The sequence below is a fragment of the Megalops cyprinoides genome, chromosome 25, assembly GCF_013368585.1.
Source record: "Megalops cyprinoides isolate fMegCyp1 chromosome 25, fMegCyp1.pri, whole genome shotgun sequence".
NCBI classification, from domain to species: Eukaryota; Metazoa; Chordata; class Actinopteri; order Elopiformes; family Megalopidae; genus Megalops; species Megalops cyprinoides.
The window spans coordinates 14,237,683-14,381,861 of record NC_050607.1 but is presented as its reverse complement, the minus strand read 5'-3'; the positions used below and the strand labels follow the sequence as shown (position 1 = coordinate 14,381,861).

The following is a 144,179-nucleotide window of genomic DNA, read 5'->3' as shown; positions in this document are numbered from 1 at the left end:
ACTTGCATATAGCAAGTACAAAGCTGATATGTGTACACTGTGTGAGGACTAACCCATAGTGGGCTTTAACAATTGACCCCCCTGAAGCCCAAAAATGAGTGCCATAATTTCCCTCAACAGCAGAACCTGCCTGACAGTACGGAGGAAGTTATGGCTCTATCTGTAGCACAGCCTGCTCCTAGAAGATATTACATAACTTAAATTGGAATATGTGAACTCCAGTACTTCACAACTTCAATGATAACGTCATTATCTTGCAATGGTCATTTTTTTAAAATACCGCTGGAATGATATCCTTGCAGAAGCAACACCAAGTCTCTGTTGTCCACTTCAGGATCTCTGAGAATCGGTCACACTTCTCAGCGTGACAGAAAGAAGTGGATCAGCGCCATACTGAGCACAAAAGTTTACATGGTCAACCTGAAGGCTGGCCTTGTCACAGTATACACCATACACATGCACGCTACATGATGTCACAGGTCTTTCAACGATGCCTTGTGTCTGGTACACTGTACAGCAAAAGATCTGTAAGCAGCACGTACAGTTAGCGTATACAAGCATGGGCCAAGAGCGTTCATTGCTCTTCTATTGGGTGACTGTCAGTGGAATCTTTGTTCATTTTGGTATTGAAATATGATGTGTACGGACCATGTTGAGATGGACTTTTTTTATTTTCAGATTTATTAGAAACCGTCCTGTTTGTCACAAGTCACATGTCACATTTTTCACAAAGTATCCCACAAGCTAAGAATTCTGCATATCCTTTAATGGTAAATCTTTATTTTCAGTGTTACAAGAATAAGAACGCTAACATTATATTATCTGATATTGTAACAGTCAAATAAAAGGCCGCCTGCTCAAACTGGTGCAAGAGGGTACAAGATGAAGGAAACGATGGTAACTTTCGGCAGCACCTCTATCCTTCTAACAATGACAGTCCTTCATTCTTCACTCTTAATTCTTTAAAAGCAAGGAACATCAGCTCAGCTACTGGGACTGAAGGTAAAAAAGGAGAGAAAAAACACGTCTATGTCACGCCCTGCATAGGAACTGCATGTACATTCATAAGCTCGCTCAACAGCTGACATTCCCGCTGTGAAGCCAATGTCACTTGTGACGCGGACAGAAACGGAGCACAACCTGTGGCAGTCTAGGTCACTTCCCCATAGCCGTTTATGAATGTTTGTGTAGTGCATATGAAGGAGCAACGCTTTTCTGGTAAATTTTCAGTCATGATTCCTGAAGACAACCACAGCTGTGTTGAGTTCCATCAGGTTTCCTTCTCTACAGTGTTTGGAGGATAACTAAGCATCCTAATTCAAGTGTACCAGACACCTGCCACTGCTGCCTGTGACTTACAGCACATAAACACAGAAGTCAAAGTGAGGGTCGGTCACACCGCAGCTGAACAGCAACTAAATCAGGTCAGGTAACAGCGTGTGGGACAGCGTGGCAGCGGCGGGGCGCCACCGACGTGACCTCTGATCCCTGTATAATCCAGCAGGGCTCTCTCTCTCTCTCAGTGTGTCGGACTCAGGGGAGAGGGGGTGGGGGGGCGGCAGCTACGCGATGCAGGGCACGCCGCCGTCCTCGAAAACGGGCTTCTCCTCGATCCCTCGGGCGAAGAGCCGGATCAGCTGACTGTGCACTCTGCGAAGGGAGAGAGAGGAGGGGAGGTTTACGGCTTTCGGAGAGAAAAATTGGGATAACCTGAGAGGCTTATCTCCGCCTCTCGCTGACCTGTGAGTGTCACATGAGATTGTGTTTCAGAGAGCCGGGGTGTACATCCACACCATATAATCGCATCACCACATAACTAGCATGACACTGGGGAATATGAAAGCACGTTGCTGTGTGTTAGGTTTTTCAATCGAGACTGGTTCCGCTGTACGCCACAAGCAGGAGTGGATTTCAAACAGCACCTGCGGCTGTGTTTAACCTTACAGTTGTCCTTGAAGGCACGTCTTATTGAAGCTTAAAGTGAATCCTACATGTCTGAAAGCGAGGCGTTTGATTTGGTCAACAAAGCACACAACAAGTACATGTACATGGATCCCACAAGGCTGATGTGGAAATGCTTCTCATGTCCAACCACTCAGCAGTCAATTGTACAGGGGTTTTACTGTCTGATACAAACGCCCTTGGTGCCTTTTAGATGTATGTTCCACACAGACATTGGAATGTGGGCTGAGGAAGGGTCATATTTCTTCCATTTTCTGGTATCCCTTATCATACTGAGGTTCATTTTCCATCTCTCTCTCAGACTGGTGGACCATAAGGAATGAGTGAAATTCTGTTTAGGGAGTCAAGGCCAGGCTATTTAATTAAGAGTGGTGAGCCACCAGATATCATATAGTCAGTATGACTCGGGGTGGTTACCGCAAACAAATTCAGGAGATGCAAAATAAGCATTTCCCCCCACTGACAAACACAGTAATCACTATTAACCTCTGAAGTGTGGCCATCCTTTAAGAATATCTAAAGATGTGCACACTACCATGAATAGTTGAGGTCAGGCAGTGAATTGCTGAGTCACCCTGGAAGGGGATGAAGATGATGAAATCCATCTGTGATTCTGACTCATACACAGAGCAGATCCCAGAGCAGTCCCAGAACGGCCCCAGAGAATTCTGGGATAGGTTACCAAATGACTGCATGTCTATGTCTACTGTGGTATCTCCTCCCTAAACTGACACCATTTGCAACTGACCAATGTGTGATTTTAGGCATCTGATAATCTTAGTGAGGCCCAGCCAGCCGATGGCTGATAAACCAAATAAAAGTGTTTTTAATTAACAACAATTTAAAATTCTGAGGGAGGGGAGGGGGTGTCGAAATATTAAATAAAACTAGAATAAGGAGCAAACTGCGTTTGTTCAGTGAAATAAAGGAGAAGTGACAGTATTGTGAAAGTAAGGTGGAACGTGTCTGTTAAATGTGCTTGTGTAGGCAGTGCTGGAGTCCCACAGAGCCCCCTGGTCGCATCTGAAGGAGGGGTAAACCTGCGATTCGGGGGGTCACCCTGACCAATGCAAAAATGCTAACCTTTCTCATCTGCTGTGCTTTTTGCTTGCATTTTGCTGCAGGGCTCAGGAATCCAATTTATTGTTATAACAAGCAGTTTCCCTGGCATCCTGGGGCGTTTTATTTTTCAGTGGATGAGGGGCCATGTTAGAAGTACAGGATTAACTGACTATTTGTTTTTTATATGGGGACTCATCAGGACAGGCATTTGCCCTAAGGGGAATGAATATGAGTCTGTCACACACACACTCACAGAAGTTGAATATGAGGCTATTGACAGCGGCACGGCGGTAGGAGGCATACCCCACTTGGATGGCGGCATGGGGCAGGATCTCCCCGTCGCAGTTCCAGCTGCTGTAGACAGGGGTGCAGCCACAGGCCGGGTGGTCCCTGCAGATCTGGCTGAACAGCCTCTTCCCGGCCCCGCCCTCCCTCAGGTCCAGCTGCAGGTCGGTGTCGCTCTCGCAATGCCGCGGCGTGAAGCGGAACTTGCGCACGCGGTGCACCTCCACGAAGTCCAGGTCGAACTGCGACGGGAGCGGGGAAGAGCTGAGCACACCGCCCCCTGCTGGGCTCCATGAGGCGGTGCAGCACATTATCACCTCACCAACCCTGCACTAATCTGCCTCTCTGCCTCCCTGCCTCCCTGCCTCTGCTGTGGTTACCATCTGCCTAATCCCACACCTCCTCGCACTGCCTTACGCTGCACGCTGAGGTCATTACTGCCTCCTGAAGGCCTTCATGGCCGTTTGCGAGACGCGTTTCCCGTCTTAAACCCTGATGAAACGATGATCCGGGGCTTTAAGCAGAATCGCTGTGTTTATGATGAACACGCAGCCTGTCTGACCCGGGGTGAATCCTGCATACAGAATGCGCCGTCTCGGCCCAACAGCTTACCGACATGGGGAAACATCTCTCTCTCTCGCTCTCTGTCCATGTCTCTCTCTCTCTCTCTCTTTCTCTGTCTGTTCTTGTTAGCTCTCTCTCTGTTTCCCTCTCTCTCAGGTTCTCTGTTTCTCTGCCTGAAACGTTAAAAGTTTCACATTTACATCTGCCTTATTTGCATGCTACAGTGAGTTACAAAAGCTTTCATTCAGAAATGACAAATAAGATACTACATATAACAACATGCAATGATGTAACCCCCTTCTACAACCCATGGAGGGCAACTATAACTGTATTCAGGTGAAACCCTGTTAAATTACAGGCAAAGACATACTGGGCCTCAGCTGCTTGCAGATCTCAGCCAGCTACATTATACTGCATTGCATAGGTTTTTTAACAAGTTTTTTAAAGAAATTTGGTAAGTTACAAAAGATTTTATATATAAATGACAAGTAAGAGATGACATAACAACAATCAATGATGAACCACCTTCCCCAAGCCATGGAGGGCAAATATAATTGTATTAAGGCCAAACCCTCTGTTAAACTACAGGCAGACATACTGGGTCTCTCACTCTTCAGCAGCATCTGGTAGCTCCCTCTCTCTCCCTCTCTACTTACCTCAACTGGTTATATATCTCAGCCACCTACATTGCACTGCACTGCATAGTTATTTTTGGAAAAACAGAATGTGCCACACCTGGGTATGTAGGTAAATGTACAGTCCCAGTTGGAGTAACTGTCCGTGGTGGTCTTTACTTGCATATTACAGGATGATGATGATATGCATTGATCATGCTTGTTCCAGATGTATATTACAGACGGATAGCATGGTTTACTGCATGTGGTTGTGTCTGGTCTCTTGTTACTGGTGAACAGTGTGATTGACTGTACCTGGTCATGTTTGCTGGTATGTTCTTGGTAGACATTGTGATTGACAATACTTGGTCATGTTTGGTTGTGTGTTACAGGTGAACAGTGTGGTTGACCGTACCTGGTTGTGTCTGGTTGTGTGTTACAGGTGAACAGTGATATTGACCGTACCTGGTCGTGTGTGGTTGTGTGTTGCAGGTGAACAGTGATATTGACCGTACCTGGTTGTGTCTGGTTGTGTGTTACAGGTGAACAGTGTGGTTGACCGTACCTGGTTGTGTCTGGTTGTGTGTTACAGGTGAACATTGACCATACCTGGTCGTCCTTGCTGGTGTGGCGTAGGAGGTGGCGCAGGAAGTTGATCCGGGAACACTTGCGGACGAGGATGAGGTCGGTGGTGCCGTCGGCGAGGTGGGCGGAGGGGGACAGGCCCTTGGGGCTGCGGGGGCAGGCACAGCTCATGCTGGCAGCGTTAATGGCCAGGAACTTCCCCCGAATCACCCGCCAGTCTCCGTCACACTCTGCAACACAACCCGGGGAGAGGCGAGAAAGGCGGTCAGTGCATACTGTACAATGCAACACAGCCAAGAGAGGTGTTCACCTAATACTGTACTCTACAACACAGAAGTAACAACCAAATAATCCACTTGTGTTCTACCATATAGATGTAAGAAGACATTCCACTGGCATCCCTACAGGGTTTACAGATTTCCCCAAGGAAATGTCAAGCTGTTTTTCATGTTAGGATTTCAGAAGTGTATAGGTCCCAGACAGTTCAGTCAGGTATAGCGCTCAAGTCCTGCAGCTCAAACCCGGGTTCGAGACGGTTGCCTTTGTTCTGCTGGGCTCGGGAGGCTTTTGTCAGCCAGAGTTCCGTTTTCACACTGCTCTCAGTGCCTATGGGTCACTGACATGATGTCAGGGAGATGCGCCAATACTCCGTCCACCATTTTCTCCGTTATTTGTACTCTGCACGTGTCGTACACAGATGAACATAAGCATCGTGCGTGTTTATGATTCACGCTTTGGTGTGCAAGAGTTCTTGGCCATTCACATGGCCACTGCTGTCCGTGAGGCTGATTTGCGTGCCATGTTTGCAGTAGCAAAGAGAGTGCCAGAGTGTATTCAGGCAGGGGAGGAATCTAAGCCAAGTCTGGCAGGGACACAACTCTTCCTGACTGAAACTGCAATCCCCTGACTGAGACTGCTTACTGCTCCCCCTGACTGAAACTGCTTTCCCCTGACTGAGACTGCTTACTACTCTTCCTGACCGAAACTGCACTCCCCTAACCGAGACTGCTTTCTGCTCTCCCTGACTGAGACTACTGACTGTTGTCCCTGGTTTGAAACTGCTCTCCCTGACAGACTGCCCTCTCCTATCGCTCTCCCTGACTGAGACTGCTGTCCCCTGACTGACACTACTCTCCCCCCTCTGTCCAGGCTCCTGTGGGACACATTCACACACAGCGTAACAGAAAGGGCTCTGGAAATCAGCATGCAAAAGCGACGGTTAGGGACCTATAGCGCATTCCGTCATGTTGGTGTCTGCAAAGCGTGTGCTTATCTGTCCCTGTGCATAAGAAAGCACGAATCACATTCCCTGCGTTCACTGCACCTGGATGGCATAACACACGCCTTGAGCAGGAGCGATAACACGGCGTGCAGTTTCCTCTGACAGAAAGCTCTCCCCTGGTGTTTACTGGATGCTCGGATGGTGCCATGCTGGCTCCATTTTGGCTCTAAATGAGATGACAGACTCTGGGACAGATGGGGGACATTATAATGTCCCTGGAAACTGCTTTTAGGACAGTGATATAGAGACTCCCACAGCCTTGCCGCTCTGAAGCTGGAAGTGCCTATATCTCTGATAGAGGCAGGAGGGTTATGTAAGGACGCTGAAAGGGCTTTTTAAAATGGCCGACTCCGGCTCCTCACCGCTGTCGGACGAGTCCTCCTCTACCCTGTAGTCCTGATTGGCCTCTGAGAGGAGCTGCCCGTTGCGCTGGCACACGTAGCACCTGTGGGGAGGGTGGCAGGGGTCAAAGGTCAGCACCATCATACCCGATACAACTGAAACACCAGCGAGAGCACAGCACGGACAATTAACATGCTTTAAATCAACAGGGTCATTCTAAACTGGGCTACTACTGGAAGATTGGCATTGCAAGGGGAAATACTTTGTGGGATGTAACATTGTCAATTCCAATAAGGCTTGTGGCATATACACAGTGATGTGTCTGTACTGCAATTTTTTTGCTGCTCAGATACTTGCAGATGGTCTTGGCTGCAAGCAATTTCAGCTGTTATGCAGTGTAATGTGTATTATGTACATCTTTACATGCTGCCCGTTTACAAGCTGGATATTTTACTGAAACGGTTCACATTACAGCAAGCAACCTTCCTGAGGGGCATCATTTCGGTTCAGTCCTGTTCCCCACACCAATACTCTGCACTGCTGCCAGCATGACTACATGACCACCGACTACACTATGAATAAGCAGGGCATGGCAATGACATTTTAGCCTATGCAGAGTGAATTTGAGTAGGATATGTCTGTAAGTAGGATATGGCATCATGAGGCAGGGAGGCAGGCATAGCAGTATTTACCCAGTTGTGCACATAGTCTTGTCTCTGGGGCTCCCCAAGATGTCGGTCGCTGGCAGAAACGACACCGTTCCTTCATAGTAGTTGTGTGTCAGAAACGTCTTCACACCTACGGCGACAACAGCGGCACGCGACATACGCTCAGCTAACAAAATCGTAGCAAGGAAACAGATCAAAGCGCTGGGGCTTCACTGTCGATGACCCACCTGAAAAGTCGTATCTGGCCGGCCCCATCCACCGCTTCCTCTCGCTGTCCGCCAGCACGTCGCCGTAGAAACCGTAACCCAGCAAGGAGACGGAGTACCTCAGGAAGGTGTTGTTGTGGTGCACTGAGCAGACGTCCAGAGGCTGGGAGTCCCCTGCAGAGACAAACCCATTGATTGGTCAGTGTGTTTCCTGTGTGGGAGGAGTCATTTGCACACTGGGCGGGACAGACTGCGTGGCATTAATATTATTTACAGCACATACAGTACCAGTCAAAGGTTTGGACACAACGTTTATTCTTTGTTTTTACTATTTTCCACATTTTAGAATAATAGTAAAGACATCAAACCTATGAAATAACACAAATGTAATTATGCGGTGACCAAAAAGGTGTTAAACAAAAAGGCAACTTACATAGGTTACAACTCTATATTGTATTTTAGATTTTTAAAAATATTTCTGGATACTTTGAAGAAATATTTAAAGAATGTTTAAAGAAATTCATACATAGGCATCAACTTCAGTATTTATTTTTGTATAAGACACACATTTAAAGCATTTAAGCATAAGTCTTTAAACAAAAATGTTTTTGAATTCATGTTTTTCATTATCTTAATCAGGCACGTCCAAACTTTTGTCTGGTACTGTATGTGGAGGAGTTACTGTGCAATGGGTGGGACAGAGCATGTCATTCATATCTCCATGTTATTGACAGCACGCAGGACGAGTCACGGCATGTAGGCCTAGGACAACACCCTGAATACTGATCATGAAAACACACTAACTATGAGTAAGCGAACATGACAATACACATACACACACGCACCCACATTCAGCGTCTTCCTTCCCATATCTGGTACAGGAGATGCAGTTGTTAACTAATTTCAGATGTTAAAAATGAATGTATTAATTTACAGAATTAAAAATATAACTGCATTTAAGTTGACAAATACCAGCAATGAAAATCATTCTCACCACACAGAGGCACACTGTGCTAACCAAAGGCATTTATCCTGCTGAGTACACTGCTGGTGGACCCCCCGTCTGTCACTTCCTGTGTTCCTGGAGGAGAACACTCACCCACGATGATGTGCAAGGCCGAGGTCACGGGGTCGTTGATGCCCACGGTGGCGTAGCAAATGCAGTCCGTTGACCCTGGATGGAAAGATTCAGAGGTCAGCTTCCAGCGCGGTCTCCACACCCGAGGGCACGCTGACACGCCGCTGTTCTTGGAGAGTGAGATATGACTGCGTGTGCGTGCGTGTTATACAGATTACACGCCTGATAAAAACAATAAAGGCAGGACTCTCTTCCAGGACTCCACGGTGTTTAAAGCATAAACAGCCTCCGGCAGGCCTCATGCTCACCTGACCTGTCACTCTGACACGAGAGGGGTTACTGCGGGTCAGGCTTGATGAGCTGACACATGCTGTTCCAGAACTGCTACTATTAACCTTAACCACCATCTGCTGCTTTACCAGGCTAAAGGCAGGCTGTGTACGATAAGCCAAGTAAATGCATTACATGGAAAACTGTGTTTTTTAAGTAATTCGGATAACAGAATCCTCTATATTATTGTCATTTAGCAGCTCTTGTGCAAAGTGACTTACGTAGGTTACAACTCTATCCGTTACCCATTTATACAGCTGGATATTTACTGAGGCACTTCTGGGTTAAGTACCCTGCCCATGGGTACCGCAGCATTGCCCGAGCAGGGAATCGAACCTGCAACCTTGCAGTTATAAGCCCTGCTCATACCCTGCACCTTCCCACTACCACACTGAGGCCCTTTTGAGAAGAGTGTGAAAATTTGGAAAATCTAACACACACTCATCCACACGCAGATGGAAGATGGGGAAAAAAAAAATGACCTCAAAGTATTCTGTGCTGCCAGAACAGCACATAATGGGTTACACTGTTACGCTAATGTGGTGGAGCTGACAGAAGGATAGTCCTCTTAATGAAGACACAGTATGGGGAAGGGACACATTTCTCATCGCCCAGATTTACGTGCTGAAGACTGTAAAATTCGGGCAGCATATGGGCTATGGAAATGAGGTCAGCACCTGGAGCATAAGGATATAATGGAGCCATTTACAGTCGACAGCAGCCCAGAGGCGCCAGCAAAATGTTTGACTTTCAAATTTCCTGTGTAGTCTCTGCCTGGCCTGTGCTCTTCAAAAGGGTTTAAGCTGTGAGATGTGTGTGGAGAGTGCCTCACAATCACTTGGGTGATGGTCACTATTAATCGGATAGGATCAGTCTCTGATTTGTTAGATAAGATCGTGACTATCCTGTTTTTCTCTGTAGGTTCTGTGTACACATCCAGACAGATACACACACACATTACAGTCCATTACATTACATTATTGGCATTTAGCAGACGCTCTTATCTAGAGAGACTTACACAGGTTACAGTTTCTTTTCTACAGCTGGATATTTCTGGGTTAATTCTGGGTTAAGTACCTTGCCCAAGGGTACAACAGCAGTGACACAGCAAGAAATCGAGCCGGCAACCTTTCGGTTACAAGTCACGCGCCTTACCCCTATGCTACACTGCTGCCCACAAACACACACTTTGCGCACGCACACACGTACACATACCTACACACAAATACCTACACACACATTTCCAGAGAGACTGTTTTTAAAGATGGGGGAGACACAATATCTACTGCCAGCACAAGTCATTCAGAATGTCCCACACGGTAGCAAAAACTGGAGCAAATTGAAAGTAAATATGTAGCTGTTACAGTCCTGGCTCCTGCAGCATTGCCCAGTGCAGCCTGGAGGTGAGGTAATTTAGCACACGGTGGCCCTAGACGTAATCCCCAGCGACAGAAACAAATCAATTATTTTGCAGACTGAAGCAAGTTGTGTAATGTGTGCCACGCTTCTGGAATTTACGATGATTTAAAAAGTGACGCACAGCTTGCTCCCCATAATGGAATTTTGAATGATGGACCCCTGCGCCTCCCCCGCCCCCCAACCACCCCTCATCCTATCGCCATGGTGCTGCCCTGTTGCTATGGAAGCCGCCATCGTGTTCCATTCTGGTGCTGAATTTAGCTCCGGTGGCTGTGTTGTCTGGCGATGGCTTCAATCAATGTACAGCAATGTACAATCTGTGTACTACCAACTTGTCTGAGCTTACATCTCTCCGAGACCTGTAATGCTATGTATAGTGCTTTCAATTTTAATGTCATGACAAAAATTTGTTTCCAAACCTGCACCTTCTCATTAGTAATAAATTGTTTGGAAATAATCAGCAGTAAATCAGCAAACAAAATAAATACTTAATACAGACAATAAGACAATAAATATATGATTATCATCATGATTATCAATGACATATGCTGCAGGGAGGTGCAATACACTGTATTCAAACATGAAGGCTGACCCATCCCAAGATTTCAGAACATGGTCTTTTCACTGAATCCAGCCGAGTTTGAGAGCAATGTCTGGCTCTGAGCCTGGGGGGGAGGGGTATGTCTGGCCACACCCTCCTGTAAAAAGCTTTGATTTGGCGCGGTTCTTGCGGCGCGGACTCACCCGCGGGAATGATGCCGATCCGAAGCCCGCAGGGCACCAGCCTCTCCTCGGCGCTGTCCTGGTCCACCCCGCAGTCCCGCTGCGTGCGCGTGACCAGGCCGTGGATGATCTCGCTGAACATGCCGTCCCCGCCCACGCACACCACGCTGCCGAGGGTCACGTGACAAGGTCAGACGGGCCAGCGACCACTGGTCATTACAGCTCAAAGGCACATGAGTCCGTAACCATGGAAGCTCCATGGGAGTGCCCAGAAGCTTTCATCAGGCTGAACAACGTGCTGAACTGAGGTAACATACCCCTAAAACGACCTACTGAACTGAGGTCTAATCTCCCTCAAACAGCTTGTTGAATTGAGGTCTAATCCCTCAAAAACAACCTACTGAACTGAGGTGTAAAGCACCCCCCCCCCAACAACCTGTTGAACTGAGGTCTAACACATGTCTAGTTATTCTGCCTTACTGTACAATATGACTTTTCAATCTGCAGTGACCATGGAAGCAAACTAACAGACCAGTTGGTTTAAATCAGCTGGTTTAAAACAATAAAACTGTGTTCCCTCAGACAGAATAAAACTGCGCACTTTTGTAACCTCATACCCAATAAGGCTTGTGGCACATACACAGTGATGTGTCTGTACTGCTGTTGGTACATTTGGCTTCGAAGGCATCAGACAGCCTTTATCTGACACTCAGTCAGAGCTGTTGGAAAGCCCGGGTTTGCTGCCAGCTTTACTTTAGCAGAGCGCTAGTGGAAAGGCATGGCCTTGAGCACAACAGGGGCGTAGTGCCACTCCAAGTGACGCAAGTGAGTCTCTGGCATGCAATCAGGGTAACTAACGACACAAGACTGTTTCACTGTCATTCGCAGCTATTCCGTTTTCCTTTAAACATTTTCCTAGAAGAGGAATAACTCAGTTAGATGATCCATATCAAAAATTGGAACTGCCTCCCCCCTCCTCTCAAATTTTTAGTAGCCAGGGGGCGAAATATTTCCTTGCTCTTATTTGACAACAAATCTAGCCAACTGGAGAACAGAACACCAGCTGTACCATCCAATCAGGATCCGGCAAGCATTAATGTTCTGTTCTCCTCTGCACTGCTCTCTCAGTGGCTGCTTCCTCCTGAGTGGCGCTACACTAGCCCAGGGCTGTTCTACCTGGAAGTGTTCATTTACTCCTTACATCTGACACATGGCCCCTCTCTCCCGCCCGGCCTTGCCCGTGGCACACACACACACACACACACTCACCCGTCGTACTTCTTCAGGTCGGCTTCCGTCTTCAAGTGCTCCCTGGCGTGATTTGCATGCTCCGTAACTATGGAAACAAGTGACCGTTTATCACAGGTGTGAGGCGCCCTCACGTCAGCCCCGGCTGAGAGGCCGCTGTGTGAGAGGCACTGTGGCTTTTCAGTCAGCCTGGCCATTATGCCACTTTCCCATTGAATCAGACCTATGAGCTGAACTATTGAAATTGAACTGAATTGAATCCAAGCATTCAATTCTCTTTATATCTGCAGGTCATGAGCTCCACAATTCAAGATATCAATGTAAAATACTCTGTATTATAACATAAAAATGCAACACCCGCTAAAAGCTTGAAACTGAAATTTAAGGCCAGAGTGCAGAAGTGGATAGACTGCACAAAGCACATGGTCTAGCGTTACAAGAAGCAGATCATGTGGAGGTGGGCATTGTGTTACACCCCTCGCAGAAAGCTCTGATGGGACAGGTCGGTTTCCATAGGGGTTTGACTAATTGGATTCTCAGCAGTGCCGGGGGGGACCCTGTTTGTAAAGGGTGACCCAGATAACTTGCAGGACGGGCCCAATAACACGGTCTGCTGACTCCTGCTGCCGGCCCATCTGTACTGATGAGCGGCTTTGATTACATTATTCTCCCCCCCCCCACCACCCCCACAACCCCCTCCGTTATCAGTAGACGTGCGGTTTACCATTCGTGAAATGCCAACAGGACTGTAAAATTTGCCTTGGGCCATTGTTGAATAAACCATGGAGGTTATATACGGCGGGGAGATGCCAATACCCGGTCCTGCATCCGCGGTCTTCTAAAGACCACGATGAATGATTGATGCTCTCCGGGCCGCGTGTTTATCGACCATCAGAGCCTCCATTATGGCGTTTCGCTGATAGATGGAGCAGTAAATAAAATCTCATTCCGGCCCATGTTCAGCAGGCAGGGCCATTTGCCTGCGGAGATCAATCCGCCGGTCATAAATGCTCATTTTTTATTTAAATGTTAACGCCGGCCGCAGACAGGGACTCACCAATCACGTCGGTGGATACGGAGGCGCGGGAGAAGAGCGGGGCCACTTTCTCCTCGTAAATCCGCTTCCCCTGTTGTTTCCCTCCGTAGGGATTAATATACACCAGCAAGTGCTTGGGTCTGCAGGCTGAGAGACGACACCAAGCGCTTAGTCATTAAAACGCAAGGGCACAACGTTTAACCACAGTGATGTGGGGCTGGAAACGCCTTTGTATACTGTTTCATGCCAGACGACAAACTTTACTGAAACTGTCCCAATATCTCCTTCATCCCTAAAAGCAAAAGACCTTGGAGGTCTGACCACTCCCGTGAAGACTTAAGACACTGCATGCAAAGAGCCCATATGCTCACAAAGAAAAGCGCAATGCACTGTGGGACATCCGTGTTGAAACTACAGTGCCAGTCAAATATTTGAACACACCTACTCACAGAGGGGTTTTTCTTTATTTTTACCTCTTTCCACATTTTAGAATAATAGTAAAGCCATCAAAACTATGAAATAACACAAATGGAATTATGCAGTGACCAAAAAAGTATTAAGCAAATCAAAACTACTTTATATTTTAGATTCTTTAAAATAATCAACAATATTTGTAATTAATTTTTTTTGGGAAAGAAATTCATACATAGGCATCAACATCACTATTTTTATTTGTCTAAGAAACAAATTTCAAGCATTTAAGCATAAGCCTTTAGATCAAAATGTCTTCAAATGCATGTTTCCCAGATTATCTTAACCATATGTGTCCACACTTTTGACTGGTACTATAAGTAACCCGAGGTAGGACTGGTATAGTACTAATTTCTCAGCAGAACTGTGGGTGGTAGGCTGATCCACCAAGGGGCAGTAGATGCAGTTCTTCCAGAACATGTAAAAACATTCAAATGAAATTTGTCTGTTTGCTCCCCTTGATTAGACCAGAGTCTCAGTGTTCCTATCGGTAATAATACAGCCTTCATGAATACGCAGTTGTGGAAGGAGCTGATATGTGAGCTGTAGGCTGTGTACATCACCCCAGATAAGGGTGTCAGCTAATCAGATAAATAATTTGATGTAATTTAACCTGACACAGCACTGCCTGTGTAATGACGGTAGGGTGTTATCATGCAGATGTCAGATGAAGCAAACTGCATTATAACAGGGAAGGAGGGTATGTACTCAGTAGTGAGAGCTGCTCCCTGATGGTTTGGACCCACTGCTGACACACCAGCCCGTCAGTGCAGTGGAAGGTGACGTCACCGCACCGCCAGCGGTGCCGACTCGCCCTCTCCACACAGGACACTGGGGGGGGATGGAGGGAGAGAGGGAAGAGAGGAGAGAGAGGTGGAGAGAGAGAGAGAGAGATGGAGGAAAGAGAGGAGAGAGAGAGAGGGAGAGAAGAGAGGAGAGGGAGAGGTGGAGGGAGAGAGGAGAGAGAAATAGGAGGAGATAAGGGGGAGAGAGAGATGGAGGGAAAGAGAGAAAGATGCAGAGAAAGAGAGCAGAGAGAGATGAAGGGAGAGAGGGAGATACAGGGAGAGTTGGAGTAAGAGAGAGATAGGGAGAGAGAGACAGAGGGAGAGAGAGGGAGAGAAAACGCCAGTCAGGTCTTTAGCACTTGGCACAGAAAAGCTTGAAGAACATCTGTATAGTCACTCTTTTTTGGCTGCCTGTGGAATTCCTAAGTGTTTAAGTGACAATGATACAGGAGAAGCTGTCCATAGAAAAAAAACTATATATACAGAACATTTTTTTAGCTCAATCAATATTTTTTAAATATGCAAATTATTACCATTTTGGTATATTGCAACATATTTCCAATTTGCTGTGATATATTTGAATTGTATTTGCAATATATTCTTGGGCTAAGCAACATATTTCTCAGTATACTACAGTACATTTTGTTTCTGCATGGATGTAGCAGAGTGCTGGTGAAACAGCCTCAGCACCTGTAAACGCATATGGGTACGCCTCCGATGGCTTCTGGGACATCTTCTGCCATCTCCCGTCATCTTTGGTCCGGCTGTCCACCTCGGTCTCTCGAACTGCTATGATTTCAGACACGGGCACGCTGTAGCTGCCTGCTCAACAGACAAAGCACACACAAACATATTCATCAGGCATCAGCTGCACGCCAGAAAGAACATACTGCTTCGATTCACACAGTGCCAAATTGCTGTTGACCGGTGATTACCAAAAGCGGGAAATAAAAGTAGGAATAATCTTGTTAGAATGAACACGTTTAATTTCAAAACTAATGCTATACGTTAACAATAACCGACACTATCTTAAATCAACAAGGAAATAAGCTGAAGGTGACTTTGGGTACATGTACCTAAAGACTGCCAGAGGCCGCAATAAGACACAAGTGACTCATTTGTTTTTGGAAAGCGGAACAAACCGGCCCTTGTTTCACTTATAGCCCATATTAATTCTCGCCTATAAAGTTTTATGTGGGGAGATAGGAGTACAAAAGAATAATTAAGCCCTTATTTCAGCTGAGGGATCACGCTGATAAAGCTTCACCATAGATTCAGTCATTGAGCAAGAGGGCGACCACAAAGAAGCAAGGGAAAGGGCTTACGGGAGAACAGGTAAAAGGTGATGGGGGAAAGTGATGGGCGAGATAAAAAGCACATTATTATGAGGGGCTGCCCCACCCCCCGGCTGGGTGAGTGTGTCTCAGTTATCTTGATAGCTGCTCTACCATCATCATCTCCTCTTACATTTGACACAAGGCCCAGTGCAATTACGATTGGCCCAGCAATCGCCGACGGTGATGACAGACCCACTCAACCCACAGTAACCCTTTGGAAATAGACTTACTCAGCAGAGGGGGGCGGGGGAGAGAGAGGGAGAAGTGGAGGGAGGGATGGAAGGAGAGAAAGAGAGAAAGAAAGATAGAGACTGACTTTTAGGTCTCCTTTATTTAACTCTGAAAAAGGATCCACACAAGCTTTCATATTTTTATTCATCCTGCTTTAAATAATGTATAATAAAGAAAAAATAAGAAGGAAAGAAGAAACGCAAATCACCATAAACAACCGAAGATCAGAAAGAAAACAAAATAACTCACAGGAGAGCCTCTGTCTAAGGGTACTTTACCTCACAAAAACATTGTAATCGACCTCACAGATACAGCCATCAATCCCCCCTTATCCCTGAAAGAATCCATGTCCTTAGTCATTTTAAAGTAAGCAAATTCAACTTTTAACTTCCCTGACAGCAGACATCTTAAAGCCATTAGTGGATGTGTTGAGTCCCTACCTGTGACCTTGTTCTCCCCCTGAAGGCCACTCAAAATTTTACTTTGCCAATCAAAAAGTTTTGCTTTTGGATTAAACTGTGTTGAGAGAGAGGGAGAGAGAGAGAGAGAGAGAGATGGAGGGAGATTGATGGAGGTAGAGGGGAGGGAGGGTAGAGTGAGACAGCACCACACCAACTATACAGAAGGGACATCCTTTTCTAATCATTTGACATTCCAATATTCTATGGCTCCCAAAATCAAATGTTCAAATAATGGAAGCCTGCTTTTACCCCCCTCGGGCACTGTATTAAGCTCCTATTCATCCAGAGTAAATAATGACTCTCTGCAAAGACATCCTTTACTCACACTCTCAGGCAGAGAAGAAGAACAGGCGTGAGTTATTATTCATGAGGTTATATTATTTTACACAGGCCTCTTGGGCCGTCGCCCATCAATATTGATTAAAAAGAATGAAGCTCTGGGACATTCGTCTTCATATTTGGTTTTTATCAAACATTTAAATACTGGTCCACGTAATGAAAAAGTGATCTCACGGTTGAATATTTGAATAATTTCATACTCGGTCTCAGGCCTTGTTCAAGTCACACCAGAATAATGATACGGGGCAATATGCAAGTGCATGTTTGTTTAAATGACAATTTGTCAAACAGAATCCAATTACAAAATGAAAGTACCTCAGGTCACATCTTCATCTGTGAAACTGTCTCATTAAATGTAACTTTTAGCGGTTTAATTTTTCTTTGGAACCACTTGATATGTCACATCTTTATGCTTTTCCTCAAGTTGTTTTCATTCAAGTGACTTTACCGCACCATTCATCCATCATTAGGGGAGACAACACCGTCTCCTCTCTGGTTAGGCCCAAGAGTTCCGTTCATGGAACATTCAGTGCCAAGGACGGAATTTAGGTGTGTAGGTATATATCTTGGTACCTAAGAGAATCTTTCATATTGCCATCTTATTCCAGAGGCCAGTCAGGCTGTTGTAGGTGCACCCAGTAGCTGCATGTTAAGTAGTTAGAGAATTCCCCTCAGGGTGGCTGCCATACAGAGAATTCATCATGAATGATTCATGCGAGCTGAGCTCAGTGGAACACCGAACAGCAACAGGACGCACTGCAAACACTCACTGCTGTCAGAGCAAAGATACCGTATCGCTGCGAGATCGGAGACGATTCATCACTACAGAAACCACACGCTCCGCGCTACTCGGATTCCAGTATCTTGGATCAAGCCAACACGCTATCTTTGCCTCCTGTCTGTGGGATGCCCTGGAGGCGAACTTAGTGAATGAAGCAGGAACCCTTCTTAAGCCAATCCTTTCATTTGTTAATGAAAGAGGCGGTGGGCTACAGTGGAGGCAGTGTGGAAAACCACACAGTACAAAAAACATGTTTTATTTTTTTTATGGATTTCCTCTTTCTATGACTGCCAAGTAAGGTAGCTGTAACAATAAGGAGAAGAACCACCCAACATTCACACAATGTGTTTGCCTCAGCCTGTCCACGTCTCTTTGGGCTTTCGGACCCAAGACAGCCGCAGATTCAAAGTATGGCTCTAAGGGAATAGAACTGTAGGAGATATCAGTGCTGAGATCTCACAATCGACATGACAAAAGATACATTACGCAAGCTCTGACACTGACAAAGGCAGTCTGGGGCCTCTGTGGCACAGAGGCAAAAAAGGAAGTGAAAGGTACATCACATGTTCAGTCTACAGTCTTAGAATCCTGTTCCCGACTCCATAAAACGCACACAAGCTTGAATTATGAGCAAAGAAAAACCCAGGGAAAGTGTCTGCTTGTACGCAGCAAGCATTCACAGATCTTTCTTGAGCTGGAACTGTATATGCTTGGTACATGCGATAAACACCTCTCCTTGAGAGTTTAACTTTCAAATACTTAATGATTTTTCCCAGAAGATTTAAAAACTTATTTCACTTAACTGGGGGAGCATTAACATAGCTACCCTTCAAAACTTTTACATTTTCATCCTGCACAATAGAAATTAAAAAAGCCCACATTGGTGGTGGATCCTCACTGGCCTTCACGCCTGTGGGTGCAGGCTTTGTGCAGTGTGTTTAATCCATCAGCCGTGTGAGTTGGACCCAGCACGGATGACCGAAACGAACCCGGTCTACATGGAAAGGCTCTTCTCAGAATTATCATAACACTTTTGTTAGCGCATGAAAAGGCACTTGAACCCACGAGAGGGAAAGAGACATGTGTAGGCGGGAGCTTTCAGTAGTGGAGCTCTCTCAACGGTCTCTCATGTGCAATAATACTATGCATTTATGACTGATTGAATATTTATCACTTCCACATATTCCATTTCTGTCAAACCCTCCAATTCCAGCACCGCAGAGAGACGGTGGGTGATATTTAAATTTGCTCTACAGCTGATCCCGAAGGCAGCAGTTTTCCCTGGAAAACTGATCCCAGAACAGTCTCCCCCATCCCTCCAAACAAGTGAACACCATGTGGAACTGCCATGTAGCTCTGCTGCTGACAGTAAGGTAGCAACAACCGCATACCCCACTGGGGTGGCGCCACCCACCTCTGCACAGGACAGCACACACTACTTTACCTGGAGGCATTCCAAATATCAAAGTTCTATATATACACACACACATTCTGCGAGACGCTTACTGAGTTTTTTTGATATTTTATTAATACTTGGACTGTTTTTAACACTTAAGAAATTCTACCTGTTAAATAATTTGCGCGTACACTGCTTTTTTGGTGCAGAAAAGTGTCAGTTTAGTTTCGCCTTCCTTTCAAGAAACATTATTTCTTTTAGCCACTGATTTCGACACATCTCGGGTTTTGAAATGCAAACCCCTGTCAAATGCGGCTGGCAAAGGCACTTCAAACGACACCCCCTGCTGTGTCAGAGCCACCAGTCCCTCAGCACACTGTAGAGAGAGCTGTCCTGCCTCATATACCTCTGCTACTGCAGAGAACTCCGGTCAGAGGGAACCCCAGAGGGAAAGGGCAAGGCTACTGTGTTCGTCTATAACCAAAATGAGAAACTCCCCTCTCACAATCCCACTGGATATTCTCAACACATTCCATATGTGTTAATCATGTGATATTCACCAGCTGTACAGCTCATATGGCACTGACGAACTTAATCTTTTAACTGACACATTACATTTTATTTTACCATGAGAATCTCATTGAGACCTGGCCAAGAGGGCAGCTCACTAACGACATTCTTTTTATGCTATCATTAAACACCATGTATTATACAATAACTCCTCTCTCAGTCGGGACTATGCAAAATTGAAGCCAAAACACTGTGCTTTCAGGGGAAAAAGGCTTTAAAAAAAGAAGGCCAACAAAATCCACTTCCACAGCTTGTACCGTTCCTGACTGCACACTGCTATTTTATGATTTTGTTTTTTGTAAATAACATTGTTCCACAATAGGCTTATCTGTGATCTAAACGGAAGAAGGAGCTTTATGATGTTATGGAAAAAAAAAATATTTTCTATAAACACAGAGAGCGTTCATTCAAGGTCAAGCGGTCAGTGCGGCTTCAGACTGGGTCCTGCGATGTTTGATTCCGCAGAGACAGGAAATGGGAAAGAATAACTTCACGTATTCCTTAGAGAAAGCCACCCGGCCTTAGGGCAGACTGAGAAGGTTACGTCAAAGACCGCATTCAGCTTTTGTTCACAGAGTTGATCAGTAACAGCTCCTGTGATGGATCATTTGGAGTTTGCAGACTTTATGTCCACACACTACAACAGAGAGACATCTCTGAACTGAATACTCTGTTTTCAAAACAGAGAGTGAATGAGCTTGATATTGTACCGAGGCCTAAGACCCTGGCTTACACATAACTCATCACACAAGGCACAAGGCACACATGTCTGTAGATTCTGTACACCATCTCCTGAAACTTGTTGCTTTATCTGTGGTCACTGTGAACACATTGTGAAAAAATATTGTCGTATTTATTCTGCTAAAACATGGGACCCACATCTCAAATGTAAAAAGGCACACTGAAGGCCATGCCCCTCTGTCTGAAACATGACGGGAACGGATCACTGTTGGGGCAGCAGTTTGGCACAGAGCAGAGCTCGTAACCGAAAGGTTGCGGGTTTGATTCCCTGCTGGAGCACTGCTGTGGTATCCTTTTGCACGGTACTTAACCCACAATTGCCTCCGTAATGTCCAGCTGTATAAACCCATGTAAGCTGCTCTGGATAAGAGCATCTGCTAAATGACAATCATGTAATCTAATAAAGTAATGTAATGCAATGTAATCACTGCTGGGACTCCCCCTTCACTGGTCACAGACCTGCTAATGGTGATCGTCTTTCTCATGCACAATGGAATTTTTAATAAGGTGACATCCTATGCAGTGAACAATGGGAAAGTGTCTTTGACCCTGGTGCACGGTTACAGTGACCCATTTCCTGTAAGGTACAGGCCTGAGGTGCTCCACTGACACCTCTGTGTGACTACATCAGCAAAATCTGCCCTCCCATTCACCGTTTTTTTCACAGCTTTAACTGCCCTCTAAGGCATTCAGTCCATTTCCACTTCTCTTTTAAAGGGTCACTGTGAAAAAGGGCCATCAAGACACACAGGTCACCTGTCTAAAAATGTACAGGCTGGGCACATGCGCATGTAAAATCAGTTTATATGATTTTAGAAGCGCCTCCCTCCAACTTTAACTTGAACCATAGGAAACATGAGTTCAGTATAAATAATTACTCACTTCAAAGAGCTCCATTTTCTCACTGTTTCAGGCAGTGAAGTAAGATCAATAAAATATTTGTTTTGATAAAACAGATTTCACACAACATGACTACACGTGCCACTCTGATATGAGGATGGAAAGCACAATGGCTAATTAAAGAGACATAACAGGGGCTGATATATCCGTAATACTGTCTTCCCAAACCGAGTCTGAGGTCTCTTCTAGTCTTTAGATGAGGAAGTACTCATTTAAATTGCTGCAGAAATCCAAGTCCCTTTTAAAATGCAAATGAGGACATTCAGGCAGGGGTCGAACTCCAAAGTGCAGCGTTTCCTACGGCGGAGGGAGAGTTAGCGGGATTCTTAGCAGCATTCTTTAAAGAGACAGTGACAACAAGCAGGCCTTTGTTTCTTAAAGGCCGCCGGCCGTTAGCGCCTGAAAGGGCCTTTAACGGTAATATTCCATCACTCACCATCCAACAAAGGCCGGATGCCTGTCTTTCAAACCCCATCAAGTGAGAGGCAAAGGCTTAACAGTTTAGGAGAACGTGGAATTATGTTTGTGGGGAGAATCAGTACTTTGTCAGCAGTACGCTAACTTTGATTAGTTGGGTTCAGTTACAACTGCGTTACTGTGTGAAGTGAAATTCAACGGCACAGCTCTAGTATTGTAGAATTGCACTGAGGCTTTGCACATTCCCACCTGCAATACTGGTCATAGCTATGGCGTATATCAGATGTTCCATCCTTAAATTGCATTCGCTTTCCCTTCATTCCATCCCCTTCATTTCCATTCTTGGTTCCTTGACTACGCTGAGGTTGTGTTCTGTGAGAAGTCTGAACCTGCTGGGTGGAATTGGTGGGGACGTAATCAGTCACATCCACAGGCTTTCTTAGGGCTGTGTTACATGCTGCGAAAGGCCGAGGATGGACACACCTGTCTGAGAGAATCAACACCTGACACTTCCAGCTCCAATCCCCTCACAAACCAGCTGACTGGCCATGTTTACCCACCCCGGAGTGGGGGGGGTAAACGCAGTAGGGAGGTAGCTGTGTGCTGCACTGCTCTGGAACATGGCAACCCCATGTGCTTCCCATAGTATGCACACTGTGTGCTGTCAAATCTTGGCGACACTCTCCTGGGGGTAGCTGAACAGAACTCCACACACTGTCACACTGCATTTACTGATAGAATTCAGGGTAGCTTACTGGCTTGAGGGGACAGTGGCAGCACCCCAAGTGGAAGTAGAGCATGTAGTCTTCTGGTAAAAGTGTAAAAAGGTAACATGCTGTGGAACATCTATACTTTATCCCTCTGTACACACCAGTGGCATTTCACTTGGAAATACTATCCTAGCATGCATTTTCTCTTTGCTTTATCTCTGTACTATGCATAGAAATTAACAGCTTGTGTGTCATTGGAGACTCTTGTGTCCAGGGAAATTTCTAATTGTATATGTAAATAGCTGCCAGCAGTGTCTTGGTAAACATTTCGGAAACAGGACAGGTTCCCTTGCAGTGCAGTCAGCAAAATGGCACAACACATTATACCACCCTACAGTTGCATTGTGGGATACCAGTCTGTGAAATACCAACCACTGCATTTCCCATAGCCCCTGGCCCTGACCTGACCTGACCTTTCCTAAGCCGGGCGACACGTGGGCTGGCCAGGTCATTCTTACCAAGTTACAGATAAAAGGCTTTTATTAACTGTGTCTATTTATTAACTGTGTTTTATTGTATTTATTGTGTCTGTATTTTTAACAACTACCTGTGGAGCCAAAGACAAATTTCCACATTTGTGGACAATAAAGTCATATTATTATTATTATTAAGGCTTCACTTGGGCAACCTTCAGTACTTCATTAACTCCCTAATCCTGACAAGCCACAGAGAGACTGCAAGCCATGAAAATACCAGAGATCAAACCTCAACTTTCAAAATGTCACAATACGCACCCTCATTGCTTCTCAGATGGTGACATAAAGGTGTCCACAGATCAAAACTTGAAGGATCACCACTTCATCTGTGGTGCGCACACATCACTCATTTCGCACTCCTTGCTATACGCAGTGAAGAACTGTAGCTGAATAACTGTTGCAACATACATGTAATGTTGCTCCCTATTTTAGATACTGTGGTATCACACTGATCACAACAAGCTATAAGCTCGCTTCTGGATGTCTTGTCTATGCGAAGTATACACATCCATGCACATCCACAGTTTCTCTATTCACACATTTGGATAGCACTGAGTTCTCCTTGCCTGCGTTGTGGTTGGTAGGACATTCATGTAGTTCCTTCCCGTGCCACATCAAAAAAAAGAAAAAAATTAACAGCTCTCTCTCTGGCCTTGCCTTCATTTCATTTGTCAAACACATCTTTGATAAAAAGATGAAACAAAACTGAAATTGAACCCCCTGCAACTGTCGCAAAGGCTGTGTCCTGTTACCTGAAGTGAAATATAGTCACCGATTTGGATGGGTAGCCAATACTCCTGCCTTAAACATGTGTGTATGAGCACATGAGCTGCGGCAGGACTTTAAAGCGTTACTTGAAACCAGTTGACATGTGCGTTATCCCACACTTGCCGGGTTAAAGAGAGCCTCCTTGACGGGTGCTGATAAGAGTAATATGGAATATTGTTACGTAACATGAGTATTCTTGGCTGAGACTTGCTACGCAAGGACAGCCGAGTCCGACTGGAACTCTATCTATGACAACAAGTAGTTAAACTGCAGTGGTGATACTCCCAGTGAGGCGAATCATCGGGAGCCATTGACATAAATATTGAAAGCTCTGAGGGAGAGAGCGGATTGGTGTTAGACTGAGGTCTTTGTTGTTATGGAGACAACTGTATGTGCTCATTCATGAGAGCTGAGTAAGGAGCGTAAATGGGAATGAGGAATTTGCACTCTTCAGCACCATGGTCTAGTGGTCTTGCAACTTAGTTTGTTTCCAACTTGAATGAATTTTACTTGTTTTAAGGGGAAAAAAAAGATTAAACTTTTTCAAACATGGACTAAAAAATATGCATGCTTATCATTTGAAACCTGAGGTCAGCAAGTTATCAGTTTCACATACCAATGAATTATTTCTGACTTTGCACTTGAGAATCTTGAACTTGAGATACCATACCTTGTGTTAGATCAGTATTGGTGGTTATTAATTAGGCATTTGCAAAAATGTGTACACGAGACGTACAAAGCACAAAAGACGTTTGTTTATTTAAGAGCTGAGTATCCTCATGGCACACCATGGTCCTATCGCCACATTGAATAAAATATAAAATAAAAGAAACCCTTGGGTTGCACATTTCCTTGACCTAAATACTTGCGCTTAAGAGCTTTGCGATGCAGACTGCGATAATGACTGTAAACAAAACGTATACCGCAATCCACAGATATGTGGAAACTTCGCATGCGTCACGTGTCATCTGAAAAGGGGACGTTGTCCTCGACCGCCGTGTCCGTTTGAAGAAATTGCATGTGATATTTCTGAACACCATTATTTACAGTTTTGTTTTGTTGCCTCGGTAATACTGAATTCCCCTTGTCTTTCACATACAATATTAAATTAAGGACCGCACTCCAACACTTGTGCCAGCTGCGCTTCCGATGGTAAAACTGCATGGGAAAAACTGAAAAGCTTTGGAAACATTCAGTAGGCTATCTCTTCCGATTATAGTGAGTGGTTCACATGTTTGGTCGCTCAGTGCCTCTTGGTTAAATAACCCCGGAGGGCTAGTGCGCGTCAAGCTTTGGAGTTGCGTGAGTGCGGCCCAGCTGTCAACCAAAGTGCGCTGGGTGGAACTGAGGTAACTTTAGTTTATTGCCTTCAGCGAGGCCACGCTGCGACTAGCGTTTTCACATTGCTATGGAGCAAATGATACGACAACATATGTAGCTACTTTTTAAACAGACCATATTCTAACATCTCCCTATTTAAGACAGACAGATGATCAACACAAAAGTAGATATACCCTGTCGCTCAATGCCTAACAGACTAAATTGTTAATCATTTATATTTATGTTAATCACTGTACATCACTAACTGGCCACTGCGAAAATACTTGCGTTTAAAGGAACAGAACATGAACGCGGAAATAAACGGCCAATACCAGCGAGTTTCAAATTTAGGCTAAATCTTGTATTCGCAGCTGACAAAAAAAATAATATACACATTTTCCATCCCCTGCACAAAACCGATTGCACTCATGCACGTTCTAACACGCAATGTGTCTCTAACAAAGAGAGGAAGCGTAGCTGGATGTAACAAAACAGCTATGCAACATCTGCCGCTTCCGACCGCAGAACCACGACCAGACAGTTACATTTCACACGGCAGAGATGTTTTCGTCCGAGTCCTAGTTTTAGATCACTTACCGGCTTTGAACGTATTGTGTATTTTCCCCGAGACTCGTTTTTTCTTGGTCTGTAGCTCCTTCCATGTCAGTAGCACACGGTTTAACGTGACTTCAAAGACCCTGTTTTTCAGTAAAAGCTGGGATGTCAGTAATCTTGGTGGCTTTTCCATTTTTTCACCAAGATGTCCCAACCATGGGCAGGTGAAGGCGACTAACGATGTGTTATCTCATTCTTGGCATCTCAGTCGCAACTATATTACCGTGCAGCCGAGGCCGTCTGTCTACATTTGGTAACAGTGTTACTGTTCTCACCTTCGGAGGTGCTCAGTATTGCGTAGCGGTTTTTCTTCCATTTACCGAAAGAACGGCCTGAGCTCTGCGTGTTGCGTCATCGCGTATGCTAATCTCGCCACGGGGATTCGTCCATAACGGAGGCTCGGTTTCTTAATCAAAACAGTTGTCTACACAGCAGTCCATTGTGTGGCAGCCAATAAACTAGACATTTTGAATGACATTGCATCGCAGAGCAAGTGATTTCTGACTTTGACTGATCAATGCATAGTGAAGGAATGTAAACGTTTTCTGTATAATTTTTTGCCGAAGACCTGAACACTCGAGTTTAATCAAAAGGAGGTGGTACTATTGGCACATACAGGCCCTGTGTGGGTCTTAAAATTATTGTGTAATGTATGCTCATTTTGATAAAGAGCATTCAGAGTAGTCTCCAAAAAACATGTTTTGAAAAGAGATAAGAACAGAACCAAGAACTGTACTCACGTGTGGCACACTGGGGGGGGGGGGGGGGTACCCTGCCCCACTGACATCATGTGTCAACACACCTCAATCTGGAAACACTTATGCTGGCATGTGGAGAGCGCTTTCCCTCTGCGTCCTGCCTCTGATTGGCTGCTGTCCTGTCAGTCACACACACTTCTGGGTGAGAGGGGAAAAAGGGAGACACGGGGCTAAACTCACACTGACTTGCGCGTGGAGCTAAATACAAAGCTGTGAGCTGGCAGGGGCAGGGGTGGCATGTGCATGGTCGGACAAAAAACCTGTGCCACCTCTAAAAGACAAAAAATTACAGAAATAACTCTTTCACATGGGCTGTTTAATCCTGCTGGCTGGCTGGCATCATCCATGACGCAAGCTAGGTATTTAGCCAGTAAGAGATAGCCATTAACACCTAGCTTTCTGTAACTGGAATCACTGTATAAATTATGTAGCCAGCTAGTTAAGGAGCCAAGGAGAGACAACTGCTATTGCCAGTGGTAGCTGCGGCCAGTAGCAAACTGGATAGGTAGCTTGCTTTGAAACTGTGTAACTAATCCCCTTTATCTAATAGCAAGCCACTGCTATTAGTACCAAGCAATATAGCCAGGTGGCTATCACTACTTTGTGAATTTAGGAAAAGATTAATTTATTATTAATTTATTTTTCCTGCCTGTTGTATTTGAGGTGCATGAAGGGACACAGCAATTCCATGAAGCCACTGGGAGTGCGTTTGGTGAACCAGAAATTGCCCTTAGTATCATTTCCAATCCAATATGTCTGCAAAGTGAAAACAGATCCATTTAACCTTTGAGATTAGACCTCAGCTCAGAAAGATCATCTTATATGGGGGTGGTACCACCCCAAGGCTGAATCATTATGGGGATGTATCCCAAACTGAAATGGACAGATTCTCCGGACTTAGAAGTACATTTTCTACACTATGTCTCTGTCTGCTGGGTGGGTTACACCAAGAGAGCACCTAACAGGAAAAATGTGCTCCTCATCTCTCTACTGGTAGAACATTTGATTGTCATCATCACCAATTAGAGGAAAACAATACAATAACTTACAAATTGTCATAAAATGTCAGTGTCACATTATCACTCTATAATTTTGAAAAATGTATTAATCATTTCCAGGAAAATGGATTCAGTCATTAGGTGAGCTGCCTTGAGGCTTCTCACTATTTTACATTTATTCATTTAGCAGACGCTTTTATCCAAAGCGACTTACATAGGTTACAGTTCTTTACAAGGTTATCCATTTATACAGCTGGATATTTACTGAGGCAACTATTGGTTAAGTACCTTGCCCAAGGGTACAGCAGCAGTGTCCCAGCGGGGATTGAACCAGCAACCTTTCGGTTACGAGTCCTGCTCCTTAACCACTATGCTACACTGCTATATAATTTGCTATACTATAATTATACACTATAATTTGCCCAGCTGTTCTGCTTCAGCTTACATTTTGACTCAGTTAAGGGTCCAAATGCCAAGACGCTGAATTTTTGTGCAGAATTATTTGTCATTTTCACTTGTAAAGCACTTAAAGATTAACTTACAAGCATTCATTTGCAATTCTCGCATTAAGGAGCGTCATGTCTTTATTTTACTTTCACATCATAGTGGATTACCCTTTAGATACAATGGGTGAATTAAATTGATGCCAGGGCAAGTCAAGCATGGGGAATGTTTTGGACAAAGGCTGACCTTCATCTCTAAGCTACTGCCTGATAGAATGCTTTTTCAAGTAGAATCAAATTACACCCCTTTTCTCGGCACATGCTGGAATACCAGGTTCCTGTGGATCATGCAGGAAGTTTGCACTGTAACCCCTGGCTATAAGTATATTGTATGCGGTGGTGTATCACTTGACACCGACATTTTCAAGGTCATTGGCAAAGTCTCTCGTTGGTGCACCTTGCACAGTGCAGCAGACAAGGCACCATTCTGCAGGTATTTGATATGTGTTCAAGGATAGTTTTTCAGAGTATGGCTGGGATACTTTGTAACATGAATCACATTGAACTCAACCTTGTACCTTACAGATGGACTACTGACACAGTCTTGTTCATTCTCCATGGTGGTTGAATAATCTGAGGTTACATTTTATGGAAAAATTAATATACTGTAGTTACAGATACAGTGGTGGTCAGCCATTTCATATATTATTACAGACACATTTGTCCAGAGTTAGGACAGCCCTTGATCCCTCTTTATAAGGCTGGTCCTGACTGATGTTTAACTCAATAGATTTTTGAGGTTTTTCTGTTAATTTACACATATAAACACAGTGTATGAGTGCCTGTGTGTATGTTTGTAAATGTGCATGCATGTGTATTTGTGTGTTTTTACGTGTGTCACAGTGGAAAAATCCCGCACATTGGATGAGGTACGGCTGTTACTCTTTCGTAAGGTATTTAAACTGAAACAATTGCCTGTGGTGTGAAGAGGGACTGTAGGAAAATTAATACAATGATTCGAAAATTATAATTATTTGGGAATTCTGTAATAGCAGTGGAGTGGAAGTAAATCTGTTTACAAAGACTGGTTTGGATAGGATATAGCATTACAGAGATGAACATTACTCATTTTGGACAACAGCAGATGGCTAATATGGGCCATATGTTCTCTCAAACAAAGGTTCCGCAAACACTTCCATGACCCCACTGATTTAAGCCGCTTTCATTACAGGTTCTCTTTGAAACCAGCTTTGAATAAATTCTAATTACAGACTTTTCAATTGGACAGTTTTTGGTTCACCTTTTGTCAGGTTAAAATCAATGGCAGATGAGGTATTTTGTACACCTGAAGACACAATATGCCTTTTGATGAAACGTCATTGAAGACAGCTGGGTCTTAAAGTCATCAACTGAAGTGTGACACTGTATTCAAGGACACTTAAATAAAGGACTCTGCCTTTTATTTAAGTGTACTTGATGTTTGATATTTACAATGCAGGTTTGTTTTTTAAAGTGTTCGTTGGTGTGTTAAAGGTGGGTGATTTTTGAGAGCATCATTTGCTGTTATGTGTTGGCGTCATCGTAGATTTACATGCACAACAGGAGTGGGAACAAATGGTTTGCTATTTCTCTTTCACACAGACAGACACACACATATGCATATGCAACATATAAATATGGACTTAACACTATTATTACTTATTATTATTACTATTACTATGTGACTACTACGTCTGACAACACATACAGGCATGCCTACCAAACTAACGTCACTTACTGCAGCGTTGTAAATGACGATGGAACATCAAATCCAGAAAATCTGTGACGTCATCCACGGTTTGGTCACCTGCAGTCGCTGTTACTTTTGATTGGGGAAGAGTCTGGGATCACCAAACCAGCCAATCACGACGGTCCTTGTTCGTGTCTGCCTGTCAACATGGCGCCTCTCTGAGTTTAGCAGGAAGAGACGATGTGTAAATAAAAACGCTGGAGGCGTACCCCACCTTTAAATAGTCGGTCTTTCGCGCTTAATGACACACTGGGCAGCAGGCACAAAATGTCAAACGACGGCGGCAAAAAACAATTCTGGAAAAGAAACACCGCAAAGGTGCCTGGCAGGTATGTGACGTGTAGTGCTCGCTAGCCAGCCTAGTCAGTGACAGTGATGGCTAGCCACTGTAGCTGCTAGCTTTTTAGCTGACTTAGGTACATTATGTGCTCATGTCTTATAGACAGGTAAGTATATGAGCACTGTCATAACCCAGACACAGACATGTACAGTTTGGTTGCAGGGTCGGATTGATAGTTTTGCTAGTTACCTAACTAGCTGTATGGTACTTGCTCATAAGGTAGCTAGCTAGCAAGCTTGTTAACGTATAGCTGTTTGACCAGTCTTTTCATATTGACAGCGTTGTACATGTCACTTAACGATGACAAGTCGCTGACTGTTAACTATGACATGTATTAATAATATTTTCGTACTTGTAATGTTTTAGATTTGGTGTTCATTTTCAGTACAGAGGGCTGGCTAGCAAACCTGCTACCTGTACACTCTGTGATTGAAAGGTTCTGTCATTGATCAGGTAGCCAGCTGCAAAATCTTGCCTTTTACTAACTTTATAGCTAGGTATACTGACATTTACTAGCTGGCCAGACAAAAACCTGTAATTTGTATAAAACTCGTAACTAAACTTGTCACATAACGTTGTGAGCTGTTATGAAATAAATATAAATGTAACTGCAGTTGTTAACTTGACAACATTGATAACGGTGTCAGTGTGTTACATTTTGGTCCAGCTGGACATGAAAGGGACCTCGGGTGTCTTTAACCTCCTTCTCTCTACCCTGCAGCATACGACATGTGTACGGTGCTCAACATCCCCCTTTTGACCCCCTGCTGCATTCCAAGTAAGTTTCAGGTTTGGGGGAGTGGCCTGGAACAGCTCGGTTGTGATGTCACTTCTGTCGCACCCTGGCGTAGCTCATGCGATGTGTTGGAACCCTGCAGTACTCCTCTGCTGTAATGTGTGGTCTGGCTTTTCAAACTGAAACGCCGGGACGACGAGGGTGTGTTCACAGTGCAAGTAATCAGTGCTCTGAGACAGATTTTAGATTTGACAGCCCTGTCTGAGTCTGTCATTCTCAGCTGAAAGGTAAAAGCTTCCTTCATTTCCAGCAGCTGGAAAACAAAATTGGCCTTAAAAGCATGGCATTGATCTGTCATGATTTTTTGATGTCTGTGGAGGAAGGCAGACGTTGTAACAGGAAATGCAGGTCTGTCTGTTTCTGTATCGTTATGTAAGGAATGCCTTTGGTATTTGTCACTCAGGCCTGAGTCTGCTTAAAAGTTTAAAGACTTTAGAAAACGAAGTATGAGTTATTTCTGCGAGGCCAACGGGTACAAGTGAATAGTACACAAGCTTGCAGAAGCTTAAAATGAGTGTTTTTTAAAAATGTCATCTTTTCACTTTAAAAATACCAAGCGTGTTTGATGGGGTAATTGTCAGGTTTGAGTCGGAGTCCTTATCAGCCCGAAGTAGCTGTGAACAGTAGAACAGTTCTATCTTCAGTTAGAGGCCTTGGTGGTAAGTCTTCATCATGCCTGTAAATAGCAGTTATGACACTGTGTCTGAGTCTTGATTGTCTGCTTTAAAAGACTATCCCTCTGTTGTTGGTACTCATGTCTTGAATATAGGACATGAAGTTTTAGGCACTGGGATACAGATAACTGGTAATTGGTTAATCTTGGTTTCTTCTCTAACAGCTTTTTACTTGCAAATCCTTTTGCTGGAATTTCAGATTAGATGTTTATATGGTGAATGCCATGGTACAATACTGTGAACATTTTTCACAGCACCTACGGAATTACTAGTAACACACCGCTGAATGAGTCCAGATGAAAATCGATGCTAAGATACACGCTAAGTGTAAAACCAAAGCTGATACAAGCGTATATTATAGTCAGCACTTAGAATGATAAAAGAAAAGAAAGGTAAAAGAAAATGTCCTTATTTCACGTGCTATATAAAATTCCTTGGCTGGCTTGTAAAAGCCCGCCTGATTTTGTGTACGTCATAGTGTGGATACTGACTGGCCTAATAGGGTTAATAAGTATGAGTTGTTTACATAATGATTGCCTATTAATTATGACTTCTTTTTGAACTCGATGGTAAACTGATGGTAGACGTAGAAAGTAGGAAACAGGAAATGAGACGTCCACTTCGGCTCATGCTGTGCAGGTACCGCTTTTGTCAGAAAATGACTACGTGTCATTTCACTGGGTCCGTCAAGGTTTTAACACTCTCCTCCCTTTTTGTGTAATCCCATTTTCTCATTTCTATTTCCTCGTTTAGTCTGATAAAATAAACCTATGTGTGCATAGGGTAATTGTTTTGATGTGAAATTGGACTTAGAATTAGCCTTGCAGAGACTGCTGACCGTGTATTTTCAGTGTGTTCAAGTCATTACTTTCCCACGGGGGATTCATTTTCAAACAAGTTTTGGATTTTTTTGACGGAAACTTCGAAGCTAATTTCAGGGCCCCAACTGCATGCATATATATTAATAGTAATGCTCGGGTAAACTGCGGATGAGTCTTCAGAGGTTCCTCGGAGACCTTTAATGAAGCTGGAAAGTGAGGCGGATTTTCTGCGCTCTGAGGTGCATTGTGACCCTGCAGGCTCCAGTCTCTTATCTCTGCAGCCCTGAGCTAGCAGGATTCTTCAGCTCACAGACTTTGCACCATTAAGTAATTACCAAGTCCTTTCACTCACTTAATATAAATCCTTATTTAAAGCCCAACCTTAGAGTAATAGTTTGGCTGATTTTCCTTTCTTTTTTTTAAGAAATGTGGGCTAATATTTTTAGGATTTTTTTTTTGTCTGAGAAACAGTGCAATCATGGAGAGAGTCCACGGGGGGATTAGATTGAATTTCCATTCGAGATAGCAGGGCTCCTAACCCTTTATGAAATTGAGTTTCTTGAACAGTAATACAAACTTTGCTCCAACGTTGTTATGCTAATGAACATTTTGATAAGAATAAGGAGTGAAAATAAAGTTTTTTTTTTCATTGCCTCCCGATCTCCAATTTGTTAGAGAGGGGAAAAAAGGTTTTTTTTTTTTTTTAATCTAATATGCTTTGTGCTTTCTTGATGTTCTTTTCAGAGAGGGCGTTCAGGAGAAAAACACTTTAATTGATTTTTATTTAAAAGTACCTTTTCCATTTGTCTTTTGGAAGGCTTAGAAAGCTGTCAGAAGAGGGTGCCTGACACGGCTGTCTTTGTGGAATATGTTTTCAGTTCTCCGCTCTTTGTTCAGCGTCATATTTTTTCAGCATTTTTGTGGTTTGTAAATTGGTGTTAAATCCATTTTACACTTGTATGTTAATGTCACCGGCGGCTTTTGTGGTGAATCATTTGAAAAGAACTTTAATCCCCTAATGCGTGAAGCACATAATAAAAGAAAAAGGATAATATGTTGGTTAAGTGAACTGTCGCGGCATTGTCAAAGGTTTTAAAAACAGAACGCACAAAAAGCTTTCTCTCCTCCACTGCTTCTGTCTGCCTTTTATTTACTGGAGTCATTCAGGTTAACCGCCTCTCAGCGCAACAGACACGGCCCACCTAGGACTCAGACTTCATCTGTGCTGGTATATGCTGATCTGTGCTGGTAGATTTTGACCTGTGTTGGTAGATGCTGACCTGTACGGATAGATTCTGACCTGTGTTGGTAGATTTTTAGGTGTGCTCTTAGATTTTGACCTGTAGTGGTAGATGCTGACCTGTGCTGGTAGATTCTGACTTGTGCTGGTATATGCTGACCTGAGCTGGTAGATTTTGACTTGTGCTGGTAGATGCTGACCTGTGCTGGTAGATTCTGACTTGTGCTGGTATATGCTGACCTGAGCTGGTAGATTTTGACTTGTGCTGGTAGATGCTGACCTGAGCTGGTAGATTCTGACTTGTGCTGGTAGATGCTGACCTGAGCTGGTAGATTTTGACTTGTGCTGGTATATGCTGACCTGAGCTGGTAGATTTTGACTTGTGCTGGTAGATGCTGACCTGAGCTGGTAGATTCTGACTTGTGCTGGTAGATGCTGACCTGAGCTGGTAGATTCTGACTTGTGCTGGTAGATGCTGAAACTGAGTCCGGTTCAGTGAAGCGCTGCTGCTCTAGCCTTCTTTGAGATGCTCAACCTGAACCCTGCAGTAAAAATCCAGCTTTTCCACAGAACAGAAACATGCCATGACAGACAGTTCTGCACTGGTGGGTACTATGTATGCAAAAGAGAAAAATGTAAGCGTTTAAGAGTGAATATACAGCAGTGTGCAGAGAGGTAGATGGCGGAGGTGAGAGAAAACTGGGCTTTTTCACTATGGCGTTACAGGTTGGAATCCGCGGCTAAGCGCTGCTGTTGTGCGTTGATTAGCCTCAGAGCGGTGATTAAACTGAATTGCCTCAGCGCATTTGCAGCTCTTTATATGGATAATATGTAAAACAGAAGCTGGATAAGGACGCCTACGTAGCAGGTGAATTAACAGGAATAATATGTTTTCCCTACCCTCGCAGTTTAATGAAAGCTGGAAACAAGCCCCCGGCCGCAAGCAAGCCTGTGGCGGTGGCGGCGGCGGCGGCGGCGGTGGTCACGCCGGGGAAGATGAAGAAGGCCACCACCTTCCAGGAGTTCGAGAGCATCACCAGCGACGCGTGGGACGTCGGGGACGACGACGACGAGCTGCTGGCCACCGCCGCCCAGAACCTCAACATCGAGGTGGTGATGGAGACGGCCAACAAGGTGATCGAGAACCACAGCAGGCAGCAGGAGAGGCAGAAGCAGAGGGAGGAGGAGGGGCCGCCGGAGAAGGAGGAGGAGGAGGAGGAGGGGGAGAGGGAGGGGGAGGAAGAGGAGGAGGAGGAGGAGGAAGAGGAGGGGGGAGGGGACGAGGCGCCCCCCGAGCTGCCCTTCAACAGCGACGGCAGGATGGTGAAATCGCTGAGCGAGGGCGAGGCGCGGTTCAGGTCTCAGAAAGGTCAGTCCAATATCACGCTGCCCCACGCTGCACCTGTCCCTTCACATTCTCACCTGCTGCCTGTCGAATCTGTTCATTTGTGTGGCCCATGATCTGAAACATTAGATCCACAGATGTTGTCCCAAAATGAGAATGACGCCAGGAGGCAATTTGAACAATTTTGAGAAGCTTTACTCCAAGTAGAAGCTCCAGTGATGACACTTGTGTTTTAAGGAATTCATCACTGGTCAGCAGATTTTCATAGCTCGAAACAAATCACGAAAGAAAAAGCTAATTGCAGTTCCAAAGCAGTGGACCAGCACCACACAGCAGCGCTGGGTTTGGTGTGCTGGAGTGCACAGAGTCATGCACTTATTCTTTATGTTTGTCATGCAGAAACAACAAATGGGGCTTCCTTTCCTTTCACATTTCCAAAAAGCCAGCTTTTATGAGAAGGTGGACACAGCCAGGCTCCTCAACACCTTCGCTGTTGATCTGCTGTGTAATTCAGAGACAGCACTTGTTACGGGAGGAGCCCTGCTGTGTCAGGTGGAGAGCGAGCAGAGCGAACGCAGTCAGTGCTCTGTGCCGCCTGTGCTGCTCTGGCGCACAGCGACGACGGCAGGGAGGACGAAACGCCTCCTTACCTGCGCTCTCTGCGTGGCCAAACGCCGCCCTTTAGCGCTGGGAGAGCCGGAGGCCCCATGAACACCACCTTGTGCCGGGCTGTCGGGGGATCCCTCATGCCATTGTCTCAGCTGACTGAGCCAGTGCTGACATCCCCAGCAGACCCCCTCAGGGCTTTCTCTCCCTCACTTCCTCCCGCAGCGTTACTGGTTATTAAAATCCGACACGACCCGATCTCCACGCTCCCCCGTCCAGCGCGGGAGCGGCTCTAGCCTGGCGTGGCTGCGCATATTGATCGCGAGGACGTCTGAACGAATCTCGTTACATTTCCCCCCCACTCCCCGGACGGCCCTGTGCCGGTGCCTTTGATGTGGCGGCAGCTGCCTGCTCTTTATGAGATAATGGCCGACAGCAGGGCCTTCATTATGGAGATTCAGCCTGCCTCCGGTGGAGGGCCGGCCTCACGGGCCCGTGGAGGTCCGCTCCCTCCGCGCTGGCTTCAGGACTGAATTGCAGGCCTGTAATTGTGAGCAGTATAGTTTAGGCTTGGAGAGGATGGAGGCACCCAGGGCGCTTTGTGCTATTAATCACTTTCTCTCTCATAAACTGGCTTTCCCTTCTCTCGCTGTCTTTCTCTCTCTCTCTCTGTCTCTGTCTTTCTACCATTCTCTTTCTCTACTACTCTTGCGTCTCTTGCTCACTCACTTTCTTTTTTTCAACGCTTCATCTGTGTTCCTCCCTCCCACTGTCTCACACCTCGTCTGCTCTCTTCTCTCTCTCTCCTTCAGTCTGTTCTCAAATTCACATTCAAATGGTGCTTTATTGGCATAAATTCGCAGTGTGCCGTATTTCCAAAGCAAGGACACAAATGGGGAAATATATGATACAGTAGGAGTACTAGTGACAATAATGGTCTTATTCTTTGTTCTCTGTTGCTTCTCATCCTCCCTCTGTCTCTCTCCACTTGTCTCTGTCTCCCTCTCTCTCTCTCTCCCTCTCTCTCTGTCTCTCTCTTTCTCTCTCCCTCTGTCTCTCTCTGCTTGTCTCTCTCTCTCCCTCTGTCTCTCTCTCTCTCCCTCTCTCTCCTTGTCTCTCTCTCTGCTTCTCTCTCTCTCTTTCTCTCTATCTCTCTGTCTCTCTCTCTCTCTCCCTCTCTCCCTCTGTCTCTCTCTGCTTGTCCCCCTCTGTCTCTGTCCCCTCTGCACATGCTCAGACGAGGCTGGGGAGAGGGCCGGCCTCCAGCGGCACCAGTCCCTGCCCCACCGCCCCACAATCCCCCTGGTGGCCCGCATGGCGGACCAGAACACGTCCGGGAGCCTCGTCATGACCGAGCGGGAGGCGTCCCGGCTGGACAAGTTCCGGCAGGTTCTGGCCGGGCCCAACACCGACCTCGGTAAGCCACCCCCGCTCCCACTGTCCCGTCTCCAGCAAGTCCCAGCCTCCTCGGAGAATAAAACGCACCAGTGCGTCATGTCTGGGGCTCCGCTGGGCTGCCACACGCAGCGCCCCCGGGTCGCTGACAGCGCCATCTGTGTTTGCATTATCCCGCGAACCAAAGATCACACGCTCGTTCAGGCAAGCGCGGCGGGCTGTGGTGTGAGTGCGTCGCGGAGGACAGCACCAGCCCCCTGCCTGCCCTTCAGTTCCACCCTGCCCAGGTTAGATGAGAGTGCCATTTATGCAAGGTGTGTATGATTTTATATGTGTTGTAGTCTGTTCTCAAGGCGGTATTACCCTCGTGACTCTTGTGTCATATGCTGACAAAGAGGATCTAGTATGTACATCGGTGGTCTCTGACCCTGAAAATTCAAACAGAAGGTAGTTCGCCTAGACCAGCATTCGCCAATACTCATTTGTGTCTCAAAAGGCAGAGATATTACAGTTGGGTTTGTCAGGGATAAAGGTAGACCAGGACTAGCTGCAGACTTTGGTCTGTGAATGTTATTGCCAGCGTCTCCATCCTTAGCAACACATCGAGGAGTCTGAGCTCTACTGTGACATCACAGCCTATTGTGGAATGTACTGGGCTCTGGATCTCCCAGGGTTTCCATCCCTTTCTTCCCCTGTGTTCTCAGACCGTGTGATTGGATGTGGCAGGAGTGATTGACATCTGTCTCTCCCGCCTCCAGGTGCTTGTGAAACTTCCAAGGACTCTTTAAGTTCCCGTAAGCCACACATGTCATCGTGCTCCACCCGCTCACAACGAATGCACACGGGCTGGTTAATAATGAATGTGGAGGGAAAAGAGTGGGCTGGCTTAGCACCTTGTTGTCAAGCTTTGCAACGGGCTGCTCTTTACCTCTGTGGCTTTCCTGCGTTCGGAACATCACTGAATGGTGCTTTGTGACCCTGCGCTGTCAGCTCTCCTGCAACGAGATCTTTGTGTCTCAGACACCTGGGAAGGAGCGGGGTTCAGAGCTACCCGTTCGGCCCAGTTTACCAGAGCGTTTGGCCCGCGGGGCTCCTGTTTGGCCAGGGGGAGTCGGTGTACACAATAACACCAAAACCAACGCCAAAGGAGCGCTGCCTACAGACGACACTGGCGTCTTAAAAATGTGTATGATATTCCGTTTCAGATCAGACCCGTCCACAGAGCATTAGTCTTGCCTCTAGGCATTCATGTTCCATTCTGCGGGGTGAGTTTACATGCTGTCATTGCAATTATGGATAACCGTAATACGACTGTCATCAGCTCTATAAACAGGAAGTGAGGTCATCCCAGGCAGGGCTGATGGCTGGCGATTCGGCACTTTTGTGCTACCGCTGCCGCCCTCACGAATTTCGGAGTGAGACGCGGGTTTCTGTTCGACAGACGGATCAGTCTCGGTGTCACGCCCTTGACGAGTTCAGTCCCCGGGTAAGATTAACAGGTGGAGAAGCAGCCTGGTTTTGTGTGAGTAGTACACAGAGCAACGTGGGATTGTGAGACTGTTTTTGGTGAGAGGTGTGAACAGTTGGGCCGGGTTTCAGTTGGCGGTGCACAGAGCCGTGTGGCGTGGTGACGGGCCGCTGACCCGGTGTTGACCCGGCGGACCAGACCGCACACCCGCGTTTCCACGGTGAGTTATGGAGCCATCGGGGACGGGGGTGGGGGGGGCGGGGGAGGGGGGGGGGTGGCATTAATCCTCCAAACTGTCAGGCCGCATTACTACAGCACAGCCATCACGGCCCGGCTAAATTTAGTTGTTGATGGATTATTAAATATACAAACTGACTCGCCAGACACGGGGCGGCGGAATAAAATATGAACTTAATTACATGTAGATGATTAAGCGGGACTGAGGGGGCATGGCAGAGATAAATCCGCCCCGCTGTCGTGAGGGGAGGTCGATGCCTCTCATTCCTCCCCGGCGCCGCGGCGACAGCATCAGCCAGCTGACACCGGCGGCCTGTTTCACCACATCGCCGGGCCGAGGAGGCGGAAGGAGACGCGTGCCTCCAGAGCGGGAGTGTCTCTGTGTTCCGGCACGTTCTTCCCTTCCGCTTCTCTTAATGAGGGCGAGCGAATGTGCGACGCTGCCCTCTAGTGGACAGGCCCGACTCACGTCATGGAAGAGTGACGGTTTTCCTTTTTTTTTTTTCTGAGCGTGACGGGTGATTCTCCTGCTGACGGGGAACGGTACAGTAAAGGTGGGCAGCTGTGTGGCCATGGCTCTGCAGCTCACTTTTGCGGGGATGTAGAGCAGTCTGCCGATGTGGCGGGTTAGCGTGTTTGGTATTGGAAAAGATTATTACAGGAGTGGAGTTTGCATCAATAGGAATAAAAAAGGCGCCCCTGTTTCTGAAGGTAATATATTGTTGTGTTGTCTGTGTGAGGGGTTGGATGGTTTGTTGCTCTGTGGAGGCGTGGTGTATTTCCGAGCAGTCTCATTGGGCTGCTTATGGTGATAATGGAATTCTGTCAGAGCCAGAGCAGAGTGGAAAGCATTCCTCACTTAACCTGGTGCTCGACCTGGTGCTCTTCCTACGGTAGCTCACTCGCATCCCAGCCCAGGTGGATCACTTCCAGGAGAGCAGGTTTGCTGAAGACTGGCTCTGCTGAGCTGGGAAACTTGCTTGCTGTGCAGTGCCTGCTCTTCTGAACCCTGGTGTAGAACAACCCAGTGTGTTGAATCACAGGTTTGAATCCCAGATAAAACAAAGGTAGCGTTTCCCATTGGAAAATACTACTGTTGGAGCCTAGATCTTAAATCAGTGTTGGGCATTGCTGCTATGCTAACCCTTTAGCGAGGTACTTAACCCCCATTGGCCTGTGTTAAGGGCTTGCTGGATGCACATGATGTAAAGTTGCATGCCTTGTGGTTTGCCCTGGATGAGGGAGTTAGCCAAGCATATAAATAATGTACAGTTACAGGAGGCAGTGCGCTCTCCAGCGCAAGCATCCTGAGATGTAACTGTAAAGTGGTGTTTAGAATCACAAGGCCAGGCTTTTTTTCTTCCCTTCTTTCCGTCTTAACTTGAGGAAAGTGAGGGCTCGCGTCTGACAAAGCCCGTTACTCCGAGGTGCGGGGGGGGGGATGCGGTTGCCAGGGCGACGCTCTCGCATTTCTCCTCGCCCTCCTCCGTCGGCTCGGCTGGGGGAGCTGGAGGTCCGCAGAAAGCCTCCCGCGCCACCCCCCCCCCCCCCCCCCGCCTCGATCCCGTTACGCAGCGATTCCCCGCGTCACGCGCTTACTGGCCCCTGCCTAATTTAATCTGAATGCACCGCCGCCGCTGCGTCTTTAAGGGTCCGCTGCGGAGCGAATGGGGGGGGGGGGTTACCGTTCCTCTGTGTAGGAAAGCAGCTGAAAGGGTAACAGTGATGCCTCAGAAACCGATAGCCCACACCCTTTCATTACTTTACATGACATTACATTATTGGCAATTAGCAGACGCTCTTATCCAGAGCAACTTCCAAAGATTACAACTTTTCATGCTCTACATTTATACAGCTGGATATTTACTGAGGCAGCTGTGGGTTAAGTACCTTGCCCAAGGGTAGAGCCGCAGTGCCCCAGTAGGGAATCGAACTGGGAACCTTTCCGTCACAATTCGGACATCCTTACCCACTACGCCACACCGCTGCCCTTTCAGCTCTCCCTGTGTCAGCATTTAAATGAAGACCCCTCTTCTCAGCGGCCTCTTTTATACACGCTGTAGTAATGGATATTGATTTGTATCCCGCAGAAAGGCACACATAAAGGAATTAGCGCCAACCTGAGGAGAGGAAGGGGGGGGGGGGGTGGGGGGCACGGCGGGGGCACGGCCTGTAGAGAGCACAGCCGTCCTTTCAGATCAAAGCCCCCGCAGTCAATAGCGGCTTCCTGTCCCTCTCTCTCTCTCCCCGCGCTCCTCTCTCTGCCTCCCGAGTGGATGCGCACTTTCTGTTCATTCAGAGGGAGCTCTTTATTTTTCCTGGAAAGTGTCCTGAAAGCGATGATTCAGAGGAGCGAGCGCGACCCCCTCGCGAGGGGCGAGCTCGGCAGCCGCGTCGGGAGGCCGAGCCGGAGACGGGGCCGGTGAGGGGAATTAGCCTGCCCTCGCGGAGGGGCGTGCGGGAGACCTGGGGCTCCCTAACCGCAGAGAGGCAGCTCGCCCTCTTATAGCAGTGGTCTCACCCAAAACGTAGCCATTGCAGAGTCTGACAAGAACCCGAATGCACTGGTCTCAAACCTCGTAAAGGAAATGCAACACAAGTTTAGTTGAATTACAGATGATATATGTCTTATGATATACAGTATACGTCCATATGGCAGTGGTCTTCTTACTGATAATGCCAGTTTGATGGAAAATATCATCCAGTCGTTTTTTTTCAGTGGGAGTGGCACCACCTGTTAACCAGTGGTAATTAACCAGCCTGTTATTCGTTTGTGAATTGGTCTCTGCTCTGAATGACACGGTGACTCAGCAAGGGTTGGAAACATTCCTTCGGCACTCGGAGACGTACTGAGCACGTGGGAAGCATGTGCGCATGTGTGCGTGTGTCTGCAGAAATGATTCGGCTTGGGTAAACGTGGCATTTCAAATTATCTGCGTGTTTTCCTCGATGTTTGTGTGTAAGAGAGAGGCCGAAAACTAGAAAATTGTTACCGCTCTAACACCTTCAACCAACCCCTTTGAGAAAGATCGGGGATTGCTTGGATGGGTGGAGTGCGTTTTACTGAACAGCAGGTTTGGTAGGTGCTCATAGAGCGAGGGTAGCCTTTGATTTGTGATTCTTTTTGGCTGGGCGGTTGATCTCCGAAATCACGACGGTGGTGTTTTTCCAAATGGGGCGTTGTGTGCGGACCTGGGAAAGTCCTCGTGAGAAATCGATCGGCTGTTTGCCTTTTAGGGGTTCCCTTCGAACTCGTGCGGCTGGCTGGGAGTGGGAAGCTCTCTGGGAAGTGCTGTTTGTGTGTGCGGATGAGCCCTGCCCTGCTCAGATGGGCCTCGCAAAGGCAGATTCACAGAGGCCCCCGCTTCCATTTTCTCACCCCAGCAGCCCAGCTGCCTCTTTAATACGCTGCACTGATTGGCGGGCTTGCGGAATTCCGAGGACCTGGTTTGCCCCGGAGAGAGCGCGGGCGTGACCGTCCTTCCCTGTCACTCAGAGCGGTGTGGCCGTCAATTCTGCTGAAATGACAATAAAGCTGTACTGACTTGGCTTCAGAAAGGGTTATATTCGAATGGAGGACGCCGCTGCTCATATAGTCAGTACACAGGACTCGGGAAAGTGGGCCATAATGAAATATGACAGTTTACCTCAGGTACACTTCACACTCATGTTCTGTCCTGTAATCTGTCCTGTGTGAAGGGTATTTGTTCTACCTTTGTTTTTATCAGGAAAGAGCAAAGATAAGTCCTTTTTATCTCTGAACATCAGGCAGCCAAAACATTCCTTTCCAGACTATGGAAAGGCAAATATGTACAGGCTAAGTGTTTGAAATATTCCTCGTGCTGTCCGCATTTTAAATGCTGCATGCTCACATTGCACTTGGATATTTATATTTGTATTTATGTATGGTTTGACATTTACTCTTTTGAGTGGGGTTTGCACACACATTTGCACTTTGTGAACCCACAAATATTCAATCAATGCGGACGGCGAGGGTTTTCGTCATCCTCGTCACCTCCCGGTGCTAATTCATTGGACATGTGAAATTAGAGTTAGCCGAGCCGACATTTAGTACAGTGTAGGACAGTGTAGCGCAGGTGATTGGCGTCGATGCAGATGTACTGTGCTGTGTCATTGCCCTTGCTTGATGAATGGTGGAATGACGGTGTGTAACTCTACCCTGTACCAAAAGCCCAAAGCTTTAACTGCAGTGCCCTTTTATGACTCTCGGGTGGGACTTTCAACCGAGGTCCTGGCTCGCTGAGCGCGGTGAAGGTCCCCTCGCACTTATTGCAATGAGTCAGGGGGTTCCCCTGTGTCCCGGCCAAATTGCCAGGCAGGCTTTTTCTGTCTGGCCGTATAATAGCCCCTATGTTTAATAGACTGAAATAAAAAATTCCCCTCTCTCCCCACCTCCGCTCATCTGCGGTGAAGTTTCCGATCCAAAATGGCTGCTGTGCGTCACCCAGGTGGGCGCTGCACGTTGGTGGTGGCCGAGGGGAGATCCAAATATAAATATAAATGCAATTCATGATTATTACATTACGTTATATCACATTACATGCATTTAGCAGACGCTGTTATCCAGAGCGACTTCCAGCACAATAAAACAGAAGCGTATCCACTCAAGTGAAATGAGACGCGGTGTCAGACCAGGCGAACAACACTCCCAGACCAGTGAGTGTGAGCGTATTGTTATTATTCCTTGTGATGTTTGCCCCTTCGGTTGTGTTGTAATCTATGAGTATTGACCTTGATCTAAGGTAGCGGCCGTGGCCCTTTGAAGTGGGCCTGTCTGAGAAGCGCAGCGTTGAGTGGCAGAGACAGCAGCGTCGGCGCTCTGTGCGGGCCGCGTGTGGTCGTGTTCGCGCGGGGGGAGGAGACACACGTCCTCCCCGAAAAAAAGGCCCCGGACCTCCGCCGCGCTAATCGCGCACTTGACCTTGAGCGAAGCGGCTTTTAAAAACGCGCCCCGCCTCTCGCAGGGCCTGGCTCGGGGCCAGGGGAGCCTGTAACGGGGGCAGGCTCGGGGAGCCTGTTCTCCACTCTCGCCACGGCTCGGCACGCAGCTCCTCTGAACGAGCCTCCGCCCGCGCGGCCGGTGATCGCCTCACCCCGGCGCGCGCGTGATCTCCCGAGGAAGCCTTCGGGTTTTAGGGTGCCTAGTTCTGGATCCAGATGAGAGAGGAAAAGCAGACTCCCTCTCTTCTGTATTCGCATTGCGCGCACATGTTTCTGTTGGGATGCCTGAAGGTTGCAAGTGCAAATTCTGCTGTGAAATTCCAGCTGCATTAATAGTGTAGCTGCATGAGATAGATGCATGTTCCAGCCGAAAACAGGCCTGGAGCCATCTGTGTGCTTAGGCAGCAGCTCTGCACAGCGATGGCTGTGGCTGTGGTGGTTTTGAGAACGTTTTGAGAACTTTTCACGGCCCGCTTTATGACGGCGTGTCTGTTTAACAGCACGGCACGGACGCACCCCCAAAGAGGGCGGTCATTAAGAGGTGGCGGAGAGAAAGCACCGCTTGCTGTCCGGCCCCGGCCCCACCTGCGCTGTATTTCACCTTCCCATTCAGCAAGTACAGGGAAGTGACTGTTTACAAGGCGCCCCATTAGTTTACGAGCGCGTCGCGCGTGGCTTTGTCCTTCGTTCGACTTTCTGACTTGGACGCGCTCTCTCACTCATGCGTGTGCGGTGTGCTGAACTCGGGCAGCAAAGAGCAGGCCAGCGTTTTACTCTTGCCGTTGGAGGACATCGCCGGTGCTCCACCAGCCAGGTGATTAGCGTGGCTTTTTATGTCTTTACAGCCTTTTGATGGATATCCTGGTCAGATCAAGTGTGTATTTTAAAGGGTACTTGACAACATTAAAGCCATTCAGCTCTCTGTGCAATAGCCAGGCGTCCCTGTTTTGAGCCACTCACACAGTTTACAGTTTTCCAGAGTCGTCCATCGTCCTTGTATCCAATGAGAGGTTTTATTTTAACCAGCTCAGGTTATATGCCATGCTCAATGGTATAGCCACAGCACTGCCCCTGTAAGGCTTTGAACCCGCACACCCTCTGGTTAAAAGGCTATGTCCCTCACACTGCTGCCCTGCTACAGCACTGATGTCTCAGGCCTTTGATGTGCTCTTTATTCTTATGGGCGTCTGGGGTCTTCCATTCAGCCTTCAGATCACTCCTTTAATATTTAGTTATTTTGCAGGTGCTCTTACCCGGAGTGAATCACAGGACGGTCACTGTCAGATGCATCAAACAGAACTAATGCACTGTAGCAGACTGTAGACTGTAGCAGCAGGAAGCAACAGGTTCCTCAGCCCCGCGGTGTGTTTGGTGAAGCCTCGCTCGCGGGCGGTGTGTGTGTGTGCGGTGTGTGTGTGTGTGTTCCGCTGCTGTAACAGCAGAGGAGAGCAGGTGTGTGTGTGTGTGACGTGCGAGGCGAGGGGGCCGCTCCTCTCCCCCGTCGTCTCGGGCGCCCCGCTCCGACCGGCAGGAGGACGGTGCCAGGACACCCGGCTCCCCTGCCATATGCCGGGGGACCGGCACCACCCGCAGCCAGGTTCACACATCTGCTCTCCTTCTCCCCCCTCTGAGGCAGAGCTCAGAGCTCCTCTGCTGCGCTCCTACCACAGAGATCCCCCTCACCAAGCAACCGCACCTGCATTCAGCTGTCTTTATACCCAGCAGTGCTTCTAATCAGAAGGTTAATCATATGTGTTTATGCCCAACATCACCCAGTGAGGTTAGGGTAACTATATATACTGATCCAAATTGGCTCTTTCAGTCTTTTCAGGCTTTTTCTGTCTGGCCATATAATAGCCCCCAAGTTGAACAGACGCAAAAAACAATTCCCCTCTCTCCCCACCTCCGCTCGTCTGTGGTGAAGTTTCCGAAATGGCTGCTGTGCGTCACTGAGGTGGGCGCAACATGTCGGGGGTGGTCAAAGGGAGATCCAAATATAAACGCAATCCATAATCATTATTATTATCCATTGTGATGTTTGCCCCTTTGGGTGTATTATAATCTGGGAGTGCTGACCTTGATCTCAGGTAGCTGCTGCAGCCCTTTGAAGTGCACTCTAAAGGCCCTATAAAGGTGTGTTGGGGCCCAGCCTTACCCACTGAGGTGCAGGTAAGATTTTTTACCATTTTCCACATTTTAGAATCATAGTAAAGCCATTAAAACTGAAATAACACAAATGGAATTATGCAGTGCCCAAAAAGCTGTTACAAACAAATCAAAACTCTCTTATATTTTAGGTTCTTCAAAACAGCCAAAATTATTTTATTTAATTAAAGGTTATTTTGGAAAGAAATTCATAGGCATCAACTTCACAATTTATATTAGTCAACAAAACTAATTTCAAGCATATAAATGTAAGTCTTTAGAAAAAAATGTCTTTGAATTCATGTTTCCCATTAGCTTAACCAGGTGCGTCCAAACGTTTGACTGGTACTGTATACGGTACACTGGACATATGCACAAATGTCTGTGTAGGGTCAGTGAACTGTGAGAGGTGGAGCCGGCCAGGGCAATGTTAGTATGACGTTGTGGCAGCGCTGATGACCGTCTGCCAGTGAGCAGGGCCTCTGCAGATAGGACCCGCGCTGTTTGTGCGGCTCTGTCACTTCGCCCAAATCCCTGTCCCCGTTAATCTCCTCCTGAGAAAGAGCCCATGCATGACGCGGACAAGGCCCGGCGGAGGGGGCTTTTTCACGCTCCAGAGAAGACAGAAGGGCCCAGTCGTTAGGGCAGGTTTCCCCGTGGCTCTCGGGCTTTGTCGTCCCGCGGCGGCCATTGCGGCTCAAAGCAGCTGCGGTTGCTCGCGCGTTCACCCTGATTGAGTGGGCTGGCGCGCCGCCACCGCGCGAGGGGCCCCCGCTGCCAGGGTGCTTGGCGACGGAATAGTCAAGATGGCCTTTGTTTTCACGGCTCCGCGATCGCGTTTACCTTCTTATAAATTATGCTGAGTTTTCTGGAGTTGTCTCCCACTGCGCGCTCTGTAGTCTGTGGCTGAAATACACGTCCCCGGAAGTGGGGTTCATGAGTCTGTCTCTGGCCTCAGGATAGCAGTTCTCTGAGCCCTACTGCATCTTGTACTGCAGAGATCTGTGGTGTGTGTGTGTATGTGTATGTGTATGTGTATGTGTGTGTGTGTATGTGTGTGTGCGTGTGTGCACGCACATGTGCATTTGCATGTGTACATTCAAGGGCTGGAGTGAGGGGTGCACCTGATCTTTATCATTGGGGTTAAATTTACAATTAAGATTCTCACTGGAATATGAAGTTGTAGCCCAGTTCATCATCACAGGACAGAACAGACCCACAGCTTCACCAGACTGGGCTTAAATCCCACTAAGGTCTGATCCAGCTCTATTACTCCAGTGGAATCTGAACCAGAGCCTAACAATACTTGACCCTTAGCCCATGGTATTAGGAAAGTACCCTGTAGCTGTAGTCAAAAGCAGAAATGAAGGTGCAGCCCACTGATATCAGGAATGGATGTCATGCAAGCATGCGAGGTAAGCCCCGCAGGGTTCAGGTGATATCCCACTGAGATCAGAATTGGACGGGTATCCCAGCGGCAGCAGAACCAGATAGACAGTCCAAAAGGTGCAAGATTGCACTGAGGCCAGATTGAGAAAGGGAGCCCACCGGCTCCAGAGCCGTACAGTCTGCTGAGGGAACCTTCGGATAACAGTCCAGATCCAGATGGCTGGTGCTCCCCAGAGCACGCTGAGTGACCTCTGTGTCACCAGCGGGCCGGTGGCTGGGTGGGTCTGTAACTCACAGGGCGGGAATCTTCCACAGTTAGCGGGCAAGTGGTTTTATTTCCAGCCCGGACTAGCCGGTGAGGAGGGTTGGCCGATAGCGTTTCCCCCCGTATGTCACCAGTGTCAGGTAAATGTACGACCCGAGGAGCAGACCCCAGATGTTCCTGCCATCGGCCGGCCCGGCCAGGTGAGGGGCTCCTTTCGGGGTCACCGTCGCCCGGGGAGGGAGGATGTAACTTTTTTGTCCCGGCTTGTCTGACTGGGGAGATTAATGCCGCGCGGGGGAAATGTAACAGTTTAATTAAGCTTGGGGTGCGCCAAGATTCATGGACTAATTTCTGCAGCTGACAGCGCAAATGAGAGATGGAAGGTTCTACACAGAGGAGAGACACCCATGCGTGGCTCAGTGCTTAATGAGTGAGTGATTTCTCTTTAAAGTTTCAACCGTGAAGCCCTGGTGTTCATTAAAACAGGCCCTCAGTGCGCCTCTCTCCTCTCCCCTCCCCCCCCCCCCCCCCCCCCCCCCTTCTTTATCATCACGCTCTACCTCTCTCACCCTCCCACCTTGCTCTGTCTTCTTCTTTCTTTTTCTCTCTCCCCCCCCTTCCTTTTTCCCTCTGTCCAGCCGCCTCTTCTTCCTTCCCTACCTTCTCTTTTTCTGTCTGGTCGTTCTCCTTCCTTCCCCCTCTCTTTGTCTTCCTTCCTTGTCGCCCTCTCCCTCTGAAGTCAGACATAGCTTTCGTCCACGAGGCCCCACAAAGCTGCTTGCATCGCTTGTTTCGTTAACCAAGAGGAAAGCTGCACCTATTAATTAGCTGCAGTCTTGTGAATCATGTGGGTGTTGTCTTTGGAGGGTTTCGCTCGTGGCACTGGTAGCTGTAGCACAGACAGCGAAAGAGCAAAGAGCCTTCTGTTGCTTTTTAATTATCCCCATAATATCTGTGAGATGCGATATAGCACAAGTTTAAAAAAGCATACCCTTATGTTCTCAGTGAATATTACCAGCTGGAATTCCCTGGGATATTTTCAGAGGGTGCTGTCTGTGTTATTCATTATACTATAAGCAGAGAGGTTTGCCAAAGTAAAAAAGAAAGTTGATCTCGCTATGCGCTAATGAGGCTACACATTTCATCCCAGTGTGGAAATTGGAAGAGAAATACCTTTATATCCACATGTCCATATCAACTGTCGTATTAATTTTGAAACTTAAAAGAGCGTTGTAATGTGTAGACCAACAGTAAAGGGGACCGTGTGTCCTCAAACGCTCCCAGGAAAGTTTGGCAACAGCATGCAGATTGGCCCTTTGACTTTAAACGAAGCAGCTTATTTTTGCATTGTGGGTACTGTGTCATAGCTTGTCGTTTCTTTAAGGAGAATCACTGAGTTCTAAATATCAAGCACAATGCATGAAAGACTGAAAACCAATCACTGCACAGCATGTCATCTAATACATAGGAGATCTGGACAGCCCATGCCTGCAAAAAATGCCAAAAAAGGGCATGCTTGTGTACTTTAGGGCTGGTGGGTGTTCTGGCAGTGAAACTCAATTGGCAATTGCAGCAGCCATGAGCAGAAAAATATCTGCAAAAAATAGTCATTTCAGGCACAGTGAGCGGTGTGAATTCTGAATGGAATCGCACCCAATCTCTCACTGAGACGAATCTGCATCAGATCTTGTCTTTTGTGTGTTGTGCTTGAGCGGAATATTGTTGTTGCGCTTTGATGCTAGTGGTTGGAATTGTGATCACTGTAGCCCTGAGTCAGGATGAGAGCCCTGATGGCACTTACTGTGGTAATGCATGGCACACTGACACATGTTCCGATGGGCTCTGGTATCTTTTGAATGCCCTGTTGTTAATGTGGCACTTACACATCTTTGCTTTATAGGTTCCTTTAGATAAGAGTCTGTTGTCAAATGACTAAGTGTAATGTAATAACTAAGTGTAACGTAGATACGGGATTAGGATGCATTTCTTTTGAGGGTGAAACGACTCAAAGGCAACTAAAGCTGTGAGACCACAAAAAATAACCCCAAAGACAGGGCGGGTTTTTTTTTGGATCCACTATGCTCTTATAAACCAGTCTTCGGAGGACCATTGGCTGAGGTAATGTTTGGTATGTCCAGCTAATCACTTACCCATTGATGCACTCTCAAGCGCTAGACACATGGACCATCCAGACAATTGAATGGATATGTCAAAACTGTGTCATAATTGCCCGTCATCTCTTCTCAGGCAACCTTTGCACTCCTTCAGTCCCTCTCCTTTAAGGTGAACAAAAGAAAAGAAATCAGGAGATGTTTGAATAGCAGGTGTATTTATAGCAAGGGCACAGAGTTCTCTCCCTACACTCAATTGGGCCTTTTCACATGAGGATTAGGTTTCGTTTCTTAGAAGTGTGGATAAGGCTGGATATAAATGAGGTCGAAGGCAGCGTTGTGCTGGTTCTGGCTTTCACGTTGAGACGGCAAGGGGCCAAGGGGTGTGATCTGTATGAGGTGCTGGACAGAGGTGTGTGTCTCCTACAGTGTCACGTTCATGGTTTTACTCAAAGAAAGACATTGTTTGTAATGCCCTAGGCTTCATGGTTCGTGACCAACAGCCGCTTCCTTCCTGTGTTTCGCAGATGAGCTTCGGAAGCTGAGCTGGTCCGGAATCCCGCGGCAGGTCCGGCCAATCACGTGGAAGCTCCTCTCGGTGAGTCCCGCCCACCGCCTGCGCACGCCGTCGCCTCCCTTAATGAATGTGTTTTTTATTGTGTTGTTTTCCTTCCTCTTGTTAAAGTGATTTGTGTGAAAGTGCTCTTTTCTCCGCATCAATTCCCCCTAAAAAATTCATCTCGCGCAGATTATTTATTTATGAAGCTGCTGTGTTTGCTCATTAAGCGGCGGCTGTGCTTTACGGCTACTGTGCTCATTTCTCGGCATGTTCTCCTGCATATTCTCCACTCTCCTAATGGTGAATCCCTGCCTCTCGCGGGTGTGTGAGATCTGGTGGGTGGCAGTGTGGAGCCGAGATTACAGAACTGGGCCTGAAAGTAGATATTTGTTGGTATGAGTCCGGCTTCCGAAATCGCCCATATTTAGTTGAGCCCAGTGGCAACAGTGTGGTGTAGCGGTAATTAGCAGGGCTCATAACCAAAAGGTCGCTGGTTCGATTCCCCGCTGGGCAACTGCTGCTGTCCCCTTGGGCAGGGTACTTAGCCCACAATCGCCTCAGTAAATACCCAGTTGTATAAATGGATAAAATTGTAAAATTATAACATCTGCTAAATGACAATAATGTAAATGTAAATGAGCCAAAGTCCCCCCAGTCCCTAACCAGACCTGTAAACCTACAGGAATATAGATACCATGAATATTGTAGGTAATGAAATATAGATAATGGTATCCATATAGAAAGTCAGATACGCATGTCGTCCTGGATAATGGTGTTTGCTGAGTGTCACATGACAGTGTACTGCTTGCATTAACCCAGCATGCTCCACTGGGCCCCCTTTCCCTGCTCGGCTCTGATGAGTCTCACAGACGCGTCTCTGGTTTTGTTGTCAGTAGTAATGAGTGTAACAGGGCTGTAACGCACTCCACCAGGCCCGTTCGCCCATTATGCTGACGGCTGCTTGCTGCTTCCTGCTTTGAGGGCTCTGATTAAGAGGTTGCTGTTGGACATTGGCGAAGCGCAGCGTATGATCTGTCCGTAATTAATCAAGATGGGAGGAGACTTCACCCTCGCTCCCTGTCTTTTTTTGTTTCTGGAAGCTTCCGATACCCTGGGAGAGAAGTGTTCAAGTAAAGACATCTTCCTTCCTCTTTCTCTTTGTCTCTCTTGTTCCTTGCCCTGTTTCCCTTGGTTGCTCACTCCCTCTCCCTGTTCCTCTTCCTCTCTCCTCCTCCTTTGCCTCTCTCTATCCCTGTTCTTCTTCCTCTCTCCTTCTCCTTCGCCCCTCTCTCCCCGTTCCTCGGTGTTGCTCGTTTGCTCTCTCTCTCTCCCGCACTGCGGATCTCCCCGCTTAATCGCTCATACCCGCTGAGCTCGGTGTTTACACGCGCCGCGGCCCCCGACATCCAGACAACGTTACCGCAACGCATCCCTCATCAGCCCTCTTATCGGCTTCCAGAGGGGCTTAGCGAGGAGGCGCTCGGAGCGCTCTCTCCTGAGCCGCGCGGCTGTCCGCGCGGTGACGGATAAATCCCGATGAAGATATATACTTCCCCGACGCTCCCTCCCTCCAGATGAGGTCCTCTCATCCCTTTCATTTGATATGATGGGTGGTGGTGTGCGGGGAGGCGCCGTCATCAGTCACGCAGCCTTGGGGATGGCTCTGCGTTGATACGGAATGGGAGGCTGGGAGGGTGCGATCCGCGCAGCGCTCGCGTTCAGAGGCGACTGTGGATCTGTGCTGGCGAGATCGGCGCTCAGCTGAGACTTTATCGCTGGTTTTGTGTCCGGCCTCCCAGGAAACTCCCTCCCTCTGTGATGCTTTCAGATTAAGCTAACGAAGAAAATGCTTCTTCACAGATCCGTCTGCAACCATAAAGTGAAGCAGTTCTTCTCAGATCGGTCTAGAGCCATATGCTTAAAGGACATTATGGAAACTAAAGTAAGGGCTATAGATCCATGAAGATCCATAAAATGCAGTGTAATGTTGCAGTTGCAGTTGGGATGTGTCAGGGTTGGACTCTCTACCTCGGCAGCCGCCGTAGGGTGGTGTTGCCCATGCCTCTTCTCAGATGGGCTTCTTTTCTTTACTCTCTCTTGCTCTCTCTCTCTCTCTCTCTGTCTATCTCTCTAAGGAGGACAGCTCCTCCTCTTATTTGCTGTTCACTCTGGAGGTGTGCAGTGCTGACAGTCTGCCGATAGGGGGCGCTGCTGTTGTCAGCGGTCCCTTTCTGTAACACCCTGTTGCCGCTGGCTTGTCGATCCCTTCCCACGTGCAGATATCTTGCATCGTGTGGTATTCGTGAACACATTGGCCTTCCGCCTAGCAAAGCAAAGATGAACGCTCGTTGTGTTAAGAGTTCTGATAGGCATCCTCTTTTTTATGGTTTATTTATTTTAATAATTCTGTTTATTCAATTTCACAGTGGACACAGTGGGGCTACATCACAAATTGCATTATTTTGGTGTTTTCATTTTATGAAGGCTTGTGTTGGTATTCTGTAAACCAGACACGCCCTGAAGCAATATTGGCTAGTCGCCTGTGAACTTTACATCTCGAAACAGTAACAGCATTTGACCTACTATTTCAACTGTTATTTCTAGGATAGCAAAAGTTATTCAGACTAAATTTCAACATGCTGTTGTCTTTCTGAGGTAGGAGAAAAAAGGGGTATCGTCAGCTGGCTTGCATTGCGGTTGTTAGTAAATCCCTCTCGGGAGATTAAAAAGAAGGAGAATTTCTCAGTCGTTTAACCTCGGATTACGTCCCTCAGAGTGCAAGCGGTGGTACGCCGCCCCTGCAGCCTCTGCAGAAGAATCCTGCCCAGCCAGCTCTCAGTGCAGGAATCTGGAGGAGGGGGATTAAGTGTTTTTACCACATAATGAAGTGGAGTTCTCCAGGCGAGAGATGCTTTTCCCGGCTAATAAGCTTTAATAAAGGGACCGCTCGTCCGGCCCTGCGGTGTGGGTTGCGGGAGAATGGGGGATTCCGCCAGGGGTCTGCGAAGCGACGGCTTCATTAATGATGTAGAGGGGCCGTGTGAAGGAGTTTCGGCTCTGATTGAGTGGTTGGGGTTCGAGGGACGGGGGGGTGACGGTTTGGGGTGTGCGTCGGCAGAGATGGAGTGGCGATGGGGAGGGGGGGGGACTCTGTGTTGACCCCGGGGAGCCCCATGCCACTGTAAGGCCAGTCGTGATGAACTAAAGAGCCCGGTCCTAATGGAGAATGGAGCAGGACCACACTCACGCACACAAACACACGCATGCACACACACGCATGAATGCACGCACACACACTCAGCGACATATATAGACACACACTCACAGATGCACGCACATACATACACACACATACACAGCCACACATACACACGCTCCCACATACAGTATACACACACACAGACATACACACATACCCACAAACAAACTTTCTCTCTCACACACACACACACACACACACCATTGAGAAGTCGAGGAGATGGATACATGCCAAAGTTTGAAACACCCGTCTGACATTAATTTTCCTACAGTCCATCATATTGAAGTACCCGTAAACCCATTGTAATTCCACTGACACCAAACTGCAGTGATCCAGGCCATTGTTACAGGCTGGTTGGGGGGTGGAGGAGGTGGTTATTAGGGCTCGTCAGGGCTCATGGGAGCAGGGGGAACGGGAACAGGGACGATGGAAACAGCAGGACATCATCCTTTAACAGGAGCAGTAACTGAAGAGTCTCTGTTAGGGCTTCTGTCCCCCCTGTCTGAACGGCACTTTTTCACACGCAATCAATCCCCATCCTGCTGACTTCACACAAGCAGCCCGAACCCGCCCGGGCGCCCGCTAAAACGCTTCTCTAAGTAGAAATCATTTCTGTTTGTCAGTCCCCCAGTGCAAAATAAAGATTTCATTTACTCCCAAAATTGATTCTCCGGGCTTGTTTTTTTTTTTCTCCTCATCCAGAGGTGGCGGAGGAGAGAAAGACTGGCTGTTTGCTGTAGATGAGCTTCCATTAGGAGGAGCACGGGGGCGTCTGCGTGCGATTAGACGGGCCTGGGGGGGACCCGCACGGGGGCTGTCAGACCTGCAGCCCTGGGTGCGATTCCCGGTTCTAACGCGATCGTTTTTCGGTAAAGGGCGTCGGAGCTAATGGCTGATCACGGCCGCCGCCGCCGCCGCTCCCCCCGGTGTGGGCCCGTTCCGGTCCAGCGAGAGCGTAATGAAGCATGGAGGCTCCCTCCGCCCCTCCCTCCCTTGCCCCGTCTCTGCGAGCGCCCCGCCGTAAACCCGCAATTAACCCCGCCTGCAGAAAGTTTTTACACCTTCTCCCGCATGCAAAGCAGCGGCAGCCGGGTCATGTTCCTCTGCGGCGTATCCTCAGGTATAAACAGAAGAGGAATGGATCGCCTCTGTGCTGGTTACATTGTTTCATGGTCTCAGGTTTGTTGCGGTTTTTTGGGAATTAGACAAAATTCATTTATCGGTGGAAGAAAAGATTCTGTGCTGTATTCTGTGCCGCGGTATGTAAAATAAACAGAAAATAGTATGTACAAGCACACATAACACTCCAATAGAAACGGGACTATACAGGCTAGCTGTAAACTCATAGCAGGGGAACAGTGTCAGATTCTGGTCTGTGCCCTGGGCCAGTGCAGCCCCCAGTTCATATGCCCTCGTAAAGGTGACATTTAACGCCAGTGAGAGAACTGTGTGGACAGGTGATGTTGAAGCCAGATACACAGAGGGAGGTAAAGGAAGTGGGAAAGAAACGACCTGTTGTTTTCTGAGAGGCTTGTTTTCTGAATCGGTGATGACAAGGCGGAACAGGACGAAAGGGGGAAAGAACACCGCGAAAATTCGCCAGATCTCCCCAAAGCGGAGGTACGATAACAACCGAAGCAAACAAGCTATACAGCCCTAATGCTCCTCCGCTAAGAAAGTGCGCACTCATCCCACACTGAGGAGAAAAAGGAAATCATTACCTCTGTGTATTGCATTTTCCGGTCAGGAGGCAGGACTTTTAAGAGGAGGTTCACTTAGTCTGCAGTAATGTGAGCCAAGGTGGATACCTTGTGGATATGCAGCGGAGCATTGGAGTAGGATCATATGTAAGATCATAGTTTAAAAATGACTTCGGTTTGAAAAGAAGAAGAAAACTTAAAAAAACAATGAAAAAAACCCAACAACTTATTTTATTGTTTTCCCCCATCATGTGATCCTGTTTTGAAATACAATGAAATATAAATTGAAGTTTCAAAATGAAATGGAAAATTGGACGTTAGACTTGTCTCACTGTGACAGCCTCAGCTGATACGCTTGCATGCAGCCGTTTTCACACCGTAAGCCCAACAGTTCACAGTAGAGAAGCAGGGGACAGCAGTCATCGGAGGATAGGTGCAACTCCGCAGACGTCATCCGAGCAGGCGGCAGACATCTGTCATATCGCAGGGTGCCTGGGAGTGGCAAGACGAGGAAGCCCTGCCTGACCTACCCTGACTTTCCCAGGCAGCACAAAGCAAATTCGTTCCAGTGCTGTGGGCTCTTTGTCATCATTGGCTGATGACACAGCCGGTCCCATACCCAAGCCGTAGCGCTCGGCCTCCGCCCAAGGCAAGCACCTCGCTGAGTTAGTCACTCGGGAGCTCTCCGAGTGAACATTTTTATAGTAAATTCGCTCCTCCCGCTCTGGGTACGTCTGAGACTTAAACCTGGATTGCTTGGGCAAATACCCAGCAGTGTGAAGGGAAATGAAACAGGCGCACAGTCTGTGTCCCTGGATGAGCGCGTCTGCTGGGCTGACCCATATATAATGTATAATACATCAGCCCAGAGGCAGCGCTGTCCCTGCGAGAGTCCCAGCGAACCTGCAGGGAAATCGGAGGCAAGGCCCCGGAGCTCCTGGGAAGAGGCCTGCTGATCCCCAGCACCCTGTAGCCTGGGGCCCGGCAGCTGCAGCTGAGTGGGAGGGGCCTGATTAACGCAGCTGCGGGTGGTGTGTGTGAGCTGCCGGCCAGCAGGGGGCAGTGTTCCCTCTGGACCGAGCAGAGAGCCACTGCACCAGCGAGGTAGATGAGGACACTGGAAGAGACGCTGCCTATGGAATGAGATATTTTCATTGAAGACACTTATCACTGGAGTAGGGGGTGTTAAGCCCTGTGTCCTCGCAAGCTCCTTAAGGCCTCCCCTTCCCGACTCGTTAGCTATGCACGGCCTTAAATTCCCCGCTCGCCTCCTTTCCCCAGGTTGTCACTCGGGAAGAGGATGGAGTCCTCGGCTGACCCTCCTGGCTAAACAGATAAAGAGGCAGAGAAAATAAATGATCCAGAACGTTCAGTGAGGAGGGGATGTGTCCGCCGCGAGCTCTCCGTCTTGCCGGTTAGCTTCGGAGTCGGAGAGAGAACGGGCCGAGGCGCCTGATCTCGGCTGGGAGACGCACCCCTGCGGTGCGGCTGTGATCGGTCGCTCCCTCGGCAGGCAGGGCTGATGGGAACGAGGGGGGCAGCGCCGCCCTGTCGGGGGGGATTGATTGATGATGAGCGCGTGTGCGTTCTGTTCCCTCCCCCCGCAGGGCTACCTCCCGGCCAACGCGGAGCGGAGGGAGAGCACGCTGCACCGGAAGAGGCAGGAGTACTTCGGCTTCATCCAGCAGTACTACGACTCCCGCAACGACCAGCACCATCAGGACACCTACAGACAGGTACGCCGGGCACGCCTGCCCTCACAGGGGACGGGGAGCACCTGGTGAGATACAGGAGGGGAGGTCAGGGGAGGGATGTGCCCAAGTTACCTGGGTCACAGTAGGGGAGGTGTGCACCTGAGGTACACTATATGGACAAAAGTATTCAGACGCCTGACCTTTACATTGTAATGACATTGTATTCAAATACATATACTTTAATATGGAGTTGGTCGGTCCCCCTTTTGCAGCTATAACAGCTTCCACTCTTCTTGGAAGGCTTTCCACAAGATTTTGGAGTGTTTCTGTGGGAATTTGTGCCCATTCATTCTGTAGAGCATTTATGAGGTCAGGCACTGATGTTGGACGAGAAGGCCTGGCTCGCAATCTCCGTTCCAGTTCATCCCAAAGGTGCTGGATGGGGTTGAGATCAGGGCTCTGTGCGGGCCAGTCAAGTTCTTCCACACCGAACTCATCAAACCATGTCTTTATAGTCCTTGCTTTGTGCACTGGGGCACAGTCATGTTGGAATAGAAAAGGGCCTTCCCCAAACTGTTGCCACAAAGTTGGAAGCATAGCATTGTCCAAAATGTCTTGGTATGCTGAAGCATTAAGATTGCCCTTCACTGGAGATAAGGGGCCTAGCCCAAACCCTGAAGAACAGGTGTGGCCAAATACTTTTGTCCATATAGTGTATGTGGTTTACATTAGGGAAGGTCAGGTGAGGTCTGCAGCTCTGTTACCTGAGTTACAGTTGGGGAGATCTGCACCTGAGTGATCTGGGTTACAGTAGGGGAGGTCTGTGCCTGAGTGACCTGAGCCACAGAAGGAGAGGTCAGGGGAGGTCAGTAACACAGTTACCGGAGTTAAAGGAGAGGAGGTCTGCACCTGAGTTGCCTGCTAATGAATGCCCAGCTGAAGCACATTTCCTGTACCCTGCTTGACTGAGAGCAGCCCTGTGTGTCTGTCCTCTGAGCGCTCAGTGACCGGCCGCATGAGACCGTATGCGAGGGCGAAGGTGACACAGAGTCTGCACTACGCCGACGCGTGGCCTGCGTCAGCAGAATGACGCCGCAAAGCCCAAACCTCCTGCCCACGGCACGCTCCTTTTGCGCCCCGTCAGTATTTCCGTCCTCCGGATTCAATGGAGACGCGGATTTTCGGGCAGGGGCGTCGGGCCCAGAGCCGGGATTACAGACGCGGTCATCCAGCGATAAGTGCTTTTCCACGTCGTGCTCTCTCCCTCTCTCTCTCTCTCTCTCTCACACAGACACAGGGCGATCAACGGGAGAGACGGCACGATTCCCATTACAGCCCTCAGGCGAATCACTGCATACGTTCAGAGCGCCGGAAACCCCCCCTCCAAAAAATCCCCCCGCCTCTGCAGAGCCAGAGCTGATCCTCCCTTTATTTAGAGAGGTGCTTTCTGTGCAAGAAACGAGGAGAAGCAAGCGTCCGTAAATCAGCCTTCAGGGAGCCGTTTGCACGCAGTGCATGCTGGGTACTGCTCCCTGCGCCCCACCGAGCCCGTTCCGTGCCATTCTCTCTCAGAGACACCGCACAGTTATATATGGACCTCAAAGCCGCAAATTAATGGGAGGGTGTTTATTGTGGTTGGGCGCTGAAATCAATCCCAGCTCTCCCGGCTCCGGCGTGTAGGTGAACAGTAGGTAAGCTGCGCTCGTGGGAGCTGCCCGTGAGTCCGGCCGCACCGCTGTGCACGCCGGAGCACTTCAAAGCGCTCGTTTTTCCGGGAAGCGCGGCGTAAAATTCACACCCGGCGGGGCGCGGCGGCGCTCGGAGCTCGGCGATTCGCCCCGCTTTGTGAGGGGTCACCCGCTGTTCCCCGAGCAGCCTCAGTACCCTGTCTCCCGGGCTGACGGTATCTCACAGCCCAGTTGCGTTTGCGGCACTTTCCTTCCTTTGTGGTCCTTTTTTAGTCTCCTCGCCTCCCTCACACCCGTCTCTCCCTCTCTGTCCACCTGCAGAGGAGCAGGAGAGAAACCGACTACGGCTCAAAGAGTCTGAGTCCCACTGTCAGACCAGCGAGAGCGGGAATGCTCAGGAGCTGTGGAAAAAAACCCACGTACATTCGACTCCGCTGTGTATCGCAAAAGTTTTGACATCCCAGTTTCCCAACGGCTCAGATGGTAAAAAGTAACAGTTTCATATTTCCTGTCATAGCCTGAAGCTGTTTACCACGGTTTTTAGGTCACTTCTCACATTTAAAGGCCACCATTAGTAAGCAGTTTATAACAGGTAATTGGCTGATGAACTGCTTTCTCAAGCTGAAGTGTGGCCAGTTCTTGTAAATGATCCTAAAATGTAGGGGTGTTTTAGCACAGAAGTGTAGCGCAGCCTTGTAAGTCTGTAGTTCTGAGCAGGTGCTGGTGAGTGTGGGATCAGGTGCGTTCTGTGCTGCTGCACCGTTTCTCCAGGTGCAGATCTCCCCTTTATGGAACGTGTTAACAGACTTCATTTCACTGCAGCAGGGCAACTTGGCTCTGGTCCTAGAGGGCTGCAGTCTAGCAGTGTTTTCTGATCTGTTTAAACCACTGACTCTGTTGGGGCTTGGCAGGGAGGCTAATCGCTACAACGATCAGTCAGATTTGACGGTTTAGTGGCTGGCTCAAATAAAAGCCTGCGGGACCAGGGCTGAGTGTCCCTATAGGCACTGCGGCCCTCCAGGACCAGGGCTGAGTGTCCCTGTAGGCACTGCGGCCCTCCAGGACCAGGGCTGAGTGTCCCTGTAGGCACTGCAGCCCTCCAGGACCAGGGCTGAGTGTCCCTATAGGCACTGCGGCCCTCCAGGACCAGGGCTGAGTGTCCCTGTAGGCACTGCGGCCCTCCAGGACCAGGGCTGAGTGTCCCTATAGGCACTGCGGCCCTCCAGGACCAGGGATGAGTAACAAGGATCTAAAGTGTTTGTTTGTGCTGTTTTCTCTGAACTGCCAGATTTGTATAGATATCCCCCGTATGAGTCCGGAGGGCTTGGTCCTCCAGCCCAAGGTAACAGAGGTAAGAGCACAGGGCCACAGGGGGCGCTGTTGCCCGGCCAGTCTAAAGCATGTCATCCCTCAGCCCACCCAGGGGCCTGCCTGTCTGTCTGTCTGTCTGGGTGTCGGCCTATCTTAGGCCTGCAAGCTCTGAACTGGGCGTCGGCCTCTCCTTCACCAGCCCGATACACACATGCGTCTGTCACTCACTGCAGCAAAACCTGTATTCACATGTTTCATTCGTATGTAAATTTACCACTATTTATTTTTTAGTGATCATCAAAAGGAGTTGATTGCAGGAGATTAGGACCAGTTTGCCTCACAGCTTATTCTAGGGCCATGACTGTGTGGTGTATGAACAGGCCTAGGTACCGTATCATAGCCAGAATGAATCTGTTTGATGCCTGGCCCTGGCTGTGGATCAGACCCCACTGATCCCTGCCCAGGAGGGAATGGTCTCTTTGTGTGGAGTCCTGCTGGTGAGGCTACGGTCTCCCCCTGCCCAGTTCAGAGTGATCCCACACCCATATATTATGGTGCAAGTCTGGCTGTCCAGTTCTCCCGGAACCCGCAAGCTGGTACAGCTAACTTGCAAAGCGGTCTCTCTCTCTCTCTCCCCCTCTTTCTCAGTAATGGCTGCTCCAGACCTGTGGTAACCTGGCCCGTGCTTCTCTTTGTGTTCTTTACCTGCAGATTCACATTGACATTCCGAGAACTAATCCTCTCATTCCTCTCTTTCAACAAGCTTCTGTGCAAGAGGTGAGACTTCCACACACAAACACACACACACACGCGCACGCACAGAGACACACATGCACGTACGCCCACAGAGAGTGACACGTCTGTACAGTGTTTCCAGCCCCCTGTGTCTCTCACACATGCACTCCTATAACAGCAGAGCATTAAAAATGATCAATGTTATAGTACCTATGAGACAGTGGTATACTGTACCTGAAACAGTGTAGCATTTTGAGTTGTCAGTTTTACAACACTTATAAGACAGTGGTATACTGTAACTAAAACAATATGGCATTATGAGTTATAAATATTACAGCACTTATAAGACAGTGGTATACTGTACTTGTAGCATTATGAGTGATGAATATTACAGCGCTTACAGTAATTACAGTTGTATGCTGTACCTGAAACCGCAGAATGTTGTGAATAATCGGTATTAAAGCACTTACGTGACAGTGGTATATTGGAGCTAACATACTCAGGATTGTCAGTGTTAAGGCTGTTGCATAGCTGTAGTATGAAGAGCCTACTTGGAGTTTACTGTTGAAAGAAAAAAGCATTATTTATGCATTGTTTTCCCCCAAAGAGGGCGGAAGTGCCTGTGCAATTTGCATGAGTGTGAGAGTCGCTCTGCGTGGAGGTGCTGCTCGAGACGTGTCACTGAGAGCCAGCCCTAATTAGCCGTCTGCTAACGAGCTGGAGGGCGCATCCTGTTTCCGAGCGGGTCCCTGGGTTCTCCCGCGAACGCCGAGGAAGCCGCCGCCCCTCGCCGCTTTGTGCCGAGTAAATAATTGAGGAGATTACAGAGGGAAGGGGTGGGAAAAGGAGTCAGAGGTGGTTATCTTTTATCTGTTCTCTGCTCCTCTTCCCCACCCTCACACACACACACACACACACACACACACACACACACATACATACATACATGCTAACCTGGTAATGCTACACACAGGTAGCATCGGAGGCACTACCTTACCAGGGTAATCAAGCCATCTGGGTATAACAGCACGGCTAAAAGCATCATAGCGGCCTGCAGTAATCACTACAAGATTGAAAGTGGCACGTGTGTTTGTGCACGCACAGCGGGGCATGTGCATACACCTGCCCAGCGCCTCGCCAACAAAGCAGCTCTTTTCCATTGCTATAATAAGGAGTAACTAGTAAGAGTGTGTACCCAGGAAGGCAGACATTATGGAGCCAGTGCTAATCCAGGTCATATCTGCCATCAACCCAAGCATGTAAGTGACATAGTGGACTGTGATAGTGGGTTAGCAGCGCCCCACGGAGAGGCGGAGTGGAAGGACACTCAGCTTTGCTCATTCTTCTCCAGAGAGAAGCCATGGCAACATGTCCATTGCTTATCTGCTGTTGCTTTCCTTTAGTCTCATTTCAAATGCACCATCACCTGGAAGGACATGTTAATTCTGTCTTTCGTGTGGATTGGCCAAACAACCAGCTCCTCTCTTCAACACCAGCTCTCTCCAGGATGGATTTTAGCTGTTCGATTTTTAATGGTAAAGCTGTGATGATGCCTTTTTACCCGTCACTTCAGTGACACGCAAATCAGGAAGACAGCCTGTTTACAGCCTTTGACTGTAAATGACAGAGTGGCTAGACAAGCTGGCGTAATACCCATTCATGCATCACTAAACATTGGTGTCTGCCTTTCTGTCATGTTTAGCTTTAAAGTTTTATGCATATACCCTCCTAAACCTCCAGCTTTATTCCATCTGGAAGAAAAAAACATGTGCGCCCGGTAAGGCTTTATAGTGATTTTTATCTGGTATTGCCTTCTGGAGCTCTCTCATGTTCGAGCGGTTTGTTGTGGAGCTGATAAATTATAGATGTTCTCCATGTGGAGGGCGTGTGAGTTATGGAGGGCTGCATTAAACCCTGATGGAGTTCCACACACACCAGAACGCTCCTGAGAGCTTGCGTGTGTGCGCTTAATATACTGTACGTACATGCATATCCGATGAGGCTTTTTCACTCTCATAGACCAGGGTCTCTCCCAGGGTTTCGTTGGAGCAAGGGGGGTTGGGTGGCACTCTCCGAATCCCCGCTAGATCCTTGTCCTCTTTGTGCTGGAGTGTCGAACCGTCACTCTAATGTGCCCGGGCTGCCTGCAGGCTTTTCTCTCCAAAAGGATTGTGGGAGAATGTGTATTTGTATGCATGAGCTTTAGTCTCCATGTTGAATATACTGTTAGGTCTCTTTGTTAACTATTGGGGGGTGAAGCACGGGTTGCTTCTTTCAGGGATCATTTGAGGCACACATTAATACCTGACCCTCCGCTAACTCATCTATACACTGACGCTAAATAATGCAGACGCTACACGTATATATGATCGCCGCTGCAGTCGCTCCTCAGTTAAATAATTCCTGACATCATCTCAAATTCAGGTGCCCCTCTCGCCCCTCGTCAGTGCCAAAATACGCCAACGTGGCGAGCGCGTCAAAGAACGTCCATCTCTGGCCGTCCTTGCTCTTACCTTCCTCAATAGATTATTCATGCCTTAATTAACGGACCCCTGGAAGCCATCAGAAGTTGTGACGGCCCGTACATTAGTGGGTGAAAGTTGAGTGAAAAGTCACCCGAGGAGTGAAACGTGTGGAGTGATGGATGTGATGTGTGGGTCAGCCTTCTCGGGGTTAGGCCCAGATTCAGTCACGGACAGCACTGTGCGCTTAACACTCCAGCCGGCGTCTCGGCGGAATGGGGAGGAGCACAAGAGCGAGAGAGATCGTTTAACGTCAAAAAAAAAGGGATGTTTACTTACGTGCTTGACCTGAGTTTGGCTGAACTTCAAACCTTGTGGTCTGCGTGAGCTGACGGGAAGGTGAAACGGTAAAGTTTTTGCCTTGATACCAGCGATGGGAGGGAGAGCGGAAGAGAGAAAAGTCGGGCAAAGTCCTTGAATGAAAGACAGGCGAAAACAGATAAAAAATTGACAGTCAAACGCATGATGTATTTTTGTTGGCTTCTCTGTCGAGTTGCAGAAGTCTCTTTACCTTGACCTTAATCTATTTTTATCACAGCCCGCCTGGCACGTGTCATGCTCTCACGGCTCACCTCTCCTGTATGTACTTACTAATCATTTTTCCTCCTTAATATTACATCTATCTCCTCCTGTTAACCATTCGGCTGGTAAATCCCTCGATGCTCTTAAATGCTTTTAATGTGATTGATTTTATCATTTGTTTGGGGGGGGGGGGAATCATTTGTTGGGAGAGGTGGCCCTCAAGATGTTGTAAATGTTAAAGTGCTTGAAGGTTCCACATGCGACCTTGTATTAAAATTATTAATATGTATCCCTGTAGTACTCAGATGTACCACAGCAGTACTCAAATGTATCACAGCAGTACTTGGATGTATCACGGGAGTACTCAGATGTATCACAGCAGTACTCAAATGTATCACAGCAGTACTTGGATGTATCACGGGAGTACTCAGATGTATCACAGCTGTACTCAGATGTATCACAGCAGTACTCAAATGTATCACAGCAGTACTCAAATGTATCACAGCAGTACTGGAGTGGTGCCAGTGAGTCAGACTTAGTACACAGTCTAATCTACAAAAGAAAATAATTGGTCAATTATTCTTTTTTAAAAATGTTATTTATCTCAGAAATGCAGTTTACTACCAGGGTAGATGAACTTATTATTGTCCAGTCACCAGTGAAGTGCAAGAACCAATCAAACTGCTCAATATACAGCAAACGAATCCTCAGATTTATAGTCACATAAAGGTAATGTAACGCATCTCTGTTACAGTAGAGATGCTGGATGCAGTGGACCCACAGCGCATGCTGTCTTGTTGAATTTCTGGTCATAGCGTTACCAGTCGCTATAACTTGTTCTCCTTGCGCCGTCAGATCTTCGAGCGAATCCTGTTCATCTGGGCCATCCGCCACCCCGCCAGCGGCTACGTGCAGGGCATCAACGACCTCGTCACGCCCTTCTTCGTGGTCTTCGTCTTCGAATACATTGGTGAGTTTAACGACGCGTCATTACGACACAGGCAAACAACCTCCGGTGACTTTCAGCGCTTTTACGGCATCTCGGTGATTAAAGGCAGCTTGTGTAAGCGAAACACGGCGGCGAGAAGAAAGGCTTCTGCCACCTTTTCAGTTTTCGTTACAAAAGCGTGCCCGCCCGGAGTCAGTACACAGTGCGTTTATGTGCATGACTTTAAACTTTGTTTTTCAATCGCGGAACCGGTGTATCGGGGAAAAATGTGCTTGTTAACACAGTAGACATTGCGCGATCAATACTGGGTCTCCAAATTAGCATTTCTGATCTGTTGCAGAGAAAAAAGAAAACCAAATGAAACAGACACTGAGCTTATAAAGATTTCTTTAAATGAGTTTTTTGCTCCTACTCCCTCCATTCTTAAGGATGGAAAGGACTCCCCCATTAGGAAACAATAAAAGGTGTAATTAAAGGCTAATGGAAGGGTATAGCCACAGTGCACTATTGATCGCGTGGAAATCTATAACGCCATTTGCTTTGTCTCATTGCGGAGGTCCTCTCTGCACTTTCCAGAGCTGAGCTGGGGCTCACCTGACCGGCTTAACTCAGCTGGGAAAAACATCACCGTAACTCACAGGAAGCGTCGGTCTGAGGGGAAAAATAACTGTCCAAACAACCTGAGAGACACCTCCCCCGACTGCAGTGAACACCCACAATCCCCTGCGTTTTCTGTAGTGCGCCTTGCCACCTCTTTCTCTGTTTCCTTTAAATTAAACCTCCAGCTTCCACCGGGCTTCCAGTAGTGCAGTTCTCCTACCCGTCGCCCAGAGTTTTATTATGATATTGTACATATCAGCTGTATTATTTAAATTTTACGTCTTTACAGTGGTCAGGCACATGGTAAGCGTACAGAAAATGAGTGATACATTTACAGTTTGAAAGTATTGTTTAGAAATATCTTTGTCAGAAGTGATGGCACTTCAGATAGCAGGAAAAAGGGTTTGGTCACAGATGACCTCACGCGGTTGAGTAAGAATAAGGACGGAACATCGCAGTGTCATCGGAACATTGCAGCACAGAGCTCCGGTCTCGACCAAGGTGGTCTTCTGTGGGAAGAAATGGAATGCAGAATTAGGGCTATCTTCAGCTGTGGAGCTTGGAATGAGGAGTACAATACTGCCAGCTTTCTAGACATAAGTAGACAGCCTTCCAGGCCACGCTGAAGGAGCAGTTAAGATGAAAGGTGGGCTAAAACTCTATTAATTTTTTTATATCTTACTCATAGCCACCTGTGTCCCATGGCTTTTGGCAGGACAGTATATTTCACAGCGGTGAAGTGCTTACATATTTTGTGGTGTTAATTTGATGGCCGGCAGTGCGAGAGTTAATGGCAGCCTGGGATTGGTCTGTCACCTGGGGGGATGTGAGGACGGGGGGGGGGGAGCGATGCTGGAGTGGGAACAGAAGCTGGGCACCAGCCTGGTAACAGTAATAGGTGCCGGTGGAGGAGAGCTGCGAAGGAAGCAGGGGCTAATTGGAACAAGTGTGATTAAGAGGGGAGAGATGGACCCTGACGGGGGTCTTAAGAGCTGGCGTGGAGCCCCCCCTCCCCCTCCCCACTCCAGGACCCTGTGTCCCACGGTAAACCCTACACCACGGTAATTAATGACCCTCGAGCAGCGACGGGGCGAGAGGGCCATTAGGGACGGGGCGAGAGGGTTGTTCGACCGTTTGCTGCTCTTCTCTGCGCTGTCAGGGTAATGCCTGCTGTGTGACTGACACTCAGGCCGGAGATCCAATTAGCACAACAGCTGGGAGCCCCTTTACCCCTGTAAAACCACCATCTCATATTATTATTATTATTATTATTTTTTATTCACTTAATGGATTTTTAAAAAAGTACGCATCCTTGTTTTATACAAAGACCTGCTTTATTTTTCACATCTCGTTAAGAATGTCAATTTCCCAGCTCCCTGTTAAAGATAAAAGAATTTGGTGGTGGAAAGAACACACTGGGTTCGTTTAAGGGGACAGCTAATGTCACCATAGCAACGTGCCTCGTTTCTTTTCTGTAGATGATGATGTTGCCATTAAGGACTTTGTTCTTGCGTCTGCCGTCGTCGGGACCGGTTAGGTGGCGGTTCTCTTAATGCGGGCGTGTCGCCCTGACAGATACAGGCTGCTTTGTTCACGGCGGAGAGAGAGAGCGGAGCGTTCCGCGTTCCCCCGGCGCCGGGATTATACAGCGAACGTGCCCCGGTGCGCATCTGCCTCTCTGTGCTGAGTAAACCGGGAGCCGTGTCTGATCAAAGGGGTCAGCGGCGTCGGGGTAGCTCCTGGCTGGTGAGGGCGGGGATCGCGGCGGGGCGGGAGGAGGGAAGCAGGAAGCAGGAAGCGATTCCTGGCGGGAAGGAGCCTCGTGGCCGGCAGCACGCACCCATCCCTTCCCAAACTCACCCCCCCCCCCCCCCCCCCCCCCCCACGCTCTCTCAACAGACGACGACGCTATATGAGAATGCTAGCTGAATGTGAATGGGAGCGTAACATAGCGGTAAGGAGCAGGACCCGTAAGTGAAAGGTCGCTGGTTCGATTCCCTGCTGGGTCACTGCTGTTGCCCTTTGGGCATGGTACTTTACCCAGAACTGCCTCAGTAAATATCCAGCTGTATAAATTTGTAACATGTACAGAAATTGTAACCCACGTAAAACGCTCTGGAAAAGAGTGTCTCCTAAATGGCAGTAACGTACTGCAATGTAATGTAATGGGAGATTCAGCCTGGATGGAATAGCGTGTGAGCTGTTGCGGAGCGGAGTGTGAGAGTCCGCAGAAGATGCTGCCCTGCATCCGCGGCCGGCCGTGTAGAGACCGGCACGACTGGCATAGGCGTGGCTCATTCCCGGCCGCTTCTCCTCCGCGCCGATCAGAAGCAGCCCGCGGCGTGGAACACACGGACATGCGGCTAATGAACTCCTGCCGGCACGCACCGCTCCCCCCTCTCCCGCGGGCCGATTTTCATGCCGGCCTAATTAAAGCCAGCGATTGGCCCGAGGCAGGGGTGTCAGACTCCATTCCTGCCGGACCTCTCGCGCTCGCATTTCTCCAGCCAGTCCTCCCCGGCTTAATTGCTCCACTTATTTAATTAGCTGTGTACGTTTACACCTGAGTGTTACCCAGAATGCGCCTCAGGAGAAAAAAAAAAGAGAAGAAGTTTACCGCAAAAAAAGGCCCAACTTTCAGCTGTGATTTATCATGTGCAGAAGTGTGCGAGAAAAGTTCCAACTGAGTAGGTGCCGGGACTAATGAGGTAATTAAGAGCAAAAATCAGCAGACACACGCAGCTCCGCGGGATTGCAGTTTTACACCCCTGGCCCAAAGAGCCGTGAAGGTATTTGGCCCTCATTCAGCTGTGAGAATATTTGCCCCTTCTTTTTTAAAATGCGCCCCTCTCTCAATCTGATGACCGTGTTTGATTCCCAAGATGGACTCCTCTTTTGTAGCCGTAAACTGTAAGTTCATCTGCAGCTATTTAATCTTAAGTATGACTCATTTCTGACCTTGGTTGTTTTTTTATGTAATGAAATATATAAATGTATCTGTAACAGTCATGGAATTTTAAAATAACAGTCTCTAATTGTGTGGAGGGCACTAAGATTCTGCATTTCAAAACACTGATCAAAATTTTTCTGAATTTCTGGTGAAAAGTTCCCCCAGGGACTGTCCAAGTAACTGAACTTTGAACACGGTTGAGAAAATAGTTTAAATAGTTAAAACGCTTCTTAAATTCCCTTGCCTGTCAAAAGCTTAGAGAGAACACTTTCAACAACCTAAAATATAGCACTATTGTGAAAATGACATATCACTTTGGTGCGCCGACTGTGCAAATTATGGTTTGATATCTGAAATGTTCTGATGCAAATTTAATTTTAGAATCAGACATTTATTTTCTGATGTAATATGATATAGAGCTGGAGCTAATATGCAGAAATTGTCTTGTCATGAAGACGTACTTTTTTTCTTTATTCCTTGACTTATCGCAGATATTAAATATTTCTGGCATTGGTTAATTACTCTGCTATAAAAAGCTATAAATTGAATTTCAGCACAGATTTATTCGCTGTTAAGTCGTGATATGCTCATTCTGCCTGTGAAATATACCCTGCTTGACCTAGTGCAGTTTATACAAATGGGTCGACTTCATGTATTTTCCACCTGGTCATCTGTGTATGTATTTGTAACAGCTCATATTCCAGTACGTATTTGCTCATTGAGGCGAACGCCAATCACATATACGGGTGCAGTGATGTTCACGGCTCTGAGTCTCCCATTAAGTGTAATGTTGTAATGATATCACCCTGAAGGCAGATTATCACATATGAATTCCCTGAGGAGTGGATGGTCCCTTGCGTTTTGTACATCGGAAGCTCTCTCTGAATAGAGGAGAGTGAAACTTTTCCCTTCCTTCCCCTCTCTTGTTCCTGCTCAGAGTGCTGGAAGCTGAGAGGTGTTGTCCAGTGAAGTTTTCTAGCACATGTTATGCTTTATAGGTCTCTCACTAAAAGCCTTTTCTTTCAAATTAGGAGAAAAATAAGGGATGTGACAGTATGTCCTTGGTACCTTCGTGAGTTGCATTAGGGCTGTCTGCCAGGAGCTGCTGACCATGACAGAAGTGGAGTAAAAGTTGTCTGTGGTGCCGTTGCTATGGTTATGTCAGCGGCTGGAGTGCTTGAGTGGAAGTCGAGGCCCACGGACCCTCTGGAGGTTTTGACTGTGGACAGATACTGCTGGAATCAGAAAACACAGCTCAGAGCGGAGGCTGATGTGTATGCTTGGGGCTGGTGGCACCAAACCCCAGGGATCATCACCACGATTCTTATCAGTCCATTGGTTGTGGTCATTACTGTCATGTAATTGGCTGTGGGGTTGGTGAAGTGCACTGCTAACCGTCACGCCCGTTGTGTGACAGTTCTCAACTTCATGTTCAGGTGTATCTGTCATTTGTTGGTGTTGAAACACATACAGTGGAATTTTTTGTAAAAGCTGTCTGAGAACACCACAACAAAACACACTATGCACAACACACACACACACACACACATACACACACGCCGTGGTTGCTGTGGCTAGTCGGGACGAGCCTCATGCTCTGACCTAGAGCGCGCGCGGCGGCCGGGCGACAGTCTTTTACGGCCGTAACACTCCCACCTGCGTCCCCTCATCTCTGCAACAGGTCCCGGGCCGGCCTTTATGGAATAAGCCCGCCTGTCATAATGGGATTTCAGAGGCATTATCTGCCTCAGACGCGACGGAGCTCACGGGTCAGATTTACTGAGCTCCGGCTCATAAACTCAGTCCACCACATCGTTTGTCTGTTTTTCCTCGTTATTTCTACAGGGGATTCACTCCAGAGGCCCAGGGCGTTTTTATGCCCAGTAAACTTTCACTGTTAAAAGTCGTTCTTTTTTCTAAAATTCAGAGCTGCTCCTGTCCTAGGAAACAGCACGGTGTTCAAGGTCTTTTTAGCGGAAGAAATAAACGGATGCATGAGTGAATTTGATGGGCCCACTTAGTCATGTCTTTGCTCAGTATCTGGGCTTGCAGCATTTCGGTGAGATTCTGCTTCTAGCGGGTGTGCAAGGAGTGCTGGGTGTGGTTTTTTTTTTTTTGTTAGTGGAGACACATACATGTAAATGTAGTCGCACACACACACACACACACACAATATGCTTGCTGTGGACGCGTTCACAGGGCACAGTGTAGAGACACAGTACTCTGTGGTCTCTGTAGAGTCACACACACACAAACACACATACACAATATGCTTGCTGTGGACACGTTCACAGGGCACAGTGTAGAGACACAGTACTCTGTGGTCTCTGTAGAGTCACACACACACAAACACACATACACAATATGCTTGCTGTGGACACGTTCACAGGGCACAGTGTAGAGACACAGTACTCTGTGGTCTCTGTAGAGTCACACACAAACACACACACACACACACACAGTATTTGCTGTGGACACACATTCAGGGTGTTAAGTAGACACACAGCAGTCTGTGCTCTCTTTAGAGATACACACTAGTTTGGTGCCATAGAGACACTCACTGTAGACAGCGGGCAAACACTGTCACTCCACAGTTGGTGACGCGCATCCTGTCTCTGTGTGCTTGCTCTTTGCCCACACACAAGCACAGATTCAGACCCCTGCGCTGGAGGCTGCACCCCTCAGGGTCTGAGAGATTAAGCTCCACACAAATCACAGATTGATCAAGCCGCCTGCACTTCACGTAATGCCATTTTTACATTCTAATTAGCGTTCCCTCAGACTCGTTATCTGATGTGTTAGAAAGACGGGTTAGCCAACCGGACTCCCGCGTTTAATTATGTGACAGTGTTAGAGTGAGGCCTCTCACTGAATGAAAGGACCTGCATGCTGCGCAGGAGCTGTTGTACGGCCCGGCCTGCTCTTGGCACCTCTGTTTTCATGTCCTCTGAGCTTAGAATGTGCAGCGCGAGATAATACTCTGTTGGAATCAGTCGTTTATACGTTACACATCCGCCCTTTTTTCACTTTGTGAGCTTGCTTAGCCACCTTTTTGTCGCGGCTGATATGGTTGTTGCGCGCGGAGAGGCTGCCCCAGCGCGAAGGAGCTGCACGTTGCTGTGCTCTCTTCCCTGTCAGCGCGGGAGAAAGTGAGACGCGAGTTCTGGAGCGTGGTGTTGTGTTGTTGCTACCTCCTCGGTAATTAAGTCCCGGGCTCTCGCTCGCCGGGATGAGTCTGACGCGCCGCTAATTAACACCCCCGTGGGCCTGTCGGGTCCCATCCAATGCTCGCTGACGGGGTCTCCCTGCGGGGGCCCTGCCCGAGTGGGAGCGTCCCAGCGGAGCCCGTTGTGTTTGACTCGGGGGTTCGGTGTGGGCCGACCGTGCTCCTGACAGAGCCGGATAGAAGGGGCTGGGTATGGTGGAGTGCGGTGGAGACATACAGCAAAAATGTTAACAGTGGCAAGGCAGCTTTTCTTCAAAGGCTGATAGAAGTGGCCTCTTGTGGAAGGGAAGGCCTTGAAGCAGGGGCATTGACTCATCTGGCCGTTTGCCACAGCGTCACCTCGCCCTCTTCGCAGCCCGCGTCACCGGCGCCGTGTCACCTTCGTTGCCTGGTTACGGCACCTCCGGCATGTCCTTTAGGTCGGACGGCGGGGGCGGAGTCACCTTGGGCGCCGGGGCCCGAGCGTTCCTGCGGGTCAATCTCTTACACAAACCACATGTGTTAGCCGTTTACCTAGACTGCTGCTGCTGCCGCTGTTTTATAAAAGACCTTGCTCACTCGCTCGCGCTTATTGTAAGTTTGACCCACTTCCTGGCTGGATGTGACGTCAGCAGGGCTGTGGAAGCACGTGAGTTATGCAGAGCTGGAGAGAGGAGCCGCTCCAGTGACACGTTTCGGTAATGAACGGGAGAGGGAGAGCGCGCATCGCGGCAGCGATATTCAGAGGAGCCGGGCGCTTTGTCTTTGACCTCTCCGTGAGTCATCCGCTGCTGACTCAGGGTCTGTCAGCGCCTGGCGGAGAGCAGCCTGCCTCATGAGAGAGCCGCTGTCTGTCCCCTGAACCGGCGCCGCGTGGATTCACTGATCTCCATAGCATGTGGATCAGCAGGTGTGGCGGGCGCAGTGTGTTGGGTGAGCCATCCAGGTGATTTAGCGATCTGTGATCTGTGCGGACTCCATGCAGTGTCATCAAAGCAAATGAGTCTTGCCTGTATGGAGAAGCCCTGGCAAGAGAGACATGGTGCAGCTGGCACAGCTTAGAGTTGCACATGCTGCATGGGGGGGGCAGAGATAACCGGGGGGGGGGGGCGCTGTTGAATCTGGTTAGATAACCCTGCTTTGCGTGACGCGTCGGCTCGGTCACCTTGACGAGGTCCTGCCTCTGTCTTCTCATCTTCGGATGAGTTGTAACCCCCCCAGCGTGGGGCACTCCCAGAACGCACCACATCCAAGGCACCCCCCAAGAGTGCCTTGGATGTGGTGCGTTCTGGGAGTCCTTCCATGTAGACATCAGCGCCACAGCAGTGGTGGGTTGGTTGTGTGCCAATCAGAATTTTTCACCGTGAACGGACTGCAAGGTGCCACATGAAAATATTGGGGTACTGGTATGGTTTGCCTCCTGCTAGTCTCTCTCTCCACTTTAATTTATATTTTAATTTCTAATATATTGTGATATTTTAGGCCAAGGCCTGGAAGTTTTAAAGATGGAATTTTCAAAAGGCTCTACAGAAGAAATCTTAAGACCTGAAACCAGTAAAATCTGTGCTGTCTGCCAGCATCCTCCATCCTTGAAGGAGAAAAGGCTTGACTCTCACACACCCCCCCTCACCCTCCAGGAAATGGCCTCGGCCTGCCTCTCATCTCTCTTTCAGGGAATCGGATGAAATGAGTTTGGGGCATTTCAGCAGAACAGGAGCTTGCTAGTTAACAGGCCGTGTGTGCGGTGTTCCCTCCAGCCCAGAGAGGGTTTTGTGTTCAAGGCTGTCTAAATCGCTGCTGTGCTGCTTCAGGTCTCTCTGTTTATCTGAGCATGCCGGGCGCTTCAAAGTTAGCCGCCATGTTACCATGGACACAGAGTAGAACCCGCAGGCCTTCCAGAACAAGTGTCTCTTGACTAAGATGCCGTGGGTTTTCTCCCTATTCCTAAGGTCTACGCGACTGATACCCTCCAATGTGTTTTTAACAGCTACTAATTAGTAACCTATGGACAGATTCACTGCATTATCATGTTAAAGATATGTCATAGCTCCTGAGCGGCTCAGTGGGCAAGGCGTTCGTCTCAGGTTCAGGCTGAGCCCTGTTTCCCGGGTTCTGCCCCAGCTGCGTCATCAGCCAATAGCGGTGCTCATAGCAGTGGAAAAATTAAGCAACTTCGTTTGGCCTCGTTCCTCTGGGGAGAGGGGTGGGGCATGTCAGCAGTGGTTGCTCATCTCGCTGCTTTTTGGCACCCTGTGGCTTGTCAGGCACCTGAAAGCTGCTCAGATGACATCAGTGGGGTAGCGCCTGTTCTCCAGTTGGCGCCTCCTTCACTGAGTGTATCAGAGAACTGCATTTGGATTTTTAGTCTGTGGACTTTGCAGCTCGTAGCCTGCATTTGGGGCCTCACTTATCGATTTATCTCTCTCTCTCTATCTCTCTCCCTCCCCTTTCTCTTTCCTCTCTTCTCTCACATTCCCTGTCTCTCTCTCTCTGTGTTTTTGCTCCCCACAGAGGAAGAGGTTGAAAATTTCGACGTCTCCAGCCTGCAGGAGGAAGCCTTGCAGAATATCGAGGCTGACAGCTTCTGGTGCATGAGCAAGCTCCTGGACGGCATTCAGGTAAGCCCATCCCCCGGCTGCCACCAGTGTGCATTGTCTGATTAATGTCACGGATGCACTCCGTGCCACTCGGGGAGAGGGACAGGGACACGCGTATGCGTGTGCGTGCTGGGACGGAGGGAGGGTGTCAGGCCACCCCTGCGCACTCCTCTACAGGAGCAAAACATAAGATGAATAATCCCGCCCTTGACCGCAGGCGGGTACTGCCTCTTTACCCAGGAGGCCCAGCGGGGATCGCCCGCCTGAGGAGCATGATGTGGCCTCCTGCAGTCTCTCTCCTTTTATCGCTCTCCCCTTCCCTCCCTCCCCTGCCCTGATTGAAGGCTATAAAAGCACATGTGCTGCTGGAGCCGCCTTGATGCGTGCTGCCCCGGGGGCTCAGTGTTGCCAGGTAGGCGGTTGGCTGGGGGTAAAGCGATACACCGTTGTGTTTAAAGCGCTGGGACCCAGGAGGGGGCAGAAGGCCCATGCGGCATGCAGAGGTCCTCTGCAGCACGCGTGTGTGTGTGTGCTGTGGTGTGTTACTCCCTGCAGAAAGATGAGTCTGAGAGGGAGTGGAAGGTGGAAGGGTGTGGAGTTGGCCTGATTCACAGCCCCTTTGGACACACACACACACACACACACACACACACACACACACGATCACAAGCACACACACACACTCACAAACACTTGTACACATACACACACACATATACACACACACACACACACACACACACACACACCACAGGACATTAGCATGCGATGAGTGCTCTCTCTCAGCTGACAGCAGATTAGACATTCAGTCCATGCCGCAGAGCCTTCAGTGGTGTTTTCTGTCTAATTGCTCCAGTAATTTGTGTGTTCAAGACCGATTTTCGGTGGAGCTAATGAGCATCGGTTCAGCGTTTTTGTCTCAGCCTTTCGGCACTCCGTTAGACAGCATGTGTGTCCACACGCCCATCGCTCTGAGAATGACAGCCGACCACATTTGATTGTGACGCTTGAGCATGATTGCAGTGGTTTGACGGTTGATTATGACTGTTGATTATGTACACTGTATGTGCTGTTGTCCACATCAAACCTACTTCATGAAGTAATGATGTTTAAGTTCTGTGTGTTGACGGCTGTTGAAAAGCATAGAGGGTGGGTCTGTACGACAGCAAGGCCTAGGAGAACGTTTATGTTACTGCCTTGAACGGCCAATTGGATTTGTATTTCCAGCTAGGCATTTACCCTGGGGTTTGTGGTCAAAAACGTGTTTGCTTTTTCTAAAAGACTTCAAATGAATGAAATGTGTAATTGCGTTGGATGTAAATTAAAACAAATGTTTTGTTTTTTCATTGGAGTGATTTGTAGGAAAATATCATATACTTATATACATATACTTTGAAAGATGCATGCTCTGGAGTGATGTGACACACACACACACACTCACACACACACACACAGAAGTGCCAGTTTAGCCAGTTTGCAGAGCAGAAAAGCATTGTGTGGGGGAACACAGCAAACACAGCGTGATTTCAGCTTGTGCTAATCTGTAGAGTGTGTCGGCCTGGAGCTGGTTTCCTCACAGGAATGCGTTTGTCTTTGTAAGCGGCTGTTCTGAGGGGCAGAGCGGAGGAGCGGAGGAGCGGGACGTTAGAAGGGGTTAGCTGTTCGGTCCTCAATAGCCCTTCTGTACAGCGGCGAGGATTAAATTGCTCCTGTTATTCTGCTTAGGAACACAATGGCCGGCTCGTATTAGCTTAGATAAGTGATGCAGCCATGGACAAAAGCCGTACATTTGAAAGCGCTCGCTGGTTCAAAGGGGGACAGAGCCGGGTGTTGCTTCAGCTTCTCGCTGAGAATACGTAGAATAACACCACTGCGAGAACGCTCTTAGTTACCTGGAGTGAACCCCTGTTATCACACCGGTTTATGGCTGTAGGCCGGCATCCATCAGTTTATATTGGACATCTTTATGGACACGTTTCACTTCCCAGCATGCACTAGGTTTGCAGCCAGACTCACCGGTGATTCATTCGGCTGTGTTCCGAAGGCCCGAGCTGCTACCCACGATGCATTGCTCAGAAGCGGTCCCACAGCTGCCCGGCGTAAGATTAACGGTTTCCCCCGCAGCCCCCACCCCTGCTCCCATTGCATATTGGGGATTACTAGGTGGTTGGGGGGGGTCTTGTTGAAGGAGCACGCAGTAATTAAGGTCATAGAAGAGTTCAAGACTGGTAAAATTGTTTGTGGACCAGTTGGGGAAACCCTGCTTCTCCCTAGTGGGCCAGGCGTAATTAGGCGGATCCAAGGTCGCGGTAACGGCAGCGCACTTCCCGCCTCGGAGTGAGCACGCTCAGAAGCACTGCTGCAACCACAAAGCCAATCTTCCAGTCTTCCAGTAATATTTTGACTATTTCATGAACACGAAGAATAAATATCTTAAAATGGTATCTCTCACGCTAAGAGCCCCTGTAACAATACAGAGGATTTATTACAGGGGCTCTTAGTTTGAGAAATACCCTTACAGGATATTTGTTCTTTGTGCACTTGTGCACCTGTGTGTTATCTGCTAGTCGTCTGACTGGTCTGTAAAGAAACAGATCTGATGGGATAATGACTGGGCTTATTCTCATGAACCCATCGACCCGATTAAGGAAGGTCTTTCTCTCGGCGAATGACAACCGGCTCAGTGCTGCGTGTCTGAATCGCCTGCCTCTGGAGTGCTCTTGTCTCTGCCCCCAGGGTCAGATATTCCTAATCTATGATTTTTAAGTGGCCAGCTGGTGGGGTGGCCCGAGTTTAATTACATTCTGAACAACAGCCTTCTCCATTCCTCTTCTGTGTCTGTCAGATGTATACCTGTTAGCCCTCTGCGGCTGCATAACTCTATAGGCTCCTCTCCACCACGTTTGAACAGGGGAGATCATTTCGATTCCGGAAAAGACATTAATTCTCTAATTAAGCTCCCGCTGAGATGATGGGATGGTGAAAATGTACATGTGTTCATGGAGTAATAAAATTAAGCTGCAATTTCCATTTGGCAAACGGAGGCCTTTTGGGCCTGATGGAGGGATTTATTGACAAAGAAAGGGGGGGGAGTTGTACTGACACATGGTGCCCTGTGCTTCTTCAGACCAGTCCCTGGCAGCCTGTTTCTGTTCTGTTAGCCAGGCGCTGTCATCCAGAGCGCCTCGCGCGGGATTTAAATGCATATCGGAGCAGCACCCAGTACAGCAGCGTGTAGCGCTGCCAGGATTACAGCAAATGTACGTGATGATGAATAACCTGCAGATATGAGGACGTACAGCGGTAAGAGCAGGGAATCGAACCAGCAGCCGTATGATTACAAGCCCTGAGCCTTAGCACTGTGCTACACTGCTGTCCATGTGAGAACAGGGAGTAACGGGGAAGTGTGTGTGTGTGTGCGTGCGTGCGTGCGTGCGTGCGTGCGTGCGTATGCGTGTGTGTTGGAGGTGCGGACAGGAGTTTCGCCTCCTGTTGAGCAACTTCCACCTCCTGTTGAGCACCGAGCGCACGGTGGGGCCATCGTGCCTTCACTTTTCAGTGTCATTGCTCTGACCGTCTGCACAATCGATCCTTTTTTAAATCGTTGTTGCTCTTCTCATTTGCGGGGCCGAAGCCTCTAGCTCGAACGACTCAAAACTCTCCCACTTTGCTCATTCAACACAAGATGCTTACTCCTTCCCTTCTATTGATCCTTGTGTAATAGAATCCCAATTTGTGAAAAGCCATCAATATCATGGTTAACAGCACAAATCTGGCTCCAGTAATATAATAGATGCAGATGATGAGGTGTAAAACAATAGAAAATATCGATATACAGATATTTCTCTGTTTACACGGGCTGCTGTTCTTAAAAAAGTGAAATTTGCAAAGAAATTAAAGATTGATTATTCATTATTTTAAATAAAAAAATTTGCGGTTTGTTGTGCCGCATTTTGCCATCATGGAAACATGCTTTTTGAAACGATGCTAAAATAAACGTACAGTGCACACGCACCACCAGGACCTTATTTGTTCATTATGAAGTCATTATCTGAAGTCGCCCGATTGGCCTAATTGTAATCAGCGGCTAATTGAGAGGTAACACTGAAAACCTGCAGGAGCGCGGCTCTCAAACCCTCTCCTTCGCAGAATCAAAGTGAGCTAAAATTATCAGCTAGGGCTTGAATTGGGTCGTTGGGAGAAGACACACGGCATAATAAAGCGCCTCACAGGCGCTCTGGCACCGGATTCAAACATGGAAAGCAAGCTTACGTGTGGGCTTGACGTATGCGGTGGTGTCGCTGGTGTTGAACGGGCCAGAAGGTTGAAGTGAAACGGACCATCGGGGAGTCTCGCTTTTGGAGTGTAGAACTGGAAACTTATGCTTAGAAGCACTCCACAGGCAGAGACTAAGAAATGCATTGAACTCTCCGCTCTGTATAGGGCAGTCAGAGCTACTTGGAAGCTTGGATCTTTTAAGATCACTCTCCAGACAGTGATAAATTTATTCTCAGGATGACATATGATGGACTGTATGGCCGTGTCTAGTCATAGTCCTCTAAAGATCATAAAGCTCTTAGTGTGTGACCCAGCAGCAGGACAGATATATTAATGTCTTATATGCATGTGCCTGTTGGGGAGTCAGAGGGGTTAATGCAGCTGCCTCATAACCATGGAAACGCATCCGGAGTGTTTAGGTTATTTACAGAGTTCAGCCATTATTAAAGAGAAGGAGCCCCTGCCCCACAGAGCGGCTTTAATAATGCAAGCGTAATTGTGGGAGCCTGGGGCGAGACTTAATGTATGCTCGAGTCTGACCCTGCTTTCTAAATTAATGGCGAGTTGCATTAAAGCCCACCCAAGGCATGGCGGAGCAGTGGATTGTGAAAAAGCGCACGTCACTGATGAAGATAGGGGAGGAAAGGCTGGCCAATGAAAGCGTCTGGTTGGCAGGGAGGAGCTGATGTGTGACATGGGCTCTCGAGCTGGAACGTCCAGATGCGCCAGGTTGGGGTGTGCGAGGAAAGCACTGCTTTCGAGGAAGGGCTATCCAGGCCCACCAGGACCAGGGCTGAGTAGCCCTGCAGACGCTGCAGTCCTCCTGGCTCATGGCTGAGTAGCTGTAAAGACTCTGCAGTCCTCCTGGATCAGGCTTGAGCAGCCCTGCAGTGGCTGTGGTCCTTCGAGTCCAGAGAGGAGTAGCCCTACAGACGCCGACGCACTCCAGCACCAGAGCTGAGTAGCTTTACTGCTCGGGCAGGCTAGTTCTCCAGTTACTGCTGTCATGTTACGTGATACCAGGCAGGCAGAGGGGAGGGTCCCCTGCCATGGAGCTGTTCTCGTATTCCCGGCCGTCATCTCCGCACCTGTGTCTAGACTGTGAGCGTGCACGGCTGCGCTTGAGGGACACCAGCTTGAGGGGAATTGTCTAATGACTTTTCCTTTCCACAAAGAGAGAGGTGTCAGGCCCAGGCCCCAATGGATTGCGCATGAAAGAGGCCTACTCTGAACTGACATCAAAGATGGAGGCATGCACAGCCACACACACACACAAACCCACACCGATTCCCTCTCACACAGCTGCTCTCCGCACGCACCATACGTACTAGCTCCATACAAATTAAAGGCTAGAACCGAACAGGCTTTTTGCTTGTGTTGTGTTCTCTGCCTCACTTGTAAATCACTTTAGATAATAGCATCTGACTAATGAATAAATATAAATGAACAGGCGCCGTCCCTGGGTTTTGTGACTACTCTGTCTTGCCATCTAGTGGTCAAAGCGTGGTACTGCATTTCACTGCTGAGGGAGTCCTCACCCCACCCACCCAGTCAATCCTTCAGTGCCGGTAAGTCATCGAGAGCCACCACCAGGGTTTGAAGGACAGCTTCCTTCAAAGGGCGGCACGGCAAAAATAGCACGCCCGCTTTTAGGCTGAAATGAATCACCGTTTTCGATTCTGTTATTTTCAGTCAAGCAAAAGTTGAGTTTCCATTGTCCGTGTTCTGCCTGTGTTCCTCGTTGGCTGAGAGTGGAGTTGATTAGGAGCTGTTTTTGAATTCATCTCCTCATCATGTTACTATAAGAGTCCTCAGCATCAGAGTAATATAAAAGATCCTTAGACATCCTAAAGAGGCACCATCCTTAGACATCCTGTTCAATAAATGAGTCATTTTCTGGTGTGACTGTAATGACTTATAGTAATCTTGATGCTCTCTGTAATGCTTTAAGATGAGCACTGAAGTGACCCTTGAATTTTCACTGATTTTTTTCTTCTCCAGCTTAATTTTCTTCTTCAGGAAAGATATTTTATGCCGTTCTCAAAGGCCAGTATTTAAAGTGCTGGCTAACTATGGCTATATCTGAATGATGCCCAGTTTTCTTTCTTGTTTGGAGAAAGCTTTGAAAACAAACCTCAGTCTTTAGCTTGGTTTACCAAGCTCTTAATGTGTCTTTCTGTGGTAACTGCTTAAGAGCCGTGGTGTATTGACTATCAGTGTCTTCAGCTCGGTGCTTAAGAGGGGAGTATTATGGACCATCTTTGCTTCGTGTATTCTGTAGTGTCTCGGAGAGCTGCCTCTCCCTACTCTCAGCTCTATTACCCCACGCTTTATGGAACGTAGAAGTGATTCCTTTAACAAAGCGTTTCAGTGAAGTGAACGCACTTCACAAAGCCCCCGCAACACATTCTTCACAAACAGTGGCAGTCCCCCTCGCCTGGCCACACGAACAATTGCCGTATTTATCACTCCCTGCTTACAGCCGCGAGAGTGACCTGTCGGGCGAGGTTTGGGTAGGTCTGTGCGCGCGTGCGTGTTTGTTATTATTGCGGTTGCGTGAGTGTGTGAATGTGTGTGTTTTCGGCGACAGGGAGTGTCTCTGGCCGGGCCGGTCTAACACAGCTGCTGTACAAAGCTAGGTAGCTGCCTGGGTGTAACCAGGTGCAGCTGGAGGAAAATGACAGCTGACAGCTCCAACACACAGTGTCAGTTAAGCTGATACAGCAGAGCTACGGCTCTGGTGCTGCCATGGTGACACTTCTCAGGAGTGAGCTGGTGCCGCGCTCCCCTTCTTAAGGGGGGCAGGGTCAAGGCAAGGGCCGGCATGAGAAGGCAGCTTCACTGGCACTGTGTAATTGTATATGGAGAGCAAGACGATCCAAGGGATTTCATTATTAAAATGTCTGCGGTGATGTTCAGGAGTACCGAGGGTTTTCTTTTTTTTTTTTTTAATTAAATACAGGGTTGGCAAGTGTAAATCCACCCAGACGCTTTCCCTGGAGCCAAGTGTCAAAACACATGACATTTACCGAAACACGGGAAATTAATTTCAAGGTCTAGGCAGACTTAAGCATCTTTGATAATGGCGGGATAAAGCGCTGATAATTTTTCAGGGGATAACTGGGGTCGCACCGGAAAATATGACTGTGAAATTGCTCAGAGGAGTGGTGAAGTGAACGGAATTGGGAGCACGGCTGAAATCAGGAATGCTGCTGAGTTAAAGCTGGGTCGGTGGGTCCGCCTGCAGGGTCGCAAAGCAGAATGAACGGTATCGGCTGAAAGGAGATGTTTCGTCCCTCTGATTTGCCTCCCCTTGTGTTTGTTTCCCCAAAAAGGACAACTACACCTTCGCCCAGCCAGGGATCCAGAGGAAAGTGAAGGCCCTGGAGGAGCTGGTTAGCCGGATCGATGGTGAGTATCGGCAGCCAGTCCCACCCGCGGACGGGGCCGCCTAACTCCACCACTTAGCGGAAAAACACCCCCTTCCCCCACTCTCCCCCCCGGTGGGTTATCCGGCCAGCGGGAGCGCGGAGCGGAGTCGCCCCCTGATTGGCTGGCTGGCTCCCTGACCTCTGCTGAGGACGCCGCTGTGCAGGGCGGAGAGCAGGAGCCCGTGGGAGCCAGCGGAGCGCGGGCCGCTCTCATTACTCTGCGTTAAGGCACCGTAATCAAAATCCAATGGCAACGTCTGCCAAGCAGAGCCACAGTTCAGCCTGCATTAAAGCCCAATGATTGGTTTAATTTGCGGGGGCGGGGGGTAGGAGAGCCGCAAGCGCTCACGGGAGCTGCTCCGCTGCGCTGTGCCTCCGGACGGCGCGGGGGGGAACTCAGTCTTTCCACCTAACCGCTTTACCGCTTCGTCCAGCTCTGAACGGGGGATTTATGCGATCGTTACTTCCTTTCACAGCGTTATTTGGCGGTTCGAGTGACAGGTGTGATTGTGACGCGCACAGAAACAAAAAAATGAACAGTTGCTTTAATTTGTTAAGGACAAACTGCCACGGCAGCTGAATGTCTCACTTGAGTTTCTCAGGGAAAAACACTTACAGCAGTAGAAGTAGACGCCAATGCGTTGTAGCCGGGAATCTTCCTTACGTGCTGTAACGATTCAGTCTCGTTGGCTAAAAATGTTGTCATACCAACAATGACTTTTTATTACTTAAATACAAGCATTGCAGTAATGCAGTCCCGGGAATCGTGGCTTATCTAATGATTCCTTTGTCAGCCGACTTGTCCTAGACCAAGCCTCACGTTGTTTGAGTTGAAAGTTCCTTTCATGTCGCGCTTATTGTATTTGTTTTCAGCCACGAGTGTGTAATGCCTCGTGTTTTCACATTTAAATGTGCTTCTCAAGTGCCTGCTGCGAAACCAATAAAAGGGAATAATTGATACTTGAAGAGAGCAGTTTCAAAGGAATGTTTTCGCTCTGAGCCAAACAGTGACACTCGCATCTCGCCGCATTAGGCAGTAGGGTTTTTAAAATTTGAAGGGTTTTTTTTTCCTCCACAGGGGATGCCCCTGTGCTGGTCCTGCCTTTGCATGAGTAGTGCTGCCTGTTGCGGCTTCCGCGGAAGGGGAGCCGTGGTGGTTTCTCCGTGACTCCCTCGGCGATTCACGGATTCACGGAAACGTTTCTTTACAAAGTACTGCTTGCTTCGGTCAGGACTCCCTGAGGCTAAAAGCTTTCTTAAGCTGTAAAGTGCAGTGTAGGTCGTGAAAGCCTTGACAAAAAAAACTTGAAATCGACTCAAAGGTATTAGTCCTCTTTGCTCATGAAAAGTATGTTGGGGTTGTTCAGAAAGGCCCAGTGTGCTTTGTGCTTAACTGACCAACAAAGTTAAGGAAGTGTCAGGGAGATTGACCAGATCAGCTACTCCAGCGTCCAATCAGGGCACTCATCAGCTGCTTTAGCATCCAATCACAGAACTCATCAGCTCCTTCAGTGTCCAATCAAGGGACTCATCAGCTCCTTCAGTGTCCAATCAAGGGACTCATCAGCTCCTTCAGTGTCCAGTTGGGAGTTGGGCCAGCTGTTGGCAATTGAATCAGATGAGAGGCTGATCTTCGAGAGCGGGTGAGAGAGGTCTACAGCTGTTCCGCATGTGGCGATTTTCACGCTCGGCCGGTGCTTCATTCATGGCCTAATTGAAGCAGATTCAGCAGTTAAGCACACGTGAGGGTTTTCCTTGTGGACACAGGACACACTCTGTAGGGACACCCCGAGAGCCCTTCCTTCCACGGACATGTTCCCATATCTACCCATATCTGCCAGACCCTAACTCACGTAGAGCAGGACTCCTCAAACCCAATATAACCCTGTATGTCATGGTGTCCTCCATGTCAGTTATATGAACATCTCCTTTTCTCTCCTCTCCTCCCTCATTGACGCTCTCTCCCTCTTCTTCGGGCCTCTTTTTCATCTTGTGCAGTATCCCTCTCTCCCTCTCACCCTCTCTCTCTCTCTCTCTCTGTCTTTCTCTTCTCCTTCACTGTGTTTCTCTCTCATTCCTGCTGCCTCTTGTCCTGTTTTCTCATTTTCACTCCATCGCGCCCTCGTCCGCTTTTCATCTCTGTATCTCCCTCTCTCCTTTCTTCCTCTTTTTCACTCCCTCTGTCTCTCCCCCCGCTTTCTGTCCTCCCCTACTTCTTGCTACATATCTGCATTCTCATTTGCTCCAGCTGGTGATTACTCAGAGGTGCACACATGAATCCAGCGGATCAATCCCCCCCCCCCCCCCCCCCCCTCTTCCCTCAGCTCCCACTGAAATTGACTTTGAGAGCTGCTTAGTTTTAAGCTAATCTAGGGGGTTGTTCCTCCCGACAGACAGCACATCCGAGCAGTGGATTTTCGCTGCTTCATTTTTAAATTGTCTGTCCTGTCGGAATGTAGCGGTGTCGGCACTAATTAGGCGTGAGTCAGATCCAGCCCGGCGCTGCGCCCGGCTCCGCTTCCTCGCTCTGATCTATAAAGAGACGAGGGCGTGGATCAATCCTCGTGGAGGCTCGGCGGCCTCCCGGCATCTGCGCGCGGCAGATTAGGCTGTCCCCCGGCCTTCCGCAGGCGGGTGCGGGTTTTCGCGGGGTTGCCAGGGCGACGCGCGGTAACCGGCGCAGCCCGTGTGAGGGAGCAGATGTGTAAACACGTTCCCGTGACGCAGCTGCGTCCCCTGCCGTGCGGCTCGGCTCCGTCAGGTGACGGGGAAGGCCTTATATGTCGTGCCAGGCTTCCCGCGTGTGTGACAGAGGTCTCCCTGTAGAGGGCCGACAGGCCTGTGTATTAGCAGGGAGTGGGAGTGCAGTATGTAATGACATATGTTATAACATGTGTAATTCCATCTGTGGGCTGGCGTGTGATTAGAGCGCTGTGAAGGAGAAGAGAGAGCTGCCGAACATGGAGAGAGCAGAGCCTCACAGAGCTGTGCGCACACACACGCACACACACACACACACACACACACACACAGAGTACATGACACACGACACACAAAATACGAACTACACACTATACACTCACAATCATGTACACTACACACTGCTCACACACTCTAAACACTCATACACTCGCTCACTACACACACACACACATATACATATGCACAAACACTCACTGAAACACAAAGACACTCACACAGGCATAGACACATGCATTCACATGCTCTCACATTCTTGCATACAAAGGGAACATGAAGTCCTGATTTGTAACTCTTCCCTGCTGGAACTTGTCCAGCGGTGGCAGATTACTGTGAGCACTGTACTGTCACCCGATCCCTATCAGTGCTGTGTCTTTGAGCTGCAGCGGCAGCAGATTGATATCACGGTGTGTGCACGTGTGTTTGTGGGCCTTTCCTTCATTATCGTGTCTCTGTTGTCCTCCGTGAGGGAGTGCTGCGTGAGCCTTCTCCGTGGTTCTGAAGGCCGGGTCCAGGTCACAGGCTGTTCCCATCGGTCCGTCTGTGATTGGCGCTGTGGTGTCTCAGCCACTCAGGACGGAAGGAGGGCTGTAGGGTTGCTGAATGCATTCGCACTGAATCAGCCTCCCCTTTTTCCAAACCTCCACATGTCTGCACGTACTGTGCAATCTTCAGCTGACAGGAGCTCTGTTCCCTGTGCCTCCAGGCTTATTAAACAGCAGGAGAAGGATCCGCTCCTGACCTTTGAGACCCTCGTGTTTGGAGCTGGCTGCTGTTCAGACCACGCTGTGTGCGGTTTTTCTATTGTCGTTATTGATAGTTTGGGTGAAAACGCAGAGCCGGTCCCCCGTTTCATCTTACGCTGATTTCTCTCCCCTCCTCCGGCTCCATCTTCCCTCTCCGCACACTATGCAGGGTGTAGCATCTGACAGCCAGACCATCTCCTCCGCCAATGAAATTCAGAAGAAAGAGGAATGGGCCAATCAGAAATATTCAGAGTCTTCTGCACTTCACTTGGGCCTTATACTGTTGGCACATACGCCACACATATAGGCACCAGCTTCTGTTCCTTCACTGACTGGACAGCAGCCACTCCTCCAAGCCTCACGTCTTCGTCTTTTGTGACTCAAGGAAATTTAATTGTGGCCCGTGTAGTATCAGCGTTTAAGTTTTTCAAAGGCTATTCCGAGGGCGTTTGGATCTGAAGTGGCGGGGAAAATCAGTTTTATTGCGTCATGAACACACGTCACTTCTGTGGGAGGGGATTGGGCCTTGATTAGCGTTTCCGCCATCCCCGCCGGACACTTCTCTCTGGCGACTCTTGTTTTTCACAACTGCGGGGTGGGGCTGATGGTGAATCCACTACCGAGCTCAGTACGGTAGGGGTGAAGTGAGGTCGAAAATATTCTCCTGCTCCTTCAGGTAGGAGGAGAAGAAGGGAAGACGGGTTGTGTGGGGAGGGGAGAGCATCAGTCTCCACATTTTGGGCTCTCTGATGCCTCATTGGTTGCCGTGCAGGTATTCTTTTTCAGATTAGTTAACCTGATTGGTAGCTGCATGTATAGTTGCTTGAGTGAAAAGCTGATTGAGTGTCTTCCTGCGATGCTGTGATTGGCTGCTGACTGAGTAAGTGGACATGTGAGGTCTGCAGGTTCCGCTGCCCAGCCCAGCCCAGATTACTCACCACTGCTCAATAGATCTGCAGGCCTAACCAGTTAATTAGGGCCGTCCTGACCCAGGTCCAGCATGTTGCTCAGATGCCGTTGTGTCATTGGTCCTTCTGATTATCCCGTGTCTGTAGGAGTGAGCTCCTGAAGCCTGTAGTTTCACGGGAGGCAGGGGGTCTCACTCCGAGTTCCCTGTTCCTGTCCTCCGCTCCGGAATTAATCCAGTCCTCCCCACTTAGCCAGGCAGCGCGGGAGCAGTCTCATGTTGCTTTCAGTAGTAAGTGTAATTAGCGACTTTGTAATCAGTGCTTGCCTGAAAGCACCTTTTTTTGTTGCTAAAGCGTGTCAGTCCTGAATAGAGTTCCTTTATGTTTGGGTGATTTTTTTTTTTGTTTTCTTCCCCACTTCCTTCTGTCTTTCTCTTTTTTTCTGTTCCATAGGAAAGCACTCGCGGGCATCAGCATTCAGATAGCGCGCTGGTGAATGGATTAGTGTTAATGAAGGCTTGGTATGGCCATAACATGCAATTATGTAAATGCTGGCATTCAATTGTAGAACAGACGTCTGTGGATTTCACACGCAGAGACGCTGAAGAATAGACCGCTTCCCCTGCGCAGGGCTGTGAAATGCGAGTATGAATTCATGTATGAGTATGAATATGAATATGAATATGAACCGGTGGGAAACCCGGGAGAAAAGCCGGCGGATCTTACAGTGTTTCACCACACAAGGTGTAATATGAAGAGCTGTCCGGATTTATGCTGATTAAATTGTTGGTGAGCTTAACACAACTCGCCACTCTTTATACATAGGGGAAAGTGCTCTGTGTTTGTGGAGGTCCTTCCCTCTTAACTTCTCTTAACCACAACACTGGGTGGAGAATCCCTCCTCCTTTCAAACAGCAGGAAGGTCATCTCCGAAACACTTTATTCCCCCTTCAAACACTCCCAATTCATTAACTGTGAAAGTGTTTACGACATCCCATCACGTGAATGGAAATGATTTCGGTTCGCGCCCTGTAAACCTTAACGGAGGTCACGGAGGACCTCTTACTTTCTGCGCGTGCACCCTGGGAAGATGGAGCTTCTCAGTGTCGCTGCCTTCCCAGTGGACTCCGAGCGCCTGTGCCGTTCGCGTGACAGCCCGTGCGAGGCCTCTAATTAAAGGAGTGGGAGGCCGTGGTGTTTATTTCCTGGGAGTCAGGCTTACGGTGGGTAAGGCGAACACTTCATCTGCGCGAAAGGTCCTTTGAAGCCAGGCGTGAAGGGAGAGCCGCCATAACAACGGTCATAATTAGGACCGTTAGTGCCCTGTTCGTTAGCGCCGCTTCCATTAGCGCTGCGTCTGTTAGCGCGCTCTGTTTGGGTAGCGCCTGTGTCGCGGCCACACTGGTGCGAGGCGCGGCGTCATTAGCTAACCCCGTGCCGCGTCGCTGGCCGCGGTCTGAGAGATGCCTCCCTCTGATTGGCTGATCCCAAGGCTTTCGCTCTCTTACCTTAAATAACAAGCTGATGTTTGAACAAGCCAAGCCCAGGGTTAGCTACCAGCCGCCAGCCACCAGCCGTCTGCAGCGCCAAACGGTTTGACGTGACGGAAACGGAGGAGCTGCCTGTCACTCTGGCCTTTAGTTCATTCCCTAAAGTAACTGTTGCAAATGCTTTTTTTTTAATCTCTCATTTTCCTTTCAAGTTGTTTGCGTTGTGGTTTACATTAAATTACCAAACCCGCGGGCACTCAGGCTTTCAGCGGCCGCTGTTAATTCTGTTTAAGTGCATCGCGCCGCCGAGGGGGTTACCTAGGAAACGGCGTCTTCGTTCGGGAGCCCGCTGACGCACACAACGTACATACTTACTTCCTGTCTTATCTTTTTTCATTGTTTTTTTTTTAAAATTTCCTCAGGGCCAGCAAATCGTTTTCTCTCTGGAGTGTGTTTACTTGTCCTACCAGAGTGTGCCTTCCCCGGACGTCTACCAGACTTCACCCTCTACACAGGATGCCTCATGTTTTTAGCGCTCGTCGTCTTGCGCAATTTATCTCTAAAAGTAGTCCGCTCCTTCCATTACTTGGCATTGGGCGCATTTTGGTACCATGCGCCGCACTGTTCCGCTCTCAGAGCTGAATTGGACGTCTGCTTTGTTTCTGTGACCGACGCTCTGCTAACACACTCAGTCGGGTCATTCTGTGCACTCTCCAGGCCTGTGAGTAATGAGCGGTTGATTGAGGGGAAAGCGCTCTTCCCCTGTGTGATGTTTGCTCTATCTGAGGACATCTGAACTCTCTTTAAGTCCACCGTAATGAAGCGCCCCTCACACAGCACGGGTTTCTTTCCATTCTGTGCCACGGTGTTGACATTCATCTCTTGCGGCGGTATTAATCATTAATATAAAAAGTAAATATTCATTATGTGTGCCCGTGATAAAAAAAAAAAAACTGCGTTCCAGAAATTGAAATATATTTATTCCTGTCTTGTGCACAGAGTGGAAAAAAAGCCATTTAGTTTTTTGAGGAATGACACTTTTATGTGTATAATGGTTTATTGATCAAAGGTGGGGAAGAGAATGAATGTTGGATGAAATGTGCATGTGCAGTTTGAGTGATCTCTGGCTGAACATTATGCTAATGCCGCGTGCTTTAGGGCCTGATGCTTTAGAAGGTGTAATTCCATCTGTGGGTGGCCGTGTGATTGGAGCGCCGTGGAGGGGAGAGGAGAGGAGACCACCGCACAGAGCTGGACAGGTCCACACATTCCGCTGCGTTACACTACACACTGCTCTATACCTTACACACTGCGCACTCACACACACTGCACACCTCACACAGTACACTGCACACTGCACACACATGACACATTCTACAGTCATATACTCACACACACTACACACTGCGCACTCACACACACTGCACACTTCACACAGTACACTGCACACTGCACACACACACGACACATACTACAGTCATATACTCACACACTACACACTGCGCACTCACACACACTGCACACTTCACACAGTACACTGCACACTGCACACACACACGACACATACTACAGTCATATACTCACACACACTACACACTGCAAACTCACACACACTGCACACTTCACACAGTACACTGCACACTGCACACACACACACGACACATACTACAGTCATATACTCACACACACTACACACTGCACACTCACACACACTGCACACTTCACACAGTACACTGCACACTGCACACACACAACACATACTACAATCATATACTCACACACACTACACACTGCGCGCGCGCACACACACACAGACACTACACACTATAAACACTCACAAACACTACACACTACACTACACACAACACACTGCATATGCACATAGACACATTAAATTACACACAACACACTTACATACACTACATGCTCATACTCACATACATCATACAATATACTACACACACACACACACGTGCACGCACCCACAGGGGAATAACACATTCATTGCTTATTTGAGCTGTGCCTCAGAGGTGTGGTATAGACTGCTATTCCCAGCTATTATGCAGGGTGTACAGAGAGCTGCAGCAGAGGCTGTAACGGATCTGAGACAGACAGCCCTCCGTACTGCTGAGTCTGTGCAGACCGGCGCACACATCAGCGCCTGTCCGCAGGGGAGAGGAAGCAGGGTTCTGACACATTCCTTCTCCTCCTCCTCCTCCTCCCTCTCTCCGTCGGGGAGCCTGTTCATTACGGGCCACTTTCGTCTCACGCGCGCTTCCTCTTCTATTTAATCACCGGCACGTCAGGGCAGATGTTCTTTTTTAAGCTTGAATTGTGACCTCTGTTGAAGACGGGGGGTTTGTGGGAGACGGCGGGCCCCTGCGAGCGGACGGCGGCTCAGTGGTTAGCGGGAGCTAGCGTATCGGTGTCCTGAATGCCCAGCCGTTACATTAATGTCACATTCCCATCTCCCCAGCTGTCACATCCTCTCATTTAGGGTGACTTCCACGTGTTTCGGCACGCTCTCATTTTCGTGTTCCACCGAAGCATTTCAGGTTAATGGCAAGGGCCGCCGAGGCTGTGCCCCACCCAAGGGCTCAAACCTGCAACCTTGCGCCGGCAAGGTCCCTATTAAGAGATGCCGAAAATAATTGGCAATCTTTGGTCCTGCTCAGCCAGTGGGAACATTTCCGATATTGCAGGAGTCGAATTTTGTGGTTGAAAGCTGAAATTCCTCGTCCCCTTTCATGTTCATGCACGCACCTCGCCAGATGATTCATCTGCCGTTGATTAGGACAAAAGAGAGGACAAAAAAAATGGTCTGGGGTCGCTGGCATACAGGCAGGAAGTGAGGCTTAGCTGAAATGCCAAGCGCTGCATTGGGTGGGATCAGAAAGGCACCTGTTAGTGGAGTTTCTGGAGGCCATGCCTCCTGCTGCTGGCGCTGACAGTGGTGCGCAGAGACAGTGTCTGGCTCTGAGTGCGCCATCATCTGAAGGTGTTGATTCTAAAGTCCCAAATTTTAATGAGATGCAGTGTGAGTGTCTGGAAGCCCACGGGCATGAAACGCAGTGCGGAGTCCAGCCAGAGGCCCAGAACAGGGGAGTGGTGAAATTGGGGGAGGGAGTGGAGTGCAGTGTAATTATGGGATGGAGGAGGAGAGCGGGAGTCATGGAGCTGGGTGTGGTGCCCCTCATTTGCTGTCCCCCTGACCTCTGACGCCCCCCCACCACCACCACCACCACCACCACCACCGTTTCCAAGCATCTTTGGTAATGAGTTTAGTGAGTTTAATGAGTTTAGTGATGAGCCTATAATTTCCTGTTATGTTTTATCTTCTCTCTTTCTCTCTCTCTCTCTTTCTTACTTCATTTTTCTCACATACATTACTGTGCAACGCTCCTGACTATGGCCTGATTTTGCTCGGATTGTCCTCAGAACGTAGCCACACTGCTTGGCGCTGTTTGGCCGCTCTGTTCGGACCGCGATCCAAAAACATTCTGCCGCTCATTATAAACAAATAACAACTCCCAGGGGACCACTGTCCCCAGCCTGAGAGAACACCTGCTCCCCAAAATGATCAGCTGTCCTCAGCCGGGCCATAACCACCAGCAGTGAGCTCACCGCACTAGTACGCAGTAAACTGCTTGATAAAACATGGGTGTTGGTCAAAGCCTTCAGGCTGTTTTTCTCTCCACCAGTAACAAAACTGCCGACACGGACCCTCTCATCTAAACATGCCACAGCATAAGTCTTCTAGCAGTATTAGTATTTGTATATTAATGCTGATGTCTTATGAGGGTTCTGGTCTTTGTTGCGTGACCTAGAGTATAAGCCTTCAAACAATGTGAAAATGTACCCGTCCTTCTGATTTTCTGCTCCTACAGCTGTAAGAGTTGTAATTTGTTAAATAATTCGCAGGGGGGTAATTGTGATCTCCAGACATGTTTTTTTTTCCCTCTTTGTGGGTGTTTGGAGATGATACTTAAATGTATCGGTGAGACAAAATGAATTATGCGGATAATTAGGCTGTGCTTTTCTGAGTGATGAGTACCTTGCTGAGAGAGTGTGAGATCTGGCAGAATTTTTTTTTCTCTGTCTCTCATCCGTAATTATGCAGTTTAGCGCGGTTAGCGACAGGCACGGAGCGTCCTAGCGCGTGAGAGGGGGGTGTGTGTGTGGCGTTTGTGTTGTGTGAAGCCTGCGTGTCGTGCTGGATGATCGGTGCGTTATATCTGCCGGTCTGTTTCTGTTGCGTATCTCAGACACAGGGTTGCCTACGACGAGAGATTTCTGCATTATGGGACAGATCTCAGCATATCATGACTATTATCATATCTCATCTTTTTAATCTTCCTGTATAGGAAAATGTTGTAGTTTTTATAGTTTAAAATAAATAAAATTAATAGTGTAAAAGTTTTATATAGTTATATTGTTTTGATCTTTCTGTATGTTTCTTGACAGATGTATAATTGTTAATCAGTTAAACTATATATGACTGAAAGGGCATTGTATGACAGGTGAATGACTATATGAAGACTAATGAATCTATGTATATTGTCTGTTTATTATGTGACTGATGTGTTAGAAGGACGTTATGTGATTGCAATGTGATAATCTCTGTACTGTGTATCAGTTGTGTACATCTGTGTGATGAGTGGTGGGTAGAGTGATACTGTACGGCAGTAGAGTGATTGTATAATATGATAATAGTGTGATAATCTGTGATAAAACTGGTGAGTGATTGACCCTGTCTAATAAGACAATAGAGTGATAGTCTCTTCGATATGACAGTGGTTTGATTATCTCTGTGATATCACAGTAGTTTGATCTCTATGATAAGACTGGTGAGTGATTGTCTCTGTGTTATACAGCAGTAGTGTAAATATGTCTGTGTTATGACAGTAGTGTGACAATCTCTATGATATGTCAGTGGTGTAGTAATTTCTCTGATATGACCGGTGAATGATTGTCTCTGTATAGTATCACAGGTGAGTGGTAGTCTCTGTATAGTATCACAGGTGAGCGATTGTCTCTGTATAGTATCACAGGTGAGTGTTAGTCTCTGTATAGTATCACAGGTGAGCGATTGTCTCTGTATAGTATCACAGGTGAGCGGTTGTCTCTGTATAGTATCACAGGTGAGCGGTTGTCTCTGTATAGTATCACAGGTGAGCGGTTGTCTCTGTGTAGTATCACAGGTGAGCGATTGTCTCTGTATAGTATCACAGGTGTGTGATGACATGACCGGTGAGTGATTGTGACTGTGCTGTGTGTGTGTCCCCCTCAGACTCGGTGCACCGCCACCTGCAGCAGTATGAGGTGGAGTACCTGCAGTTTGCCTTCCGCTGGATGAACAACCTGCTGATGAGAGAGCTGCCTCTGCGCTGTACCATCCGCCTGTGGGACACCTACCAGGTACATCGCACACACATATACGCACATACACATGCACACGCACATACACATACACTCACATATACACATACACATACCCATACACACGCACATACACATACACTCACATATACACACATGCACACACATATACACACATACACATGCACTCACATATACACACATACACATGCACTCACATATACACACATGCACATGCACTCACATATACACACATACACATGCACTCACATATACACACATACACTCACATATACACACATGCGCTCACATATACACACATACACTCACATATACACACATACACATACACACACGCACATACACATACACTCACATATACACATACACACATATACACACATGCACACACATATACACACATACACATGCACTCACATACACATACACTTACACACGCACATACACATACACTCACATATACACATACACACAAACACACACACACAAACATACACGCACACACGCACACACATACACTCACACCACACACACAAACATACACACACACACACACACACACTCACGTTGCACATGCACACATACACTCACACTGCACGCACGCACACAGACACACACACACTTTAATTTCAAAGTCCACATTAAAAAACAGCACATTCAATGGGGTGTTGATGTCAGCTCTTACAAATAACTCAGTGTTAGTAAATAAATACAGAAATGGAAAAATAAATGAACTATAAATTCTATAAAAAAATAAATTGTGCTCTTGTAAATCTCATCAAGTAAGCACGGTTTATGATACAGTACAAACATAAAATCGTTCAAGGATACAAAAAGCAGCGTCTTCTCCATACTGAGAGACTTCTTCTCGCTGCGGAGACAGAGTAGTGTTTAGACAGCTGCTTGGCTCTCTTTTTGACAATCCCTCTAACTGCCAGTCTGTGCCCATGACCCAGGCTTCTGAAAATAAAGACCAGCAGCTGGCATTTGTAGCCTAATTGAGGGCTTGTTTCCAGCAGCAACTGGTACAGCATTTGAACATACATGCGTTAATACAGGAATGTTTTTAGACTACTCTCTGATTTGCACACGCACACACACACACACACACACACACACACACACACACTCACTGTCTGCGTCTCGGTCCCCGGGCTGCACTGGCTGGCCATTGTGACAGAGTAAGATATTGTAATGCTGTCCGGCAGCAGATTTGATTGGGCGTTATGGCGATAAACAGGGTCATCGATCCGCTCTGTCATTTGTCAGCTCTGCCGGGGGAATCGATGCCTCCGCGGGGCGGAGAAACAGCGGAGCGGGACCGGTACTCAGAACGGGCTTCATCACTGTCTCACACACACACACACACACACACACACACGTCTCTGTCCTTCTGTGACATTCCCGCCACTGTGTGCCCTCACCTGGAGCGGGGGACGGAGAAGAACGCATCCTCCTGCCATTTAGATCCATTTCGTTCCCGCAGCCGGCCGTTTGGAGTGTCTGCTCGGGTGACTTCGAGTGACAGCTCTTTAAGCGTCAGAGGTGATGTGCGTGAGAAGGGCAGCACATGTGGCTCGTGGATGATTGTCAAAAGGCATAGGCCACGGCGCGTCAAACCCACTGAGGTATACTGTGATATGAACGTGTCAGATTTGCGTAGTGCGGGGTCAAGTCACATTACAGTCATCTGAGTACAGCGGAATGATGCCAGGAGTTTGTAGCAGTATTCATATTAGCAGAGCATGTGCTAAGTGTATGTACATGTGAATGTGTGAATGCATGTGTGCGCATATCTAGGCGAACGTAGTGTAATGTAAATGTGGCTTCGTTGTAGCGCGTTAATAGCTGAAGGTGAGAGTAACTGCAGGGAGGAGGTGTGAGCTACCTTGTGGTTTGGTGTAGATAGTCATCCTTAATTGCCATGCTAGGAAAAGCAGAGTGCGTGCTCCTCAGGCCTGCTTTGTAGCGGCGAGCGTAAGAGCTGTTAAAGTGTAGACGGAGGGGATGCCAGTGTTCCGCTTCAGAGAGGCAGCCTCTCCGCTCAGCACCGTCAGTACGCCCACCACTCCACGCCGAACGCCCACCGGTCGAGCCCGGAACGCCAAGCGCTCCGACAGGCAGCCGGGGCCTCAACACACGCTAATTAACGCGCCGCCTCGTTACGCCTAATGGATTTCGGCTCTTTCGGCTTTTCCCAAGCGCGGTCGGCTCGCTGCTGGCGAACTCGCCTCCCAACTTTTTCCCAACTTTTTTTTTTTCCCCCTCCCCGGCCGTTGCCATGCCAACCCCCCGCGGGGGAGCTCGGCTCCTCCGCCGCGCTTCTTCTGGCGGCTCGGCTCCCGTCTCCCGGGGGGGGTTTCGCTCGGCCACCTGGATCCCGTCCAGCTCGCCCCCCTCGCTCCGGCGTCCGTCTCGAACCTCTCACATCGCTCCTCTCGTTCTCCGCGTTGATGTGGATACGGCAGGGAGAGGCGTCGTTCAGAGGCCGTGAAACGAAACGGTTGTAATTAGTTCTTTAGGCTGTTCATCGCTGTGGAGGCCGCGGCCTCTGTGTTCCCTCCTGCCTCAGCAGAGTCACTCTTCCGCTTGCAGCGCTGAACACAATGTCCAGCAGCAGCACGGTCATAACTGAGTTAGGCGTGCAGCCAGGCGTCTCCTTCTGCTGCGTCCACAGTGCCTTTGAGCCGTTCCACGTGGGGCTCCCTCCTCTTGTTTAAAACATGAGCTGTGCGTTAAGTCATAAGAGAAATATCAAGTCGCCCCTTCTTCATTTCTGTTAAGATGGCGTGACCTTTACGCTTTATTGCAGTCGGAGGCTTATCTCCTCATGATTAAAAAAAAACAACCCTGCCGTGTCACGCGCGCGGTGTGTCCCCTGATGCGGGCGTCAGGAGTGCGGAGCACTCTTCTCGCTCCAAGAGCGCTGACGGTTAACCCCTTCCCTGAAAGAGACGCCTTCATCGAAACACGAGGTCATGTGACTCACCTTCCTGGATCAGGGTTCAGAGGCCATGTACTGTGATTACCGGGGACGCCAGTGGCAGGCTGTGGGCGGGCAAATGGACTTGGAGCCGGACAGCGTGTCTGTTTGTACGTGCAGACTGGCACCACTCATATTAGTATGGCAAGTCGATGAACCTTGTTTGCTTCAGTAATTGATAGCTGTGTAAATGGGCAACATTGAAGACAGATGCCAGTTTGGTCGTCCACCTTAAGGGCATCTGCTAAGCAATCGTCAGTGGCGGTAAATGACTGTGAAGGTTGCTGCCAGGCTGTGTCCATGTTCTTTTCTTCTCTAATCGCATCACGCGTCTATCTTTGGGACAGCCTGAGACCTTGACTGGAGTCCGACCGCAGCAAGAGCGTTTACCTGGCCGCTCAGTTGACCCGAAGGCGCGGGGGGGGGGGGGTGGGGGGCGTATGGCGGTGCTCGCGTGAGAGAACCGAATTGATGCCTGTCCCCTGTCAGGACGTGAGGAAATTGGATTTAGGAAGGGTGGCTTTTATGTGCCCGTCCTCTGTGTGCCGCCGCGGAAGCGCCCGCGCAGTGCGCGGAGCGCGGAGGAGATAATTGCATTCGGCGACCGCGCGTGCGGTCCTTTCGTGGTCGCCTTTGTTTACCGTGAGAGACGGGGGGGGGAGACGGGGGGAGAGGGCACCCCTGGCACAGACACTATCAGCCCCGCCATTGATCGCGGCGCTTGTTGACACATGTACTTTGTTGTGTGTAGACAACCGCGATCATGCACACTTGTTAGTCAGGGCGCGAGTCAATAATCCACGGATATTACTTAATGCAGAGCATTGATTTCCTGCTCTGGGAGGGAAACGGGGGAGGCGGGGGGACAGCGGAGAAATGATGGATTGCACACATTAAACTGATGCAAAGTGCAGCCGCACTCGTCTTCCCGAGACGCTGTGGAATTATTTTGTCCCTGGATTCTCTAAATTATTATTTTTTTATTGATTCACACTCAAAAATGTGTTGAGACGGAGCGGCTGGCGGTCGAGGTGGGGGCGGGAATGGCAGCGGGGAGAGCATTGTTCTTGTGAAATCCTCAGAGGACTTGGCACTCGAGCAGCGCGGCGACACTGTTGGCGTGAGAAGGAATGCTGGGAATTGAACCCTGACCCCCCATAGAGCCTCCCCCGCAGCCAGCGTCTGTCACACCTGGGACAGCGGCTCCCGGTGCCGCCTGGCTGTCTTTCCATTTTGTTGTTTCTTCATTGGAATCCAGGCCACTGATCAGAGTCTGGATTCTGTTACCTCACAGAGCACATCTCCAGAGCCTGGATTCTGTTACCTCACAGAGCACATCTCCAGAGCCTGGATTCTGTTACCTCACAGAGCACATCTCCAGAGCCTGGATTCTGTTACCTCACAGAGCACATCTCCAGAGCCTGGATTCTGTTACCTCACAGAGCACATCTCCAGAGCCTGGATTCTGTTACCTCACAGAGCACATCTCCAGAGCCTGGATTCTGTTACCTCACAGAAGGCTTCTCTGGAGCCTAGAATCTATTATGCTACCAGACGCAGTCACAGACCTTCGACTCTATTTTCTCTAGTCACAGCTCCGTAGTTTGAATTCCATCAGCTTGTACAGCACAGGCTCCAGAGCGCACGTTATTAACTCACAGAACACAGCCTGGGGATTGGTGGGTGCGCGAACGCACAGAGCGTAGATGCGGGGTTAGCATCCAGCGAGCGCGGGAGAGGCATCGGCTCACTCGGCTTTCAGAGCCAGCTGACTCCAGCTGTCATTACGCCGTCAGACGACTGGGCCGCGCATCGGCTGGCCTGCTAACAGCTGCTTCTTTCCGCCAGATGAAAAAAAATCCCCCTGACTAAAAGATGCGCAAATTGGCTTGACAGGTTGCTTGTTTGCGTGCGCAGCTCTCTCCGCGGCCGCGTGTGAAAGGGTGGGCCTGCCTGGACGTGATTGCAGCCCTTTTTTGCGGCGCATTTATTTTTTTTTTTTAGCCCCTGCTAATGGTGTTGAGCGGAGGCTCGCAGTGAAATTACAGACTCAAGAGTGTCGAGCGGCGGCCGGGAGCAGGCACGCGGTATGCTTTCTGGCCGCTGGGTACACGCTGGATCTCTGAGCAGGGGCGGACGTGGTTTTAAATTCTTACCAGCACTGTAAGATTAGTGACTGCCTCCCTCAGACTGTAATTCCAGTGATTACTTTTCATTGTGTTACTCATTGTCCTCATGTTGTTTACTTTTTGGTATCCTTTTGTAATGGTTTCAGCATTATTACCTATAGCTAAACAGTGCAACAGGCCTGAAGTTATTGAAGGGTCAGCTAAAGAACTGTAAATATTATAGCGTGCTGACTAGGTAGAATACAATGAAACACCACGCATCTGTTTAAAACCATTGCAGTTCCGCGCACTGTCAGTACCTACTTTGCTAATAATGCTAGCTTGCTACTGTCACCTGATTTAATTGTCCATGTTTTTTGTCGCAGAAGAAACTGATTCTCAATGCATTATCAGACATACATTTTTATATTGGTTGAACACACTGTCGCTTAAGCTTTCCTCCCCTCATTGGTAGCTAGTCAGCTGATGTACATGTTTTTATCACATTTTATAAGGTTGATGAAGAACATGGCAAATTTTAGCTGCCCATTGTTTGATGAATAAACTTTTCCATTTATATGGCTTTCCCCATCTTTGCCCTCTGGTCACAACTAGTAATCGCTAGACAACACACTAATCTCAAAACAAAGATGTAGGAGCATAGCTAGCTATCTGCAGTCATAGATTATCAAGTTTGCAGCTCTCTGATCTGTCTGCATCTCTGCACTTGAGTAGCCCACACAGAGAAATAGTTCACTGGGTGGTCCTACTGTGGTATCAGATTTGATCCCCCCACGAATTAATGTCTTCCCCATCGGACACTGTCCTAAAGTTAAGCTTTCAGCTGGCCGGTGTACTACTTTGGATGCCCTCAGTTAAGAGGCATGCAACTCAAAATCAGCTTATCAATAAAAAATGGTACTGACTTTGTTACAGCCTGATCCGCTGAGAGCTGAACTTTTGGACAGCACCCTGCAGGTGAAGCATGATTTCATTGCGGAGTTCAACCTGATGCAATTCCTGGCTATGCTGCCAGCACAAAGGCCTATAAAAACGCTGACTCATAATGTCGGCTGCTTAATATAATTGAATGTGTTCATTTTCAGCTATGTAAAATAGCCTGAAGATACAGGCAAGTACTGGCTCGGTTTCACCTCTGTCTCTGATCCAAACCCGTTCTGCTGATCCCGTTTTTCTCTAAGAGGGTCCAAGCATACATTCTGCAACAGGAGGCAGCTTCTTCACAACTTCACCTGCAACTTTACCTCCTAATCACTTTGAAAAAGGGAAGAGATGCAGATATGTAAGTGCTGTCAAAGATGGCTCCCCGCTTCCATAAATCAAGCAGGTATATTAAATCCATATATTTCAGCGGATCTTACATAATCCTTGTTATCGCCCTGTAAGCGGCTCATTATTTCACTTGAAACGCTGATTTAAATAGGTGATGAGCGAGGGCATTTCTGAAGTGCCGCGTCTGATTGGCCGCCGGGGGAAAAAGAAGACACTCGGCTCTGGCATGTATTCCTCAGCCGTTTGCCAGGAATAGAATCTAAATTTGACACATTAATAATTAATAAGTAACAAAATAGTCTGAAAATGACTTTCCTCCCCGACAGTCTCTGCCACAGTGGCTCACCTGTAGTGTCGCGTTGGCCTGAATTAGCAGACTGTACTTTGGCAAATGAATATTTCATCGGCCCCACGGAAACGAAGGGCGATTCTCTCTAAGGGGAAAGTGTTCCTCGCAGGGTAGAAGTGGAAGAGTGCATGATGTCGGCCTGTAACAATAAAAACTCTTCACCTGTGTGTGATCTTTCAGGTGCAATGCTCTACACACCTGGTGCTCCCATACGGAGACCTTCACAAGCCTTCGCTTTTAGGGATGTTCTCACATCTCACACTGCACATTTCAAGGGCCTGTATTCCTTCTACATTCTTCTCATGTACTGTGTGTGACATTTAATATCTGATGTTGATCCACTGAGGAAATACAACATTGGAGCTGTCTTTCCGGTGAAGTTGTCAGTTCCTGCTCTGTAAGCGCTCAGAACTTATACAAAGGAGAGATCAGACAGCATCGCTTGTGTCGGCGCAAGAGAGCATGTTGGAGTATGTGGCCATGTCTGGTGAAAGCGCATGTCTCCACATAAAAGCTTCATAAATGTATGGAGAGCGCACCATATGTCTCAGCTTAAAAGCCTCCTTAAAAGCAAAGAGGCACAGCACACGGAGCACCTCGGGGGGGGGGGGGGGGGGATGGTGAAGAGCAGAAAGACCAGCCTTTCAGGAGGGGGGGAAGGAGACAGACGGGGAGTGGAGACACATTCCGGAGACGGGAGCCATTTTCCGGAGGTTGCGGAGTTGTGCTTAGGGAAAGCAGTTTGCTGCCAGGAGGTTGCAGGTTCAAACCTACGACTGTGAAAAAATGAACAGTAAGCATCAGTGCGCCCTCAGGTGTATTTTCCAGGTGTGCATCCTCAGGTGTATTTCAGTTGTGCTTCCAGAGATGGATTTCTCAGGTGAATAGAATCTCTTGTCGCTTTTTTATGGTAGTATGTATGCATATTGTTTGCTGTTCATTTGTATTGTCAGAGCATATGCTGATTCAAAATCGCAGATTTGTGAGCTACTTAACACTATTTAAGCATCACAAAGATTCTCACTGCAAATTGCATGTTTTTCATGGTTTTTTAAAAACCGTTCTTGACAATGTAGATACATGTATACTGACAGTTCATGGATGTAGTTTGGAAATACAGACAAGCAGTTCATAGTTGGCTCTTTTTATGCTAAGCTAAATACGTTTATTTTATCAGTGCATTAGCCTTTTGCCATCAGGCCGATCTGAGGACGAGAGCCAAGAATCAGTTGAGAAGGATTACACCCAGTTTCAAGCTTAATTTAAGAGCTGCCGAAAGATTTTATTAATGCCCAGTGTATTTCACAGTTTATTTCTACATTTAATTAAGGATAATTTAAAATCAGTACTGTGAAGGCCTACATGAAGACCGTAGGAAGCTGACTTGTTGCTGGGAGTTAGAAGTCAATTGTGTGTTCATCACTGGTTTAGTGAGGTCCGTGATGTTGCACACTAATTTCAGACATTCTTCTGAAAGGAAATGAAGATTCGGTCTCCGGTTCTTTGCTGTATCACATGCTAACCTACAGCACTAAACTCTAAGTTAGCAGACAGCGTGTTACATGGTACATTTTCAGTGTAGCTAGCCATTAATATGTATATACAGTGTGTGTAGGGAGTATGGGTACATACAGAAATACGTAGAAATCCGACACTGTGAAGTGGTTGTGTGACAGTGTTGGTAGTCAGGGATGCTCTTATGAGACTGTGGTGTGCATCACTGATAGCATCTACGTTGTCTCTGTGTTTGCCTGCATGCTCGAGTTCTGCCTCGTGAATAATGCAGGTGCGTCTACCAGAGAGCTGCGTGACGCTAACGTGCGGTGATACCGTGAAGCCGGGCTGCCCCCAGGCTTCTGAGAGCTGCCTGCCCGAGAGGTGTTTGCTCCCGAGCCGCTAATGCGTTTCAGTGGCGCCTCCGCCGCCATCTTGAGCGCTAAGCCCAGGCTCAGTCTCTGCCAGCGTTCTCGGAGCGTTCCGCCAGCGTTTCGCCAGCAGGCGCTTTCATTCACGACAGCTTACACGGCTCACGCTGTAGACGTCATCAGTTTATGCAGCCGGGCTTTTACTGAGGCAGCTCAGGTGAAACGCCTTGCGCCAAAGGCGCAACTGCCGTGTCACACCGAGGACTCGAACCCGCAGCTCTGGGAATGCGCGCGTGTATGTGCGGGAGGAGGGCTGATGCGGCGCGGCAAATGTGATTCGGCACCCCGCTTTTACTCTGAACGTACCTGTGTGACCCTTCCTCCCTTTGAGCAGGCGACCCGACCCGAGCCGCCTCGGCAAATCTCCCTCCGCATGTCAGGTTTTCGCTCAGGGTGTAGAGGGGTGAGGCTCTGGCCGTGAGGCGCCTGGTCCGTCCACGGACAGGGGTCCAAGGTTTGGCATCAGAACAGGAGTGTTTAGGCCGGGCTGAGGGAGGCGGTGAGCGCCGGGTACCCAGCCTGTGCTGCGGTAAACACGGCTCTGAGTAAATGCAGGCGGCGGGGTGAGATCGCAGGGCGCAGGGAGGGGGGAGCGGGAAGGCGCCCGGCCTCATTGGTATTCTGGGGCAGCCCTGCCCCTCCTCACCGGGCCTATTGAATCCTTGGCATTTGTGCTCCGGCGCTGATGTGATAAAAGAATAAAGGGGCTTTGTGTCTGATTGAAGCCAGGCAGCAGCAGCGGTGCGCTGGGGAGGAGAGCCCGGATCCTTCCCCGGCTCTCTCACAGCCAGCGGCTCCCCCCGCTAACACCCGCTGTACCCGCATCGGTCCCCTGGGGGGGGGGGGCGCGCTCTGGAAACCTGCCTCCTCGCTCCCTCCTTTAAAAACTCCCCTCTCCACCCCCTCTCTCTCCCCTTTCTCTCTCTCTGTCTGCTGAACAGGCATCAGAGGGAATCCAGAGAAGGGTCGAGGGAGAAATTTGCCAGGGCTTTCATGTAAATCTGTGATAGCGGGCGCTGAGAATGAGGGTTTCCCTTCACTCCCAGAATAAAGAAAGAGGCTAACTGATATGGATCAAAGGTAGAGGCTCTTGAGAGAGAACAGCAAGGGGCATTCCCTAGGCCTTTCCCAGCAAACATATCTGCCACAGAGTAGAGTGGTGGGTCGTGCAATGGATGTGTAACCATGAGGTTACAGGCTTGAATCTCTAGTGCAGCGTTTCCCAAACCTCTCCTGGAGGACCACTTGTCCTGCATGTTTAGATCTCTCCCTGCTCCAGCACAGCTGATTCAAATGATCGGTTTGTTATTAAGCAGCTTCAGGAGTTCATAACGAGCTGATCATTTGAATCAGCTGTGTTGGAGCAGGGAGAGATCTAAAACATGCAGGACAAGTGGTCCCCCAGGAGAGGTTGGAGAGCCGCTGCTCTAGTGGGCTGCTGTTGTTTGACCTATGACCTACCTGTTACCCGAATCAGTGCTGTCGACTGCAACTCATCAGTAAACCGGATTACATATCAGAACTTAGATTTGTTAGTTACTTAGGATTAATATGAAACAAATTAGTCAGCTTAAATGTTTGCAAGGGAGTTATATCAGTGGCTACTGTGTATTGCTTTGGATACATTTCCACTTGGGCTTGGAGCCTTGGGAGGGTGTTACACCTAGCCAAGAGGACAAGGTCACTGACCCCCACCCTCCCGCTCCCCCGGGGCATCCTGCATAAAAATAAAAGAAGGAGAGAAGGGGAGGAGGAGGGATGGCATGAGAAGGAGCAGGGTTGCCCTTCTATACCTGTAGAGAAATTCAGGTAAAAGGACAGGGGGTGGGCTGGAAGTAGCTCCCCCTAGAAACTGCTCTAAGATCGTGCATTTGGAAATAAATGATGTGTGCTACCTCTGGGTGCATCCAGGCAGCAGGTCCCACGCAGTGGGAGAAATCCAGAGCTGATGGCGTGCTGTGAGTCAGAGCGAGTGTTTAAGCCTCACACTCCCCCACCGCAGTGAAGCGGGGAGAAACGGGCTCTCGCTGTAATGAGGGCAAGCAGTCCTGCTCAGCCGCTTTGGCGAGGGACACCGTCTGTTCAAATCAGTTCAGAAGTCTTCCGCTGCTCTGAACGAATCTGACTGCGAACGCTGTCTGACCTTATGCATTCTTCGTCAGGCACAACATTACAGTGGCACTGTCATCTGTGATGGAAGCTTTTGTCCACGGGTTAGATCAAGATAAAGTATACAGTACAACCCCACCAGCAGGGCGGTACCCAGTCGATCTGGCCAGACAGCACAGCGCGGCGGAGTCCCGTCTGGGAGTCCCGTCTGGGATTTGAACCCGTGACCTCTCCCCCCCTTTGGCGCTGCCCTGCGGGTTACCTGATGCTTTCTGACACAGAAAGCCAGTGGCCAGCCAGCGGAGCTGTCGGGGATCGCTGCCCTCAGCATCAATATTTCATCTACTGCTCTCTGATCCCACGCACCGCCCAATCACTGCGCCCAGCCCTCAGCGCCGAGTCTGAGCTTGCAGGGAATAAACACACACATACAGCGGGGCACCCAGCCCTAAGGCTTACAGGCTGCCTAGGCCTTCAGCAGACTGTGGAGGCTCCCTGCCCTATCTGCACCACTCGCAAACCTGGGTACCTCAGGCAATAATCCGATACTAACGAGGCTTGATGCTGGGCTTGCACGGGTTACAGTGAATAATGTTAGAGTCTTCCCGCCTATTCCGCCCCCAGTTTTAGTGCTGGCCGGGTATGGGTTACAGTGAGTAAATGTGTCACTGCATAAACAGCCCTCAGTCTCAGTCTGGGAGCCGCACGTGGATGGACTGAGGTTGTTAAACATAACTGCATATACAGTCCTAACTCACATGTATGACTGTAGTTATACTTCAGATATCTCTGTTTGCAGTAGGCCTGTACAAACAGGCTTGTTGTTACTCATTAGGGTTAACATATACACGTTGTCGGTTCTCGAGATCTCAAGGTGAACAAGCTCCGACACACTCCGCAACTCCCCACATCATAGTTAGCGCAGATAAAACAACCCTGACCGCAGGCGGAAAAAAAAAAAAAGCTTCACTCAGACTGCCTTGAACCCCCTGATTGATTTAGCTTGATCATTCCCAAAAAGCAGATCTTTATCTCAGATCAAACGGGGGGGTTCGGGTTACAGCCTCAGAAGCGGCTAGCGCAGTAGCCGGCAGCTGGTGAGGGAGGGGGGGGCGGCTGGTGAGGGAGGGGGGGACGGCTGGTGAGGGAGGGGGGGACGGCTGTCACACCGGCGGAGAGAAGCCCCTCTCCGCCAGTGTGACACTGTCGTTGCGGTGTGCCGGGGAGGACGTAGCGCACCTTGAAAGCGCGGGTTCGCCCGGGTTACTGTTTGATCAGACCCTTCTCTGCGTAACGAGCTGCGTGCGGCTGTCACCGAGGCCGGCGGCCCCCCGCGTGGAAACGCAGCTGATTAAAAGCCGAGACGCGGCCGGCGCTGTCTGCGTGGCGGGAGGTAGTCGCTGTTCCAGGGTCAGTGCTCGCGCTCCGTCCCACAAGATCACAGTCATTTTTCAGCGGCTCCAGGAGTCGGGCCCTGGAGCAGTGCGGTGATAAGTCATTAAATACCACACACACACACACAGACCCATACTGTCACAGTGATTCACTCACTGGCACACGAATTAACACAGGCGTGTGTGTACACACACACGCACACACGTTTACTTTCACACTCATGTCACAGATGCTCTGACACTCACTCTGTCACTCTGACTCACACATACACAGTGTTACATACATGCACATTCTCATACTACTCATACTCACTCACTCACTCACTCACTCACACTTACTCACTCAGTTGCGCATATATTAACACAGGCATGCACATACATACACACACTAATAGACACACTCTGACTCTCACCCTGTCGCTCAAACACACACACACACACACACACATACAGTCACACACACATGCACACAGTCATGCACACACAGGCGCACTTTCACACTCAGAGACACACTCCGACTCTCAATCCGTCAGTCAAACACAGACACAGCCGCGCACACACCGACACACAGCCGAATCCCCCTCCGACTCTCCCGGTCTATCCGCCTCCCTGGGAGAGGAGTTAATACAGTAATGAAGCACAGTTGTTCCGTGTCACAGCTTGATACCCTTCAGACAGCGATCTCGTCAGGCGCCCTGATTAAGGCCGCGAGGTTACACCAATAGGCAATCATCCCCCGAAAAATAACCTGGAGAGAGAGAGAGAGAGAGCGGCTTTGGCACGCTCCCTTGCCCCGCTGCCCGCTCCAATCTCTCTCCCTCTCTCTGCGTCTCTCTCTCTCTATGCGTCTCTCTCTCCCTCTCTCCTCGTCTCTCACCCTCGGCCGCGGCTGATTGATGCCTTAGACAAACGGCGCGTTTCCCCCGCTTTGACCGGCTTATTTCGGGCACTTCCTCTTCATTCGGGGAACCTCATCCAGTCCCTTTAAGGGCTTAACCAGGCCTGACGCTCTGTGTCCGCTGTGTCCGCTGTATCCGCGCGTTGGTCCTCTCTTTCAGATCCAACGTATTACTGTGTACCTGTCCTAGCGTGAGCCGGTTCCTTCCTCTGTGACTCTCTGACATTGTACTGTAGATTGGTCTGTTGATTTCATTGTGATTTTCATGGATTCGATCCAACATTGTACTGTAGATTGGTCTGTTGATTTCATTGTGATTTTCATGGATTCGATCCAACATTGTACTGTAGATTGCTCTGCCGTTTTCATAGTGTTTTTCATGGATTAGATCCAATGTTGTACTGTAGATTGCTCTGCTTTTTTCATGTTTTTCACAGATTGGATCCAACATTATACTGTAGATTTGTCTGCTATTTTCATTGTGCTTTTCATGGATTGGATCCAACGCTGTACTGTAGATTGGTCTGCTATTTTCATTGTGTTTTTCATGGATTAGATTCAATATTGTGCTGTATACCTCTCCTTACAGTGATCAGCCCCCCTCTCTGACTCTCCTCTGAGAAGCAGGATGTTGAGACCTGTGAGGCCCGTTATCCAGGTTCCTCTTCAGTGGCAGTATTTGCTAATTCTGTCCTGAAGTGTGGATTCGTGCATTTTACTAGCCATTGCCTCAGGAGGAAACACCTCGGGTTTGTGCATTTATTTAGGGGTTAACGACATCACGTCGCAGCATAATTAGCTGGAGCAGTGTCAGAGACAGAGAGGCCTGGCTGGAAATGAGGCCTCTTGGCAGAGAGCTCGGAGACAGGGCCAGTACATTCTCTTTATTGGCCCCATTTCTTAAGTGTCCATCCTCGGCCCGCTTCTCCCCCTCCCCCGAGGGGGATGGAGGGAAACAGAATTAAAGTGAATCACAGCGCTGGTGGTCGAGCCGCTGTGGAGATGTGACCTCGTCGGGCCGCGTAGTTCATGGCTCACGGGACCCGAAACCCGGCTGGTACCGCAGCGAAATCCGCAGTGTTTCTGGAGAAAGGACACGCCCCCTTTGACCAGCAGGTGTACAACCTCCAGCTTACCCTATCCTCTGATTTTATTTTGCTTGTATTGGCTGTTTGCAACTCTGCTCCCCTCCATGACTCCATACTTTAACCAGTTTTTTGAGAGAAATCCCAAGTCAAAATGCAGTGTAAAAACTACTTTCAGTAAATTAGTTCAACTGCCTTGAAACTCTAGTGAGCGAAGCGAAGTGGGGTATGGTGGTGACCTTCATTTGGCAGTCCGTTTTTTATTTCTTGTTCGCTTGTGTAATTACAGTGTAACTACTGCTTAATCACTGTGGTCATTCTGTGGTCAGTCTATGGTCTATTGTCTATGTACGTGACCAGCCTCTGTGACCTCTGCAGTCTATCCGGCTTTGTGCTCATGTTTAAGTTGCAAGTTCAGGAGAATGTTCCATTTCAGTTTCTTACACGACATTTTAGGTTCTGCTGACACTGGTATTAACAAAAAATGATTAGTGAGAAACTAAAAAAAAAAAAAAAACAGAAAGCACGCTTCTGTTAGTTTGTTACTCAGAGTCAATACCAAATGGCTTTGCGGTTAGCTTGAACAAGGCCCCGGTGTCAGCAGTTTGTTTGTGCATGTCATTCTGTCTGGAAAGCGTATACCCTCCACCCAAGCTGAACCAGAGTAATGTAGTTATGGAACAAATCAGTCTCGCAGCACTCAATGGCCGTTATTTACTGCTTATTTAAGTGCTCGGTAAATGCGCAGGTAAATTGCCGTCCCCATGTGAAGTGACTGTTATTTCCCCCCCCCTTCTACCTTCTGCTGACTTTGCATTCGCTCGCATTAACTTCGCAAGGGCACAGCGGAGGCCGTCTTTAAGAAGGTCACTCGCAGTGACTCTGGCAGAGAGAGAGGGAGAGAGATTTTTGGGGAGGAGGAATCGTACCTCCACTCCACCTTAATTCCGGAGCGTGCCGCATTGCAGTGTGGTGAATTAGGGATGCTGGGGAGCTTTACAGCGCTCAGACTGAGGTACTGGCCGCCCCCCATGCCCGCCCGCTTTCAGAGTGACCTGGATAGCCTTGCGTCCCTGTTACTAGCCAGCAATATAGATATGTAATAAAGGTTCAGATAATTGTTCTGTGGGGGGCACCAGTGGTTCTAATGAGGCGCCAGGGTTGCATAGCGGTAGGGAGCAGGGGCTCGTAACTGCAAGGTTGCTGGTTCAATTCCCTGCAGGGGGCACTGCCACTCCCTTGGACAAGGTTCCTATCCCACTGTTGCCTCAGTAAATATCCAGCCGTATAAATGGATAACATGTCAGAACTGTAGCTTATGTTAAGTCGCTCTGGATAAGAGCATCTGCTAAATGACAATAGTGTAATGTAATGTAGTAATGGGGTTCAGCCACCGTCTGGGCCCTTTGTTTTCAGGTGAAACAAAGGTGAGTGGTTGGGAGTGTAGCAGTAAGCAGGTCGCCCTGCTGACCACACTGCCATCCCCATTCCAGACCTCGGTAGCGTGGGGGGGGACCAGGCGTCTCCCAACCATTGTACGAATGTTAAAGAGTTCTGTTTTTACAAACTGCATCCACATTTCCTTTGAAGAGTTTAACGCCCTCGTCGTGAGGAGAGGCGGTTCTCAGCGGGACCCTCAGTGTGAGCTGGCTGTGAAGTGATCCAGGCTGCGTGTGTACTCGGGCCCTGCTGTTTGCTGTGAAGCGTGGGGGACATGTTCCCTAGTGTGCCTTCACACCCGGGCCGCTGCTGGAACTGTGTTCTTTTCTGAGGGCCTCGCTGCTGTTGAGCTAAGAGGCTTGCGCAAAGCCACGCATGCAGGCGGCAGTTATAAAAGTAAAGTCTGTGGTTTAAGCGGTTTATTTATGTCGTTTTTTTTAAGATTAACTCCAGTATTCATAAGCCCGATGCGTCTGTGGTTTGCAGTTGAGTCGCGTGTGTGCACTTGAAGAGCACAGAGAGTAATTTGAGAATGTTAGTGGAGCTGGGTTCTGTGGTTTTGTTTCGCTGAAGTCCGGGGAAAGCTGTACAAGAACATGTGTCTCGATCTGAGGGAGGTTTCATTTCTGTCTCTGAAATGAAAGCTGAAGGCCAGACATCATCTTCATCCCATTCTGTTCAGCTTTAGCTGAGTGTTTGTTTGAAAGTCATTTTTCTGAGTTTGGTATAATTAGCTGGAATTGTAATTAGCAGATGGCATAGGAGTGAAAAGTAAAGGTCAGCCTCAGAAGAACAATCTGGAATCAGGAATCTGAGGCACACAAAATGGAGCTGAAAGTCTTTTTATTTTGGGGAAAAAGTGAAATGTGTGTGTCTGTCTGTGAGTGTGTGTATGTGTATGTAATTTGGTTATGTGGCAGTGTTATGCATATTTAGTTTTTATTTAGTGGGTGTGTGTATATGTGTGTGTGTGTGCTGTGTGTAGTGTGTATGTTTTTGTGTGTGTGTTAGAGATTCCAGCTTTAATTGGTTCCTCACTGGTCTCTCTCTCTCCCTCTCTATAGGCAGAGCCAGAGGGCTTCTCACACTTTCACCTGTACGTATGTGCAGCGTTTCTGGTACGATGGAGGAAGGAGATTCTGGAAGAGAAAGATTTCCAGGTGAGCGTCTCCGTCTCGGTGTTAAATGTGTTTCTTCATTGGAGTCGGTGTCCCTGCTCTTCACGGTGGCTATTAACGCCTGCGGTCATGCATTAGCACGATGATGTCTACTGCTGCTGTAAGGTGACATTGAGGCTATGCTCCAGAACCCCCACCTCCACACACACCGTCTACTACAGGGTATCTCTATTACAGGCTGGCTCTACCACAGGCTAGCTCTACTACAGGGTATCTCTATTACAGGCTAGCACTACCACAGGCTAGCTCTACTACAGGGTATCTCTTTTACAGGCTAGCTCTACCACAGGCTAGCTCTACTACAGGATATCTCTATTACAGGCTAGCTCTACCACAGGCTAGCTCTACTACAGGGTATCTCTATTACAGGCTCGCTCTACCACAGGCTAGCTCTACTACAGGGTATCTCTATTACAGGCTAGCTCTACCACAGGGTAGCTACTAAAAGTCAGATCTACTACAGGACTGCACTGCTATAATCTAGCTATACAGATGTGTATTTTCACAGACTAGCTGTACTACAAGCCGGTTCTGCTACAGCTCTGTGGTACTGTGTGTGTCTCTATCCATGTGTGTGTGTCCATGTCTTTGTGTGTGTCTGGGCTTTTTTATGCCTCTCTGTCCATGCGAGCATTGTTGTGTCTGTGTGTGTTTGTGTGAGTGAGCGTGTGTATGTCCATATGTGCGTGTCTGTTTGAAACAGATTCTTTATATACAGAAATTGCATTTTAATACTGACAGTTATTGCAATTCAGTTTATTTCCCATGTGGCTCTCATATTGCCTGCATTTTCTCCGTTTCACTACAGGAAAATGGCCGAATTATCTGAACAGCATTACCATTAATTGGTATCTGAAATGGATGAATAAAATACAGTTTCTTAGAAAAGCAGCTTGAGAACCGAACCCCAGGGAAAGCGTTTAATTGGAAGAAACAAGGACACACCAACCCCGTGGTCCTTATAAGAGTAATTTACAAATGCATTTACATCCAGAAACTTGTTCGGCCACGAAATAAGCATTAAGCATTAAATAAGCATTATCTACAACAGTTTGAGAAGTGAATGTACTCTGTAAGAAATCCAGGTGAAGAGTCTTGCACAACTGTACTGTTGCAGTTGTGTTTCATGGGGGATTCGAACCCTGAACCCTCTGGTCAGAAGCGTGCTTTCTTGTCACCATGCTACACTGGGCTAATCCGCCAGGGGTGTCACTGGTACAAGGCGCCCAGCTGTGCTGGGTCCCTTTCCTGTGACCTCTGCCGGTCGACTACTCCCCATCACCCGCAGAGTCTACCTGCCGTGCCCATATGCCCGCTGCCCCCACCGGAGGAAACGCACTCATGCCCAGATCAAACAGGCTCTGCTTTCACCCCCCTGTCAGTCAGACCCAGAGAGGGTGGAGCCTGCACGGCATCTCAGCAGGATTCACCCCCTTTTTCCTCAACGCAGTGGCTCCTCCTCTAGGGCTGGTTTGAGACGGCCTGAAGATCCCTCAAGGTCTCGTCCCTCCTCCTGTGCCTACTGTCAGAGTGCACCACTGACGGAATTGCGTTTGAAAGACCTCACCTCTCGTTTTTGATGTGTTGACCCTAAGATGGAGAGCGCTCCCAATCCCCCCTCCCCCTCCAGGCTACATTTTTCAGTCTCCTCTGTCTAAAACACATTTTAAAAAGTGGATGGAGGGGCAGTTCTGGGGGAAGGGCTGGCAAGATTGATCATCACCTTCTTTGCAGCTGTAACAGTTTGATTTATGAATAAGCCACGGTCCAGAACCGGTGCCCTTCCAACCGTGACTTGACCGCGGGTGCGGTTTCTTCGGCCCTTCGGCCCTGCAGTTTTCCCGACCGTATCGCTACAACAAAGTTCCGCGCAGCCATCAATCTCCCTTGTTCTCTCAGATGACTGGTTAACTGCCAGTGATTAACAGCTGACCCGCCTTCCCACAGAAACAAACTGGAAACACAGCCATTATACTGTGGGTAAACTGCCATCCCTCCACAGCATGCCGTTAATTTTTGAGAATATTTTTCACACGCTGTACCCCAGTGAATGTCAGTGTTCTGAGAGCTAGAACAGAATTCTGGCGAAGAGCCTTGGAGTGCTTTGCACTTTGATCTCACAACAACGAACAGATAATCTTGGAATTAGATGAAAGCATCCATTTTAAAGATGATACACACTGCACACAATGCAGCACCGAGCGTCCCATACCAGAGGAGTACACAAGCCTCCACATCAAGATCAGACAGATCAGTTCCTGATTTTCTGATCAATTCCTGATTTCAGTCACATCAGTCCTCAGTTTCTGCCGTTCACCTGTACGTTTTTAACTGTCGTACACAAGTCTGAGTGTGAATCCGAAAACTGTGTTCGGCTGCCCTCTTGGCCTGTTCTCCCTTTAAAAACACATTTGTAATATCAGCGGGGGCCTCTGTAAGAAACCAAATTGATGCCGGTGTTTGTTTCTGATGTCTGGCTGCAGAACACCCTGTGGCTTAGAAGAAGACACAAGCTTCTCTCTACAAGGGTTTGTTTCAGGTCAGGTTTAATAGTGCGCTGGGTAAAATTTCATTTGTTGCCTCTCGCCGTTTCGGTGGCATTAGTTTACGTGTTTGTGTGAGTGTGAGAGAGGGAGGAGGGGAGAGAGAGAGAGAGAATGAGAGTGAGGGGAAGAAGTATTAACAGCTGCAATCTGAAACATTTTGGGTTTAATCAGTCAGAAGATGCCACTAAATGCAATCTGCAAAATGATTAACAGTCAATTAGGCTTGGCTGATTAAAGGAGGTACAGTGCTGGCCAAAAGTATTGGCACCCCTGCAATTCTGTCAGATAATGCTCAATTTCTCCCAGAAAATGATTGCAATTACAAATGTTTTGGTAGTAATATCTTCATTTATTTTGCTTGCAATAAAAAAACACAAAAGAGAAAGAAAAAAAAGTCAAATCAAGTATCAATTTACACAAAACTCCAAAAATGGGCCGGACAAAAGTATTGGCACCCTTTGAAAAATCATGTGATGCTTCTCTAATTTGTGTAATTAACAGCACCTGTTACTTACCTGTGACACATAACAGGTGGTGGCAATCACTAAATCACACTTGCAGCCAGTTAAAATGGATTAAAGTTGACTCAACCTCTGTCCTGTGTCCTTGTGTGTACCACATTGAGTATGGAGAAAAGAAAGAAGACCAAAGAACTGTCTGAGGACTTGAGAAGCAAAATTGTGAGGAAGCATGGGCAATCTCAAGGCTACAAGTCCATCTCCAAAGACCTGAATGTTCCTGTGTCTACCGTGCGCAGTGTCATCAATAGGTTTAAAGCCCATGGCACTGTGGCTAACCTCCCTAGATGTGGACGGAAAAGAAAAATTGACGAGAGATTTCAACGAAAGATTGTGCGGATGGTGGATAAAGAACCTCGACTAACATCCAGACAAGTTCAAGCTGTCCTGCAGTCCGAGGGTACAACAGTGTCAACCCGTACTATCCGTCGGTGTCTGAATGAAAAGGGACTCTATGGTAGGATACCCAGGAAGACTCCACTTCTGACCCAGAGACATAAAAAAGCCAGGCTGGAGTTTGCTAAAACTTACCTGAGAAAGCCAAAAACATTTTGGAAGAATGTTCTCTGGTCAGATGAGACAAAAGTAGAGCTTTTTGGGAAAAGGCATCAACATAGAGTTTACAGGAAAAAAAACGAGGCCTTCAAAGAAAAGAACACGGTCCCCACAGTCAAACATGGCGGAGGTTCCCTGATGTTTTGGGGTTGCTTTGCTGCCTCTGGCACTGGACTGCTTGACCGTGTGCATGGCATTATGAAGTCTGAAGACTACCAACAAATTTTGCAGCGTAATGTAGGGCCCAGTGTGAGAAAGCTGGGTCTCCCTCAGAGGTCATGGGTCTTCCAGCAGGACAATGACCCAAAGCACACTTCAAAAAGCACTAGAAAATGGTTTGAGGGAAAGCACTGGAGACTTCTAAAGTGGCCAGCAATGAGTCCAGACCTGAATCCCATAGAACACTTGTGGAGAGATCTGAAAATGGCAGTTTGGAGAAGGCACCCTTCAAATCTCAGGGAGCTGGAGCAGTTTGCCAAAGAAGAATGGTCTAAAATTCCAGCAGAGCATTGTAAGAAACTCATTGATGGATACCGGAAGCGGTTGTTCGCAGTTATTTTGTCCAAAGGTTGTGCTACCAAGTATTAGGCTGAGGGTGCCAATACTTTTGTCCGGTCCATTTTTGGAGTTTTGTGTAAAATGATAATTGATTTAATTTTTTTTTCATTGTCTTTTGTGTTTTTTCATTGCAAGCAAAATAAATGAAGATATTACTACCAAAACATTTGTAATTGCAATCATTTTCTGGGAGAAATTGAGCATTATCTGACAGAATTGCAGGGGTGCCAATACTTTTGGCCAGCACTGTAGGTGCTCGCTGAGGATGCGGAATTGAAAAGTAACTAATGACACCCTTATGTGGTCTGGAAAATAACTGTTTTTCTTCCCCCGAGTACAGCGTGATGGGAGCAACAGAGGAAAAACACGCATATTTGTTGCTTTCTTTAAGACATGCTAATGAACATGGGCGACGTCTCTAGCATTTCTAGCACCCTGGCCAAAGCGCTGGTACGTCTGCCTGCTGATGTTACAAAATGCACGGTGAAGTAATGGGAAAACTCATTTCATTCATCTTGCTGCCGGAGCCCGGAGCCGCCGGCTGTCCTGCTGGTTGCGGGAGCAGCCAGGTGGAAGATTATTTGAGCTCCTCCCCCCCCCCCCGGTCGCCCGCCGCTCCCGCCGGCTCATTCGGCTAATCTGTCACGGGACGGCCGCTCGGGGAGCGGGGAGCGGCGCCCGTTCCGCGTCTGGAGCAGGGCGAGTTTCGGACGCGGCCAGGTGCGTCGTCGCTCCCACGTGTCTCACGCCGGTGCGGCGTGTCCCTTTTGTTTTGGGGCGTCGGGCCCTAACCGGCGGGGCGCTGGGAAGTCAGGATGCTGCATGCAGAGGAGCATCCATCCATTCTTCTGTCATTGGGAAATGAGGTGTCTTCCATTAGAAGAGGGTTAAGTACTTCCTCTGCTCTAAACGGAGGCGCTGAATGCCAATGGTGTGCCGCAGTGCATTGAAGGGAGGCAAGCCTGTCCATTCTCTGAAGGTGACGCAGGTGTTTTGGTGTCACTAGCTGTGTACACATTAATATTAATTCAAGGGAACCAGCCCCCACTTTCTCACATTGGTTACAAGGCCAAGTATCCACAGTGTGCTTTGTCCTAAACTTGAAAAGTACATTTCAGCAAGCTTGAATTTATAGAAAATTGCAGCAATTAACAAAAAATGAAAAGAGAAGACAACCATCCCCTCTAATGCTTATGGAAAGATTAAGGACAGAGTGCATTACATAGTTAGATCGAACAAAGGCCCATGTAGTTTAGTGATACAATAGTGTGGACTTCCTTAGCAGCTGCTCAGCGAGAAGTGTGAATCGGTGGTTCTTCCAGTGGGAATGTCTCCCGTACTCCCAGAGCTGGTGTCACTTTTAGCCCGGCAGGGGCAGAATTCTCATTGCCGTGAGCGTGGAGCTGAATATCTGTGCGGTAAATAGAACGTCTGCAGCGTTGCACGCAGGTGGTGGGTAAGGTCAGGCGGCCCCCGGAGCTAAATCCCCTCCCGATCCCTGGATGAGGGATGCCGCGCGTGTCCGTACCGCATTAGCTCCTGTCCCCAGCTCGCCCCGGCGGTGCCCAAACCCCCCCCCCCCCCTCGCCGACCTGCCCCGTTACGGGTCTCGCCCTGCATTCTGACCCGCCTCGTACCCTCCGCGGCCCTCCAGACGGGCTGCGTCTGCTCCTTTTTTATTTTTTATTTTTAACATCCATTTCTCTTCTCTCCAGGTGCTGCGTGCATTAAAAATCAAATCGCCCGGGGTTTGCTTTGTGGATTTTCAGTGAACAGAGAGGGGACTAGAACAAAAAAAAAAAAAAAAAGAGAATTAATCAGTTCATGCCTGTGAAATTCATTACGCTGCCAAATTGCAAAGCAGCCGCTAACTGTTTCCGATGCTCTCTCACGCTCTACCCCAGGTGATGAGAGAGTGGCTGAGAGGAAGCAGGTTTTCCCCGTCCTTCCTTTCTGAGCGGCTCAGCTGCCACTGAGGCTTCCGTCTGTGTCTGGATTCCCAATTAAAGCTCTGGGGGACACCTGGCCTTTGTCCAGGCCTACTTTGAAGACCTGGAGAGTGGGAGATATTGCTGTTGCTCCTTTGCTAAGCCAGCATCCTCATCCACAGCCATTTGCATAACCCACAGTTAAGTCTTTTTCCCATAATAAAGGTTAACCGAGGTGGAGGGGGCAAGTGCAATTTACTCAGATTAATGTTTACAATGCATAATTTACGCACCTTTAAGCTGTGTATATAAAAACATATACACTGCGGGGCGTTATTACTACCTGCTAATTTTAAGCTTGTTTGCGCGCTGGGCCCCATTTGGGAGGCTGATCATGCAGCCTGCGCAGCAGGACATCCCAGAGGGCAGCGTTCCCCGCTAACCTGCGAACACAATAACACGCCTCGCAACGTACAGGCACCTCAGCCCGGTAACTCGCTCCAGTCTTCGGGAAATGAAACTGAATTCACAAGGGTGCCTGTTCAGGAATTCCTATTTGCGTTGTCCCCTATGAAGCGCGCTTACGGTCGCGGTCGGTTGCGGTCGGACCCGTGGCGACCGCGCAGCGCTCTGCGCATCCACTCTGTATTCCACACGGAGGTGTGCCGCGGTGAAGGGCATGCTGTGGACGGGCAGGCTGGCTCCGTGACTGACACATACCCGCGGCTGCGGTCATCCTCTGCTGCAGCGGGCGCAGGGCTAGCAGAGATTTTTGTGGGGCATAATAATAATACCGTGAACGTGGAAACAAAATAGGAATCGAATGAGGATTGATTTTAAATGCAGTCAGATGTTGTGCACAAATTGCCCTTTGTAGTTCTGTGTTCCTGTATACATTAACATGCTGTGCAGCATAGTCTGCGTGAGTATGAACCGTGCATAAGTTTCCTTCCACGTTTCTTTGTTGAGAGGGCAAAGTGAATCCTTCAGTAACGTTACATTACATTTATGCGTCTACTGCTTCAATTGCAGTTGATGTGGCCTGTGGTAGAACTGGCCTGGGATAGAGCTAACCTCTATTAGAGCTGGTCTGTGGTAGAACAGGCGTATAGACTTGACTGCCTGTAGAAAAGCTGGCCTTCAGTAGAGTTAGCCTGTGGTAGAGCTGGCCTGTGACAGAAATACCCTGTAGCAGAGCTAGCCTGTAGTCAAGCTGGCCTGTAGTTGAGCTAGTCTGTGATAGAGCTGGCCTGTAGTTGAGCTAGTCTGTGATAGAGCTGGCCTGTAGTTGAGCTAGTCTGTGATAGAGCTGGCCTGTAGTTGATCGGAAGGAAGGAATGTACATCGCATTCCGATGTAAATTACTTCACCTGAACCTTTAACATCATTTTAGCATAACAGTAACTTCACTTCAGGAATTGTCAATGGAAGTACTTGGCAAAATGGATGGAAATGAGCTCTCATACATCTTCAGCTTCTTGGCTGCTTTGTTTCAGACAGCCTTTCTTCATTGCATGATGAACAGCAGTACACTCACTACAGCGGTGACAAATAAGGGGGCCTAGCTCGGCTCAAACAGTACTTAACAACCATTCTTTTTGCTTTTTCTGTGTCCTCCTTCTTGCAGTCCCATCCTTTCTGGCAAAAGACCTGTCAGGGTGTTTAAATTACAATAAACTTTTTCTCCTTTTCTGCCATTTTGTACACATTCATTTCATTGATGTTCCTTTAATCTTAAAAGCAGAGCATTTGGCATAGGTCATGTCCATGAAATTTTTTCCTTTATTTTTAGTTGATTGTACTAGGTCATTGTGAGTAGCGGAAGAATTTGTTTCTGTCAAATCCTAAAGGCTGAAAATATCTGTTGCTTGTTCTAACTTTCCTCTCTAAAAGTCGGCAGCAGTGTGACATTTCAAAGCCAGCAGGGGTCTTTTTGATGACGAACGCCGGCATACACAGCACATACCACATTGTACGAGCAGCACTCAGCTCTCTCGGCTCTCATTGGCCGAAACCTTCAGCTTCAAGCTTCTCAGCCGCTCAGACCCAGAGCATTTGCGTTACACTGGATAAAAAAAATAAGCCTATGTTCTTGATTGTCCTTTTTTCAACGTCTGCACATTGTGTACGTTTTTCAAACTCAGAGTAAGTACCTTGCTCAAGGTACTCGTGTCCCAACCAGGGTCTGAACACCCAGTCCTCTCACCGGTTGCAAAGTGTGAAAACAGTGTGGTCTCAGGCAACTCTGAGCAAATATTTGAGGCTTAATCACTGGGATCTGGAGACAAATTTGAGAAAGGAAGCGGCCCCTCAGGCGGGAGGTGACCAGCGTGTCGGGGAGACGCAGGTGAACTTTATGCTTTATGCCTGTCGAATGGCGGCAGTGTAGGGTTGCCGGTTCGACCCCCGCTAGGACACTGCTGCTCTACCCTTGGGCAAGGTACTTAACCCACAATTGCCTCAGTGAAATATCCAGCTGTATAAATGGATAACATTGTAAAGAACTCTAACCTATGTAAGTTGCTTTTGGATAAAAGCGTCCTCCAGATGAATAAATGTGAATGAATAGATTCTGGAGCATACGAGCCATTTTATTCCCAGCTCCTTCCAGCTTTACAGTGTGGCATGGCGTACTGGGGATGATGGCCTTGTTCAGGTGGATGTGCAGTTTCTGGTTGAGAATGCGTAAGGAGGAGGAGTAACACGCATGGCTTTTGCAGGCTGCCGTACCCTGCGCCGGGCCTTACTGCGGCACGGAGACGAGAGGCTCACTCCGCAGCCACAGCCTTTTATCAAGGACCTTATTACTAATGAACAGAACAAGGGTATCGAACAAATGCTCAGAAAGTCATTTGGAAGTTAATTCCAGGTCCAGTTTAGCGGAGGGCCGAAAGCGATTAGTTCTCTGTAAGAGAATCGGGAGGAACTGCCATGTTCTGTCCCGGAGAGGAGGGACAGGGCTGAGTTTAGCCCGACGTCTTCTCTGGACCCTCCTCACTTAGTCACCTGACAGACGCCGCGGAACTGTTTAAATGTCAGCTGTTCTCCTGTGGAAATTAAATGTCATTTTAAAGTGCATCTTGTTTGCATGGAAGATGTAGAGATGCTCAGAATTGTTTTACAGTTTCTACAGAAAAAGCCAGGTAATGTATTGAGACCCATTTAAATGTATCTCTCACAGGCTGTGTAATTTTCACGAAGTTGCGCAACTGTGTCAGCAAAATGCATTATGGAGTCAGATCAAGGTCCTGGTCTAAATGATGGCATTTAAGAGTAAAAATAACTCCCAGCAAGGCAGGCCATGTCACGGTGTTGCGATGTGGTTTCCCATTAATGTGCAGCCAACCTCCTCTAATCCCACCTCTTTTCTCTCCTGCTTCCTCTTTGTCCTCGTCCTCTTCCTCCCCCTCTGCACATGGAATTAGTTCAGCCCCCACGGTCGCGCCAGACACGCCCCGCTGCATCTGTGGCTCAGGCCCATCTGAGCACGTGCAGGAACGCATCCAATCGGGCGCTCCCGTAGAGCAGCCAATCAGATGATCACTTTGACTGACTGGATGTAAAGCTGCGTGAGCCGCCCTACAGAGGGACGTCTACCAGTGATTTGACTGAGTGCTCTTGCCGGGTGTGATTTCCATCAGCATTGAGTTTCTGATCAGTTCTCGCAGATTAAGACAAATGGATGGAAAACCTCACTGCAAGATTAAGAGGAGGGTCCTCCCCTGCCCCATATCTTGAATTGTATATGCAGAGCGAGTGCCTTCAGAATCTTCAAAACGCAGTAATCGCTCTCTCGCCCTGATTGTCTGTCAGGCGGTAATCGGCCGCTGGCCGTCATCAGAGGGCTGTCATCGCGGTGTCACGTTTATCTGCGAGTGTCACTTCCAGCTAGCCTTCGGAAGCCCGCTAAATAATCAAGCCGCTTTTTCCAGGGCTTCCGTCAGTCAGAGCTCGGGAGGCAGATCAAAATAGCTTCTTCACTTCAGCGTTAAAGTGAAGAAAAATCAATCACCTCAGTAGATAACAGAATAAGCAGAATGAGGCGGGGGGGGGATTGCGGATTTCACGGATTTCAATGAAAGGCGATGAAAATCGGTTTCTCTCCGCCGCTCTGTGACTAATAACACTGTTTAAATTCTGTACCTGCCCGGGGAAAGCCTCTTACGCTGTACAGAGGGAGGATTTGGGGGGAATATCCCTCACTGAGATGGAGGACACAGTAAAAGGCCACCTGGGGCTGTTTTTGTTGCGAAAGGATCGGCCGTCGTTACTTACGTTTGTCTAATCGAAAAGCGAACATGAACAACGTTGCTGCAGGAAGCGTTTGTATTTGAGCACAAAGCCCAGAGATGGATTAGTGTTTGCTTGGACTCACCAAGCACATGCTGAAACAGTAGCCCCCGTGAGGCTGATGGATGCTGGGGAGGCCAACCAAATGCTTTCCCTGGGTTTGTCATTCCTCTCACAGGAGCACTGCAGGTGCTTAATGCAGGGAGCAGTGAACGGCAGGGCTGGTTTAGAGTGAAGTGAGGTAGCTCACGCCACTACAGTGTTTGGGCTTTTGGCATCTTGTGTGGTTACAGTAGCTTTAATACAGCAGCATAATGGAGCTCCAAGGCACATTACACCAGCACTCACACTAACACATTGCAATGGCAGAGCTGGGTTTATGTCCAGTAGGCCTGTCACCTCCTGGCTCCCAGTTTGATGATCCTACCTTTTAGTCCTGTTCACAGCATTGAAAGACAGAAAAGAAAAATTGTATCCTTTTTTTAATTTTGTGTATTAATGTTTAAGGTTGCCTCCTCAAAAGGTCTCACCTGGAGGAGCAGGTGTGGCGTGACAGAGGTCGGGGTGCAGGTGATAGGGGTGCTGTAGGTGGTGATATCACTCTGTGGAATCCCAGTAAAAGCCCGACAGGAGGGCTGAGCACCTTTAGCATGTCACGCCTGCGGCTTGCAGGGAAATGAAGCCGCGCGGTTGCTGGCGATCAAACCCCAAGCCAGTCAGAGCGGGTTGCGGGAGCGTGCCGCTCGGAGCCATCGGCTGCACAGGGGAAATATCTGCTGCCTCTGCAGTTCCTCCCGGCCGTCTCTCCGGCAACACCCCTCCTCATCATCATTTATAAATGCGAAAACACTCCTTTCTAACAGTCCCCCATACGTTTGCGGAGGGAGTTGAGGATTTACACGAGGGGCTCGCAATTATATTTGCATTTCATTGCTCCCGTTCGTATGCGCATCCGCATTACATAACTCATGCTCTCTCTCTGTCTCTCTCTCTCTCTGTCTTTCTCTCTCTGTCTCTTTCTCTCTCTGTCTCTTTCTCTCTCTCTCTCTCTCTCCCTCTCTCTCTCTGTCTCTTTCTCTCTCGCTTTCTTTCTCCTCTTTCTCTCTCACTTTCTCCCTCTCTCTGTCTCTCTCTCTCTCTCTCTCTCTCTCTGTCTTTCTCCCTCTTCCTCTGTCTCTCTCTGCTAATTCTGTGGGTTAATTTATGGCTTCAAAGTAAGAGGCTGGAGTGGATATGCAAGCAGACTGCGTTCTGGAGACTTGCCTTTCCCACGCTTCTGATTCATCAGGGACTAATGTGGCTTTGGGAGAATAGATAGAGGAGTGTAGGACTATGGGAAAATGCCTGCTTTCAGAGAAGGAAACGGCAGAAAAAAAGAGAAGAGAACAGGAAAGTCTTATGCTCTAGATACCATCATGAGCTCACTGCGTCTCCGTACTGATACATAAATAGATTGTGGAAGGTGCAATCAGTAATGAAGACAAGCTTCACTCTGCTCCCGGTTGTTGCTCGGGTGATGGATCTGTTGTAGGTGTGAGTTAATGTCGGTGGAATAATATATGTAACTCCGCTTCCTGTAATAGACTTGGAGAGGATTTATCATTGAGGAGATTCCAGCTGCCTTCACTTATGTTTTGGCTTTAGGGGTCACTTCTCAGATAGTTCATTTAAGCAGTTCCGTAACATTGGCTGGGATGGTTTGTCCATGTAGGGAGTCTGACAGGTTAGCATTGCGTAGCGTCTTTGGGGAATCCTTTCCCATTGTGACACCACAATGGCCAGGCCTCTGTTCTGAGCGATGAACGAACATTCTGCCTCAGTCATGACAGAGAGGAAGAGGACACAGACCGCACGCGTTCCTATGATTTTTATGCTGAGTACTTGACACGTGAGGTTTCCGCAGTTTCTGAAATTGATTGCTTTGCCTCTGGAGAGGCATTAAATCTGAAGAGGCCTGGAATTTGGAAGAGAGGCACCGTACTGGCTCTCTCACTCTGGAAACCTCTTATGGTCTGGTCTTATGGTCTCTTATGGTGTGCTTTGCGGCCACTCACCTAGTCATCCCCCAACCCCTTCACACCCCGTCTTCTCTTTAGCAAACAGCTCTGTGTGAAAGATGCATTGAGCGGTTCCATGGGGGAATAAACCCAGGGAAAAGTTTTTGGTTGGACGTAGTGCGCATCCTGCAGGCAGCCTTGACAGGGGCTGTTGGCTCAGAGTGCGTTTGACTATGTGCTTTCCCTGGAGCTTCACGTACTTTATCTTGTACAGAAAAGTTTTGACATAAATTTTGAGCTGCGGTGAGAAATACATATCAGAAGTGCACAGTGAGGGAAACTGTGGAGAGTATTAAGTGGAGCAGCCTCCGGTGCCCTTTTATCAGGGGCCATTCCTTTTGGAGAGCACCTGTTGCCCTAGGCAGCTGGTATTATTGCCCAGTATGTTACAGTTCCACTTCCCAGCATGCTTTGCCTCTGCAAATTATGTTCCCCGTCCCATTTAAAATTATGATTAGAGATGGATACCTATAATCAGTGTTAATAAAATGATAGCAAAAAAAGGAATAGCCACAGGCATTTTTATTTCTTGCCGTTGTGATTGGTGGTTTTTTTTTTAAGAATTTGAAATTCATGAGAGTATAGGAGAGAAGTGTTTGTAAAAAATATGCATGCAATTAACATATATTATCCTCATGTTTTACTCGTGTCAACTGTAACATCCTTTACCCATGTATCCAAGCCATGCAGAAAACTACGCTTTCACTGTAAAGCCATGCTTGACTGGGTCAGTTTTTTTTTTTTTTTTTTATATACTTTTTTTTATATAATTATATACTTGTGAGCCCACTTCTGAGAAAGGTATTAAAGTGCAGGACTACGGATGAGGGTAATAACCATTATAGCCATTATCTTATCAGACCGAAAGTCTTAAAACAATGTCTTTATTCCCCGCTCTTTGAGTCATTATTATTTCTCCGTTTCAGTCATGTCTTCTTTTCCTTGTCCTCTTTCACCTCCGTTTTATCTGCCTGTCCCAGGGGCTGGGACGGGGACGGCGCTATCTCCGCTCTGCCTCCCTGCCGGACGGCTTCATCCATTTATCCGCCGTCCGCGTTAACCCCCTCCACGCCCGCTCCGCTGCGGCGAGGTGCACAGTCTGGGCGTTTCTGTTCTGTGGCCCGAACGAAGCAGAGCCGGTTTTCTGGTGCACGATTCAGGTTCCTCGTTCTGGTTTCTAAGTCAGGGGCCAGTTTTTTTTTTTTAAGTCTTTAAGATTGAGCAGAACAGCTGGGTTGGTTTTAGATTTTCCTGAAAGACTGACTTAAGTTCTAATTGTCAGGTTCCTAAAAACAGTAAGATTTAAGAACAAAAAGTCAGCTTTCATGCCATAGGCTAATTTGAACTTGTTTCCATGGAAACTGCTAAACTGTGAACTATACCCACATGATTTTATGAGGGCTGTTCCAAATTCAGCTAGGGCACTGTTGTCCTATCCATGAGCTCGGTCCTTAACCTTGAATTGCTGTGGGAAACACTGTATGCGGCTGTATAGATGGATAATATGTCTCCCTGAATTAGGCCTAAAGGAATGTGATGTAAAAGAGACCAAGTATTGCCACAGAGAACCTCTTCATTTGGAGCTCTCTAATTGGATGGGACTAGTCAAGATGAACCAATGGAGGAAGAGAGAGGCAGAGAGGGCAATCCCAAAGAGACAGCTGCACCTCCCCAGGTTCTGGATTCAACCCTTACAGTGAAAAAGAGATGGATGCCTGTTTCCTGTGCTTTCCTTTTCACCTCATCATCCCATCCCTGTCTTAGCCAGTTAGGGGTCAGCTCGCTCTCCGGCCCGCCGCCCCGCACCGAGTAAATTGGAGCTCCGTATGAGCTGTTTGGGGAAAATACAGATCGGCCGACACGAATGTCAGATCCGCTCACAGAGGAGCGGCAAGGGGGAATACTCCTGTCTGTGCGTTTCTCCCTCTGACAGAAGCCTGCACTTAAACACGAGAGCACCGCCTGCACCCTGACATCTGCTGCCCCTCTTCCTTTCCCAGACTCCGCTGTGATGGCCGCTGGGGGCTGGGCCCGCGCTCAGGGCGCTGTGAAGCTTTCGTATGGAAGAGCAGATACATAAACACAGCAAGACCCCCCCCACCCCCCACCCTCCCTTTTTCCTCACAGCTGGGCTCACGCTGATCCACATTCAGAACGGTTATGAGAATGAATAGCTTCGAGCTCCGTATCAACGGTGAGGGAGAGGCTGGAGAATGAGAACAAGAGTAGGAAAAAGAGCAGGGTACAGTAAGAAGACTGGAAAGGCAACAGAGATGCTTTTTCCCCTGAATTAGGCTAAATTAGGAAAGGGAGATGTCTGTAGCTGCCCTCCCTTTCCACTTTACTCACCATTAGTCACAAGATGGCACGTCCGGTGACTAATGGATGCACAAGATGGAAACCTTTAGTTGCAGTCAGTGTAGTGTCACTGACACTATCAGGCTTTTTTGATGCGTGGCTTTGGCTCTTATCCTGAAGAGTGGTAAAGAGAATGCTGAATTACTGTGATCAGAAGGTATATACATGGTGATCGGGTCTAAGGGGACCAGTAGAGGAGGGCTGCTGTGTTGTTAGAACAGATTTTGTTTCAGTGTTTCCAGAGTGGCTTGCTTTCTCTGGTTGTATGTGAGCGCGCAGGGCGCCTTTGAGTAGAAAAGTCAGCTCAGGCGGTTGTTGCGGCTGGGGTCTGATGTAGAGACCTCTATCAGGAGTGGTCACATTCCCACAGCCTGATGCCAGGAATGCTGTCAGGTCAGGTCGTTCTCCAACCCTCCTGGTCTCCCTGTGTCAGAGCCTGAGCCAGTCTGATTCGTTATCAGAGCTGCTGGGACGAATGGATTAGCGCCTCAGATTGATCTGGAGCCTCCTCGCCAAGTCTCTCATACGGTAATTCCTGCCCGTGCCCTTGGCCGCCTCTGGAGAGACACTGGACAGAACGAATCGCCCTGCGCTCTGTACACCACCGACAACAAACATCAGGCCCTGTTTGGGTCTCATTTGCAAAAAGGGAGGCCAGAAGCTGTTTTTCATCGCGGCTACAAACACAGGAACACAAAACAAGAAAACACCCGCTGATCGCGCATGGAGATGCATCTCTCCATGGCGCCGTTGACATTAATATCTGGCTTTATTCCAGCCACAGCGTACACGGTTACTGGCACGCTGGTGCCAGCTCCTTTTGCAGCGGGGGCAGGATCTTAGGCTTAAACACGCTGCTTTGGGTACCGCGGGTTATTATTTGCGCTCAGAGGGCATGTCGGCATTTGGAGCGGATCGCAGCTTTGCCCCGCGTGCCTCCAAAGAAGATCCTTCCTTTTTCATTTTGTTCTGTGCAAACAAATATCATCCATTACGGAGTGGTTCTCGGCCTGTGGGATTTGTGGTTCAAAAACATATAGTAGAATTGCACAAAAAAAAAAATCCTTCCCCCTCTGCACTTGTGAGAATATTTAGCATTTCCAAATCCAGAAATGAATCTGAGACATGAATCTGAGATGAATCTTTGTTTTGGTTGGCGTTTACCTACTGACAGTAGGCTCAGGGTTCCTGCTGATTTTTTGTGAATTTTTAAACCTGGGCAATGAGATTCATAGGCTTATGAAAATTTGCTGGTATAACAAACCATAATGACTTAACTGTCATATGAACAGTTATATCTTTTTTTTTTTGTTTTAAAATCCCTGATAAGGAGAGGGTTAATGAGAGGAGGGCACTGTGTTGTCGGGTGACGCGCCCTAGACATGCCAGGTGTTGAGCTGTGTTTATATTAGGGGTGCTTCGGCCTGGTCTCCCCGGGCGGAGGCTGAATTCACGCCCTGAGAAGCATTCGGCCTCACAGAGCAGGGAGTTCAGGGCCCGTCACAGGCGTTCACATCGCAGCCTCCGCTCTCCACGCTGGACGTGTCACCTCTGTTGCAGCCATGTTTACCACGCCGAGTTCCTTTCACAGGCCCAAGCAGCTTCCCTCTGCCCCTCTGCCTCCCCTCGGCCGTCGCCATCCTTTCTCTTGCCTCAAAACGTCGCCGGTCTTCGGCTTCAGCTGTATTTGCCTTTCCGTTTTGCCCGGGGTGGGTTCAGTCACTTAGAATGGGTTTAGCAGCAGAGTAACGGAGCGGTCAAGCAGCCCTTTTCGGAATCACGCCCGACCGCCCCGCGTGCCTCTCCCGCTGCTCTGAGGCGTCGCCTCCCCAGATTAAACGGCCACAGTGGCGTGGATCCCCCCCGACGCCCCCCAGCCCGAGCTATGGATCTGAAGGCTCACAGCACCAGCGCCCCACCTTCTCACGGCTGGACGCGGTGGCTGCCTTTGAATCACCACAGAGGGAGGGAGAGAGGGAGGGGCGCCTGCCCAAAATTACCCGCCCCATCCAGCCGAGATGACGGGCAGAGAGCATCACCCTGATCCTCCTCCCAGTCTGAATCCTGTAATGTCGTTCGGTGCATCTTGTACTTTTGTGTCCTTTGCTAATCAAATTCCTCCTCTCGCTTTTGTCTCCCACAGGGACTCATGATCCTGCTGCAGAATCTACCCACAATGCACTGGGGCAACGAGGAGGTCAGCGTTCTCCTGGCGGAGGCGTACCGGCTGAAGTTTGCCTTCGCCGACGCGCCCAACCACTACAAGAGATGAGGGCGTCTCTCGGCCTCGGCAGAACTGATGAATTGCAAGGCCCCGTCCCCTTTATTTTTTTCTAGCTTCTTCCCAACTACACAGCTGTGATGAGATTAAAAGTGTGCTTTTTTCAGATTTTGTGTTCGGTTCTTCGCAACCGGGCTGGGGATGACTTTGATAGTGTAAACAACGTGCACTCCGGTCTCATCTGTGGCCTGTCCAGACTCCGCTGACCAAAAGACAAAAAAAACAAAACACAACCCTGAAATGATTTTCAAGCGATCGACCTCCTGTCCCAGTACACACTTTCAGAGAGATGTCTTGGCAAAAGTTTTCAGAGTCTGAATTGATTTTGGGAGTCATTTTGCCAGCTGAGACTGCAGAAAGTGCTTGCTAATTTGGAACCCGTTGTCTGACTGGTGTTACCTTCTTGACAGGGTTCAAAGAGAATTTTCAGCTGACATGGAACCGGTTTAAACTGGCTCAGTGATGGGGTACAAGAACCTGTTTTCTGCTTCCATATTTTCATCATTGATTTTTTTTTTTTTTTCAAAGAAAACAACATCTTAAAATAACCTTTTTTTTGAACAAAGGACTACCTCAGAGCAAATCAGGATTGAGTCTCCATTATACTGAATGCGGATGGATTGGATATGTCATTTGATCATGTGACAGTCATGTACACTGTGTAAATGTTGGTCTTCTGCAACAGAATGATTTCCTCGGTTTGCCTTAACCTGCGTAGCTGGTGGCAATGGAGACATTTTACTCACTAATAGTGGGAGCAAATAATCTCAGCTGTTCTAATGCATTAAGCTGCAGAACATGTTCTCTTGAAACATGTCCAATACCCCATTTGAACCTTTAGCTATTTTGAATTAGTGTGCGGATTCACTTAGGGACAGGTTGCTCTTGAGACGCTAATATTTTCAGTATTAAAATCTTTGAGGGGGAGTATAGCTTTTATATTTTCCTGGAATATACTGATTACCGGCTTTGGGTTCACGTGCCAGTTCTGTGAACAATTTCCCCCTCTCCGTGAATACAAACTGCACTTGACAAAGTCTAGTTTCTTCCATTTTGTGCAAAATATATTCTTTGAATCAAATTTTTTTTTTCTTCATCTTTTTCTTCTTTTATATACTGTTTACAAAAGCCTATAATGTTGTGCCTAAGTTAGTGATACTACATTATAGATATTTATTTTATCTTTTGTGATAACTTGTAAAGTACATAGAAATCTGTAAGAGGAGCCATTCACTGACTCGTCATTTAACCCTGGTCCTGGAGGACTGCAGTGTTAGCGAGCTTTCGCTCCAGCCGGGCGCTTACAGTAACACGGTTCAGATAATCGTTGTGTTGTGTGAACCCACCCAGTTAGGAGAGTGTTAGGGGTGTAAGCAGTGCTGGAGAGCTTGCTGTATCAAAAATCGCCCCTCAGTGATCAGTGATCTGCCTTGGTGTCCTCCTCTCTTGGTCCATGGAGCGACATGAGGTGGCCATTTTTGGTCAGGGAATAGGAAAAAAAAAACCGCTTGGCGGACAGCGTCAGTTCACATGTAGATTGTGAGTATGAGAGACACCCCTCCCACCTTGGGCAGGAAGTCCAATTCTCCATGGAGATGAGGAGAGTCTTTCCCATGGTGCATCACCCCCTTACAGGGTTATGCCCACACTGTACATCAAAACAGGCGTCTGTCTCACAGTGTGCGGTCTCTGAATCCACCTGGGACTTTTTTTGCTGTTGGGCTTTTGAGTGTGTGTTGCGTTTTTTTCTTATTTTGTTTTCCTCCTGGAACACTTGTGATGTTTACGGATACCAAAATTCAGATGAACTCTCCCTTGACTTTATAGAAAAAAAAATGAAATTATAGCATTGACACATTGAAAATCCGAAAAAAAGGTTTTTAAATTAAAATCTTGTAAAAAGAAGACACATTTTGAAACAAAGGACTGTAAATAGATAAATGTGTAAATAAATACTATATGACGAAGGCATTCATGTTTTTTTTTTTTGTTTTGTTTTGGCACTATGCCAACAGAATCAGTTGTGTGTGTTTTCAAATAATCTAGGTGCATGCATGTCTTAATTGCGTATTGCAAAATAATTACATCTTACCTGTATTTCATACAAAGGGCATACAAGGACAGCCATGTTTTGACATGAGAGGGAGATAATACTTGTATGTCAGAGTACTTCCTGTTGTTTTTCAGAAGTCTGCCATAGTAATTACAGGTAGATTTCCTTTGTTCGGTAAAATGAGTCCCTCCTTTCATGCAAGCATATGAAAACCCGTGTAATTTCAAAAACTGAAAATCCACTGTGAAATTACCCTAGTATTATCTAGTATATAAAATCTTAATTTTATCATTATTACTGTTTCCTGTGTTCGGTGTTGGATGTGGAGGGGACTCTGTTCAAAGCAAAAACAGATTGAGCAATAACCTGAGCTTGGAGGGAAAATCAGCAAGAAGCCCTGTCAGTACCCACACGTCTCCATAACACTTGAGTCCCACCTGAAGGATTACAAGTTATTCTGTGCATACACTGCACGCATTAAAATGTCCTCACCAGAGTCCCAAGTGTTTCATCCTTCAACTTTGAATCCTTTGAAAAAAGGAATCCTTGTTCGTGCAAACATGAATTCACCTTCTTGACCGTGCAACAGTAGATAGCAAGGCCCATCTGTGTATTATGTGAAGTGTTGGTGCTGTTTGATTTTCATTCTGAAACATAATGAGGTATAGATGCTATCTGTGTTGGGCTGCAGGAGCTCGGCTAATTGTGAGGAAGGTCCCCTCCAAAGGCAGTGAAGGTCTTTGACAAGATGCCCGCAACATCTGCTCTAACCTTTCATTAGTAATGTGCCATGCTTGTGCGTGTGCGCGTGAGCGTCGGCTTGATTATCCTCAATAGAACGCCAGCCTGTCTCCCTGTCAGACAGAACATGCCCTTCATTTGTGCAAAAGCCCCCACGTACGTTGGAGACGGGCTCCCGGGAGCGGCGGCGCTTTGCCCTAACATGTGTCTCGCATCTGTTACACTTCCATATTAATGTGTCCCTCTTTCAGCTAGGCCGGCTTTGCCGTGGCTGTTTGCTTCTCCGATCCCCGCAGATGGAATACCCATCATCCTCTCTGTTCTCTCCCCCAACCAACCCCGCATCACTTTATTGACTCTCCACACGTCTGTTGTCCGGCCAGACAGGTCTCCTGACAGACGGCCAACGTGTCGATAGACCGCAGATGGAAATTTTTATACAGTGGTGCTAAGATCTTGTTTGCGGCCGACGTGAAGGAGTTGGGCTGTGTATGTAAAGGTGCAGGCTGTGTCCTAAACCGCCCCCGACGCCCTCGTTCGCCGGTTCCCCCTCGCTCGGGAGCGTGTGCCTGCCATGCTGATCGTGTCCCAGTTCTGCAGGAGGAGAGTGGGGGGGGGGGGGGCCTGCGAAAGTGCCGGCTCTGCGGCCGGGAGGGGGGCGGAGCTGATGACCCATAAGTGTTCGCGTTATGGGCAGAGGGGCCAGACCGCTGATCCGCGGTTGGCGGCTTAAACGTGCAGAGAAATCCAAACACGCGGCGGACGCTTGTTTGGGTAAATTCGAACTGCAGCGCATGGGTTGTTAATGTCTTCTGTCACTGTTACAAATTAAATGTATAATGCATGATGTACACTTATACACTCTCCCAAAAGTTGTGGTCAGGAGTGTTGGAGGGGAAGCTTCCACAACAGCAGCGGCAGTCAGGATCCTCCCCTCGCCACTGCCTGCCCGGCTTGCCTTTACAGGTATGATTGAGCGAGAGAGAGCCCTAGAAAGAGAAAACGTTCACGGTCCAGCTGGAAATCGGTTTTTCGAAAATGACATCTTTGTCCTTGGCTTCCAGTGCCGTTGCCTGGTTTCTGGTGTGGCAGGGTTTGTGCTGCGTTCCAGGCCTGGCAGCTTGCTGTGATGAAGACAGAACTGTTAGCCCTGTTTGCGAGGCGCATGTAATTGGCTATTGTGCCCGACACAGCTGTGGACTGTGGGCACATTCTCCTGAATGCCAAATGCTGACACGCTGCTCAAAGTGCCACTGCAAAAGCAACACGCAAGCCCAGACTTTATAGGATTAATGTACCTCCTGATGAGTGGTGCTACAATGAGAACAATCACTAACTTTTTTTTTGAACCATTCAAAAGACTGATCTTTCCACAGATTAACAGCATGGTTTCTAAATCACTGAAAGCGATTGCTTTCTGAGTCGCTGAAAACTTATGGTGGCTCCACCCCATCTTGGGGTTCATGAAGCCTCAGTCGCTACACCCGGCTCTCTTGTATATAAAAAACTATGCAACTGTAAAGATGACCAGCAGCACAGCACGCGGTAGAATGGTAAATGCAGGTGCACTGCAACCCTTCACTCTCACAAACACGCACACAATCTCACTTCCAGTCCATTTGAGAATGGAAATGTGATTTATCAGAAATCTGTACATTTCTGTTGTATATTTGGTTTCAGGTGAAATGGACCTCTGGTGTGAGCCGTGAGGATTTCAAGGATCATGTTTGCCGGAACATTTAGTTCTGCCAAGGTAGTGGTTTAACTCCCCTTGCCCCACATGATGTTGGCCACTGTGTTTTGGGTATTTCTGAGGAAACCTTTGAGTATATCTGAGCTTCCCTCAGCCGTTTCTTATGCAGTCAGGCCTGTTAACGAGGGCGATAAATATTCATCGTTTTCAGAGAGGCACTCCTGAATTTCAAGTGGGGCAGAGAGGGGGGGGGGGGGGGGGGGGGGGACAAAAAATCCATAAAATGCAATCAAAGTATTTTTCATACGCACTCAATGAAAAGCCTCAGTGTCCATGTTTACAAAGTTCTGTGTGGGATCTTGACCATCCAGAGGGTGGGGGTGTGGTAGGGGGGTGTCCAGAGCACGACGCACCATCCTCATGGAGCCCCTGTCTCTTTTAATCAGTGGAAATTCTCAACCAGTCTCAAGAGCCTGGATTGTATATATTGCCTTTCTGTGGCCAGTAGCAGTTATGTATTACATGAGCTATATGATATCTTCACAGGGAGATGAAAATAAATTGGCATGGTGAAAAGAACCCAGGATGGAATGTGTGAGATAATCAGATCTGAACGCGAGCCGCGTGAGACTCCAGGTGCAATTTGCGGAGTGTACATCGATGTCCGCAACGCTCTGAACAGCAACTATTAATGCCGCTCGGCTCCCATGATGGCAAATAACATTTAAAAATGCAGGTGCGAGAAATAGCTTGGAGGGGTTGGTAATCTTCCAGCCAGGTTTGAGAAAAGAGTCACAGGACTGAGATTATAACAGGAGAGTGACCAATCATGCAGCATTGTACTTTCACACCACCAATCTGTAAAGCGATAGCACAGAGTGGCTGTTAATCATTTCCTATTCTTCTAATGCACAGTGGTGTCATCAATAATCATGTTATTGTTACCAGTCACAAGATAACACAGTCACAGAACACCCACTGACAGTCAGAATTTTAAGCACTAATGGTGATTTGATTCCCATGTGAGTTTCAACGTATGGTGTGCGCATTAAAGATTTTTTAAACTCAAGCAAGGATCTGCTGCGATAATTATTAAATAAAAGTAAATTATCTGAATACTAATTTACATTAAATGCTAATTTCCTAGCTGGAACTTATTAGGAAAGCCAACGAGTCCTTTCATGTTTTTTGAATTTCACCATTTTTGGGGGGTGTAAAATGGCTTTTGGTGTAAAAATTACGAAGAAAGCACGTATTCAGTACAGCCAGAAGGTCCTTCATTTGCATATATGAAAACTTTTTTTAATCACAGGAACAGAATATACGAGACACTTAATGAATAAATGGATAACAAGCAACTGTGCTGTTATTTCAAAATAAACAACACTTAAATCACCGGTCAAAGTGATACAAATTTGAATGCATGTCCTTATTTACATAATGATAATTTTGCCATATCCAGAAATACTGCGGATTGCATTTTCATTGGTCGAAATGTCATAATCCAGTGAGAGGTATGATGTCGCCTGCTTTGGTCTTGACTTCCTGCGCTGTGACAGTTTGTATGGAAATGATGTCGCTCTGCAGAAAATGTCATTTCTTTGCCGCTGTGACCTACTGGCTACATTTTCTGACAGTTCATTGTAAAAAAAGCAGATTTCCAGGAGGGAGTGAAAGTCGCAGGGACTGCAGCGCTGTCGTATTTGTTATCTAGCGCAGACATTCTTTCCATGTGTCCACGATGATCGTCTGCTGTCTACAAATGAGTGAGATTTCAGTGCTTAAGGTTTCACATTTGCCTGCTTTGTTTAAAACAAAATGAAACGTTTGATCAGAGCCGCTGTGAAAGCCACCTAGCACTCTTATTTAAGACTGGTCAGTAATTGCCATGTAGCAAATCAGTGCACTTGGTGCACAAACCAAGCGCACACAAAACAGTCCTTAATTAGTGAGAGCATAAAATAACACCCACGAAAGAGCATTTCAGGTAGGCCGTCTGTACTCTGCACAACAGCTGCATATTCTCCAAATAACTACCTTACTGCCTCAGCTGAACTGTAGGCGAGCCCTGATCAATCGAGACGTTTAAGTGTGTGACGTGTAATATTCTGGTCCACGTTAAAGTACCAGGAGGACCAAACGCACGAACGGACGAAACTCAAGTTCACTGGCATTTTACAGGTAAGCGACCCCAAATTCACATTATATAATATGTGTATATAATAATAATCAGATGTGAACCAATTTATAGTGAACCCGGTGGGAACTTGCCCTAAAAATATAGCCTCGTATGGCGAGCGTTGATTTTAATCCTCGATGAACACCGGCGCCTTCTCATCGCTCGGCGTCTCGCTCCGCCGCCGTCCCCCCTCACGGTAATAAACGTCAGCGCTTATTGATGATGGCGTCTCTTATTAAGTATGGACTTTTTGATTAATTTAGCTGCCTTGTGAAGAAGAAGTCTTAATGTCTGCGGCGTGTCTTTGAAGACCGCGGAAAATCCTCCGAGACGGTCCCCAAGCTGTTCCTGCTGACAAACGCTGAGCTTTAATATCTCTGACTCAACTCAGCACTTTCACGGGGTATTATTATCTAGATTTTTTTAGGCCCGTATTCACTACTTTACAACAATATAGAGTATACCATTTACGTGATAACCTCTTTGAATGGTCTGGGTATTTTTAAAATTAGTAATACGTCTACGTCTCCCTTGAGCTGCATGGTCACAATTTACCCCATCGCTGTGACCCCACTGACGTTTAATCTCAAACATTTGTGAATAAATTTAACAACACCAATCGAACCAAAATAAATTTTACAGAAACATTTTGTTGTAAACTCTTGGTTTTGTGGTCTATAAATGTAACATCTCAAAAACAAAACATTTCCCACCAACTAATGCAACCACATTATACAATTCAGGATTCAAGGTGATATATTTCACTTCTTCTTTGGAGACTAGAGGCAGATGTTATTCAGATGTATTGCGCATTCTGTGAGATTATCTGTTGCAATATTATATCCGTAATTAGATTTGGAGCACCCACAGTTGTTGAGTTGTTGATTTAGATAGAATCTCCCTTTCACTGAATCGAGACAAATAGCGCACTTTGCCTGTTTTATGATTTTCCAAACTGTTTAGCAGAGCTGTTAAACACATTTCAAGCATTTGTGGACCATAACAGCACTGGCACTGTGAGGAGAGGGGGTGTAATTGACCACATTGTTTTTCAAACCACTGTTTGGACCACAGCAAATGGAATTTTGGAGTAGTGTGAGTTGCACAGTTTGTGGCGTTATTATGAAAGTTGATGGCCATTGCAGTGATCATTTCATAATTAATTAAACTAATCTAGTTAATCCATGAACTCTGCAATCTTGTTAAAAGGTATGTAAGATGTGGGAAGTCATATATTTGTAAGTGAATATCTTCATTGCCATATGCCAAAATGACCCTGACATTTGGAAGAAAGAGTTACAAATGAGAGGTGATAGATGTGGGTGACATGAGTGAATATGTCACCCTATAAATTACTAACTTGCTATATTGACCAGTACAGTAAATAGTTCACAGTTAATTAAAATAATTGCATAATGATTTCATCCATGAGCTCTGCTGACTTGGTGAAAGTTAATTAATGTCACCTCTTGAACTCCATAACAGGGACAAGTGTATTGAATAGAATCCATTTTTTCAACAGTAGGACACTGCCAATGTTCCAGTATGATAGACCTGACTAAGAACTGTAATTCAGTGTTACAACACTGTGCTACTAAGTTGCAAACATAATGTCAAAGGGAGATTTCGTTTGTATGTGCGTGGGTGGGGGGTCATATCTGTGTAAATGAATGCCTTCACTGCCCATACATTTCTCAAAATGACCCTGACATTGGACAAAAACTACAAATAAGAGGTGACATTTTGAAAATACAAACAGATTTTTTGTGCAGCTTTGAACAGTATGAAATATATTACCTAAGAATTTTTTACATTCTTTTGCTGTAACCTTTTATGAAAATATACTTTTAGCAATTTAGAGAGAATGGAATATACAATCCAGAAATATACAAATCACTGTTTTATCCTTGTATTTTTTAATTTAATTTTTTAACTTCTCTACTTTAACACCAATTGCTCAACTTTATTCAACCTGATTCAGTTTAAGTGCAACAAATCTTTTTGTTGTTGGTGGTGGTCAAATGTGTTTTAATGTTGGTATGAAATGAAATAGTTCCATCTTTGCTGTAATTTTCTACAATTATCACTGGCTCGGTCAGATGAGCTATGCAGAAATCACAGCCTGAGCCACAAGCCAGTGTAAATGACTTGAACCTGACATCTGACAAGCCTGACCAAGCGTCCCTGTTGGGAGGCAAGCCGGTCTCATTTGACAGCTGAGAGTGGACTTCCGCCTCTCAATCAGTCCCTAACGAGCCTAACGAGGGGACTAATTTTTGCTAACGATGTGCAGCCAGTCTCCCTGGACAAGGCTCCTGAAGCTGCGCACCAACAGCCCACTTTCAATTAAACATCACAGGCGTTTGAATGTTATATAATCAGAAGGGGAGGGAGGGCCGTAATGAAAAAAAAAAAACAGCTTGCACCACCATTCAAAAGATTCTCCGTTTGCAGTACTGTGGTGAGTACTTTGGGATGATTTCTTGCATGCATTTTTACCCCTTCTTAATGTAAAACAGTTCATTATGATTGTTGTTTTTTTTTTCAAAAGCTTCTCCCAGAACATCACAGGGAGATCATTAAAGCAGAACTGACTCTGATCAGATGCCATGCATGTGAGACACAACCTGAGCAGATGCTACTGCAGCTAAATCACTGATGCGCGGGACACCAGCATGGAACAGTCACCATGGCAATAGAGTAGAGTTATAGTCAGGGAGGAAGTACTTAGCAATGCAGTGTGGACTAATACGGTATATAATAATGGAATGATTCATGATTAATAGGAAAAAGTTGGTCTCAATACCTGTGGAGAAGCAAGGCAGCGGTGTGAAATGAGGTGAGAGGAGGGAGCTCTGGGGAGGAATAGTCAAGACTGCAGTGTGAAGTGGAGGTCTGGACAGGTTTTCAGTGTACCAAACAGCACTCGGATGCAGAATCTGAATCTGCACTCCTGTTTTGTCGTTCAATGGTCAAATTTGATATGAGACACAGTTGCTGTCAATTCAGATCAAAAAGCTTTATTGGCATGACTATTGAAGGTGTTGCCAATGCAATTTTGCACAATAATACAACACGTAAATGTAACAGTGTTATCATTATTATCAGCAATTATAATACAACGATAATGATAATAATGTAAAAAGTTACATTAAAATTAACATTCAAATCAGTATATTATTAACAAAAAGATGAACGTATTGATTTGTAAAGATATGCATAAAATTATGTGTAGGCATATATATGTCTGTGTGTGTCTTTGTGTGTGCTAGTGTGTGTGTGTGTGAAAGAAGGTGTAAACATGAATAATATAAATTAGTTTACTTGCAGTCGTTTGCAACTGGTTTTCCATCATGTTGTGGCAGGAAACCACATATTTGTCAGCCAACACAGTACATTCAGGCTTGTTTACCGAGATATCTGGGAGTCTCTCCTGTTCTCTGACAATGTGGGGGAGTCTGTTCTGTTCTCTGAGAATATGGAGGAGTCTGTCCTGTTCTCTGAGAATATGGGGGAGTCTCTCCTGTTCTCTGAGAAAATGGGAGAGCCTGTGCTGTTCTCTAATGTTGTGGACCTATTTTCTGTCCTTATCTGGGGAAAAAGCAAAGCAAAACAACTCTCCAAATGGCTTTCCAAAGTTTCCGAAGATGAAAGCAGATCTTTTTTGCTGACTAGCCTAATAACCATGTAAAGAAGTCTTAGGGATTCTGGCTTCCAATATGGCTGTGTGTAGGAAAGCCTAACCGTTCTTCACCGGGCCTCTGGAGAGGGTTTAAGTTTTGCAACACCACCGTTACTGTAATGAGCGCCCCATTACTGAGCTGGGTAATGGCTCATCTTCTCTCGCTCTGGTGGTGAAATATTCAGAGCACGCTGGGTGGCTGAGCCTTCTTAGGCCTCACGTTTCCCAGCCCCCCCCCCTTAACATGTTCTCGCTTACGTCGCCTCCTTTTGAACCGAGGCCCGGGGGAGCTGGTCTCTCCCCGAAGACTCGAATTAGCCACGTACTGTTAACGGGCATAAATGCACTCGGTCGCTGCCTTGGAAGTGACTTTTTTTCCATAAAAAAGGAAACGTAAAAAAGGGGATTTATGAAAGCGTGTGTCAAAGGGAAATGTGGTCTTTGTGGTGTTCGGATACAGAGAACAGTCAGTACTGACTCAGCAGAAGGTTTAAGGCTGTTTTATTAGTTCTCGCACAGTGATCTTGGTGCAGATCCTCGCACGTGTTAATTCGAGCCATAAATCAGCCTTTTCATGCAAACACAAATGCATGTGCAGACATGCCCGCTCCCTCCACAGGCTGAAGGACCGTTCAAGCTTTTGCGTCTCTGCATGGCAGTATGTGGCTGTATATGGCAACCAACAAAACAGTTCCAACCTGTCGTTCCTGTTGGTCAGTTTGCATTCCAGTGGTGACAATAATCATCATCAAATGCAGCAATCTCCCAGGTGTCTGTGTAGCCCTTCTTATTGTTTCAAAATCCGGGAGGTGCACTACAGGCAACACCCTATGTGAATGGCTGCTAGGGTTGCAATTACGTTGTTTTGTTCATGCAAGAGTTCAGCCCTTAGATGGAAAAGATTTTAAAAAATGGTCCTCCCAGTAGCATAGGTCTGAAATGTTATTTAGTTTGTGATGCTTCCAAATAAGGTACCCCAAATAATGTTCTGTAGATACATTGTTAAATACTGGCTTCCACACCTGGGAAAGAGTTACTGGTGGTGAGGGATGCCATGCTGAAGTGGTGTGAGTATGACGGAGAGTATAAAGAGCTGAAATACTGTATTCGCAGTGATGCTGCTGTTATAAAGTACTCAAGGGATTGGACAGATGTTGGCTGGTGGTTGTTTGCCGGCCTCTAAAATGCACTGTCTGTGTATAGAGGCAGTCGAACCACAGAGTGAAATACATATTTAAAAAAGCCTCTTGTTAGGTACATATCTGAATAATGTCCATACCCAACATAAGCCGATGCGCAAGCCTCTGTGTGAGTGCCTTACCATTCCGAGGACAGTAACATTTCGGTAATCTCTTGATTCGAGCTGCGACAGGGAGATTTTCCTCGCGTCTCCCACGGAGAGAAGGATCGCCTCGGGGGGCTAGCGCTGGTCGCAGTGGCAGCGCTCGCAGACGCGCGGTCGGCTCGGATCGATTTCCACAGCCGCTCACCCGAGCGTCGCCGAATGTCATTTATGGGGCCTGATGTGAGACCGCGCCCCCCCCCCCGTGGGTCTGGCACCACGTGGAAGAATTCAAATGCGGCGTGAGGTCTGCGGTGTGTGCTTTCACAGCTCCAGCTCTTCTGTCGAGGGGAGCGCGGCTTGCGGAGGTCATATGGAGACGAGACATGTCAGCAACCAAACTGTAGAATCTGAATGAGTACAAGCTGGTGTTGACATGAGGGCAGCTTGAGTTGACAAGGGCTCGGTCAACTAGGTAAGTGCACATTGTCAGAGCAACTATGCAGACGTACAAACATATACAGTAGCTTTATCTAAATTACTTACTGTATATCACAAAAATAAAGCAAATGTGAGTGCGTTTTCTCTATGATGCAGTGCAGCCCAGCATTAATACTGATAAGGAGACAATGTGTCTTGTTGCTATTAATCCTATAGTATCTTGTAAGGGCAGCTTGTGAAAGAATGGCCCGCCTGCTTTTTTTTGCTAAAAGGCACTTTGACCTTCCGTTTAAGGTTGGGATTAATTTCACGCTCGCAGAAACGATTATTGTGTTAGCTCTTTCTAATTGGGTGCTTGCCGTTATTGATTGCGTCCATTTAGCTGTGATTTTTTTTTCCATTTTGACTTCGCAGGGCTGTAATTTACACTTTAAGCCCCCCCCCCCCCCCCCCCCATGTTAAGGTTTCACTGTGTGATGAAATAACAAAACAACAAGGAGAGATTCAAAAGCCCCTCAAGCACACATAAGAAATTCACAAATGTATTAGTACAATTTTCCTTCTTCCTGTTACTGTGTATTTATAATGTCCTTAATTTTGGACTACACACAGAATCAGGGTAGCATCTGCAGTGTTGGGGTGGTCCTTGATCCATGCAATATTACAGCCTCCTTAAAAAATGTCATTTGATTCCATTAATATTCCCCAAAATGCAATGTGTTATACTGAAAAAAGGTCCTCCCAGTAGCAAAATGCAATGTGTTGTACTGAAAAAAGGTCCTCCCAGTAGCATAGGTCTGAAATGTTATTTAGTTTGTGATGCTTCCAAATAAGGTACCCCAAATAATGTACTGTAGATACATTGTTAAATACTGGCTTCCACACCTGGGAAAGAGTTACTGGTGGTGAGGGATGCCATGCTGAAGTGGTGTGAGTATGACGGAGAGTATAAAGAGCTGAAATACTGAACTCGCAGTGATGCTGCTGTTATAAAGCACTCAAGGGATTGGACAGATGTTGGCTGGTGGTTGTTTGCCGGCCTCTAAAATGCACTGTCTGTGTATAGAGGCAGTCGAAACCACAGTGTGAAATACATATTTAAAAAAGCCTCTTGTTAGGTACATATACTATCTGAATAATGTCCATATCCAACATAAGCCGATGCACAAGCCTCTGTGTGAGTGCATTACCATTCCGAGGACAGTAACAGTTATACTGCACATATTACATAATCAGTACATAAGAAGTACGAAATTCAAAAGGGGGACTGCATGAGTGTGTCCTGTGTGTCATCTGTGTAAATCTGTATAATTCTGTATGCAGTTGCTCTGCAAAGTAAAGCATATTTACAATCCATTTTTGTTTTGGTTCCGTTATGTACATTATAAATGTATATTATGCGTTTATATTCAGGATTTTTTTCAGAGGCAATTTACCAAAATAACAGCAGTGTAAGATGAAGGTATGCGAGTGCTTTCTGCTGAAATCCCCCGGTACATTCGCTCTGGTAATTTAGTCTTGCAACCGCTAATTGGGGCGCACTAGTATGTGTGAACCAAGCTGTCACAACATGTTCAGAAAATGGTTAGGCTACATGGTTAGACTGCCTGTCTAGCAGAATTGAACCACAGAGCGATTGAAATTAAACCAGTTCTTGGGATCAAAAAAATCTTCAAATATTCCACCTAGCTGTCTACAGTGGCACAAAGCAAAAAAAGTGTTAAAAAACAATACTTTTTTTTCCTGTTCCTGTTTCTCTTGTGTGATGTAGTTCTCATCATTTTAATGTCTGTTGCATTTGTTTCAGGTGCACAGTCTGAAATGAGTCCTCAGCAGTAAGCACAGCTCAGGTGCTTTTTATCAGATTGGAGCTTGTGTTCCCGGCAAACTCGAGAGCCAGCGTTGGAGTTGTGGTTTTATCAGCATGCATGCGAAATGTGCCTGTCACATAGCTGTCTTATGGTTATGGTTATGCTTTCCAGCTAAAATCATAAAACACTTCTGCTGCAGCCTTGATATGACATTCACCTAAATTCACAGGCTCGAGACTGTTCCCAACTTAGTGCGCCGCTGACATGTTTTATTTTGAGAAACTTCTCGGGTTTTTTTATTTCTGAAAAGAAACTAGCGGGACTAGCGTATCCTAGAGCCAGGTACTTAACCTAGACCTCCTCAGTAAATATCCGACTTCCTAAATGGATGGCGTGTCACTGGCTCTGGATAAATGTGTCGGCAAAGCAAACGGTGGGCTGTAACTCTGAGGGATACTGCGTCCATCTCTGTACGACTGCCCGTATCAAAAGAGTGCAGCAATGAGCACCAATGTGCATCTTTTCTGACTCAAAAAGAGGAGGCCCTGCAGCCTCTGATCACTTATTTATGAACTATATGTACTAACAGGGCACGATTAAGACCCAAATCTGTTATATTACAAAATTGGCCACAAATATAATATAATACCCATACATCGCAATATTCAGTATCCCTGCATGGAGTAATTCAGTCTGCACCTGGTGAGTGCCTGGTGGGTAATGTTGGACCGTTTTAGTAATATTTATGAAAGATTGTTATTCATTCATTAGCTTATGCTTTCATAAAGCGACTTCCCAATTAATGAACCCATTTACACGGTGGGGCGGATGCTGGATCAGTCCGCTAAAAGCACATTTTGCTCTCGCCTGCACTAATAATCAGCTGCCCATATTCAAACTCATGAGCTGTCAATAACGGTGGTCTGCAGAACCTGGTCCTGCTAATTGACTCGTGCAGAGACGCTCCTCTGCATACATGCATTAACGATCGTTAATGAGCGGATGTGTGTATTTTGGAAGATTCAGAATTAATTGTCGCGTAGCCCTGCAATGTCAGATTAATTTCAGGTAGTTTACACAGCAGGGTTCGCGCTTTGGTTTAACGGAAGCCTTGTGTGGGAATGGTCCAAATGACACCTCGGAGGGAAAGCGCATTTATAGATGACGTAGATGTTGTAGATGTGTAGATGATGTAGATGTTTTCCCCATTGGAACGTGTCACATGCGCTCTGTGTGCGTGAGGACAGAAGTGCCTTTGTGTTTCTGGATCTCCAGTTTGCCTTCATTCTCCTTGACTGTGCCGGTCCAGGATGGGCGGTTCGGTGGATGGATCTATACTCTATAAATACTCTGTATACTCTTTTCTGCTTGGTCCGTGCTTGGTGTGAGCAACCAAACACTCTGCCACGTCAGGGTTTATGTCAGGCAGGCGTCCGTGGTGGGTCTGCGCTTTGTGCGGACTACCAGTCCTTCGATTCCCAGTGTCCTCACGTGACCTGGTCCGAGGTGTGACATCATTCACTTTACTGAACTGTTTAAGCTGCAGTTCCTCCATCTCTGTCTAATTCCCACTAATTAGTTACGTGGAGGATGGTGTCATTGACTTTGTAATGGAGAATTAGGTTAGATGCAGTCAATGTCAATGATTTTTTTTCGGGGCTTAGTCCATTTGATTGGATGAATTGGATGAGTAAGGTTTAGCATTTGATTGGATGATATTTGTGAGGTTGTGTGGGGCAATGACTGATTCTTTTATCTTTGGATATCATGTAGGTCACTGAGCCATTAGTGTTGTATAAAACATTATCTGTCAAGGGCTAAAAAGAGCTGTGTACATGCTTTATAAAGAATTTAACATGTTTAAAACATTACCCAGCCATAATTCAAGCATCAGCCACATCGTAAAATATACATTGTAAAAGGCACCGTTTATATATTTCAAATAGCTCTTTATTATCTTTAGGTTAATAGATTGAAAAAGTCCTTTAGGACACCACACCTTATTGTCTGCATCCTAACCCAACAAAACCAAATGAGAAAAGTAAGGCGATATAATGTAGATCATAGCTGAAAGATTTCTAGAGTTGGCTTTGAGGGGCAGTTGTATCTTTAAAAAACTTGGTTTTGATCAGTGCTTAATTATCAATGTCCATGCTGTTATGCTGGTATGGTTTTCAGAGTGTGCCCAAAGGCAACTAGAGTGCTTTTTTGAGATGAATAAACCTCAGGGAATGTGTTTGGAAGCAAAGGCTGGTGTCATCAGTGTGGGAGAGCTGATACCAGTAAGGCAAAAGGACATGTGACTGAAACGGTGCCTTGGTTACCGTGTTTTTGCGATGCTGTTTGTCATTAATCGATCACTTCCCGCCGCTCTCAGCTTCCCTGGTGATTAGCGTAGTTAAGACAACGTTGTCGGAGCGTTTTCGGAATGCAGAGCAAACCGCGCACTCAGCGTCTGGGCCAGGTGACGGTGCGCATTAAGCCTCCAAATGCGAGAGGCAGGGAAGGTGAGTCTGATGAAAGCCGCTGAGGTGTGCTGAATGAGGGAGAGTGTAACGGCGCGCTTTATTTGGACTGTAAAAAGGGCAGGCTGCCGTGCGGTACCTCTGGAGACTGTGGTCTGTGGTTTAATTAGAACAGCTCTGAGCAGAGTTTGCTTGGCACTCGCTGTGTGTTCAAACAGGCAGGAGAGCCCGGCGTTGTCTGTCGGTGCGTTAAAAGGCATCCCAGCATTCCGAGCGGTGGAAACGCACTCAGCTCCAAGCACCCAGCATTAAAATGTCTGCTTGGTTAAGGGCCATTACTGTGGTTGTGTTTGTTCAGCCGAACGGTTTTTTTGTTTTGTATTCCCCAGACTGAGTTCAAATTTTATTCAAGCTCCTGTTAGATATCGGCGTTATGTAGTGATTGTGAAATGGTGATGATTTTGCAGAGAGGAGGGAAACCCTCCCCAATGCTCCTCTTGAATGAGGTGAGATATAGGTCTGCATTAGGTCTAATCCTTAGGGTTTCCCTGTTCAGTGCTGCAGTCCGGCTCCCGTGTGATGTCGCAGTCTGTGGCACATGACTGTCCCCGCACTGCTCCCTGTATCACAGTGCAGATCCCACAGCCATACTGTGAATGTGCTTTTCAGGATCTGCAGATACACTTTTTCTTTGCTGACATGTGGCATTGCCAATATGTGTAGTCACAGAGTGACTTTTACACCAGTTGGTGAGTTTCCCTGTTTTTTGTTCTAGCCTTCCACAAAATCGTCCACAATCCCTCTTCCCGGGCCGGTGCCACATGGCTTCCTCCGTGCGACATGATCACCACAAATGGTTTCGGCTTTTGTCACGGTTGTTTGCAGATTT

At 47.9% G+C, this 144,179-nt stretch overlaps 2 protein-coding genes across 3 annotated transcripts; one reads left to right on the top strand and one right to left on the bottom strand.

Annotated features, from left to right (window-relative positions):
• Positions 1-567: 567 nt before the first annotated feature.
• On the bottom strand, positions 568-26,104 carry cerk (ceramide kinase). The gene is made up of 13 exons (XM_036520142.1): positions 25,768-26,104; positions 15,354-15,485; positions 14,584-14,706; positions 13,426-13,551; positions 12,390-12,456; positions 11,142-11,287; positions 8,670-8,744; positions 7,592-7,744; positions 7,389-7,494; positions 6,717-6,799; positions 5,097-5,302; positions 3,328-3,551; positions 568-1,650 (listed from the first exon to the last, which is right to left on the bottom strand). The coding sequence occupies exons 1-13, from the start codon at positions 25,916-25,918 to the stop codon at positions 1,563-1,565; spliced, it is 1,680 nt and encodes a 559-aa protein (XP_036376035.1). The 5' UTR covers positions 25,919-26,104; the 3' UTR covers positions 568-1,562.
• Positions 26,105-29,912: 3,808 nt separating this feature from the next.
• tbc1d22a (TBC1 domain family, member 22a) lies at positions 29,913-127,943 on the top strand. 2 transcript variants are annotated; one of them, XM_036520525.1, is made up of 13 exons: positions 29,913-30,102; positions 30,835-30,891; positions 34,553-35,013; positions 36,833-37,012; positions 50,095-50,165; positions 56,693-56,821; positions 60,490-60,555; positions 64,413-64,527; positions 73,773-73,879; positions 81,472-81,547; positions 92,981-93,108; positions 109,739-109,834; positions 126,806-127,943. In XM_036520525.1, the coding sequence occupies exons 1-13, from the start codon at positions 30,041-30,043 to the stop codon at positions 126,932-126,934; spliced, it is 1,677 nt and encodes a 558-aa protein (XP_036376418.1). In that variant the 5' UTR covers positions 29,913-30,040; the 3' UTR covers positions 126,935-127,943. The 2 variants fall into 2 exon arrangements, with proteins under 2 accessions (XP_036376418.1, XP_036376419.1); XM_036520526.1 differs by lacking the exon at positions 60,490-60,555 and adding an exon at positions 59,756-59,818.
• Positions 127,944-144,179: the final 16,236 nt, after the last annotated feature.

Bases quoted from the DNA above. Each gene is read 5' to 3' on its own strand.
- cerk (XM_036520142.1), bottom strand. From the start codon at position 25,918: ATGGAAAAGCCACCAAGATTACTGACATCCCAGCTTTTACTGAAAAAC. The intron at 7,745-8,669 runs GTGAGTGTTCTC...TTGTCTCTGCAG, and splicing joins GGCCTTGCACATCATCGTGG to GGGACTCCCAGCCTCTGGAC. The intron at 7,495-7,591 runs GTGGGTCATCGA...TTGTCGCCGTAG, and splicing joins GGCCAGATACGACTTTTCAG to GTGTGAAGACGTTTCTGACA.
- tbc1d22a (XM_036520525.1), top strand. From the start codon at position 30,041: ATGTCAAACGACGGCGGCAAAAAACAATTCTGGAAAAGAAACACCGCA. The intron at 64,528-73,772 runs GTGAGTTTAACG...TGCTCCCCACAG, and splicing joins CTTCGTCTTCGAATACATTG to AGGAAGAGGTTGAAAATTTC. The intron at 73,880-81,471 runs GTAAGCCCATCC...TTCCCCAAAAAG, and splicing joins AGCTCCTGGACGGCATTCAG to GACAACTACACCTTCGCCCA.